Genomic DNA, 144,179 nt, shown 5'->3' with positions numbered 1-144,179 from the left:
TGGCAACACCATTGGTTAGAGACCCGTAACTAAGGAGGAGAATGATATTGCACAGAAGGGCAGATTGCACAATACCCTGAGATGACCTGCTAGGCCAGGGCGTCACATTCCCCCTTGGTTAACCGTAGCTCGACCCCAAGCTACAGGACATCAGAGGTTTATTTTTTTTTTCAAACTGTGAAGTAGAAAAAGAAACATTTTTATTTATACCATATGTCCCTCGTAGGGAGGCTGGTTACTTACAGTGCTGGACAAAAGTATTGGCACCCCTGCAATTCTGTCACATAATACTCAGTTTTTTCTTGAAAATGATTGCAATCACAAATTCTTTGGTATTATTATCTTCATTTATTTTGCTTGCAATGAAAAAACACAAAAGAGAATGAAACAAAAATAAAATCATTGATCATTTCACACAAAACTCCAAAGATGGGCCAGACAAAAGTATTGGCATCCTTAGCCTAATACTTGGTTGCACAACCTTTAGCCAAAATAACTGCGAACACCTGCTTCCGGTAACCATCAATGAGTTTCTTACAATGCTCTCCTGGAATTTTAGACCATTCTTCTTTGGCAAAATGCTCCAGGTCCCTGAGATTTGAAAGATGCCTTCTCCAAACTGCCATTTTGAGATCTCTCCACAGGTGTTCTATGGGATTCAGGTCTGGACTCATTGCTGTCCACCTTAGTAGTCTCCAGTGCTTTCTCTCAAGCCATATTCTAGTGCTTTTTGAAATGTGTTTTGGGTCATTGTCCTGCTGGAAGACCCATGACCTCTGAGGGAGACCCAGCTTTCTCACACTGGGCCCTACATTATGCTGCAAAATTTGTTGGTAGTCTTCAGACTTCATAATGTCATGCACACGGTCAAGCAGTCCAGTGCCAGAGGCAGCAAAGCAACTCCAAAACATCAGGGAACCTGCGCCATATTTGACTGTAGGGACCATGTTCTTTTCTTTGAATGCCTCTTTTTTTTTCCTGTAAACTCTATGTTGATGGCTTTTCCCAAAAAGTCTACTTTCGTCTCATCTGACCAGAGACCATTCTTCCAAAACGTTTTAGGCTTTCTCTGGTAAGTTTTGGCAAACTCCAGCCTGGCTTTTTTTATGTCTCGAGGTAAAAAGTGGGGTATTCCTGGGTATCCTACCATAAAGTCCTTTTTCATTCAGACACCGACGGATAGTACGAGTTGACACTGTTGTACCCTCGGACTGCAGGGCAGCTTGAACTTGTTTGGATGTTAGTTGAGGTTCTTTATCCACCATCCGCACAATCTTGCGTTGAAATCTCTCGTCAATTTTTCTTTTCCTTCCACATCTAGGGAGGTTAGCCACAGTGCCATGGGCTTTAAACTTCTTGATGACACTGCGCACCGTAGACACAGGAACTTTCAGGTCTTTGGAGATGGACTTGTAGCCTTGAGATTGCTCATGCTTCCTCACAATATGGATTCTCAAGTCCTCAGACAGTTCTTTGGTCTTCTTTCTTTTCTCCATGCTCAATGTGGTACACATAAGGACACAGGACAGAGGTTGAGTCAACTTTAATCCATGTCAACTGGCTGAAAGTGTGATTTAGTTATTGCCAACACCTGTTAGGTGCCACAGGTAAGTTACAGGTGCTGTTAATTACACAAATTTGAAAAATCATGTGATGCTTCTCTAACAGTGCCAATACTTTTGTCCACCCCCTTTTTTATGTTTGGTGTGGAATTATATCCAATTTGGCTTTTTGACAATATTTTTTATTTTTTTTTTCATTGAAGACAAATTAAATGAAGATAATAATACCAAAGAATTTGTGATTGCAATCATTTTCAAGAAGAAACTGAGTATTATCTGACAGAATTGCAGGGGTGCCAATACTTTTGGCCAGCACTGTAAATGTTACGGGAAACTTTGTGAGTTCATCTTTCCAACGGTGTAACGCTACCGGTTTCAGTAGTATCGGAGGCTCAACCTACTCCGTTGCAGCCTCTTCCTGCAACAGTCCAGTCCCAATGTCCCGGATCCCATTAACCCGCCACCCAAACAACCTGACCCCCTGCAAACCTATTGTGGGTCCCTGACCGGGTTAAGGTCCCGGGCGTTGTGATAGATGACTCTGGTGGGCACAAGAGGTGCAACTATCTACAAAAACACAAGTTCGTGTTGGTCACAACCAGTCATGTGACCGTGGTCCATTTTTACTATACAGTGCCTACAAGTAGTATTCAACCCCATGCAGATTTAGCAGGTTTACACATTCGGAATTAACTTGGCATTGTGACATTTGGACTGTAGATCAGCCTGGAAGTGTGAAATGCACTGCAGCAAAAAAGAATGTTCTTTCTTTTTTTTTTTTTTTTTTTTAAATTGTGAAAAGTTTATTCAGAGGGTCATTTATTATTCAACCCCTAAAACCACCAGAATTCTGTTTGGTTCCCCTAAAGTATTAAGAAGTATTTCAGGCACAAAGAACAATGAGTTTCACATGTTTGGATTAATTATCTCTTTTTCCAGCCTTTTCTGACTAATTAGGACCCTCCCCAAACTTGTGAACAGCACTCATACTTGGTCAACATGGAAAAGACAAAGGAGCATTCCAAGGCCATCAGAGACAAGATCGGGGAGGGTCAAAAGTCTGGTAAGGGGTACAAAACCCTTTCCAAGGAGTTGGGCCTACCTGTCTCCACTGTTGGGAGCATCATCCGGAAGTGGAAGGCTTATGGAACTACTGTTAGCCTTCCACGGCCTGGACAGCCTTTGAAAGTTTCCACCCGTGCCCAGGCCAGGCTTGTCTGAAGAGTCAAGGCTAACCCAAGGACAACAAGGAAGGAGCTCCGGGAAGATCTCATGGCAGTGGGGACATTGGTTTCAGTCAATACCATAAGTAACGTACTCCACCGCAATGGTCTCCGTTCCAGACGAGCCCGTAAGGTACCTTTACTTTCAAAGCGTCATGTCAAGGTTCGTCTACAGTTTGCTCATGATCACTTGGAGGACTCTGAGACAGACTGGTTCAAGGTTCTCTGGTCTGATGAGACCAAGATCAAGATCTTTGGTGCTAACCACACACGTGACGTTTGGAGACTGGATGGCACTGCATACGACCCCAAGAATACCATCCCTACAGTCAAGCATGGTGGTGGCAGCATCATGCTGTGGGGCTGTTTCTCAGCCAAGGGGCCTGGCCATCTGGTCCGCATCCATGGGAAGATGAATAGCACGGCCTACCTGGAGATTTTGGCCAAGAACCTGCGCTCCTCCATCAAGGATCTTAAGATGGGTCGTCATTTCATCTTCCAACAAGACAACGACCCAAAGCACACAGCCAAGAAAACCAAGGCCTGGTTCAAGAGGGAAAAAATCAAGGTGTTGCAGTGGCCTAGTCAGTCTCCTGACCTTAACCCAATTGAAAACTTGTGGAAGGAGCTCAAGATTAAAGTCCACATGAGACACCCAAAGAACCTAGATAACTTGGAGAAGATCTGCATGGAGGAGTGGGCCAAGATAACTCCAGAGACCTGTGCCGGCCTGATCAGGTCTTATAAAAGACGATTATTAGCTGTAATTGCAAACAAGGGTTATTCCACAAAATATTAAACCTAGGGGTTGAATAATAATTGACCCACACTTTTATGTTGAAAATTTATTAAAATTTAACTGAGCAACATAACTTGTTGGTTTGTAAGATTTATGCATCTGTTAATAAATCCTGCTCTTGTTTGAAGTTTGCAGGCTTTAACTTATTTGCATCTTATCAAACCTGCTAAATCTGCAGGGGGTTGAAGACTACTTGTTGGCACTGTATATAATTAACGAAGTCCATGTACCAGTTGTACACATTATAGCCAATCTTCTCGCAAATCAGGTAACTTTCACTCTTTTCATTTAGACCCTGTTGATTAGACACTCAGTTTCTAACAATCTCTACATGAAAAATACCAAACTTTGGAAAATAACAAACAAAACACTGATACCTAGCAATTACTGTTACAACATTAAACATTACTGGTACCTCTAGCATTCTTCCCGATACCTCCGCGGGGCTGACCAAAGTTAGCCTGGGTTGACCTCCTCAACTCTAGACCCTCATCCCCCTCTGGTGGCATAGCAATACTCTCTACAGGTTCCTCGCCCTCAGTGTTGGGTATAGCTGGTAGGACCCTACGTGTCCGTGGCAAGGGTACAGGCACTACTCTAGGTGCTGGAGTGGGTGCAGTGTCAGTAAGCCTTTCCAGTTCTAGTTCTTCCACGGGTTGTGGGAATGTTAACACAGGGACTATTACTGCTCCATTCTACATAGGCCAATCTTCCGGAAAGTCACCTAGGATTGTACGGATCATCCTCTTCTTTCCTTCCACCACTTGAGGCTGAGGCTGAAGTTCATCTGCCACCCTTAAGGGTTCTGAACACTTCTTCAGATGGTCTCGGGATACTGTAGCCGTGGTCCTTCCTTGATCCTTGCTGATTAGGCAGGTCTTCTGGTTATCAAATTTGGATGGCTGTTCCACATATGGCTCCTTTTCCCACTGATCATCTAGTTTGTGTAGCTTTCTCTTCCTTTTTAGTACAATCTCGCCAGGGATGAAGGGGGCTGCTTTTGCTTGCTTGTTAAAGTTTCTTTCTTGCCGTTCCCGGGTTTGATTCAAACTCTCTTCAACGCACTTCTGAATCTGTTTGTACTGGATCTGACGACGTGAGTCCCAATTTGCTCTGGGCACGTAGGTTTCAGGCAATTCAACCTCCATCTCCAAGTCCACGGGAAGTCTTCCAGGTCTTGCTCTCATCAGATAAGCTGGGGTACACTTGGTGGATTCCACCGGGATGTTGTTATTGATGTCCACAAGGTCTGGTAGTTTTTCAGGCCACTGGTTCCGCTCCTCAAGAGGAAGGGTTTTCAACATATTGATCACTAGGTGGTTCATCTTCTCACACATCCCATTCGTCTGCATATGATAGGGTGTGGTGCGTATCTTTTTGCACCTGTACAGACTGCAGAACTCCTGGAAGATTTCAGCCTCGAATGCAGGGCCTTGATCCATAAGGACTCGATCGGGGTACCCATGCGGCCTACAGAAGTGTGCCTGGAACGCCTTTGCCGCGGTGCTGGCAGTCAGATCTTTAACGGGTAACACCACCAAGAACCGTGAGAAATGGTCGACCATCGTGAGTGCATATGTATACCCACTCCTGCCGGGGGTCAATTTGACATGGTCCAGAGCCACAATCTCCAGGGGCTGCTTGGTGACAATCGGCTGAAGTAATGCTCGCTGACTGGTGCCATCCTGTCTTTTCAAGGCTCAAGGGCCGCAATTCCTACACCAGGCTTCTATGGAATCCCTCATTCCTATCCAGTTGAAGCGACTTCTCAGCAACATCTCCAGCTTCTTCCATCCAAAGTGCCCAGCTCCATCATGGTATGCCTCCTGCACCACCGGGACATACGCCCCAGGTATCACGATCTGGCAGATCCTCTCATGGGTCTTGGGTTGGTCAAGCTCCTGCATAACTTGCCTTGGTGAAAATAAAGCCGACTTTGGTCTTGCCACAATTTTCTGGCTTCATGTGGGGCGCCTGGTTCAAGACGGGCGTCAGCTCTGGCCAGCAATGCCTTGACTAATTTAATTGCAGGGTCCCTATCCTGGGCTTCCTGCCAACCATGGTGAGGCAATGGGTCACAGGTCATTTCTTGTTGATGGGCACATGGTCGAGGCCGCTCCACAGAAGTGGGTTGATGGAACGCAGGCAATTCAATCTCTTCCAGGTCATCTTCATCCCGCTCATCATCGAACAGATGGGGCATCCTGGACAGTGCATCAGCGTTGGTGTTCTTGCGACCAACCCTGTACTTTATAACAAAATCATAATTTGCCAACCTTGCGACCCAGCGCTGTTCCAAGGCTCCCAGCTTTGCTGTATCCAGATGAGTCAACGGATTATTGTCCATGTATACAGTGAACTTGGCAGCAGCAAGTGCTTAAACCTTTCTATCACGGCCCATACGAGTGCCAGGAAATCCAGCTTGAAAGAGCTGTAATTCTCCGGGTTCCTCTCCGTGGACCTCAGCTTCCGTCTAGCGTAGGCTATCACCTTCTCATTGCCCTTCTGCACCTGGGACAGGACAGCTCCGAGCCCCACGTTAATGGCATCTGTATACAGTATAAACGGGAGACCGTATTCGGGATATGCTAGGATTTCGTCCCCGGTTAGGACAGACTTCATCCGCTCAAAGGAATCTTCTTGTTCCTTACCCCACTGGAACGGAGGTCCTGAGGACTTGCCATGCACAGGTTGACCCACCAGAAGATCCTGCAAGGGGGCCGCCATCTGTGTGTACCTCTTGACGAACCTACGGTAGTATCCCATCAGGCCCAGGAACTGCCGCACTTCCCTGATGGTGGTGGGCCTTGGCCAGTTCTGTATAGCTGTGATTTTCTCGGGGTCCAGTGTCACACCTTCGGCACTAACCACATGCCCCAAGTACTGTACCTTAGGCTTCAGGTGGCACTTGGATGACTTGAGCTTCATCCCGTATTTGGACAGGGCGTCAAACACCTCTGCCAGGTGTTCCAGATGTGCCTCATATGCCTTGTAGTAGACAATGACGTCGTCAAGATACAGCAAGACCGTTTCGAAGTTGCAGTGACCCACGCAGCACTCCATCAGCCTCTGGAACGTCCCCGATGCGTTGCACAGCCCAAATGGCATACTGTTGAATTAACACAGTCCCATCGGGGTAGCGAACGCGGTTTTCTCCCGGTCTTTCTCGGCAACAGCTACCTGTCAATACCCCCTGGTGAGGTCAAGAGTAGAAAAGTAAGTAGCAGACTTCAGGGCAGCCAACGATTCCTCAATACGGGGCAAGGGTTAGGTGTCCTTGTGTGTGATCTTACTAATTTGTCGGTAGTCTACACACATTCTCATAGTATCCATCCTTTTTCCTCACAAGTACCAGTGGGGCGGCAAAGGGGCTGCAACTGTCGCAGATTACTCCTGCTTCCTTCATGCTTCTGAGCATATCTTTGGCACATTGGTAATGGGCAGGTGGTATCGGCCTATACCTCTCCTTGATAGGTGGGTGAGTGCCTGTGGGTATGTGATGTTGTACACCTTTTATCCGCCCAAAATCCAATGGCTGTTTACTAAAGACCTGCACATACTTCTGGACAACCCTGTAGACCCCTTGTTTATGATGAGCAGGTGTAGAGTCGGTGCCCACGAGTAATTCCTGACACCACTTCTCTACCTGTCCCTGGGGGCTGTCACCAGGGAACTGACTAGGCTTATTTGAGGAACCCGCTGCATGGATGTCATCTGCATTGACTACAAACAGCTTGGCTATGGTGGCAAATCTGGGTAGTGTGACCTCCTCTTCCCCACAATTCAACCCTCGCACGGGCACTCTCCCCTTCCGAACGTCGACTACCCCCCTGGCCGTAAACAAGGTGGGCCAATGCTCTGAGGGCAGGGGCTCTACCACTGCCTGGTAATCCTGTCCACGGGAGCCTACAGCTGCCCTGCACCATATCATCATTTCACTTCGTGGGGGCACTATAAGAGGGGCCCCATCCATCACCAGTACACCACCTATCTCACCTCCAGAGAGATTTACCTTTTGCCGCTGCAGGAGGGCTCGGATCTCACGTTGCAGGACTCTGTCGCCCTACTCCTGCAGTCTCAGACAGCTGTTGAAGCAAAAACAATACTTCCTCCACACAATTTTCAAGGACATTTGTGCCTAAAATGATCTTGGGGTTCCGATCACTAGGGTCATTCTTTACCACTATGAGGCCTTGCCTCGTCAATTCTACCTGGCCCACCTTAATGGTCACCTCCTTGAACCCAATTTGAATCACTGGTAGCCCGTTGGTGGCGTAGATGGTAATGCTGTCATCTGGTGGGGTAAGTTCATCGTCAAGCCACAACTCCTTATACAGTACATAGGGAATAGTTGTTACCTGGGAAGCAATATCAAGGAGTGCAGAGGTTGGGATCCCATCCAGGGTGATGGAAACAATGGGTCATCCCCCTACATACCGCTCTCGCCAGTCTGCTGGGCCTTGGGAGTTTATTCCTGGGGATTGGCCCTTGGCCCCAGGGGTTGCCCGTTTAAAGGACAGCTCCGTGCGTAGTGGCCAGTCTTGTTACACTTATAACAAACAGGTGATCCATACCAGTCACTGTTCCGTCCTTTATACGCCGGGGTCCTCTTCCTCATCCAGGGGACGTCTTCCGGGCAGTCGGCCAGCTGGATTTCCCTCGACGGAGTGGTCTTTGACTTGAGCTGCATCGCCTCCAGAATCCTTGCGATTTCGTTACTCAGTTGCTGTACTTGCGCAGACAAATCACTTATTCCGCTCCCGGGTGTCATTAGAGGAGCCAGCTCTGGCAGTGCCAAGGCAGGGGGCTTCACTGGTAACGGGGATGTACCAGCTTGCTAAGATTGGAGTGGAGAGTCAGGAGCCTCCGTGGGCTGCAGGGCTTTGATTGCCTGCTCTTTCAGGGTAGCAAAGTCCAAAGCAGGATGTTCCAGGGCCCACAGCTGGAGCTGCTTGCGGCGCTCCACTGACCCTAAGCCTTGCAGGAACTGCTCCACCAGCATCTTATTCCCCTCCGACTCTCCAATATCGGTTGTCAAACTCAGGGTCCGCATTGCCACTTGTAACTTTAAGGCGTAATCCCTAATGCTGTCTTGGGACCGTTGTTTGCAGCTATAGAACCTCATCCTCAGCTTAGCCTCAGTGCGGGTCTCAAATGCAGCTCCCAATCTTTTAAAGATGGTGGGTACCAAGACCCCATTCTCCTCTGTCCATGTCTCCACTTCCAGTTCGTCAGCGCAGGTCAGCTGCCCCAGTACCACGGACTCCCGCTGTCTTCCGGTCAGGGCATACATATCAGAACGTTACATATCTTCCTCCTGAATCCCTACAGCGCATCTCGTCAGCCATCATACTGTAGGAGCCAGGCGGCGCCCGGCACGTAGGGCAAGGTTATCGGCATTATTGGCACAACCTCCTCGGGTCCCGGTGCCACCGCTCCTGCAGCCGGAGGGGCGTCCGCCGCACCAGCGTTACCCTGGTTGGGTGGAGGCAGCACCACCACGCTTCCTTCGTCTGGCGCCGACATTCTTGCGCACCCCCTCGGTTTTCACTCAGCACACTTCTCGATGCTTTGGCCCTCTGGGAACTTCCGGTTCCAGCCTCACACTCAGGATGAAAAGCGGGGCTTATGCTTCGCACGCTTTCGCAGGGAAGATGGCGTTTTGGCATGAAAAGATGGTGGAAGATGGCGGAATTGGCGGGAAACGGGATCCTGACTCGCGGATTTCGGTCTTCAAGGCGCACGTCACCCAGGTAAGTGGGTCCTGCTCGTATCCTGTTCATGACGCCAGGAATTTTGAGGTGTGCCGCCCCCACGTCAGCAGCCAGGCTGCTCGGATCCTGATCCGCGGTGGCTCGAGGGGAGTCCGGACCCGGGGGTCATGCGGCCACTCAAATTAAGGGGGTATTTACAGGGGATGGTGTATCTAAAGTTCGTGACGTCACCCGTGGTGTGTGGTAAGGTGGATTACCACCGCTGCACCTGGGAATACCCAGTGGCGATGGAGTGGGCAGCCAGGTGTTTAACCCCTCCACGGGTAGTGGGTATGCCCCGGGACTCGGTGATGGCGACGGGGACGTGCTGTTGGGGAGGTAAGGGTCACTTGCGTACTCACTCAGTCCGTAGAGCTTGCTCTAAGGGTTCACGCTTGGGATTTCCTGGACTGTTTTAGTGGAAAGTCCTATCCCCCTCGCTGCACTAGTACAATGATTTTGGAGCGGGTGGAGAGCGGATCTTGAAGGCTCCAATCTCGTCGGGTAAATTGTCTGGTTGCCTGAAGCTACTCCCTGACCTAGGGTCCACGTACCCCGCCGTGTCCTGGTCCCAGCCCGGTGATTGTACAAGGCCGCCGGCTGTCCTCCACGACAATACCGCGCCCCTTGTCACGATCCCCTGTGTCCGGGGGTCCAGCTCCTACCAGGCGCAGACCACCATCTGCTACCTAGTACTTCCAAGGAGCCCAGCTCTTGACCTCCTCTCTCCTTTACTTCCAACACTACACTGGCCTACTCCTGACACTCCTGACCTCCCCTTACCAACCCCCAAGTAGGCGACCCTATTACACTCAGGCCGTCCACTGGTGTGTCTCATGGGTGTGGTGCAGAGTGTTCCTAGGATTTTGATTAGCTCGTTTTGGCCACACCATTGGTTAGGGAGCCGTAACCAAGGAGTATTGCACAGAAGGGCAGATTGCACAATACCCTGTGATGACCTGATAGGCCAGGGTGTCACATAGAGGGATCTGGCGCTACGCAGGGCTCACTGGGTTATGTCTACAGGGTGGCTAGTGGCCAATGGAGTGGGCTGGCAAAGCAAAGACATAAAGCCAGGTCAGTACCAAAAGGTCAGAATCAGGTACAAAATCATAAGGCAATAAACAAAAGCTATGAGGTCAAGGATGAGAATACCAAAATAAGTCAGAGCTTTGCAAAAAAGTGAGCCAAAGTCAACCTCAGAGTAGACAACTAGGGACTTAAAGAGACAACATTGTTAAGGAATTAACCCACAAGGTCCCTGCCTTCATGATACCACGAGCCCCAGAATGTTAAATAAAACCTCTCCAGTGACGCCTTGTATTGCCCATAATGAAGATGTGGCTCCATCTAGTAAAGAAGCAGAAGTTATAAGAATGAGTACAGATATGGATATTACAAGTACTTAACAGACATTTTAGGCAGGTATGTATATAATGCTGTAAAATGTGAATGCTTTTAATAATAGAAGTGCTAATAGTTTAATTTTATTAATTTACAATATGAAAAAAATGAATGAACAAAGGAAAAATATAAACTAAATCAAAATTTGGTTTATAACCAAACTAACATCTGCGACCCAATGAGGGCAAGCACAATGAGTTCAGCACGGTTTACCACCTTTTGCTTTTAAAACAACATCATTTTCTTCTACAGTATGTACACCTGAACAAAGCACGTAGTAGTAGGCTACAAAGGTGAGATTGTGGAAGACAGTTTCATGTCACACACCACAGTCATACTCTGTGGGAACACAGGACAGCTTGCAGATATGAGGTAGTTATACTTCATCAGCAATGTCTTCTTCAGGTGTAGATTTCAAAGCAGATTGTGATTTAAACATAGTGTATGCTATTCACGCTCAAGAAGCACCAAGAAATGGGCAATACTGTATTTTGCACTTTATAAAACACACCTTTTTATAAGTCGCACCTAGGTTTTAGAGAGGGGGAATAGGCCAAAAATGTTGTAAAAGGAAAAAATGTAGTAAAATATTTAGATTTAAGTGGTTGATCTTTTGCCTTTGAGGAGAACTATAACTCCCAGCATGTCCTGCAGACTCTATGGCATGCTGGCAGTTGTAGCTCACTAAAGAAGTGGCACAGACCTTTTATGGTATTCTTTTTTAAATTTTATTAAAACTTAATGCTTGCCTCATAACAACTGTGCTTCTCTTTGCGTTCACGTTGATGATTTCTCCCTGACCTTGCTAGACAGGAGGAAGAGGTCTCCCATCCAGATCACGAGATACAGTGACGAATTAAAGAAATGTGTTGCCCCTGAGGCTTCAATCGCCACAGAGGTACTGCACCTCAACCAGAGCTGTGGTATCCCATCCTGAGTATGGAAGAAGTCATCCACCAGTATGCATACCAAAACACTTAGTTAACAGCTCACCACCGGGTCAGAGTTTAGGTTTGGTGCCATTAATGCTATGTATAGCCACCACTGGTGATGGTACCTCCTTCCCTCTAACCCGGCACCTGGGGGGTGGAGTCTAGTTAGTAGGAGCAGTCTGTGAGAGAAAGTTAGGGAGTCATGAAGTAGCAGTGGAGGAGCGAAGACCTGTGGTCTGGAGCTGGTGCAGCTCGACCCAGGCACAAGACAGAAAGGTACGCCATACTCCCATATCCTCGTTCCACATACAGCATTGGAGTGGAAGGACTTGGCCGCAGAACGGGGACTGGTCCCTACACTAAAGGAGAAAAACCAATGTGCTCCGCTAGTAAAACCAGAGGCTAAGGACACATCTTGTACCGAAGCCAACTCCGCACATGAATCCGCTGGAAGGTGACCACATAGGGACAAGGAATAGAGTTTCAAACCACCTGACAGGGCCCGCGGACAGCGGCTCAAGGCACTGTGTGCGTAGGTGCGGGACAGGCGAGAGAGAAGTTAGCGCAGGAAGATGACCAAGGAAGGAACATAAGAAAGGTGTTGTTTCATTATTCGCCTGCACCACCGGCCCTGCACCCCCGCTATCACCTACTACTAATCCCATCCACCCTGGGGCCCAGCTCTGCTTGTGGAGAGCTATACCAACCAAGCTGTGTCACCATCTGCCCCAGAGGCCCCATCCCACAGTGGCGGTACCTAACTTGCCGCATACCACAGGTGGCATCACGAACTATTATCTCCCTTTTTAACTGACACCGCTGGAGTCACACAACCGGGCCTTGCTGCCACCGCAGCGTCCCAGAAACGGATCCACGGCCCAGTAACAAGTAACCCCCACGGCCCCAGTGCTGGTGCCGCACCCGCGGGGTCTTAGGAATTACTCGTCGCCGGGCCAGTTTTGGGGGTTTGGGTTGTCACAAGGGCCTTGCGCGGCTCCGTGATCCTGCGGTGTCAACCAAAATGATGAGGGGGGGGTGATACTGATGATGGAAATAGTTGTCTTTCGTAACGCCACCTGTGGTATGCAGCCAGGAGGGAAGCCGCCACTGCACAAGGTCTCTCTCTGCTGTGGTGGATGGTAACGCAGCTCAGATGTTGCAGCTCTCCACAGGCAAAGCTAGGCCCTAGGGAGGATGTTTAAAGTAGTTGTTCACCCCAGTATGGGAAGCGCAGGGCGCGGGAAGGATCAGACAACACAGCGATTGCAGTTTAAGGTGTTTACTCACTGAGTTGCTCCTGCCATTGGACTGCCAGTCTCCGCTGTGATGGGCTACAGACGATCCTGGATAGTTCGGGGGCTGGTACCAGAGGGATACTTCATGAGTCCTTCATCCATGTGCTGTGTTGTGTGAGTCCTTGCGACTTGTAGCTTCACAGGGACCCGAGTCCTTGAGGTGGTTATGTTCCCCATCCTGTCTAGCAGGCAGTGAGAGTCCGTTGATGGGCCGCCCTATGGTCACGGCTCCTGGCTCTATATGCTGCTTTGCCCCAGGCGCTATTGTGGGCCAAATGACTTGAAATTCTCTGCCTGTCGGATTCTACTGGCAGGCCATGAAATACCCACTAGCCTAAGGCTCCGGACCCTGAGATGTGCGCCGGTCCTGAGGGGGCTATTAGCTCCCACCTCAGCAACCGTATTCTCTTGCGTCTCACTTGGTCCCCGGTGGTGTCGAATTTCCCTAGTATGCGTGTGGCTCCTCTCTCCCCAGGTCAGTCGCCCTGCCCACTCAAGCCCCAGAGTTAGTGGGTGGGAGGCCTCAGACGATATGGTGACCATCCTAAATGACCCTACCCTAACCCCATCCCGGTGAGAGGGCAACTGACTTATGTGTGGCTGTGGATGTTGTGAACCAGCACTGACCTCCTCCTTACCCAGGATGAGTACCGCCCCTCTGGTGAGATGCAGTAACCTGTGGCGACTGAAGCCTCATGGGCGCCACACGGGCATTTCAGAAGCAGAGTCAGGAGGACTGCCCACCGTTCTGTTCTGTGCTGCTTCAGCCCTGCCTCTTCTTTACGTCACTGCAGCTCGTGATCTGGCCAGGAGACCGCGGACTTCCTACTATCCAGCACGGCGGCAGTGATTTCAGCAGAGCCAAGCACAAAGTGTCAGCGTTAGTGCAAAGCTGATCCTGCTTTGTGTGCTGAAAACAAATGCAGCGTCGACAAACCACAGCCGCCACCACCCTGCTCCTGCCTCCTGTTAATCCAATTCATGAATATTCACTGTTTACACATGAAACACTGGAGCAGCCGGCAGATTACAAGCTGCCTAAGACCGATGGGAGCAGCACTGATAAAATGTGTAAATGTGACACCCTGGCCTATCAGGTCATCACAAGGGTGCCGTGCAATCTGCCCTTCTGCATGGTACCCGCTCCTCCTTGGTTACGGGTCCTGTCCATTTGGTGTTGCTACCAACAGGTGTACATAAATCCTGAGGAACACTCTGCACCACACCCACCAACCACCCATTGGGCAGCCTGAGGGGAATAGGGCCACCCAGATGGGGGGATGGAAGAGGGAGGGCAGAGATGTCAGTAGTTGAGTAGAGTTGAGCAGTGAGACAGCGGTGACAGTGCAGGTCACGCTGTGGAGTTGGGCTCCTGTATCCGTCCCAGGTTCTAGACATTAGCCTGGCCAGAAGGAGCTGGAACCCCGGTCGCAGGGGGTAGTGACAGGGGGTACGGTGCTGCTACAGAGAGCAGGCCGGCTCCCTTGTGCTACAACCAGGCAGGGGCCCGGGCACGACTGGGTACGCAGATTCTAGGCTGGGAAGTAGCTTCATGCAGCCCAGTAATTCACCTGATGGGAACGGAGTCTTCAGGAACCATTCCCCACCCGCTACAGAATCAGGGTACTAGCGCAACGAGGGGGATAGGACTTCCAAAAATCGTCCAGAAAATCCCAAGCGTGAACCCTGAGAGCAGGCTCACCTTGCTAGCCACACAGGTGAGCGGGACCTGAGTAGTCTTAGGTGAAAGGGATCCACCAAGTTACATACAGTGCCAAGGGATAAGGCTTCAGACCAACCAGCAACACCAAAGGGGCACGGACCCAGCGTGCTCAACCAAGAGAAACAGAGCATTCAAGAGTTTGGTTTACCTGGTGTCAGCGTCAGTGACTTTGAACTATGTGAGTACCCGATATCCCTTCACCCCCGACGGGTTCCCCACTCCATCCCATCACCGGGCCCTGGGACACCAGGCCCCTACCCATGGAGGGGTTAAACATCCTGCTGCTTCAACATCGTCACCGGGCTCCCCAACAGCAGCTGTGGTCTCTCACATTACCACACACCGTGGGTGGCATCACGAACATTATCCCATTCACCACCCAAAACACAAGCACCCCTTTTTCTTTCCGAGGTAGCCGCGCGACCCCGCCTCGGACCTAGAGACCCCTCGAGCCACTGCGGATCCGGGTCCGAGCAGCCCGTCGGCTGTCGCGGGGGTGGCACATAAACACGGGAGGATGCCTATAAGATCAGGGCAGGGACCTTAGATTAATAGCAGCACTCTAGTGGCGAAACAAACAACAACGCTGGAGTTGTGCTTTAAGTAGTGTTAATTGGGAATATCAGGGGCAGACATATCATTGGTTCAACCTTTAGAGCTGCACAAGGGCCCAAGAGGTCAGGGGGCCTATTTCAATATCTGAAACAGGTGGAATTGTGCATTTTTGATTAATTATTGGACTGAAAAGAGTCCATATAGTATTTTTCCACAGAGGCCCTTTTATGACTGTGTCCATCAGTGGAAAATATAGTATGGCAAGAGATTATTTTTAAAGCGACGCTCCACCCTGGATTCTGAGCATATAGTTATCAAGTATATACCAGAGCTGTAGCAAACAGAAATGGTCCGCATATCCAAAAATGTATTTGTGCCGCCCCGGTGTTAGTCGGGCTGCTCAGATCCAGGATCGTGGCTCAAGGGGGTCGTCCGGACCCAGCTTGGTGGACCACTTTGATCCGTTTAAAGGGGGTATTTACAGGGGATAAGTTTGTGACGCCACCTGTGGGTTGCGGTAATGGGAGTGCCGCCTCTGCTGTAAGGAGTACCGGGGCAGATGGAGTTAAGCAGCCAGATGTTAGTCCCTCCACAGATAGGGAAAGCCCCGGGCTCAGGGTGTTGGCAGTTATTTGGGAGAGCAGGGTGCAGGGGACTAGGGTACTCACTGTGGGTAGTCATGGTGCTGGATGAGATTCATAAAGGAAACACACACTCTGTAGGTAAACCAAATTCTCTGTGTGCCGCTGCTGCTGCGGGGAGCCCGTCCAAGTACTCGGTCCCACTGGTGTCACATAGTAATCCGGAGCCTGCCTCCACGCACAGTTTTGTGTCTGTGCGGGTCCCTAAGGCTTGAAGCTGTAGGGTACCGTTCTTCAGTTTTTACGTGAAGACTTGCTCCCAAGGGCTGGCACTTTGGACTTTAATGGGTTGCTTTCTCTGGAAAACCCTGTCCCCCATGGTGTGCTGATGCCCTTGTGACGCCCTGGGCAAGCCAGGGGTCACAGGTCATAACACCACCACACCCTACACCCCAGTTAGGAACACCAAGGCTAACCTAAAATCCTTGTTGCCTTCCTCCAGGGGCTGATGTCCACACCATGGGGTGGGCCAGGCGGTTGGCTCCGCCCACAGAGGAGTTCACAGCCCTGGAGGCGGGAGAACCAGGCAGTGCAGTTTAGGAGGAGGAAGTAGAAGGAAGTGGTAGAGGAGCAAAGGAGAGGAGTGAGAGAAAAGGAACAGTTAAGAAAGCCTGAAGCTGGTCCGGGTGTGTGCCCCGGACTGAGACAGCAAAGTCAGCAGACGGCGGTGACTGTCTGCAGGAGAGACTGCTTGGAGGTTGCTGGAAGGACCGCGGATGGGTGGTGGCCCGGCGGTACCGGAGCGGTATACGAAGAGCAGTCAGCACCAGTGGCAGGGGCCTTTCGGATCCCGGCAAGGCTAGGAGTCGCCGTGAATTTGCCAAATCCGTTAGTGAAGGGGACCTCTGGGTCTCCCAACAAGCAAGTCCCGATTGAAGGCAACAGTCCAACCGTTACAGAGAGACACCGCCACTGCCAGGGCACCAGTTTCTCAGGGCCAGCACCTGCGGGCAAAGTAGGGCTCCTCTGGCCCACATACAAGCCGGGGAGCGGGTTACCGGTGGGAACCCATCGAAACCATCATCATCTTAGGTGCAGGAAAAAGGGACCATCACCGTCAACTACTGGGGAAAGCAAGTGCAGCCGTCCGTGGGAACCGTCTTTCCAGCCGTGTGTTTTACCGAGAACTGTGTCATCGTCTCAGGCTGAGTGAGTACCACAGTGCCGCAAGGCACAGAGCTGCCCCCGCATCCCTGCACCCCACCAAGCCCTGCATCACCCACCTCATCACTGGGCCCCGGGACAACCAACCCCCTACCCACGGAGGGGAGGACTAACATCTAGCTGCTCCATACCATCACTCCCGGGATCCCCATACAGAGCAGCGGTGGTGTCAACAAATCACCACAACCGTGGGTGGCGTCACGGACAATAAACTATCCCAAAACCCAATCCCCTCTCACTCACGGGCGAGGAGCGCCGCTCGAGTCCCCGGGATCCGGCCCATCGCTCGAGCCACCGAGCAGCAGCAGCAGGCCGCAGCAGCCGCAGCGGCAGCCGGACCCGAGCAGTGGGAGAGCGCGGCGTCCCCTCCTCCGCCCGTGACACCCTCAGTCTCTGAGCTCTCTGGGAAGGTCCCTGAAGGTCCCCTTCCTCTGCAGGTCAATTGTCAGGATGTTGAATCGGCTCCTGACCTAGGGTCCTGTAACCCGTCGTGCTTGGTATCAGTCAGTACTTTTGGGCTTTCTGGTGCCGACAGCCCTCCAAGACTATGTCCATTGCACCCTTATCCAATGTCACTGCTGCCGGTCTCCGACTCCTCTGGTCCCTGACCACTGTCTGCGACCCAACCTCGGTCCTTCTAGCTCCTCGGGAGCTCACACTCCCCAGCTCCTCTCACTAGACTCTCTTCCTCCTACCAGTTTGCCTGACTCCTAGGTGGGTGGCCCTTTTCCAGCTAGACCAACCCACTGGTGTGTCGTCTGAGACGTCATGATGTGAGGTGTTGCTTGGGATTTGTGGTGCTGATGGAGGTAACACCAATTTCTGGGAACTTAGAACCATGGGGGGGGTAGGTCCTGCACCCTGGGAAAAGGATGCAGTTCCCTGTAGCACCCTGATGTATTCAGGGGCGCTACATATTAGTACTGTGTGGCAGTCATTGTTGCTGTGCCTGTGGAGTGGTGTGGCCGGGAGTGTCTCACAGCATTGGTTATATGAAGCACCAGGTTCCTTGAACTGCTGGTGCACTATTTTCTGGTGCACATTGAAGGCTAAAAAAAGTAAGGGCGGCTTTGCACGTTGCGACATCGCACGTGCGATGTCGGTGGGGTAAAATCGAAAGTGACGCACATCCGGCGTCACTTTCGACATCGTACTGTGTAAATGCTAGATGATACGATGAACGAGCGCAAAAACGTCGTTATCGTATCATCGTTGCATTCACCGACATTTCCATAATGCCGGTGCCGCGACAGGTACGATGTTGTTCCTCGTTCCTGCGGCAGCACACATCACTGTGTATGAAGCCGCAGGAGTGAGGAACATCTCCTTACCTGCCGCCGGCGGCTATGCGGAAGGACGGAGGTGGGCGGGATGTTTACATCCTGCTCATCTCTGCCCCTCCGCCGCTATTGGCCGCCTGCCGTGTGACGTCGCTATGACGCCGCACGACCCGCCCCCTTAGGAAGGAGGCGGGTCACCGGCCAGAGCGACGGTCGCAGGGCAGGTGAGTGCATGTGAAGCTGGCGTAGCGATAATTTTCGCTACGCCAGCTATCACACGATATCGTACCTGCGACGGGGGCGGGGACTATCGCGTGCGACATCGCAGCATCGGCTTGCGATGTCGCAACGTGCAAAGCCCGCCTAAGAGTCACAGGAGTTGTACTCTCGCGATTGCCGCTGGGAGCTCAGCTTACATGACAGCCATAATCCCAGGAGACTGGGAGATGGAGCACTTGTGACATAATTACAAGGCCATGCTCTTTGCCATAGCAACCCAAGGTCATTATGACAACCTTCAGGTCAGCTAGCTATGGCAAGCCCCTTAGATCATACCAGTAGCATCTAAACGACTTCTGTCAGTGTCTCATTGACAGATATAATGTATTGCACTGCAGCATTCCGAAAAGTTAATGTTCCTTCTAAGGGCTAAGTGAACAAAGTAAAACTAAAGTTGAAAAATTGTAAAAATATTTTTTAAAAATCAAAAACTAAAAGAATATTATACCAATAAATACGAATATTTCTGTAAATAAAAAACTATATTAAAAAGTACATTGGTATTGCCGCATCTGGAACAACTCGATCTATAAAACTGTCACACTATTTAACCCCTTTAGTAAACACCGTAAACAAAAGTATCAAAAACTGTCTTTTCATCATACAGCTTGACAAAAAAGTGAAATAAAACGCAATCAAAAAGTTATATGTAAATAAAAAATGGTATAGCTGAAAATGTCATCTTGTCCCACAAAAAACAAGCCATCATACAGCTCCATCAGTGAAAAAATAAAAAAGCTAATGCAAAAACAAATTTTTATTCTATAAAATTATTTTTATGGTGTAAAAGCCGCTAAATATAAAAAAAGACAATATAAATGTGGTATCGCTGTAATATTACTGGCCCGAAGAACAAAGCTGTCATCACTTTTATCATACGGTGACCGACAAAAAAATAAATTCTGAATTGCTGTTTCTTCTTGACTCTGCCTCACAAAAAGCAGAATAAAGAGCGATAAAAAAATATTGTGACCCAAAATGGTACCAATAAAAAAAACTCCAACTCATCCAGCAAAAAACAGGCCCCACGGTAGAAAAATAAAAAACACTATAGCATGCGCTGAGGTATACAGATGTAGCCCGGGGAGGGGGGGGTTGTAGACACAAACGGTCACTAAGGACAATCAACCAGGGCCCTGGACAATAATAGCCTTAAGGATACCCTGTAGTTGATTGCTATCTGTCATCGGAGGGTATGATATCCTAATGTGACTTTTCGCCCCCATTCCATAGCCAACCCTAGTATTGCCCTATAGTGTTAGTGTGCCATAAATTTTGCACTAATATACAAATGAGTCTGATATATGAACACTGCTTGGGGAATTATAATCTGCAGAAAAAAATTGAGGTAGTAAAGATAAATTATAAGACACATAGTAGTATTGTTAAATAGTAATAATTGAACTACAGCCAATGATAGCACCAAAGTATCCCATACGGAGTCTGGACTCTGGAGTAACTCTGCTGCCTCATTATAGTGAATTAATCCATCAGGGATTTCACGAGAATTACCTACAGTATAATCGCACAAGTAAGTACACCCTTCACATTTTTGTAAATATTTCATTATTTTCATGCGCCAACACTGAAGATCTGAAGATCTGGCAATTTGATACAATGTACATTAGTCAATGTACAGATTGTGTAACAGTGTGTATATGGTGCCCTCTAAATAACACACAGCTATATATGTCTAAAACACTGGCAACAAAAATAATTACACCTCTAAGTGAAAATGGCCAAATTGTGCTCAATCAGCCACTTTTGCCCACCGGTGTCATGTGACTCATTAGTGTTACAAGGTCTCAGGTGTGACTGGGGAGCAAGTGAGTTACATTTGGTGTTATTTCTCTCTCTCACACACACACACACACACACACACACACACACTTTCATACTAGTCACTGGACGTTCAACATCGCAGCTCATAGCAAAGAATCCTCTGAGGATCTGAAAAAAGGAGTATTGCTCTACATAAGGATGGCTTGGGCTATAATAAGACTGCCAACACCCTGAAATTGAGCTGCACTCACAACAGGCCTTGCCATTGTTGACAAAAAATTTGAGTGCACATACTCAACGTCATATCCAGAAGTTGTATTTTCAAAATAGAAGTATGAGTGCTGCCAGCATTGCTGCAGAGGTTAAAGGGAAGGGGGCTCAGCCTGTCAGTGCTCAGACCATATGCCGAATACTGCATCAAATTAGAAATGGACCTTGACCCGAACTTGAGCCCGCACCACAAACCCCATATTAGTCTATGGAAACTCAAACTTTAGGGCTATAAAATGGTGGTAATAAGAACTAGGGGGCTGCAAAAGCAAGCTAAACAATTAGTAATATGCGGTCGTCTCTCAAAGACCCTTACTTATTTCTAATCCAGGACTTCGTGGCAGCTGTGATTTTTTTGACAAATCACAGCTATTATTAACCCCTTATATTACATTGATGGCCAGCACTCCAGGGCTATCGGAATCAGCCTGGAAAGCACCAGGATTGGCACTTCTAATGGATGCGCAAATTCTGGGGTGGCTGTGGGCTACTATTTTAATCATGTGCATCCCCAGTCTGAGAATACCAGCCCCCAGGTGTCTGCTTTATCTTGGCTGGGTATCAAAATTGGGGAGACCCCATGCCGTTTGTTTAAATTATTTAAAAAAAGCTGCTTGGAGTCCCTTGTATTTTGATACACTTCAATCAAAGCTAAAGCTGACATGTGAATGCTGCAGCCTCCAGCTGTCTGCTTTATCTGTACTGGGTATAAACAGACGGGGGACCCTACACCATTTTTTCTAAATTTGCATTTATTTTTACGCTCCACTTTGGGGACCCAGACAGCTAGTATGAGGGAAACCAATCACAGATGCCAACACAAAGAGGGTGGTAAGGCAACCAATCACAGATGCTGTCACAGAAGGTGGGCAGTGGAAATAGTCAATATTCATAACTTTTAATGAACAGACTCAGAAGCAGTTTGATAGCTGCATGGAAACTCGGTAAGGATAATTGCCCTGATTTAATCCCCATTTTGCTTACTTTTTCCTATTATTTTTATTTATTTTTAGCCATTAGGCCAAACCTTAACAGTAACACAAACATTTCTGAGAATACCTTGTTCAGGAGCCGTGCATGGACACAAGTATCCGGTACGGACCCCAAACTTTACAGCTTGGGTTCACCCACAACTAGTCTGCATGGCAGTCGTCTCAGAAGGAATCCTTTTCTAAAGATAATGCACAAAAAAAGCCTTCAGTTTGCTGAAGACTAGCAGACAAAGGACATGGATTACTGGAACCCTGTCCTGTGGTATAATGAGACCAAAATAAACTTCTTTGGGTTCAGATGGTAGCAGCAACCAGGTGAAGAGTACAAATACAACTGTGTCCTGCCTACAGTCAAGCATGATGGTGGGAGTGTCATGAGTGCTGCTGGGTATGGGAAGCTACAGTTCATTGAGGAAACCATGTATGCCCACATGTACTGTGACATACTGAAGCAGAGCATGATCGCTTCCCTTGTTAAGCTGTATTCCAACATGGTAATGACCCTGAACACACCTCAAAAATGACCACTGCCTTACTAAAGGAACTGAGGGTAAACTGGGTAAACTTGCTGTACTAGCCAAGCTTGTCTCCAAATCTAAACCCTATTGAGCATCTCTGGAGAATCCTCAAACGGAAAGTGGAGGAGCGCAAGGTCTCTAACATCCACCAGCTCCGTGATGTCATCACGGAGGAGTGGAAGAGTATCCAATGGCTCCTGTGAAGCTATACTGAACTGCAGGCTCTACTGTGTTAAGGCAGTGCTTGAAAATATTAGTGACCACACAAAATATTGACACATTGACACTTTGGGCACAATTTAGCCATTTTCCCTTAGGGGTGTTCTCCCTTTTGTTGCAATTGATTTTGACATTAAAGGGAACCAATCATCAGGATTTTCGTGTATAAGGAGGAAGGGAACAGGCGGCGCGGGGGGGCGGGGAACACGTGCATAACCCGCCCGGACATCAGGAGAGAGGGAGGAACAGGCTGGTGGGGGGGCGGGGAACTCCTGCATAACCCGCCCGGACATTATCTGCAGAGGTGCACACGTCAATCAAAAAGTGCACGAAATTTCAAACTTTATAAAGATGAATTTCACTGCCTAAACACCCGAGCTGCACCCCAATGGTATGTACACACTGTGCCTGATAGTGCCAGTACTGCACTGGCTGAAGCTTATACACGAAAATCCTGATGATTGGTTCCCTTTAATGGCTGTGTATTCAGTTATGTACAGGGCATGAAATTTACACTGTTATACAAACTGTACACTGACTTCCTTACCTCGTATCAAAGGGTCAGATCTTTAGTGTTGTCCCGTGAAAAGATCTAAAAAAATATTTACAAAAATGTGAGGTGTATAATCACTTTTGGGACATACTGCATTTCAGAGATGTAGATGGATACCCAGAGGTAAGTGCTCAGAGCACAAGATAAAAGGGAACTGATCCAAATAGTTCTGTACCCAAATTGCCACAAAATAGCATTCAACCTAGCCCCCGGTGAGGTCCGTCATCTGTTAACATAAATATGGGGGGCTTCCATATTATTAGTAGCAAAAGGCTCTGGAAAAGCCCTATGGCTCCCCCAAAAGAGAAATCCAGCAAAATGTGCACTCCCAAATCCAAATGCCCCCTCCTACAGTTAATGTCCACATGTTTGGCATTGTTGTAATAAGAAAAGCTCACTTTATGTCTGGCATGTGTGTTTCCAAAAGCACGGGCACTAAAATGTACTCGGCACTAAAAGGGCAATTTTTAATTCTGCAAAATTCACTGCAGTTGACTCAATGGGTGTTTTCCAGAGACAAAATGATTGTAACACCCGTAGATGAATTCCCAGAAAGGAATAATCTCCAAAATGTCGTCCCTTGAGGGGATTTCTGCTGCTTTGGCACTTAAGCCCGCTACACACGCTTCAATATATCTCACAATCCGTCGTTGGGGTCAAGTTGTAAGTGACGCACATCCGGCATCGTTTGTGAGGTATCTGCGTGTGACATCTACGTGCGATCAGGATTGAACGCAAAACCGTTGATCGCAAACACATCGTATCTTTGTCTAGAATTGAGCGTTTTGTTGCACGAACCTAGTGAATTGTAACGTGTGACATCCCTCATACAATTTTGGTGTCTGATGCTATGTGCGCAGGTGTGCGCTCTGCACCGCAGCTTAAAAAAGGTCCGCTTCCGAGTGCAGCTGAAAAGCTGCGTTCTGAAGCGCCTCACAATGTCTGTCATTCACTAATCTCTGTCAGTCGGTCACTATCTCTGTCCCTCACTCTCTGTCCATGTCAGTCTATCCCCCTCTCTCATATACTCACCGATCCCCGATCCCCGGCGCTGCACGGCGTTCACACTGCTCCGGCGGCTTTTACTGTTTTGAAAAGCCGGCCGCCCATTAAACAATCTCGTATTCCCTGCTTTCCCCGCCCACCGGCGCCTATGATTGGTTACAGTGAGACACGCCCCCATGCTGAGTGACAGGTGTTACACTGCACCCAATCACAGCAGCCGGTGGGCGTGTCTATACTGTGTAGTGAAATAAATAATTAAATAATAAAAAAAAACGGCGTGCGGTCCCCCCCAATTTTAAAACCAGCCAGATAAAGCCATACGGCTGAAGGCTGGTATTCTCAGGATGGAGAGCTCCACGTTATGGGGAGCCCCCCAGCCTAACAATATCAGCCAACAGCCACCCAGAATTGCCGCATACATTATATGCGACAGTTCTGGGACTGTACCCGGCTCTTCCCGATTTGCCCTGGTGCGTTGGCAAATCGGAGTAATAAGGAGTTATTGGCAGCCCATAGCTGCCAATAAGTCCTAGATTAATCATGTCAGGCATCTATGAGACACCCTCCATGATTAATCTGTAAATTACAGTAAATAAACACACACACACGAAAAAATCCTTTATTAGAAATAAAAAACACAAACATATACCCTGGTTAACCACTTTAATCAGCCCCAAAAAGCCCTCCATGTCCGGCGTAATCCAGGATGCTCCAGCGTCGCTTCCAGCGCTGCTGCATGGAGGTGACCGGAGCTGCAGCAGACACCGCCGCTCCTGTCACCTCCACACAGCAACTGAAGACAGCCGCGCGATCAGCTGAGCTGTCACTGAGGTTACCCTGCTGTCACTGGATCCAGCGGTGGCCGCGGGTAACCTCAGTGACTGCTCAGCTGATCGCGCTACTCACCTCAGTTGCTGCGTGGAGGTGAGAGGAGCGGCGGTGAGTAGCGCGATCAGCTGAGCTGTCACTGAGGTTACCCGCGGCCACCGCTGTATCCAGTGACAGCGGGTAACCTCAGTGACAGCTCAGCTGATCGCGCGGCTGTCTTCATTTGCTGTGTGGAGGTGACAGGAGCGGCGGTGTCTGCTGCAGCTCTGGTCACCTCCATGCAGCAGCGCTGGAAGCGACGCAGGAGCATCCTGGATTCCGCCGGACATGGAGGGCTTTTTTGGGCTGATTAAAGTGGTTAACCAGGGTATATGTTTGTGTTTTTTATTTCTAATAAAGGATTTTTTCGGGTGTGTGTGTTTATTTACTGTAATTTACTGATTAATCATGGAGGGTGTCTCATAGACGCCTGACATGATTAATCTAGGACTTATTGGCAGCTATGGGCTGCCAATAACTCCTTATTACCCTGATTTGCCAACGCACCAGGGCAAATCGGGAAGAGCCGGGTACAGTCCCAGAACTGTCGCATATAATGTATGCGGCAATTCTGGGCAGCTGTTGGCTGATATTGTTAGGCTGGGGGGCTCCCCATAACGTGGAGCTCCCCATCCTGAGAATACCAGTCTTCAGCCGTATGGCTTTATCTGGCTGGTTTTAAAATTGGGTGGGACCGCACGCCGTTTTTTTTAATTATTTAATTATTTATTTCACTACACAGTATAGACACGCCCACCGGCTGCTGTGATTGGGTGCAGTGTGACACCTGTCACTCAGCGTGGGGGCGTGTCTCACTGTAACCAATCATACGTGCCGGTGGGCGGGGAATGCAGGGAATACGAGATTGTTTAATGGGCGGCCGGCATTTTCAAAATAGTAAAAGCCGCCGGAGCAGTGTGAACGCCGTGCAGCGCCACGCCGGAGATCGGGGATCGGTGAGTATATGAGAGAGGGCTGCTAACTTCAGTCACTCCGGGGATTAGCGGTCACCGGTGAGTCCTTCACTGGTGACCGCTAATCAGGATGCGACAGACAGAGCCGCAGCATGACAATGAAGTCGGGGGAAGTTCACTCGAGTTCATTCTGACAGTGCGGCTCTGTCTGTGTCTGCTGTCATCTGCCATTCAGCTCTGCTACATGGCTGTCTGTGTCTGCTATTAGCGGCCATGTAGCAGAGCTGAATGGCAGATGACATAGTAAAAACGCATCCCTACACATTACACACGCTTGTCAAGTCAATAAATAAAATAAAGGGTGCCCAATGCATACGTCACAGAACACATGATCTAAAGGATCGCACATAAAATTGATCAATTTAACATAGACTACTAACGCTTGTGTGACAGCAAATGAACGACCTACGTGCAATCTCATAAGATCCCGTATGCAACCTGGGCGTGTCACATCGCAAATGCGATTGTACAACTAATTGCAACGTGTAAAGCAGGCTTTAGGGGCTATTTTTGGGGTTAACCCTATTGGTATTAAAGCAACATTTCTGTGGTATAAATGTATTTTTTCATGTTCATGGCTACAAGTAGTAACATTCTGTGAAGTACCTGTGGGTTTAATGTGTTCACCACACCTCCAGATAAATTTCTTCACGGGTGTAGTTTCCAAAATTGGGTCACTTGTGGGAGGGGATTTGACTATTTAGGTACATCTGGAGCTCTGCAAACATAACATGGCATCCGCTATCTATTCCTGCCAGTTTTGTGTTTTAAAAGTCAAATAGCCCTCCTTCCCTTCTGATCTTTGCCGTGCACTGGAATAGTAGTTCATTAGCACATATAGGGTATTGCTATACTCTGGAGAAATTGCACAAGAAATTAAATGGTGCAGTTTGCCCTTTACTCTTATGAAAATGCAAAATTTGGGGCAAAAGTAATATTTTAGTCGGAAAAAAAGTAAAATTTAAATTTTCTATTTCCACATCACTTTAGTTCCTGTGAAGCACCTGAAGGATTAAAAGGAACCTGTCAGGTCCCTTATGCGTTCTAACCTACAAGCAGGGTGATGTGTGGCCTAGAAACCCTTTCTTACCCATCCCTATGTTGTAATATTGTGTCACATGAATGTATAAACATTTATTTATAACTTACGTGTTCCCTATGTAAATAATCAGAGGGTCTAGTCCCCTGGACGTCGCTTCGCCCCGTGGGCGTTTGCATGCTTTCCATGGTATAATGCCCCTGTGGGTGTGATACCATGGATTTACATGAGCGACGTCACCGTCAGCTCCTGTAGATCTTGCGCGTGCGCACTTCTCGTTCGCGCAGCCTTCTTATCCGGATGTTTACTTGCCAGCTTTAGATGCGCTCTGCGCATGGTCGGAACCGCAGGAGTCTTCTGAGCATGCACAGTGCGTCTGTGAAACCAACAAGCGTACACCCAGATATGAAGGCTGCGCGAATGGCAAGCGCGCACACGCGGGATCTCCAGGAGCTGACAATGACGTCGCTCATGGAAATCATGCAAACAACACCCATGGGGCAAAGCAATACCCAGGGAACTAGCCCCTCTGCTTATTTACATAGGGAACACATAAGTAATAAACCTTTTTTTATAAATTCATATTACACAATATTACAACACAGGGATGAGCAGGAAGGAGTTTCTAGGCCACACATCACCCTGCTTGTAGGTCAGAATGCATATGGGACCTGACAGGTTACCTTTAATAAACTTCTTGGATGTAGTTTTGAACACTTTCTGGGGTGCAGTTTTAAAACTATTCCAGTTTTAGATATTTTCTGTAACATAGGCCTTTCAAAGTCACTTCCAATGTGACGTGGTCCCTAACAAAAATAGTTTAGTAAACTTTGTTGGAAAAGTGTGAAACATTTAACTAGAGCTGGGCAGACTTAAAGATAACCAGGACCAATTAATCCCTGCTAAATTAAAAAAAATAAGTCTATGGGGACCAGAATCTGGAGATTAAACATGTTGGTAGAAGGGATAGGGGGGTAGGAGCGTGTGCGATGTACTTACCAAAGATCTGTCATGGCGGCAAGGTGCTTCCAGGTCACACATTCACTTCAGGAGCTGACAATTAACCCTCATTGAATATTCACTGCTTTCCCCGCACACTGGCGCATGTAATTGGTTGCAGTTAGATGTGCCCCCACCCTAAGTGGCATTGTGTCAGCTGACTGAAACCAATCACAGGCACCAGGATGGCTGGTGAGCGGGGAAAGCAGTGCAAGTGTCAGCTGGTCAGTATGGTGGTATAAAAAGAAATCAATAAATAAAACAATCATCGCAGGCTCCTTGTATTCTGATTTCAGCACAGATAAAGCTCACGGTTACAGGCTGCAGCCACTAGCTGTTGGGCTTTATCATGGTTGTATCAAAATAAGGCCGGAGTCATACTTGCGATAGACTTGTGCGAGTCTCGCATTGCATCACCCGGCACGGCCTGAGGCTCTCCGGACACGAACGTGCAGCTACATAGAAATACATGGAGATGACCGGCTCCCATTAGTAAAGTGTGCGGCCGTGCCAGGTGATGCGATTTGACACTTGTGAGAGTCCATCACAACTGGGATTCTAAGAGCAACCACCCGATTGCGGCTTTTCTTTTCAAATTATTTGAATAAATGATTAAAATAAACGACGTGTGGTTCCCCCCAATTTTGATCTTTTCTTTCTTTCTTTTTTATTTTTATATAGCGCTAACATATTCCACAGCGCTTTACATACATCAGGAACACTGTCCCCATTGGGGCTCACAATCTAAAGTCCCTATCTGTATGTCTTTGAGGAGTGGGAGGAAACCGGAGAACCCGGAGGAAACCCACGCAATCATGGGGAGAACATACAAACTCCTTGCAGATGGTGTCTTTGGTGGGATTTGAAACCAGGACCCCAGCACTGCAAGACTGCAGTGCTAACCACTGAGCCACCGTGCTGCCCAGGCAAGATAAAGCCCGACAGCTGGGGCTGGTATTCTGAGGCTGGGGAGGTCCATCATAAAATTATCAGCCTCCAGCCGCCTGGAATTGTCGCATGCATTAAATGCAACAATCCCGGTGCTTTCTCCACTCCTCCCGATAGCCCTGGTGCAATGGCAATACTGATATTAAGGAGTTAATGGCAGCCCACAACAGCCAGTAAGTCCTGGATTAGTGATAAAAAGCTGGAGGGAAAGGAGCACAATAGGATCTTACCCAGTAACAAGGAATAAAAATAAATAAGGCAATAAAGGGTGCTTTACACGCTGCGACATCGCTAGCGATAGCTAGCAATATTGTGCGTGATAGCACCCGCCCTCGTCGTTCGTGCGACATTTGGTGATCGCTGCCATAGCGAACATTATCGCTACGGCAGCGTCACACGCATGAAACACCCCTTTAATTTGCCGCTGAGGCAGAGTGTTCAGTAGTTCTCACCTGATATGACGCAGTGCCTCCACCCGAATCTCGCTAGGAGCTCTAGGGGAATGCAGAAGGTTCTTTGTCTTCTGCTAGGGGTCGACTCGGGAAACCCCTGCCCTCGCTCTGTACACACTCACAATAACTGAGGTTAGAAATCTTAACAGGTTTATTTGCAGGAGGATGAAAAATGGCAATTGCAGAGTAAAAGCAAATAACAGTGAACAACAAGATATGTTATGCAATATTCTACAAAAATGCAGGAGGGGCTCTATGTAATAGACCTGAAGGTTAGGGGTAATGCTTCCTCTTTAACCTACACCACACACTGTGCTGACTAATTACTATCTACCAACTAGCAGCTGCAGCCTCACAAATGACACAGTCCCAAATTGGGGCCCCAGTTGCTGTGGATGTTGGCGCACTTGCTGTACGTTGGTGCACTTAAAGTAATGAAGGCAGTATTTCCCCAGGGCTGATCCTATACAAACTCCCAGTTAGTGCAATTAAAAGTCCTCTTTAGCAAGACCTTGTAATTTGCGCCAGCACACTTCTCAAACTGTAGAACTACAAGTCACAGCAATGTCCTCACTTCTGTCTGCAGCAGGTCTGTTCTCTCAGACTATTCCACACTGGGGCGTCTGGATTCAATGTCTTGCAGAGAGTAGTGGGTACAGCAGGCAAAATCCTTCTTCGGCGTGGTAAACATGGAGAACAGCAGCTCCTACTAATGGTGCATCCTGTAGCTTCAGAACTCAGTCTCTCATCACACAGAGTTGCAGCTTCACCCCTCCAAGATGGCTCAACTTCCTTCCACCCCTCCCTCCTTTGTTCTCCTGCCCCAGATTTGCAATGCACCTTGGGAATTGTAGTATTCTCCAGTTCAACCAAAGAAGCAACATCTGTACAGGTGAATGTGGGTGGAACTCTATAGATTGCTTCCAAAGCAGGTGTCACACTCTCCCCCTGGTGAGTCGCTGTAGGCTCCTAAGCACAAAATGAAGACTCACCTCCTGGAAGGAAATTTTGTGATAAAGCATCCTGACTAACACCACAACCAGTTACACCCAAATCACTAACAGGCCACATAGCTGTAGGGGGGAAATAGGGCCACGCATAGTTGGAATGGGGGTGTACTACTCTAGGAACCTCAGTAACTTGCCCCATCTGGTCATATGTCAGCATCATGGGGGGGTCTAATGTCCCGTTTTGGACGAGTGTGCACGGCAGGGACAGGGACCCCCTCATCGACCCCTAGCTCTTGACTTTCAGGCTCTATGACAGCAACCTCTTCACTTGGTAGCTCTGCATTTTCTAAACTCTCCCCCGACTGATAGCAACATGGGCTTGGTGCCGGACCACACTCGCCTTGAAACAGTTCTTCAGCTGGTTGGTCTGTATGATCGGGAATTACAGAGCCTGGGTCACTTGTCGATCTGAAGCATGGTCCATATTCATCACTGGAATCACTCTCACTACCTTCAGGAGGGACCACAGAATGGGTCGCTTGCGGCGACCCAAGACTCTTTCGGTGAGGTCAGGTGGTTGGATGGGCTTCAGTGTGCTGTGGCGACTAGAATCGGACATTCTGTCCTATAGGTTGCAAATGCTGACGATGATAGGTCTTAAACCCCCCCCCCCGCCTTTCTCAGACTTCACTCTGTAGACTGGGATGCCATACAGTTTCTCTAACACCACATAAGGTTCTGAACGCCATCGATCAGCAAGCTTGTGTTTTCCATGGAGTCCCAACTGACGTAAGAGGTCCCTATCTCCAGGTTGCAGGACATGGTCCCAGACTCTGCGGTTGTAGTATGTTTTGTTTCGCCTCCCCGATCGACCAGAGGCCTCATCAGCCAACTTGTAGGCCTCCTTTAATTGTTCCTTCAACTGTGACACATAATTCAGGTAGTTCTTCCCAGATGAATGGCCAGGGGACACTCCAAAACCAATATCCACAGGTAGTCTGGCTTCCCTTCCAATCATGAGGAAGTAGGGCGAGTACCCTGTTGACTCATTTTTGGTGCAGTTGTAGGCGTGAACTAATTGACTTATGTGTCGACTGCACCTTCCTTTCTGTTTTGAATCCAAAGTGCCCAGCATGTTAAGAAGGGTATGGTTGAATCTTTCACGCTGGGGGTCTCCTTGCGGATGAAATGGTGTGGTCCTGGACTTCTTGATCCCGCAAACCTCACACAACTCCTTAATTAGCCGACTCTCAAAATCTCTCCCTTGGTCAGAATGGATGCGTGCTGGCAGCCCATAATGCACAAAGAATTTCTCCGACAAGGTTTTAGCCACAGTGGTTGCCTTCTGATTTCTGGTGGTGTAAGCTTGAGCATATCTTGTGAAATGATCAGTAACCACTAGAACGTTGCTGACGTTTCCTTCATCAGGCTCAATGGAAAGGAAGTCGATACACACTAAATCAAGGGGGCCATCACTGGTGATGTTGACAATGGGGGCGGACCGAGAAGGTAAGGTTTTCCTTAGGATACACCGCTTACAAGATTTACAGTATTGTTCAATGTCAACTTCCATCTTTGGCCAATAGAACCGATCTGCTATGAGGCTGGTGGTCTTTTTCACCCCAAGGTGCCCATGATCGTCATGCAGCGCGCTTATGACCATCTCACGGAACTGAGCAGGAAGCACCAACTGGACACGAACTTCTCGATTTTGGCGTTTGACCTTGCGGTGCAGAAATCCATTTCTCACCACCAGAAAGTCTAACTGTCGGGTCAAGAGAACGGACTCTTGTGTCTTCAGAGCATTCCTCTCAGGCCTTTGGCCCCTTTTCACCCACCATCGAACAACTCCCACAGAAGGATCTTCCTGTTGAGCCGTTTCAATCTGGTTTTGAGTCAGTTGAGGAAGGGAGCCGGCATCAACGTTGGTCAATTGACAGAACAATAGTGGAAGAGCTTCCTCTGGAGCCCCTAAGAAGGTAGCACAGCCCCCTGATTGAGCGATCCTGCCTTGATGTCGATGACACATAGCTTTCACCTCTGGGGCTAGAACCTCAATCCAGGCTTCTTCTTCATTCACCATCTGCCTGGGCAGGCGGGACAGAGCATCTGCATCGATGTTTGTGGCACCAGGTCGGTACTTCAGGCTGAAATCAAATATAGCTAGCGTAGCGAGCCATCTATGGCCAGTAGCATCCAGCTTTGCTGTAGTCCTCACATAGGTTAGTGGATTGTTGTCAGTATCAACGTGGAAATGCACTCCATAGAGGTGGTCATGCAGCTTGTCCACCACAGCCCATTTCAAGGCCAAGAACTCCTCTTTATGTGCTGGGTAATTGCGCTCACTCGGAGACAATCCACGACTGATGTGGTAGACTGGCACCATGGTGCTCCTGGTATAAGACTGCTCCAAGTCCATCAAAAGAAGCATCCACATGAAGTACATATGGCTGGTTGGGGTCTGCATAGGCCAGTACAGGTGCCTGGGTCAAGCAGGACTTGAGTTTCTCAAAGGCTTCATCACACTCTGATGTCCATCTCTCTCCGAAAAGCTCATTCACCTTGAAGTAGGGTTTTGTTGCAGGCTTCTTGGAGCGAGCTGTCTCTCGAGGTGGGGGATACCCTTGAGTGAGGGCTATCAATGGCTTTGCGATCTTGGAATATTGTGGCACAAATCTTCTATAATACCCACTGAAACCTAGAAAAGATCTAAGCCCCCCTTAATTTGGTGGGTTTGGGCCACTCCATCACAGCTTCTATTTTTGCTGGATCCGTGGAGATTCCTTCTCGACTGACAATATGTCCTACATACTTCACAGACTTCTGGCAGAACATGCATTTGTCGAGGGATAGTTTTAGCCCAGCTTCCTCTAGCCTGTCCAACACCTTAAATAACATCAGGTTGTGCTCTTCCAAGGTGTGGCCAAATACAATCAGATCATCCAGGTAAACCAGGACCTCATGAAAGTTCATGTCTCCCATCACCTTGTCCATACATCTCTGGAAAGTAGCAGGGGCACCGGTCACTCCTTGCGGCATCCGTTGAAACTCATAGAAACCGATAGGTCAAATGAAAGCAGTCTTCTCTTGATCCTCCTTGGTCATGGGTATCTGGTAATATCCACTTCGAAGATCTAACACAGAAAACCACTGGCTTCCCTGCAGACAATCTAAAGCTTCGTCAATCTTGGGCACAGTATATTGATCAGGCACAGTGCGTTTGTTTAGGGTGCGATAATCCACACACATCCTAATAGCTCCATTCTTCTTCCGAGCGATCACTATCGGAGATGCGTATGGGCTGTTGGATTCTATGATGACTCCAGTGTCCAGTAAACCCCGTAAATGCTTTCGAACATCCTCTACATCGACGGGAGCCAATCGGCGGGATCTTTCTCGAAATGGCTTCTGATCAGTCAGCCGGATGTGATGCGCCACTCCTCTTGCAAGGCCCCGGTCCCAATCGCCCAATGAGAAGGTTCCAGCACTCTTCATCATACCACTTATCACTGACTGCTTTTCCTCTTTCTTCAGATCACTACCTTCAAAACAGAGGTCAAAATGATCAGGACGTAGTTCCTTCCTTTCCTCTTCCTCTTTCTTCTCATAAGCAGCCAGACAGACAGGATGGATTGTGAGGGCCTGCGAGTATCTATTCCCTCCAATTTGGTGACACTACTGAGCCAGAGTACGGAATAGGTTGGCATTTGTCCCTACTATGGCAGGCACTGTTTCTCGGTCTTCATCAGTGTCTGGACATACTAATGCAATGATGGGTACCTCTCTTGCAACCCCAGCTATAGTCTCCGGGAATCGTAGTGTGACAGACACGTATCCTTTGTAGGGGTAACTGTTTTCACTCAAACCCCAGACTACAAGTCCAGATAGGGGTTGCAAGGGCACGTCTGACAAGAATTTTCTGTACCACTTCTCAAAAATGATGGACACTTTTGAACCACTATCCAGTAATACAGTGCATGGCTGCCCATTGATACAGGCCGGTACATGTGGTGCTGGTCCTACGAGACCTTTAGGAAATTGCTCTGACTGGACAGGGTTAGATGGAGCATTAGAATATACCTCTAATTTTGAAGGGGGGGCCAGTGTAGGACTCTACTGGCCCCCTAACCCATTTCCCGTCTGCCCCTTCTTGTTAGGTGGGGGATCCCGAGATCTCTTCAGATTCCACCTCTTCGGACACTGGCGAGCCATATGATGGGTGCTCCCACAGACAAAACATTCTTCTGGCTTTGTATCTTCTACCAGACGGTGGTCATCACTTGCTACTTGCAAAGGCGGTCTTTGACTCTTGAAAGCTAGTCAACCTTCAGAGCCTGGGTAGCTAGAAGTTGGGCAATCTGTTCCCCTTGTCTCTCAATGACTTTCAAGAACTTTCCCTCTCGATGGGTGGGTTCAAGATGTACAGGGGCAGCAGACACTCGCTGGGTCACTTGTTCTCTGGCGGCCAGGAGCGCTTCCTTTTGTCTGACTTCTTTAAGCAACTGATGGAAAGAATGGGGAATCTGCTCTTTATCACAACACCTCAGTCGTTGAGCAATGGGATCGTGAGTCAGAGCTCCTCGGAGCACTTGTTCTAGACGACACTGAACAATTTCTTTGGGCCTAAGTCCCCCCTTGGATACGACCCTATGCACCAATTTGTCCAATCGATAAAGATAATCTGACATCTTCTCACCAGAGTTCTGATAGGTGGTGCGGAGTCGATAAAGGAGATCTGTGGCATCCTCTGGGGACCCAAAAGCATCTTCAAGGGCAGTCATGTAATCTTTAGAAGTTGTCTCTGACTGACTTCTCCAAGCAGCCTGCATCACTTCTATAGCGGGCCCCTTCAGACTCTCCACAATTCTCTGCTTCTTCACCGTATCAGTACACTGCCATTCTTCTAGATATTGCAGAGTAACATCCCTCCATGTGTCATACCCGTCTTCAACAGCTGGGACAGGAGTGACACCCGAGAAGGTTCTTAGATGACGGTAGGCCCCTTCAGGTTGCAATTTTGTAAACTGGGTGACTAACTTCTCCATGGCTGCGACTACCACGTCAACCATCGTGATTGTTCCTTTGGATTTGTCCCGACTAGGAGTGGAAGGTAAACATCGACTAGACCTCCTAGGCTGTGAACTTGCACCTGAAGATGATGTCACAGCTTCGGGCCTCATAGGCCAGGTGATCTTCCAATGCGGTCCATGTTTTAATGGCACAGCTATGACAGATAGAAAGTACCCATTATCCAATGTCCCCTCAGTAGTGATTAGAACTGCTGATAATGAACTCCCTTCATCAGTCCTTCTGTCAACGACTCTGGGATGGACAACTCCATGAACTTGGTTCACAATCTGCAGTACTTCTTCATCCGATACCTTGGTGAGTTCCCTGCATACTGCAAAACTGTGTGCTTCAAGTATGCTTCTTTCCCCACACCATGTGGACACTTGTGCTTCAGTTAAAGCCTCCATGTCAGTGATACCTGTCTTGCTCGATCTCAGCAGTGCCTCCACTGTAACACCCCTTTAATTTGCCGCTGGGGCAGGGTGTTCGGTAGTTCTCACCTGATATGATGCAGTGCCTCCACCCAAATCTCGCTAGGAGCTCTAGGGGAATGCAGAAGGTTCTTTGTCTTCTGCTAGGGGTCGACTCGGGAAACCCCTGCCCTCGCTCTGTACACACTCACAATAACTGAGGTTAGAAATCTTAACAGGTTTATTTGCAGGAGGATGAAAAATGGCAATTGCAGAGTAAAAGCAAATAACAGTGAACAACAAGATATGTTATGCAGTATTCTACAAAAATGCAGGAGGTGCTCTTTGTAATAGACCTGAAGGTTAGGGGTAATGCTTCCTCTTTAACCTACACCACACACTGTGCTGACTAATTACTATCTACAGTGAGTCAGAGTTCAAAGGGTTAAAGGATGCATTTAGGATGTACACGGGGCAGGTGGTTAATCAACTCGTTGCCGGGCCGTTTTGGGTCAGATTAGGCGATGTCAAGGGTGGCCTTGCCCGGTTCCGTTGCCCTGAGGCATACAGTAAATGGTGGGGTAAGCGGGGTATTTGGGAAAATTTGTTGTAACGCCACCTGTGGTATGCAGCTGGGAAGTAGCCGCCACTGCAAGATTCCTCGCTGGGGAAGGTGTTATGGCAGCCAGAATGATATTGCTCCCTACAGGCGGAGCGGGCCACGGATAGATGATGAAGGGAGATGGCGGTTGGCACCTAGGCGCTGGGCGGCGATGCCAGTAAGGACAAACCTACACAGTCTTTGGGCATTCAAGGTGTAGTTTACTCCCAGCTTCAGTCGCCAGCCCAGTAGTACTGGTCACTGCCATGATGGGCTCTGGTCAATCCCGGATCTGTGGGACGTCAGAACTGGTGCGGTAGTCTGTGGACCCTTCCTCACTGCGCTTTTTATGCAGGTCCCTGTGGCTTTGAGCACTTAAGAGTCCCTTCCGTACTAGGTAGAGTACTGTTACCTATGCCAGTAACGTGGATCCCCTTGAGTCTAGCCGTGATCTAGGCCCCGGAATCCTAGGTGCCTCTAGGCTCTGGAATCTTGTGTGGTCGGATAAGCATGCAACCTCTCCATTCGGCAGAATTTGGTGATGCAACATGGAATTACACCACTCTAGGATGCTGCACCCTAAACTGTGCTGGCCCTGGGAGAACTGACATGGTATCGCCACAGCGACCGTTAATCTCCTATGTCCCACAGACGCTACCGGGAAAGACGTCTGCTCGCTGACACTCCTGCTGGAGAACTCCTGTAAAACTGCGTGTGTAACTCCTAACTCCTCCCCCTACCCAGGTCTTAAGCTAGTGGATTAGGGCCCCGACCATGATGGCATCCTGTAAATGCCACACAGTTGGCAACCTCTTTGGTACCCGACCCTAGTCCAGTCCCCAGTGGGGAAGGGGAAACCCATGTGTAGATGTGGTTGTGTTTGAATGAACCGGCAGCGACTTCCCCTGGATCCATGACCAGCACTACACCCTAAGTGGAGTGCAGTACCCTGTGGCGACCAGAGCATCAGGGCCGCCACACAAGCTGTAAGGTTCAGCCATCTCATATTATGCTTTACTGATCATTGGTAGGTTTGAGTCCTCCTTGGTGTTTCCAGACGAAATCGCTGCTACGGCACGGTTTTGGTGACGCAACAGTGACCTCATTAGCGATCTCGCTGTGTGTGACACTGAGCAGCGATCTGGCCCCTGCTGCGAGATCGCTGCTCGTTACACACAGCCCTGGTTCGTTTTCTTCAAAGGCGCTCTCCCGCTGTGACACACAGATCGCTGTGTGTGACAGCGAGAGAGCGACGAAATGAAGCGAGCAGGGAGCAGGAGCCGGCGTCTGGCAGCTGCGGTAAGCTGTAACCAGAGTAAACATCGGGTAACCAAGGTGGTTACCCGATATTTACCTTAGTTACCAGCCTCCGCAGCTCTCACGCTGCCTGTGCTGCCGGCTCCGGCTCTCTGCACATGTAGCTGCAGTACACATCAGGTAATTAACCCGATGTGTACTGTAGCTAGGAGAGTAGGGAGCCAGCGCTAAGCAGTGTGCGCGGCTCCTGCTCTCTGCACATGTAGCTGCAGTACACATCGGGTTAATTAACCCGATGTGTACTTTAGCTAGGAGAGCAAGGAGCCAGCGCTAAGCAGTGTGCGCGGCTCCCTGCTCTCGCGGTTATGATCGCTGCTGCGTCGCTGTGTTTGACAGCTAAGCAGCGATCATAACAGCGACTTACAAGGTCGCTGTTACGTCACAGAAAATGGTGACGTAACAGCGACGTCGTTGTCGCTGTCGCTTAGTGTGAACCAGCCCTTAGAATTGGAGAAAATTGGCCTAGTCAGGAAGGTGATAAGATGTGTTGTAGTTATAATGTGTTTCAGCTAGCACCTATTAACACTTGTTAGATGTGCGGGTCAGTCTTTTTGTATATTTGTAGTGAATGTTTCTGATTGAGCACTCCGCCCTATAACCAGACTGTGTTCATTTTCTTTTATAGCAGGAGTCTAGCTGCCCAGACATGGAGGTTTTCACCCCAGATAGTGGCATTACAAGTTAGGTTCCCAGTATAGAGAGATTACCTTGCCGTTGGTTTCCAGGCTCACATGCATTGGCCAATGCATAAACTAAATATCTCCCTTTTTTTCAAATATTCCTATAGTAGTAATGCAATATCAGAGTTCCCTTATACATTATTAGCATTTCAGTGTGCAGCTCTATATGTTTTGTAGTTATAATGTGCCTTCAGCTAGCACGTGTTCACACACGTGTTGGATGTGCGAGTCAGTCTTTTTGTATATTTATAGGAAGGTGAAAAGAGGCCCAGCGCTGAAGGGGTTAAAGGCATTTTCTGTCCCACGTAATTTAGTTATACATTAAATAGATGTCAATTGCTAGATCAGTGTTAGGCCCTTATGGAATTTACCCTGCATCACCAGAATGTGGACCTTGTGCCTTGTTCTCCCCTTGTTCTCTGGTCACAAGACTAGGAATCAGTGGGGTGAATGGAGCCAATGGCCATCCATGTGCTATTTTGCTTTATTTTAAGTCAGTGGTGCTAAAGATACAAAGATGGTCTAGTGCACCATTGCATTCACCATCTTCACAGTTCTTTGCGCTCACTATCTTACTATCTTCATAACTTTGTCTTTCTTCTTCAGGCTTTAAATAGAGCCTGAGAGTGCATTACAACCAGCTGCTCCATTAAACTCCACCTAGTAGTATTCTTGAGGAGATCTTTGATAATCAGTGGGTGTCTAAAGCTATGTGTGCGCGCTGCGTTTTTTTGACGCTGCGTTTTTGTACATTTTTGGCCGCTAAAAATGCCCAAAAATGCACCTGCGTCGAAAAAACGCATCAAAAAACGCATGCGTTTTTACCGCTATATGGTGCGTTTTTGGCTGCGTTTTGCTGCGTTTTTGATCTCTGCGTTTTGCTGCGTTTTTCCAATGCATTGCATGGGCGGAAAACGCAGAAAAACGCAGGAAAGAATTGACATGTCCATTTTTTTTTTCAAGCTCATAAACGCACCTTAAAAAAACAGTTGTGTGCGGACAGCAAAAATGAAAACTCATAGACTTTGCTGGGGAAGCAAAGTCATGCATTTTTGAGGCCAAAAACGCACCCGAAAAACGCACAAAAACGCCGCGAAAAACGCACTGTGCGCACATAGCCTTAGCGGTCGAACCACTTCAGATCTAACAGTTAGCTCCTATCTAGTGGATATGAATATGAAAACCTGAATTCCTTTTTAGAGAGATTTGCTTTTAACTAAAAGTTCTATGCTTACATAGAAGCAGAAAACACTTAACAATATTCTGAAAGGAGCAATTAAGCATTTTATTTTCTCTTCTGTATTTGTCTTACAATTAAACAGAAAGGTGGAAAGAAATGAGAGATTTTGTCTTTTTGTTAGGAAGTATAACCTCTTTGCCTGGTTTGACCCTCTTAAGCTTTGCGTGATTCAGGTCGAATCAGTCCATTATGTCAGCATTAATTGGCAAAGTGCCTAAGTAATCAGAAAACAATAGCTTCAAATGTACTGTACTAAGTGGACATGTTACTATGTCGAGAACCCCTCCTGAAACATACACAGAGCTTTTGCTCACTGGCCAGCCAGTCTGGATAGCTCCTTCACTTAATAAATGGATAAGTAGAAAAGAATTGTGGCATTGAACATAAGACGGTGAATAGAGTTCAATATTTAATTAGAACCCTAAGAAAGTCTTCTTATATTCTCTGTAAAGTTTCTAGGAAAAGGAAAGTAAGGACCTGAATAATCAACTATACAAATTTGAGTAAAGACTGTCTAGCCATTCTTACCAGATCCAACAATGCCAATCTATACGGAAACGAAGCAAGATTGTTAATTAGGGATCATTCTAGATCCTGAAACTGTAAATTGGCCTTCATTCCTAATCACTCTTGAGAATGAAGCACTGATTATATCTCTATTATTAAATATTCTCATTGCATATCCACATTTATACACTGAACATAAATAAAAATCCAACACTTATTTTTTTCCCATTTTTCATGTGATCTCAAAGAGCTAACATATTTTCTATGTACATAAAAGGCTTTTTTCTCACAAATATTGTTCACAATTTTAGCTAACTCTGTGTTAGTAAGCACTTCTTTGCCGAGATAATCCAAGTGTGGTATATCAAGATGCTGATGAGACATCATGATTATTGCACAGGTGTGCCTTTGGCTGGCTACAATAAAAGGCCACTCTAAAATGTGCAGTTGTATCACATGGCACAATGCAATAGATGTCGCAAGAGTACAATAAGATAATTAAGTCATCTACTTTTCTAGGAGGCAATTGTAGCAAAGTATTAACTGTAAAATTATTAGGACTAGAGCTTTTTACCTGAAGGGAAACAATGAATGTCAATGTTATTTTTCCAATTTATATAAATGCAGGTACAATAGCAGAAAAACTTTTGGTGCCTCTTTTGGCACCCATCATTCTGGCAGATACCCTCAATAACACTGGTCAATGCAATTTTTCTGGCAAAAGGTTTTAAAACATAGTTTAAGTCAGTTTTGCCTGCTGATTATGAATATGAACTCCGTTTTTGGCTACCACATCAGGATTTCGAGATATTTTCAATTGTTGATGAAAATTACTCATATCGAATGTTTTATGATAAAAACACAGGATTTTAAGTACTACATTTTGTATATTTTTAATCAAGGAACAACAAAGATTACAAAGTCTATGTACAGCAAATCAAATATACTTAAAGAATTAAACAACAAAATATAAAAACACATATATATGGCACACAGATGAAAGGCAAATGGCAGTTATTTGAACTTTCTTTTCTTGGCTGATCTGTGATGTACAGCTTCTGGGTTTTCTCTGTCATCAAGCTCCAGTAATAGTCAGCCATTATATGTGAGTCTCACCGGCCTTGATACCATTGTTCCATTGTTTTAATGTCCTCATGAAAATACTCCCCTTGTTCCTCGCTCACATCCCCAAGGTTCTCTGGAAAAAAGTCTAAATGTCTGTGTAAATAGTGAATCTTGATATTCATTCTACATCCAAGATTTTGCAGACTCATTAGTAGATCTTCCACAATCTCTTCATAGTTATCTGCTTTCTTATTCCCTAGAAAATCCTGCACCACATTACAAATTGCATTCCAAGTTCTTTCTTCTGTCTCATTCATTGATGTGATAAAATTTGGGTCTCTCATAAGTGTTCTTTTTGAGGTCCATCAAATATTCCAGCCTTTTTTTTCTTTTCACTAAGACCAGGAAAAGTTGAACATATATATTTTTAAAGCATTCTCCACTGTGATTGAGAGCTTTGACGAACTGCTTCATCAATCCAAGTTTTATGTGCAAGGGAGGAAAGACAATGTTCTTTCTATCCACTAGAGGATCATGGATGACATTCTTATTGCCAGATGCCAAACTCTGTCGCTGAGGCCATTCAGTTTTCACCCAATGCTCTGCTATAGCTCTACTGTCCCAGCAGCACAGAAAACAAGGGTGTTTTGTGTACTCTCCTTGCAGACCCAAAAAAAGTTAACCATTTTCAAATCAACACAAATTAACCACCCATGAACATTATATTGTAACCTCTCTAGAACAATCTTGATGTTTTTATATTCTTCTTTAAGTTTTACAGAATGACCTATTGGTACAGAGCCATTCTTATTTCCATTGTGTAACAGAACACATTTTAAACTTCTTTTGGAACTATCAATAAAAAGCCTCCAATCCTTTGTATCATATGCTGGAAGCCCCATAAAGAGAAGTAGCCCTTCAACATCAGTACAGTAGACAAGCTGGCCATCTGAATGGATGTACTTACACAGTTCTGCTTCCCTGTTACGATAAAATGAGACACTTGTTCCGGGTTTCAACATTCGATTCTCTTGTAGTCTTGAAGCCAATACTTTAGCAGACTGTTTTGGTAGATAAAGATCTCTAACCAGATCATTCAAAGCAAACTGAGTAAACAGAATTGGCTTGTCACAATCTTCATCACATGGCTGAAAAATATCTGGACTGTCTTCTTCATCAGTATAACAATGCGAGGAGAGATCTGTGTCAACATTTTCTGGAAGCGCAGTATATTTTGGAACAGGTATGTCTTCACTATGGGCAACTGGTCGAATAGCTAAAGGGATACTCGGGTATTGCAAATATTGCTTATTTTTCTTATTGAAACCTTTTACATCGACAAGGCAGAAATAGTAGTCTTCTAAATGATTGCTTGGTTCTCTCCAAACCATAGGAACTCCAAACTGACGTTTAGCATTCTTTCCTTGAGACCATGATCTCAAGCTCTCAGTACAGGTTTTGCACACTTTGTGAGGAGCCCAATGCTTGTCTTGGTCTCCAAGTTTTAGTTTGAAGTACGCAAAATACACCCTCTTAACAAAGTCAGTAATGTTGCGCCTCTGAGTCTTCACAGTAAAGTTTCCACAGATGTAACAAAAAATATTTGGATCATTTGATCACTGTCTACTGCAAGATGTAGAGGACATTGTTAGATCAGCAAAACATCCTGCAGAGAAATACAAGATAAAAGTTGTTAGCTACCTGAGTTGTTCATTGAATTTAGTCCCCCCCACACCTTAGGTATTGATTCACAAACAAAAAAACAGAAAAACAGCAGGATAAAAACAATAGATATCAAAATTCATTGAAAATTTCAATAGATAAAACAATACCTGCACACGACTGTTGTATATGTTGAAAACTGTTTGTTTACTTATCATAACAAATGGGAATTATGCTTGTTCAAAGAAAACAAAGATATTCTCACATTTATTGGGATACTAAATGAAAACTAAATTTACCTTAGTGAACCGTATAAACCGGCATTTTTGATACACTACTTATATTTACATGGAATTCATGAAAATGGGATATATACCTATAGCGCAAAAACGTGATGTGATAGAGAAATTATAAGATCAGATTTGAATTCAGCACCCTCAAATTAGTCTAAAACTGTTCTTAAAGTCCATGCCAGAATTATATTTTTTTTGTAGACCAGTGTAATCTATCAGCTACAAAGTTACATTGATGAATGAATATTTTTTTTTACAACATAATGAGGCTGTGAACTACAAATAATGCTCTTTGATAGATTGATTAAAGAAGGAAAATTAACATCATAGAGCCAAAAAAGAGTAGTCAGTTATAAGAGACTTCATGGCTCCGATGCACTTGGGCGGGCTATGCATTCTGAATGTAATATTTCATTTAAAAAGCAATCTGTCAGGTCTCCTATGCACTCCAATCCAGCAGCATTCACATGTATATGCAAAAATTCCCAGCGTAACTAGCCATGTACAATGCTATTTACTAAATTCAATGTTTACAAAAAGCATTTATAAAGTTACTATGCCTTTGACTAGTTGAAGGGGCATTGTTTCCCTAGACTAGTTGGCCCTCCTTCCATGTCATCATGCAAGACTCATTTCCGCAATGTCAGAGGGCCTCTGAAGCCAGGTGTATGCTTCCTGAATTCAGAGAGGCGCATTGCGCATTATCTAAAAAAAACAGCCTCTGCATTTCTGATCATGTGCAGTGCACCTCTCTGAATCCAGGATGCATACACCTGGCTTCAGAGGCACACTGACACTGCGGAAATTAGCTGCGTGCAAGATTTCCAGAAGCTGTGATGATGCTGGCTTCTGGAAATCATGTCATCCCATCCATAGGGGCGTGATGACATGAAACAAGGGCCAACTAGTCTGGGGAAACCTTGCCCCTTCAAGTAGTCACATGGCTAATTAGCATAGGAACAGCACACTTTATAAATGCTTTATTAAACATTGATTTTATAAATAACATTATGCAGGGCCGGTTGGGCAGGGAATTGTGGCTTAAGGCCCTGTCACACTAAGCAACATCGCTAGCAACATCGCTGCTAACGAACAACTTTTGTGACGTTGCTAGCGATGTTGCTGTGTGTGACATCCAGCAACAACCTGGCCCCTGCTGTGAGGTCGTTGGTTGTTGCTGAATGTCCTGGGACATTTTTTAGTTGTTGCTGTCCCGCTGTGAAGCACAGATCGCTGTGTGTGACAGCGAGACAGCAACAACTAAATGTGCAGGCAGCAGGAGCCGGCTTCTGCGGAGGCTGGTAACCAATGTAAACATCGGGTAACCAAGAAGCCCTGTCCTTGGTTACCCGATATTTACCTTTGTTACCAGCCTCCGCCGCTCTCACTGTCAGTGCCGGCTCCTGCTCTGTGCACATGTAGCTGCAGGATACATCGGGTTAATTAACCCGATGTGTGCTGTAGCTAGGAAAGCAGGGAGCCAGCGCTAAGCATTGTGCGCTGCTCCCTGCTCTGTGCACATTTAGCTGCAGCACACATCGGGTAATTAACCCGATGTGTGCTGTAACTAGGAGAGCAAGGAGCCAGCGCTAAGCGGTGTGCGCTGCTCCATGCTCTGTGCACATGTAGCTGCAGCACACATCGGGTAATTAACCCGATGTGTGCTGTACTAGGAGAGCAGGGAGCCAGCGCTCAGTGTGCGCTGCTCCCTGCTCTCTGCACGTGTAGCTGCGTGAGCTGGTAACCAAGGTAAATATCGGGTTGGTTACCCGATGTTTACCTTAGTTACCAAGCGCAGCATCTTCCACGCGGCGCTGGGGGCTGGTCACTGGTTGCTGGTGAGCTCACCAGCAACTCGTGTAGCGACGCTCCAGCGATCCCTGCCAGGTCAGGTTGCTGGTGGGATCGCTGGAGCGTCGCAGTGTGACATCTCACCAGCAACCTCCTAGCAACTTACCAGCGATCCCTATCGTTGTTGGGATCGCTGGTAAGTTGCTTAGTGTGACTGGACCTTTAGACATGTGAATGCTGCTGGGTTTGAAGGGCATAGGAGACCTGACAGGTTTCCATTATCTGGCTGCCTATAGTTTCCTCAAGTGAAATGAATTCTTTTTTTGTTTGCCAAAGATCTGAAATCAGCTGATAATGGTGTCTGTTTGCAATGAGACCTTAAGCTTGTAACAAGTAATTTAGACAACCTTGTGTTATTGTTTGATCAGTCAGAATTCTTCTCAATATTAACTTATTATAAAGTATATAAACAATAATAAGGTGTGCTGCAAAACCTTCCATTTCATTGAATTTAACATAGACATTTTATTATTAGTATTACTTCAAATAATGAATGACATTGTGAGTTCTTTCCATGTCACATTTCCAGTCACATTATAAATAATATTTCCATACTAGCATGGCGCTGTTGTTAATTAAGCATTTAATTACCGTACTTACAGAAAGACCGTAAGCCAGGATAATAATCTAATTATCTCTCTGATAGCTTGCGTGTTTATATTTCCTACAGCTTTTCAATAGTTCATTTTGTATCCAAGGAACTTTGCGGTATCAGTTTTCACAGTGCTCTTTACTTTTGCTAATTTGTTGCTTACCTGGAAACTCCCTAATTGCCCTCTTTATAATCTCATTAATTACATTGGTGTACGAATAATAGAACGATAAGGAAACTAATTTTCTATTATCAAACATGTAGATTGCCATCACCTTAGTAATATAGATTTTTGTTGTTGCTAAAGGATATCTGGAGCATGTTAGCTGCTTTCTCATATTCACAGCTCCACGTCTCTAAAGCAAATACTCAAAAGTGGACCTATCACCATTCTAAGACAAGGGTGGGGGGGAGGGAATGGTGGGGAGTTATCATACAAGGATAGGGGTGAGGAAATGGGGGAAGTTATCATACAAGGTTGGGGGTGAACAAATGGGGGGAGTTATTATACAAGCGTGGGGGTGAGGGAATGGGCGGAGTTATCATACAAGGGTGGGGATGAGGAAATGGGGGGAGTTATCATAAAAGGCTGGGAGTTAGGGAATGGGGGGAGTTACTATACAAGGATGGGGGTGAGGAAATGGGGGGTGTTATCATACAAGGGTGGGGGTGAGGAAATGGGTGAGTTATCGTACAAGGGTGGGGGTGAGGGAATGGGGGAGTTATCATATAACGGTGGGGGTGAGGGAATGGGGAGTTATCATACAGTTAGGTCCAGAAATATTTGGACAGTGACACAATTTTCGCGAGTTGGGCTCTGCATGCCACCACATTGGATTTGAAATGAAACCTCTACAACAGAATTCAAGTGCAGATTGTAACGTTTAATTTGAAGGTTTGAACAAAAATATCTGATAGAAATTGTAGGAATTGTACACATTTCTTTACAAACACTTCACATTTTAGGAGGTCAAAAGTAATTGGACAAATAAACCAAACCCAAACAAAATATTTTTATTTTTAATATTTTGTTGCGAATCCTTTGGAGGCAATCACTGCCTTAAGTCTGGAACCCATGGGCATCACCAAACGCTGGGTTTCCTCCTTCTTAATGCTTTGCCAGGCCTTTACAGCCGCAGCCTTCAGGTCTTGCTTGTTTGTGGGTCTTTCTGTCTTAAGTCTGGATTTGAGCAAGTGAAATGCATGCTCAATTGGGTTAAGATCTGGTGATTGACTTGGCCATTGCAGAATGTTCCACTTTTTTGCACTCATGAACTCCTGGGTAGCTTTGGCTGTATGCTTGGGGTCATTGTCCATCTGTACTATGAAGCGCCGTCCGATCAACTTTGCGGCATTTGGCTGAATCTGGGCTGAAAGTATATCCCGGTACACTTCAGAATTCATCCGGCTACTCTTGTCTGCTGTTATGTCATCAATAAACACAAGTGACCCAGTGCCATTGAAAGCCATGCATGCCCATGCCATCACGTTGCCTCCACCATGTTTTACAGAGGATGTGGTGTGCCTTGGATCATGTGCCGTTCCCTTTCTTCTCCAAACTTTTTTCTTCCCATCATTCTGGTACAGGTTGATCTTTGTCTCATCTGTCCATAGAATACTTTTACAGAACTGAGCTGGCTTCATGAGGTGTTTTTCAGCAAATTTAACTCTGGCCTGTCTATTTTTGGAATTGATGAATGGTTTGCATCTAGATGTGAACCCTTTGTATTTACTTTCATGGAGTCTTGTCTTCACTGTTGACTCAGAGACAGATACACCTACTTCACTGAGAGTGTTCTGGACTTCAATTGATGTTGTGAACGGGTTCTTCTTCACCAAAGAAAGTATGCGGCGATCATCTACCACTGTTGTCATCCGTGGACGCCCAGGCCTTTTTGAGTTCCCAAGCTCACCAGTCAATTCCTTTTTTCTCAGAATGTACCCGACTGTTGATTTTGCTACTCCAAGCATGTCTGCTATCTCTCTGATGGATTTTTTTCTTTTTTTTCAGCCTCAGGATCTTCTGCTTCACCTCAATTGAGAGTTCCTTAGACCGCATGTTGTCTGGTCACAGCAACAGCTTCCAAATGCAAAACCACACACCTGTAATCAACCCCAGACCTTTTAACTACTTTATTGATTACAGGTTAATGAGGGAGACGCCTTCAGAGTTAATTACAGCCCTTAGAGTCCCTTGTCCAATTACTTTTGGTCCCTTGAAAAAGAGGAGGCTATGCATTACAGAGCTATGATTCCTAAACCCTTTCTCCGATTTGGATGTGAAAACTCTCATATTGCAGCTGGGAGTGTGCACTTTCAGCCCATATTATATATATAATTGTATTTCTGAACATGTTTTTGTAAACAGCTAAAATAACAAAACTTGTGTCACTGTCCAAATATTTCTGGACCTAACTGTATGTCTTTGATGTATTTTGTGTTTTTCATTTTTAGACACATTTATAAGAATCATGCTGCATTTTTAATGCATTCCCAGTGAACCTACAACATGCAGATTGTCATCTTTAATTCATTCAACAGACAGGTACCTGACATTTTCATAGTTTTAGCCATATTTATGACATGGAACTTATTTAAAATATCGCACAAAATGTTGGAAAATCCCTCCTGTAGAGGAGTTTCGTAAATAATGGAAAACAAGAGACAATTGTAAGATCTAAAGATGCAAGATAGTTATCAAATATTGTGCAGCAATTTGATGAATTTGGTGCAAAAATGACTCAGTATGATTAATTAGATAAAATGTAGAAATATTAGATAAATGTCTAGCATGGGAATACTCCTCTACTGCTTATCTATTCATTTTACTCGCTTATATAGTGCCATTGAGTCCACATTGCTTTCTAGTTTAGTGACATTTTTCAACATGAGCTTGTGTTCTTTGAGTTTATTAAAAAGCATAATTTCTTCATTAATTTGTGTTAGCCAGAATTAGCAAGAGCTAGGTACGTGTCTTCTCAAAAGGAGTTGCCAAGAATTTACACATATTACCTTTCCATAGGACAGGTGATAAATGTCTGATTGTTGGTGGTCCTCCAGCTCAGACCTCACAATCGCAGGAATGACCGTCCCATGCAGAGATGAATCTAGGTTTCCTGTACTGATGCAAAAATTCAGTTTAGTATCGCCTCCAAGGCACAGCTCCTACCATGTGTCCCTGAGAATATATTTTATTTTTTTTTGCCCCAATAAATGAGCTAGGGCATATCTTCAGGGTAGGGCTTATTTTTCAGGAAACACGGATTGGGGTTAAGTTTACCCTCCGCAAAAGGCAGACAGCCCCCTACCTAACTTTCACAGCACTGATCACACCTGCAATGTACTGCAATGATAGCTCTCGACAGCTAGGGGGTTAAGCAGCCAGGGACAGTGCAGTCACCATCCCAGGCTGTGAAAGTCGGGGCTTGGCTGTCGGGAAAGCAAAGTCCCTGGTGGTGATCATGCCAGGCACAGTGCCGAAGTTGCATGATTGGCAGGAAATATACTACAGTTCAAAAGTTTGGGGTCACTTAGATATTTCCTTATATTTGAAAGGAAAGCACATTTTTTTTCATTGAAGCTAACACTAAATTAAACAGAAATACACTATACATTGTTAATGTGGTAATTGGTAAATGACTATTCTAGTTTCAAACATCTGGTTTTTAATGCAATAGGTGTATAGAGGTAGAGGCCCATTTTCAACTACCACCACTCCAGTGTTCTAATGGTACATTCTGTTTGAAGGCTAATGGATGTTTAAAAATCCATTGACATCCCTTGTGCAAGTATGTTAGCACAGCTGAAAACAGTTTTGCTGATTAGAGAAGCTATAAAACTGACCTTCCTTTCAGCTGGTTAAGAATCTGCAGCATTGCATTTGTTGGTTCCATTAAACTCTCAAAATGGCCAGAAAAAGAGAACATTCATGTGAAACTCAACAGTCTATTCTTGCTCTTTGAAATGAAGGATATTCCATGTGAGAATTTGCCAATAAACTGAAGATTTCCTACAACGGTGTGTACTATTCCCTTCAGAGGAAAGCACAAACAGGCTCTAACCAGTGTAGAAAGAGGAGTGGGAGGCCCCGCTGTCCAACTGAGCAACAGACAAGTATATTAGAGGCTTTAGTTTGAGAAATCGATGCCTCATAGGTCCTCAACTGAAAGCTTCATTAAATAGTACCCGCAAAACGCCACTGTCAACGTCTACAGTGAAGAGGCAACTCCGGGATGCTGGTCTTCAGTGCAGAGGGGCAAAGAAAAAGCCATATCTGAGACTGGCTAATAAAAGGAAAACATTAATATGGGCAAAAGAACACAAACATTGGACAGAGGAAGATTGGAAAAAAGTGTTATGTACAGACAAAGTTTGAGGTGTTTGGATTACAAAGAAGAACATTTGTGAGACAGAACAACTGAAAAGATGCTGGAAAAGTGTCTGATGCAATCTGTCAAGCATGGTGGAGGTAATATGATCGTCTGGGGTTGGTAAAGTGGGAGAGTTGTACAAGGTAAAAGGGATTTTGAATAAGGAATGCTATCACTTCATTTTGCAATGCCATGCCATTCCCTGTGAACAGTGTTTGATTGGAGCCAATTTCATCCTACAACAGGACAATGACCCAAAGCACACCTCCAAATTATGTATGAAGTATTTAGGGAAGAAGCAGGCAGCTGGTATTCTATCTGTAATGGAGTGGCCAGCCCAGTCACCAGATCTCAACCCTATTGAGCTGTTGTGGGAGCAGCTTGACCTTATGGTACGCAAAAAGTGCCCATCAAGCCAATCCAACTTGTGGAAGGGGCTTCTGGAAGCAGGGGGTGAAATATCTCCAGATTACCTCAGCAAATTAACAGCTAGAATGCCAAAGGTCTGCAAAGCTGTAATTGCAGCAAAGAGAGCATTCCTTGATGAAAGCAAAGTTTGAAAGAGAAAATCATTATTTCAAGTAAATATCATTATTTATAACCTAGTCAATGTCTGGACTATATTTTCTATTCATTATGCAACTCATTTGATAAATAAAAGTATGATTTTTCATGGAAAAAACAAAATTGTCTAGGTGACCCCAAACTTTTGAACTGTAGTGTGTGTGTGTGCGTGTGTGTGTATATATATATATATATATATATATATATATATATATATATATATATATATACATATACACAGTGTGTATATATACAGTATATACATATATTTTTATTGCAGAAATTGTGCACATTTTCCTTATCCTTATGGATATTGCATTGAAATATTGATATGCTGCTGTCCACCAAAATTTTTGAATAGTCAGGTACAGGAGACTGTTAATATAATACTATATGGGGGTGCTTAATACCATATGGTGGCTGTATAATACTATACAGTGCTGGCCAAAAGTATTGACACCCCTGCAATTCTGTCAGATAATACTCATTTTCTTCTTGAAAATGATTGCAATCACAAATTCTTTGGTATTATTATCTTCATTTATTTTTCTTGCAATGAAAAAACACAAAAGAGAAAGAAACAAAAATCAAATCATTGATCATTTCACACAAAACTCCAAAAATGGGCCAGACAAAAGTATTGGCACCCTTAGCCTAATACTTGGTTGCATAACCTTTAACCAAAATACCTGTGAACAACCGCTTCCGGTAACCATCAATGAGTTTCTTACAATGCTCTGCTGGAATTTTAGACCATTCTTCTTTGGCAAACTACTCCAGGTCCCTAAGATTTGAAGGACGCCTTCTCCAAACTGCCATTTTGAGATCTCTCCACAGGTGTTCTATGGGATTCAGGTCTGGACTCATTGCTGGCCACTTTAGTAATCTCCAGTGCTTTCTATCAAACCATTTTCTAGTGCTTTTTGAAGTGTGTTTTGGTTCATTGTCCTGCTGGAAGACCCATGACCTCTGAGGAAAACCCAACTTTTTCACACTGGGCACTACATTATGCTGCAAAATTTGTTGGTAGTCTTCAGACTTCATAATGCCATGCACACGGTCAAGCATCCAGTGCCAGAAGCAGCAAAGCAACCCGAAAACATCAGGGAACCTCCGCCATGTTTGACTGTAGGGACCATGTTCTTTTCTTTGAATGTCTCTTTTTTTTCCTGTAAACTCTATGTTGATGGCTTTTCCCAAAAAGCTCTACTTTTGTCTCATCTGACCAGAGAACATTCTTCCAAAACGTTTTAGGCTTTCTCAGGTAAGTTTTGGCAAACTCCAGCCTGGCTTTTTTATGTCTCGAGGTAAGAAGTGGGGTCTTCCTGGGTATCCTACCATACAGTCCCTTTTCATTCAGACGCCGACGGATAGTACGGGTTGACACTGTTGCACCCTCGGACTGCAGGGCAGCTTGAACTTGTTTGGATGTTAGTCGAGGTTCTTTTTTCACCATCCGCACAATCTTGCGTTGAAATCTCTCATCAATTTTTCTTTTCCTTCCAGATCTAGGGAGGTTAGCCACACTAGCATGGGCTTTAAACTTCTTGATAACACTGCGCACCGTAGACACAGGAACTTTCAGGTCTTTGGAGATGGACTTGTAGCCTTGAGATTGCTCATGCTTTCTCACAATTTCACAAGTCCTCAGACAGTTCTTTGGTGTTCTTTCTTTTCTCCATGCTCAATGTGGTACACACAAGGACACAGGACAGAGGTTGAGTCAACTTTAATCCAAGTCAACTGGCTGCAAGTGTGATTTAGTTATTGCCAACACCTGTTAGGTTCCACAGGTAAGTTACAGGTGCTGTTAATTACACAAATTAGAGAAGCATCACATGATTTTTCAAACAGTGCCAATACTTTTGTCCACCCCCTTTTTATGTTTGGTGTGGAATTCCATCCAATTTGGCTTTATGACAATTTTTTTTTTCATTGAAGACAAATTAAATGAAGATAATAATACCAAAGAATTTGTGATTGCAATCATTTTCAAGAAGAAACTGAGTATTATCTGACAGAATTGCAGGGGTGCCAATACTTTTGGCCAGCACTGTATCTGGGGCTGCATAATACTGTATGGGGCTGCATAATGCTATATGGAGCTGCATAATGCTATATGGGGCTGCATAATACTATATGTGGGGCTGCATAATACTATATGGGCTGCATACTACTATATGGGGCTTTATAATACCATATGGGGATTGTATAATAGTATATGGTGCTGCATTATACTATATGTGGGGCTGCATAATACTATATATGGGGCTGCATAATACTATATATGGGGCTGCATAATACTGTATGGGACTGCATAATTTTATATGTGGAGCTGAATAATATGATATGGGGTGCATAATATTATAAGGGGTGGATAGTGCTATATGGGGCTGCATAATACTATATGTGGGTGCATTGTATGATACGAGGTGCATAATACAATATGGGGGCTACATAATGCTATATGGGGTGGCATAATACTATATGGAACTGCATAATACTATATGTGGGGCTGCATAATGCTATATTGGGGCTACATAATGCTATAAAGAGCTGCATACTACTATATGGGGCTGCATAATACTCTATGGGGCTGCATAATGCCATATGAGGGCTGCATACTACTATATGGGGCTGCATTATTCTACATAAGGTGCATAATACTATATGGGGGCTGAATAATTTAATATGAGGGCTGCATAAGGATATATGGAACTGCATAATACTATATGGGAGCTGCATAAAGCTATATGGTGGATGCAAACTACTGTATGGAGATGCATAATACTATCTGGGACTGCATAATATTATATGTGGGGCTGCATAATACTATATGGGGCTGCATAATACAATATGGGGTGCATCATACTATATGGGGCTGCATACTACTATATGGGGCTGCATAATACTGTATGGGGGCTGCATAATGCTATATGGGGGCTGCATACTACTATATGGGGCTGCATAATATTATATGTGGTGCTGCATAATACTATGTGGGGGAAAAAGTAATTAGTCAGCCACCAATTGTGCAAGTTCTCCCACTTAAAAAGATGAGAGGCCTGTAATTTACATCATAGGTAGACCACAACTATTAGAGACAAAATGAGGAAACAAATCCAGAAAATCACCTTGTCTGATTTGGGAAGATTTTTTTTTGCAAATTATGGTGAAAAATAACCAAATAACCAAAAAAATCATCTCAATATTTTATATATCCTTTGTTGGCAATGACAAATATCAAATGTTTTCTGTAAATCTTCATAAGGTTGGCACACACTGTGGGTGGTATGTTGGCCCATTCCTCCATGCAGATCTCCTCTAGAGCAGTGATGTTTTAGGCCTGTCGCTGGGCAACATGGACTTTCAACTCCCTCCAAAAGTTTTCAAAGGGGTTGAGATCTGGAGACTGGCTAGGCCACTCCAGGGCCTTCCTATGCTTCTTACGAAGCCACTCCTTCATTGCCCAGCCACGTTTCATCTTCAATGCCCTTGCTGATGGAAGGAGGTTTGCACTCAAAATCTCACGATACATGGCCCCATTCATTCTTTCATGTATACGGATCAGTTGTCCTGGTTCCTTTGCAGAGAAGCAGCCCCAAAGCACGATGTTGGCACCCCCATGCTTCACAGTAGGTATGGTGTTCTTTGGATGCAACTCAGCATTCTGTCTTCTACAAACACGACGACTTATGTTTCTACCAAACAGTTCTACTTTGGTTTCATCAGACCATATGACTTTATCCAAATACTCTTCTGGATAATACAAATGCTCTCTAGCTAACTTCAGATGGGCTCGGACATGTACTGGCTTAAGCAGGGGAACACGTCTGGCATTGGAGAATCTGAGTCTCTGGTGATGTAGTGTGTTACTGATGGTAGCCTTTGTTATGGTGGTCCCATATCTATGCAGGGCATTCACTAGGTCCCTCCGTGTGGTTCTGTGATTTTTTTCTCACTGTTCTTGTGATCATTTTGATCCCACGGGGTGAGATCTTGGGTGGAGCCCCAGATCGAGGGAGATTATCAGTGGACTTGTATGTCTTCCATTTTCTTATTATTCCTCCCACAGTTGATTTAATCACACCAAGCTGCTTGCCTATTGGAGATTCAGTCTTCCCAGCCTGGTGCAGAGCTACAATTTTTTTTCAGGTGTCCTTCGACAGCTCTTTAGTCATCACCATAGTGGAGTTTGGCGTGTGACTGTTTGAAGTTGTGGTGTCTTTTCTACTGATAACAAGATCAAACAGGTGCCATTACTACAGGTAATGAGTGTAGGACAGAGAAGCCTCTTAAAGAAGAAATTACAGGTATGTGAGAACCAGAACTCTTGCATGTTATTAGATGACTAAATACATATTTTCCACCATAATTTGCAAAAAAATCTTGGCAAATCAGACAAGGTGATTTTCTGGATTTCTTTTCTCATTTTGTTTTTCATAGTTGTGGTCAATTACAGGTCTCTCTGATCTTTTTAAGTGGGAGAACTTGCACAATTTGTGGCTGACTAAATACTTTTTCCCCCACTGTATATGGAGCTGCATAATGCTATATAGGAATGCAGAATAGAATATGGAGGTGCATAATACTATATGGGGTGCACAGTACTATATGGGGTGAATAATACTTTATGATGGGCTTCATAATGCTATTTGGGGCTGCATATTACTATAAGGGGTACATAATATTATATGGGGTGCATAATGCTATATGGGACTTCATAATATTATACAGTCCCTGACAGGAGTTCTGCCGCTTATCCATGTTATGTAAATAAAAGCTTATAACCTGACTTTAAATTCATCCATTGGTTTCATAAATTACTCTTTTGAAAGCTGAAACCCTCCCAAATTTGGTTTAGGTTATGAAAATAAAGTTGCTGCAAAGCTGAAATATTGATCATTTAATGAACACAGAAAGGTCAGATTTTGTCGCCCACAGAAAGTAATGTGAAATTCAAACAAATAATTAACTCTAATACAGAGATATGTTGCATAACATTGGGGAATGAAGTTGTGGTGCTATTATAGCCATATTTAACATTTTGTGTGACTTCCATGAGCTTGAAGGACTGCATCCATGCGGTTCAACAATGATTCATACAATTTATTGATTAAGTCATCAGGAATAGCAAAGAATGCAGTCTTACATGCCTCCCACAGTTCATCTAGATTCTTTGGTTTTGTCTTCCAAGCTTCCGCTTTCATCCTACCTCAAACATGCTCGATGATATTCATGTCTGATGACTGGGCTGGCCAGTCCTTGAGCACCTTGATCTTCTTTGCCAGGATGAACTTTGTTGTAGAGATGGATGTATGAGATGGAGCACCATCCTGCTTGAATTTGACCCCTTTTATGATTGGGAATGTAAGAGTTAGCTAATACTTTTTGATCTTTTAGGCTATTGATATTGCCTTCCACCTTTGCAAATGTTTTGCACACCCCCATACTGAATGTAACCCCAGACCATGATCTTTCCACCACCAAACTTAAGTGTTTTCTGGATCCATACGGGCTCCAGTAGATCTCCTGCAGTATTTGTGGTGGCTGTGGTGTAACTTAACTGATGATTCATCAGAGAAATACACATTTTGCCACTTTTCCAGCGTCCATATGTTTAGCAGGCTGTGGGACTTGGCAAATGCCACACCTTTTTTTAATTGCCTTTTGTTTAGTGCTGGCTTTTGGGCACTGATTCGATCATGGAGGCAATTTCGAGACAGGATCCTACAAACTGTTCTAGTTGACAGAGACTTGAGGTGACCAGGACTTATGGAGCTCTGCTGCATTGGAAGAGGGGCTGGCTTTGGATTTTCTAACTAACAAACGTTCCTCCTGAGCAGTTTTCTTGCAGGGTCTGCCGGACCTGGGCTTGTCAAAAACATCTCCAGTCTCTTCAAATCTGTTTTTTTAATTCTTTGTACTTGACGCTGAGACACATTAAAGGTACCAGCCACCTCTGCAGTGGATCTGGTCTTCAGCCTCTTGATAATCATGACTTTGGTCGCAGGGTGGATTTTTGGCATGTTGTCAGAGGTCAAGTTGCAGTTCAAGTGAAGGTCTTGGGTGCTGGGTTTCTTTTTATACACACCCACTAATTAACCAATCATTTAGTGAGCACAGGTGAGGATGTAAGCTACGATTGGGTGCATTATATGACAAGGCGACAAAACTTTTGTCTTGCCAAAATCTGACCTTTCTGAGTTCATTAAATGATCAATATTTCAGCTTTGCAGCAACTTTATTTTCATAACCTAAACCAAATTTGGGAGGGTTTCAGCTTTCAAAAAAGTAATTTATGAAACCAATGGATGAATTTAAAGTCAGGTTATAAGCTTTTATTTACATAACATGGATAAGCGGCAGAACTTCTGTCAGGGAGTGTATGTGGGGATGGATAATACTATATGTGGGACTGCATGATGCTATATGTGAGACTGCATAATATTATATGGGGGCTGCATAATTCTATATGGGGCTGCATAATACTATATGAGGCTACATACTGCTATGTGCGGCTGCATACTGCTATGTGGGACTGCATATTATTATATGGGGCTGCATAATACTATATGGAGGAATAGGGGGAGTGTATTATAATATTTGGAGGAATATACATTACATTATATGATATGAAGGACTATGGATGGTGCATTTTAATATATGGAGGACTATGGGGAATGCATTATAATATATGAAGGGCTATGGGTTACATTATAAGATATGAAGGACTATGTGGTACATTATAGTGTGTAGCAGCTGTTCCTAGTCCCAGGCCCCAGCGGGGACATCCCCCTGCTCACCTGCCTGGTTCCAGCGTAGCTTCCACATGCACCCCTGCTCCGAATCTACGGCAGGGGCTTCCTCCCTCTCAGCTGCCCTGCAGCTCTGCAGCCTCCTCTCCTGCACCGGGGTCTGCCACGGACTTCTCATGCTCCCAGGCCACATGCAGTGCTTCTGTGCCTGCCCATAGGGTGTGAGCGTGGCCATGCCCACTTTCATAAGTGTCTTACTACCCGGAAGCTGTTCTAAAGGTCACCAATTACCTTAGAGGTATTTAAGTCTATCTTCCTTGACAGGAGGCACCTGAGCAACAATATAATGCATTGCTAGTTCTCAGGTCCTTGTGTGCTACTGTGTTGTATCCTTGCACCTGTCGCCTGTTCCTAACCTATGTCTCGTCCTAGTGCCATACCTGTTGTGGATGCCACACCTGGGCCATATCTGCTGTAGATGCCACACCTGTGTCATACTTGCTGTGGATGCCAAACCTGTGCCATACCTGCTGTGGGCGCCACAACTGTGCCATACCTGCCTGAATGCCACACCTGTGCCATACCTGCAGTGGATATCACACCTGTGCCATTCCTGCGATGGATGCCACACCTGCGCCATCCCTACTGTGGATGCCACTTCTGTGCCATGCTTGTTGTGACATCACACCGGTACCATCTCTGCTGAGCCTCATCAAAGAACACAGCCATCAAACGTTTAAGAGACTGCATCTGTCCCTAAGAGTCACAGGTCTGGATCTTACTGTGTTGGGGTTACCATTCATTGCTGGGGTAGTTGAAAAGGGATACAGTAGGGTCATCATACTGTGTGTGTGTGGAGGGTACTGTGGAGGAATTTACTGTGGGGTATCATACAGTGTGTGCGTGGAATACTTGTTGCCACCATACTTTATGGCTGCAATGAAAGGGGAATCCAGGGCTTAAATAGATGCAAAATTACTTTTGTTAGGGCTGCAAAGTTGTGGAATACACTCTTCTATGACCCAGTCAAAAATTATTATTATTATTTTTTTTCTGGGAGGGGCAATTAGAAATTCTGCTATGGGGCCCCATGATTTTCATGTACGCCCCTGGGAGTATGAGTAAGGTCAGGGACCTTGGATGAGAAGCAGCGGTAAAAGAAAAAACTCTCAAGAGGTGCTTTAAGAAGTGTATTACCTTTTATATACCCTGATATTACCACTAGGGATGAGCGAATGTATTCACCACTATTCGATATCCGACGGCTAATGGGGTATTCGAGGTATTCGCTATCCAACAGCTAATATGGTATTCGCTCCGATACTTTTATTTTCATTTCTGGACTTCCTGGCACCTTTTTCCAGCCAATGAACACATCTGACGTTGCTTGCCCTCACAGTAACGCCACAGTCATCTTTGTTGTGGTCTTACTGTGATTGGCTTAACCGCACAACGTCATAGGGGCTATATAAGGCTGCCGCCATTTTGTGAACGTATTCATTCCTGAGCTGGCGATGTAGATACACTGTACTGTGTGCAGGAGAGCGTTTCTACAGCCAACTAATAATAGTCCTTCTAAGGGCTGAAGATTTTTTGCATTATCTGTTAGCGACTGTGTAAATCGTAGAACCAGGTATAGGGACAGTGTAGTGCGTTGTTTGATATAGTGTTCCTGCTGCAAAATCCAAAATAGTCCTTTTAAGGGCTGAAGATTAGGTGCTAGCAGGTGAAGAAATTGCAGAAATAGCTATAGGGTCAGTGGTAGCGCATTGCTTTTTTCGGTGAGATCCGTTCCTGTTTTAAACCGCCAAAAAAAAAACAAAAATCCTCTTATTAGTGCTGCATACGGTCTGTTACTGCAGTGTGTGATATAGGGAAAGCTTTTTCACAGGCAGGGAGAGATTTAAAGCTGTCCTGACATCTGCTACTAATAATCAACAATCCCAGCACTGCTACATGTTGCGGGCGGGGGCCGCTGCCGCTTCTCTGGGCCCGCTCGGATCCGGGTTTGCTGCTGCGGCTTAAGTGGTGACCGGACCCGGGCTCGCATGGCCGTCCGTCCTCACAACCGTCGTAAAGAGGAATATTTACAGGGGGTTTGCTGTGTCGGTGACGCCACCTGTGGCTTGCGGTGAGGGATGGTAACACCACCGCTGCCTTTTGATGGGGTGCCCGGGGCTGGTGTAGCGGGGCAGCAAGATGGGATCCCCTCCACGGGTAGGGGAAGCGTAGTCCCGGAGCCCGTGGTCGGTACACAGGAGTAATGGCTGCTGGAGGTGGCGTGCTGGGTTGGACCGGGGGTCAATGGTGTACTCACAGTTCAGTAATCTCACACAAGTCCAGTGGTAAACCAAGTTGCCAGTGACCGGCTGCCATTGGAGGGTGTATTCGGGTCCCACACCTGGGTTAGTAAACAGGTGTTCCTTCCTCCTGCACTCTGTGTTTGTCTCTTCTGTCAGACGACGTCGCATGGAACGGAGAAGTCCACTCCCGGTACTCTGTATGTTTGGGAGCTGTGGCCCGCGAAATCTGACCCTTGGGATTTCTGTGGGTTCTGACGGACACCCTATCCCCTGCTTTGGGCTTCCGTTTCGCTCTCTGGGCTTCTGGAGAACAAGGCCTGAAACCTCGTTCTCTGCTGGTTGTTTAACAAGGGGCATGCAACCTTCCTCGTCCTAGGGTCTAGGCACCCCATCTGTGCATGGCCTCCGGACCGGATTCCAGCTGTCGGCACTGGCGGACTACGACCCTGCCCTGGTCCACTTTAGGTTTCCGACAACCGTATCTCCGTCGCCTGTGGCCCTGTTCACTGTCTGCCACCTAGCTGGTTAGTCCAAGGGCCCCTACCCCTGACTACTCTACTCTGTAAGCTTCACTACCAAACTCCACACTTGAACTACTGTGTTTGACTGTTGTCAAAACTGTTCTAGACTGAACTGTTGTGTTCCCGCCCCTGACACCTCAGGACCCCTAGGTGGGCGTTCTCATCTGCCTGATCCCGCCCACTGGTGTGCCCTTATTATCATGAGGGGGTGGCTAAGCTTTAATGGCTGTGTGTTGTACCTGGGTGTGGGATTCTGGTGGTAATAAGGAGGGTGGACAACTTTTGTGACTACCTGGTTTTGCCAGGGCTTCACACTACACCCCTTGTGTGTGTTCTACAACTTCCTAAAAAGGTCCCAAAATTGACAAAACAACGGATTCAGGTGTAGTGTAGTGCCTGTCAGCCACCATCTCAATTCATACCAGCATAGTTGCATCCTTGTGTTGGCTTCATAGCGTACATAAACTCCATAGTACCCTACTGCTAAAAAATGTGTAAGTTTAAAAAAAAAAATTGCTGTCACAGCCTTTAGTTCTGCCTGCAGCCAAATACCATAATACAGGGGTGGGGAACCTCCGGGTCGCGGGCAGCATGCGGCCCGCCATGATCTTTTATGTGGCCCCCGGGCAGTTTTCTGGGGGCAGCAGTGCTCGTGCCATCACCGCGGTCTTGCAGGCCGGCGGCCCTTTAAATCTCCACATCGCTGCTTGTGCGCGCCAATGTTTTCTCCCGCCGGCCAGTGCCAACGTGACCAGGACTTACTTTGTGGGCGAGTTTAGTGCTCTGCGCTTCCGTCCCACAGCAGCCTCACAACTTCCAGCGTTGTGTGTCCGCCCCCTGCCCTCCGCAGCTCTGTGCCTGCTTTCTCCTTCCGATGCTGTGTGTCCGGCACCTGCACTCCGGTGCTGTCAGTGCGATGCTGCTGTGAGTCCAGTGCTCACCCTCTGCTGCTGTGTGCTGCGTCTAGTGCTTTGTGCCCCCCCACCCCAGCTCTGTATACCCTCTCCACCAGAGTTGCGTGAAACCGTCAGCACTTTGTGCCTCCCAATGCTGTGTATCACCCCAGGTTTGCGTCGTCATCGCTCCCTCAGTGATGTCAAGGCCCCGCCCAATCCTGTGTGTAGCCGCCCCAGTCCTATGTGCAACCCATCACCCAGTCCTGTGTGCAGCCCCCCCCAGTCCTGTGAGCAGCCCATCCCCCAGTCCTGTTTGCAGCCCATCACCCAGTCCTGTGTGCAGCCCATCACTCAGTCTTGTGTGCAGCCCATCCCCCAGTCCTGTGTGCAGCCCATTACCCAGTCTTGTGTGCAACCCATCCCCCAGTCCTGTGTGCAGCCCATCCCCCAGTCCTGTGTGCAGCTCATCCCCCTGTCCTGTGTGTAGCCCCCCGTGATGTCTGTGCCTCCCCCCAGTGGGATGTCTGCGCACCCCCCAGTGAGATGTCTGCGCACCCCCCAGTCTGATGTCTGCACACCCCCCAGTGTGATGTCTGCGCACCGCCCAGTGATGTCTGTGCCCAAGTCCCTCTTGTAATGTATATGTAATGTGTATGTGCCCCAGCCCCTCTTGCAATGTGTAAGTGCCCCTGCCCCTCTTGTAATGTGTATGTGCCCCAGCTCCACTTGCAATGTATATGTGCCCCAGCCCCTCTTGTGGTGTATGTGCCCTGCCCCGCTTCTGGTGTCTGTGCTCCAGACCCTCTTGTGGTGTCTGTGCCCCAGCCCCTCTTGTGGTGTCAGTGCCCCAGCCCCTCTTGTGTTGTCTGTGCCCCAGCCCCTCTTGTGATGTGCATGCCTCCAATGTCTCCTGTGACTTACACATTACATTGGAGATGCTGGAACATATACAGTACATCACATTTACATGTCCCCAGCCCCTTGTGTGATGTATGTGCCCCCAGTATCACCTGTGATGTATATACAGTAGTCCCAGTGTCTCCTATGTGATGTTTCTACAGCAGTCCCAGCGTCTCCTATGTGATGTATATGCCCCCTAGTGTCCCTTGTGATGTATATACAGTAGTCCCAGTGTCTCCTATGTGATGTATATGTCTCCTATGTGATATATGTACCTCCAGCGTGATGTATATACATCGTCTGTTATGTGATGTAAATGATTTACCAAACTTATTATCACAAAGAGTTGACTGCGCTCCAGACGGAGACAAACCTGAAAAAGCAGCTGTGAGAAGAAACATGATTAGTATCACCAAACATCATAGCCGCACCAAAGACAAGCCACTCCAGCCACCACAGTAGGGGTGAGTTAATTAATTGTTTCACCAAATATAGCAAGATCATTTAAACATTGATAATTTTGTGCACCCCCCCGAAGGTTAGTAGAAATTTGCAAATGGCCCCCGGCAGAAAAAAGGTTCCCCACCCCTGCCATAATATATAGCATCCTGGTGGTGGCTTCATATGTTACAGAACTTAGATAGTGGCCTGCTGCAACTAATACACAGTGTCAGTGTTCCAAAATTTTAATTACGTTAATACTCGGTGTCAGTGGCTTACTTCTGCCTGACGGCCAATACCTTACTAACAGCAACCTAGCATACTGGTGGCGGCTTCATATCTTACAGAACTTACATAGTGTCTTACATAGTGTCCTACTCTTACTAAAACACAGTCTGAGTGCCAAAAATCAATACTAAAATAAAAGTGTTGTCAAACCCTGTTCTCTTTTAGGGCTGAAAGACATTCACAACATCTTTGTCGACTCCTCCAAGTGGTAGTTTGTCCAATAAAGGTACCTTGCGGTTTTTAGACTTACAGAAACAGCTATCGTGGGGAACTATTAACACAAGTTTAACAACCCGGCATCAGTGTTGTTCCACTGCCTGTACAAAAGGTCACGTTACAGTATTCACCTTCAAATAATAAAAAAAATTGGAAAAAGAGGCAGTAAGGGCCGTGGACGAAGTGGTAGTGACAGTGGTGGTCGCCCAAGCAGTAACACCGAGCCAAAGAAAAAGGTTTCTGCTTTATCTACCTCTGCCTTCCTATCCCAATTTTCTTGTCCACGTGGGAAACCACTCTTGCACCTTTAATAGTGCGAATAGGTAAGGAGTTGGCTAGCAGAAAATGCCTCCAGTTACTTGTCGAGTACCAAACCCCAAGGGTCCACACAGACAGACTTCAGTAGCCTAGAGGCTGGCCCATCGAATCCTCAGCCTTCCTCACAACAACAGTATTCTAAGGAAATAAATGACCCCAAAGCAGGTTACTCTGAGGAACTGTTTACGGAAACCTTTGACCTTTCTTGCCTCTCACCGTGCAACACCACCAACGCAGGTGATGCCGTGGTGTGCAGTTGTACCGCCCCGTGCTCGGCAGCCGAGTCGCTCAGATCCGGACCTTCAGTGGGTGGCTCGAGGGTCTCCGGACCCGGGGGTCTCGCGGTCTCTTCGACTGAAAGGGGGGTTGTGGTTTGGGGACGTAAATGTACGGCCGGAGCCGTATTAAGTTCGGAACACCACCCACGGGATGTGGTGAAGGTGGACACCACCGCTGCAGTGACGGGGCACCCGGGGGAGATGTTTGGCAGCAAGTTGTTAACCCCTCCGTGGGCAGGGATGGTGGACCCGTTGGGGGTGTTTGGCGGTGCAGGGAGATGGGCTATCGGAGGGTGCTGTTTTTCTCACTATTAGTAAACACACGAGTCTCTGGTAAACCAAGGTGATGGTGGTCGGTGCCCGCAGCCAGATGCAGTCTGGTCCCCCACCCGGCTGGTGGTCTCTGTCTTTCTCCCGCACCTGTGTTGGATGGTGGACTGCCTGTGCTTGCAACTTCAGGAGTCCGCTCCCGGCTTGTTGTTGCCTAAGGAGCCCTTTGCCTGCAGACGCTGGCCCATGGGATCTCTGTGCCATGGTGGTGGCCGCTTATCCCTCTCATTGGGCTGTTGCCTTCAGCCGGGACTTTGGGTGGGACAGGACCTCTAGTCCTGGCCGCAATCAGTTAATTAGCTAGCCCCCAGTAGCTTCTGGACCTAGCTTCAGGATCTGAGTACCCCCTTTGTGCTCCGGTTTCCGAGTCGGTTCCCCGGGTCGGTACCGGCGGGTTACAACCCTTCCACCGAGCCGTCTTCCCGGCTCCTGCTGACGGAGACCACCGTCTGCCTCCTAGCCAAAGGCACCAGGGCTCCTACGCTATCACCTGCTCAAATTGGTTTTTCTCACACAGCTCCAGCCCACACACCTCTCCAACTTGAACTCTCAACCTTATCTGGCTACTTTCCTGCCCCAGGCTCTCTGAACTCCTCGGTGGGCGTCTTCCAACCACCTGGTTCCGCCCCCTGGTTTGTTCATCAAGCCCTGAGGGGGGTGACTAGGGTGTAAGTGTTTGGCTGTGTGTTACCTATGAGGGACAGGTGTAATGCAGGGCCATATCGGTGACTACCTGGCCCGGCCAGGGCGTCACACAGTGATGCACAGATCTTTGAGCACCCAAGGCTAGAAGTAAGCCATGTTTTTGTCTCTGACATGCTGGGCAATCAGATGGAAGTGTTGGAAGATGATGAGACACAGTTGCCCTCAGGTCAGCCTCAAACCTCCATTACCAAAGATGTTGACCTTCAGGAATTTGAAGACAGGCTGCTCGATGATGAGGTGACTGATCCAACATGGACGGTAGCATGGATTGCGAGAGCAGCAGGGCAGAGGATCATGTGGCCATATTCTGCAAAAATAGTACAATAATAATCTCAGCACTCAAATGGACAAGAGAAGATATGAGAATTTTGAATTTTTTTTTAATTTGATAAACTGCAAAAAGGTGCACAAAAGGTATAGCAAACCCGAAGATAGTGACGCCACTATCTCCATTGCCACCACTGCCTCACCAGGACCTCTTCTCCTCCCCAGGCTCTCACCAGCAGTGGCACTATTTCCCCAAAATTGTATTCCATGATCCCTGGTTGAACCTTTTGTACTGCAAAAATGTGGCACCTCTGAAATTTTGCTTGGCGGTTCGCCTGTGACTCCTGTCTCCTCTTTCTCTCCACGCAAAACCTCGAGAAAAGCTTGTAAAGCTGAAACGTCGGGTTTCCTATACCTTTTGTGCACCTTTTTGCAGTTTATCAAATACATTTTTTTTTTCAAAATTCTCATATTTTCTTTTGTCCATTTGACGGCTGAGGTTATAATTGTACTATATTTGTTTTTTTTTTTAAATTCTTTTATTTATGAATGGAAACCTTTAACCCCTTAGTGACGGAGCTAATTTTCACCTTAATGACCAGACCAAATTTTGCAATTCTGACCAGTGTCACTTCATGAGGTTATAACTCTGGAATGCTTCAACGGATCCCGGTGATTCTGAGATTGTTTTTTCGTGACATATTGAACTTCATGTTAGTATAAAATTTAGGACAATACTTTTTGCGTTTCTTTATTAAAAAAAAATGAATTTTGGCAAAAATTTTGAAAAATTTGCAATTTTTAAATTTTGAATTTTTATACTGTTAAATCAGAGAGTTCTGTGACACAAAATAGTTAATAAATAACATTTCTCACATGTATAGTTTACATAAGCACAATTTTGGAAACAAATTTTTTTTTGTTAGGAAGTTAGAAGAGTTCAAAGTTTATGAGCAATTTCTCATTTTTACATCAAAATTTACAAAACCATTTTTTTAGGGACCACATCACATTTGAAGGGACTTTGAGAGGCCTAGGTGACAGAAAATACCCAAAAGTGACCCCATTCTAAAAACGTCATCCCCCAAAGTACTAAAAAACACATTCGAGAAGTTTATTAACCTTTCAAGTGCATCACAGGAACTAAAGCAATGTGGAATGAAAAAAAGCAAAAAATAAAATTTTACCTAAAAATCTTGCTCTACTCCAAATGTATTCACATTTAGAAGAAATAACACAACAAAATGGACCCCAAAACTTGTTACACACTTTCTTATGAGCGTGTCGATACCCCACATGTGGTCAGAAACCTCTATTTTGACAAATGAGAGGGCTCAGAATAGAAGGAGCAATATTTGAATTTTGGAAAGCAAATTTGGCTGAAATAGATTGCGGGCACCATGTTGCATTTACAGGTCCGCTAAAGCAGAGGTCCCCAACTCCAGTTCTCAAGGCCCACCAACAGTGCAGGTTTTTGGGATTTCCTTAGTATTGCACAGGTGTTAATGTAATTACCTGCCCAGATGCTGGTTCCAACAGCAGTGCAATGCTAAGGAAATCCTGAAAACATGCACTGTTGGTGGGCCTTGAGGACTGGAGTTGGGGAACCCTGCGCTAAAGGTACCTAAACAGCAGAAACCCCTCACAAGCCTCATGCCATTTTGGAAACTGATCCTCTCAAGGCTTCTATCTACGGGTATAGTGAGCATTTTGGACCCACAGGTACTTCACAGATTTTGATAACATTACGTTGTCATATTGAAAATTTTCATTTTATTTCTAAAAAATGTTGTTTTAGCATCAATTTTCTCACTTTTTCAAGAGGTAATTCCAAAAATTGGACCCAACATTTGTTACCCATTTTCTTATGAGCATTGGGATACTTTGCATCTGGACACAAACCTTTGTTTGGGAGGGCTTGGAACGGAAGGAGCAATATTTGAATTTTTGAAAGGAAGTTTGGCTGAAAAAGTGCAGGCACCATGTCGCATTTGTAGGGCCCCTAGGGTGCGTAAATAGCAGAAACTACCACAAGTGACCCCATTTTGGAAACTAGGTCCCTCAAGGAATTTATCTAGATGTTTGGTGAGTACCCTGAACCCCCAAGTGCTTCACAGAATTGTATAACGTTGAGCCATGAAAATAAAAAATAAAATTTTACCACAAAATTGTTACTTCAACCAGGTAGCCTTTTTTCTCCCAAGGGTAAAAGGAAAAAATCACCATGAAATTTATTGTGCAATTTCTCTGAGTTTGGCAATACCTTATATGTGGTGGAAATCAACAGTTTGGGCGCACAGCAGGGCTCGGAAGGGAAGGAGTGCGATTTGATTGCAAAATTGGCTGGAATCAATAGCGGACGCCATGTTGCGTTTAGAGAGCCCCTGAGGTGCCTATACAGTGAAGCTCCCCAACATGTGGCCTTATTTTGAAAAATAGACCCCTCAAGGAATTTATCTAGATGTTTGGTGAGTACCCTGAACCCCTGGGTGCTTCACAGAATTTTATAACATTGAGCCATGAAAATAAAAAAAAAAGTTACCACAAAATTGTTACTTCAACCAGGTAGCTTTTTTTTCACAGAAGTAACAGGAAAAAAATGCACCATAAAATGTATTGTGAAATTTCTTCTGAATACACCGATATATCTCATATGTGGTGGAAATCAACTGTTTGGGTGCACGGCAGGGCTCGGAAGGAAAGAGCGCTATTTGACTTCAAAATTGGCAGGAATCATTAGTGAACGCCATGTTGCGTTTGGAGACCCCATGAGGTACCTAAACAGTGGAGCTCCCCCACAAGTAACCCCATTCTGGAAACTATATCTCTCAAGAATTTAATCTAGAGGTATAGTGTGCATTTTGATCCCACAGGTACTTCATAGAATTTGATAACCTTATGTAGACATATTGAAAATTTAAATTTTTTTCAGAAAAATGTTGCTTTAGCACGAAATGCCTCCTTTTTCAAGAGGAAATACCAAGAAATGGACCACACAGTTTGTTATGCAATTTATTATGAGCGCAGGGATACACCATATTTGGTAAAAAAAAAAACCCTTTGTTTGGACAAATAGTAAAAATCAGAACGAAAGGAGCATGATTTGAATTTTGTAAAAGTTGAAATAAATTGTAGGCACCATGTCGCATTTGCAGAGCCCCTAGGGCACCTATACAGCAGAAACCCCCATAAGTGACCCCATTTTGGAAACTAGACCCTTCAAGCACTTTATTCAGGGGTATAGTGAGAATTTTGAATCTACAGGTACTTCACAAAAATGTTGCTGTAGCGCCAAATTTCTCACTTTTAGGTTACATGCCCACAATCCGGCGACACTGTGTCTAGGATGCAGTGCCAGCCCACCTGCGGAGATGTATGTGCTGTCCACGGGAGAACGCAGCTGCCTGTGCATACAATCCGGGTTCGGGCTGCTGCGGACTTTATTCTCCCTCCGAAGAACACTTTAGTCTCTGCATCATAAATTGACATCCTGCTGCTCACGAAGCCGTACCGCAGGTCAGTTTATGCTGCAGAGAAAAGAAGTGATGTGGGCAGGAGATTTCTGAAAATCCTTCCTCTGTGCTTGTACTGCACAACGCAGCGTTATGGACGCAGTGAAAACACTCTGCCTCCAAAATGCTGCAAATCCTGATTGTGGGCACACAGCCTAAAAAGCTAGGATGGATGGATGGATAGATGTCTAACACATATATAATGTCCCACCCCCTGCATATTCTAAGCTAGTGCCCGTTAGTGACTTTCATTGTATTGTGCCTTGTATTTAGCCCAAATATAAATAATTAAAAAAAAAACAAAACGACCTGGGGTCCCCCCATTTTTTATAGCAAGCTAGGGTAAAGCAGACGGTTGCAGCCTGTAGACCACAGCTGGCAGCTTCACCTTGGCTGGTGATCCAATTTGGAGGTCACCTCAGGCTGTTTTTTATAATTTAGAAATAATAATAAAAAAAGAAATGTGGGGTCCCCCTCAAATTGGATTACCAGCCAAGGTAAAGCAGACAGCTGTGGTCTGATATTATCAAGGTTTGAAGGGCCATGGTTATTTGGCCTTTCCCAGCCTAAAAACAGCAGGCCGCAGCTGCCCCAGAAGTGGCGCATCCATAAGATGTGCCAATCCTGGTGCTTCGCCCCAGCTCATCCCGTGGCCTGGTGCGGTGGCAAATGGGGTAATATACGGGGTTTATACAAGCTGTAATGTCACCTGGCATCAAGTCCTGGGGTTAGTGATGTCACGGCATCTAAACAGATACCTGACATCACCAACCCAGTCAGTAATAGAAAAAAATAAAGACAAAAAAAAATGTATTTGAAAAAACACTTTCCAACACATTCCCTCTTTCACCAATTTATTGAAAATAAACAAATTCCGGTCACTGTAATCCATTTTGAGGTCCCACGACGACTCTGGACATTCTAAAATATGGGGGGCACGTTCAGGGAACGTATCCCCCATTTTCTGGAAGAGCAATCTCTCCATGAGCAGTGTGGGTGCAGTAATCTGAGAATACTGCACTCACACTGCCCTGGTCCAACCTAGGGCAGAGTGACCTGCAGTAACCTCATTCCAGAATATGAGGGGCACGCTCAGAGTACGTACCCCCCATTTTCTAGAACAGCAGGCCCTGCATGTGAGGAGTGTGGCTGCAGATTACTGCACTCACGCTCCCCCGGTCCACAGTACAGCAGCATGAGCAGTAGCGAGGTCAGCGTCCTTGCTTGCAAGCAGCCAGATGACAGCCGCTGTATGCGCCGCCAGCTTTCCAGAGGGAGGCGGAGTGATCGCGGGGACCAGAGCACCCGCCAGGTACCGGGGAAGACCGGGGGGTGATGGCGGGAGACCAGGCAGGACGGGAGGTGACAGCGGGAGACCTGGCAGGACCTGGGAACGACTTTTCTGTCGCATGTGACGTGTCACATGCGACAGAAATGAGAGCAGGATGAATGCGGCCGTGTGCTACTGTGCACGCCGCCATTTTGCATGCTCCGGAGAGGGGAAAGGGGGCGGCTCTGGAGAACCGGAGGGGGCTCCGGGGGACCAGAGAGCTCCGGTGTCCCGGAGGAGGGATCAGGGGGAGGACATTTCCCTCTGATCTGAAATGTTTGATCACTTCAGATCGGAAGGAAATGAATGCAGAGACGGCGGCGGCGGTTTTCGGTGCGCTTCGGCGCCATTTTGAATGTTCCGGATGGGGGTAGGGGTGGGGGGGGGACTCTCCGGTACCGGGGGCCTTGGGGGCACTAGGGGTTTATATTTCTTTCTCATCTGACATGTTTGATCACGTCAGATGAAAAAGAAATCCGTTTTACCAGCAATTTCTTTTTTTTTTATGTGATCGTCGGTATACGGTGTATACCGGCGATCACATTATCGGGGTCCAAAAAAAACACCCCGATTCATAATCTGGGGGGGTCTCAGCTACCCCTGGTAGCTGAAACCCCTGAGATCTTCCGTCGCTGGGGGGCGTTACAGGCTTTTTTCGGACCGACGCTTTAGAGCGGCGGAACAGAATAAGTACCCTGTTTTTCCGCCGCTTTAAGTCGTATGGCCGTCGTTATGAGGTTAAACCTTTAACAGTACACGTTACAATTCTTAGGATCAAATGGACCTTTTTAAGATACATTCCATACACCAAAACTAGGACACAAGGCACAATTTACAGTTTTACATCTTGACAGAAAATGTTCCCGCAATTGCCCCCTTCCAGGTGTATAGACATTCAGGGTTCCATCTTGCTTTTTCAAAGAATACATTCACATTTAGCAGGTAACATAATTAACTCACCAAGAATAGTAAGAAGAAAAAGAGAGAAAGACCAGAGAGAAAGCAAGAGAAATAAAGCATAAGAAATAGAAAAGAATGAGAAACTAGAAAGAAGGAGAGGGTGGGGGGGCTGGGAGTTGGAGAGGCAAGGTGGGGGTAAGGAGGGGTTGGGGTAGGGTGGGTGGGGGGGGACTCACCTATATGTTACCTTTTGTGGTTCCCTCAGCCTCCTCAACACCGCCCACCAGAACACTATAGTCTTCCGAGTGCTGGAAGTCCATCCACTCCCTCCACGTGGCCCAAAATTTCTCATATGAATCGTGTAACGCTGAAGTTAGATCCTCCATGTACATGAGGTCATTGACCTTATTGATCCATTGAACCAGCGCGGGGGTGCCGTGCTCCTCCATCTCTCTGGGATACACACTCTTGCCGCCATGATGAGGAATTTCCTCAAGGATTTTTTGTATATTTTTTCAGAAGTCCCACAGTGATGTAACAGGGCGGCAGCAGGTCCCAATTCCTCCTCCCCACGCATCACCCGTGAAATGATTTCAGACATATTTGTTCAAACTGTGTCTTAGGTCACTGAAAGAGGGACCTGGCTGGGAGGCTACTGAAAAAGTGTGCCAGTTGCAAGCATCTCCAATGACCAAGTGAAATGGGATCCTGTTTAGCTGCCAATCCCTCTACCGACGGCCAGGTATCCCGGATTCCAAAGTCTTCTACCCGATCCACCCCGCCCCGAACCCAAGACTGAAAAACTGAGTCCACTCTACCTGGTTCGAAGGCAGGATGGCTCAGTATCGGCGTCGATTGCCTGGGTAACATTTCTGATTGCACTGTCCTCGTATTACAGTAAGTCACAGTTGACCCGATAGTTGGATGTGTTTTCAAGCTTGCAGGGACCTCCGAGAGCAACCATAGCAATTTGTTGAGAGGAATTGGGGAAAAGGACTGCTCAATTTGTATCCACACCTTTTGAGACCCATTCCTGCACAAATCAATTATTCTAGTTAGATGACCCGCTAAATGATATCTTCTCATGTCCGGCAACCCAATCCCCCCACTACACTTGGTCCTGTGCAAGATAGCTCTTTTTATTCGTACCGATTTACCTGCCCAAATGAAGGAGGACTGAATGGACTCCAGAGATTTGAAAAATCCTGAGGGTATTTTGACTGGGAGCGCCTGCAATAGATATAGAATTCTGGGTAGGACATTCACTTTGCAAATCTGGCTTCTGCCGAACCAAGAGAATAACGATTTCCCCCAACTGTCACAGTCCCGCCTAATGGAAGACCGCAGAGACGGGACGTTTTGAGAGTAGAGCAGACCTAGATCACTAGTCAGCCGTATCCCCAGGTAATTTAGAGATTGGGATGTCCATCGGAAATTAAACGATCCCTTCAACTCTTCCACCTCTTTGGAAGAGAGATTTATGTTAAGAGCCTCAGATTTCGGAAATTTATCTTGAAATTTGATAAACTGGAATATCTCCGGAACTCCCTCATTAAGTTGGGCAGGGAAATCCTGGGGGTTGACACGAAAAACAGGAGATTGTCCGCGTATGCAGCTACTTTTTGCATAACATGGCCCACTCCTATACCCGCGATATCTGGGTTGGCTTGTACGTGTCTGAGGAAGGGTTCTAGCGTCAAGATGAAGATTAAGGGAGACAGCGGACACCCCTGACAGGTGCCATTAGATATTTTAAATGGGTCCGACAGAATCCCATTCACTCGGACTCTTGCCGAGGGTACTGAGTATAAAGACATGATCCAACCGATCATTCGGCTGCCCAACCCCAGACAGCCGAGCATGGCTTCCATAAAAGTCCAGTCCACTCTATCAAAAGCCTTTTCGGCATCGGTTGACAGCAGGATAGAGGGCAGACCCCCAATTTTAGCTTTATGTATCAAATTAATGGCTTTAACTGTGTTATCACGTGCCTCACGACCCGCCATTAACCCTGCCTGGTCTGGGTGGATTATTTGAGAGATCAAGGGTGCCAGCCTGTTTGCTAGGATTTTGGCAAATAATTTTGTATCCACATTCAACAAGGATATCGGGTGATAGCTAGCACATTGTGTTGGATCCTTCCCCATCTTATGTATTACCGTGATGTGTGCTCTCAATGAGTCTGCATTGGGAGTTGAGCCCTCTGAGGCCCTAGAATTAAAAGCTGACAGAAGGTGTGGGGATATCATCTCCTTAATTTTTTTGTAGTATACGAGGGGGAGTCTATCAGGCCCTGGCGCCTTTCCCGATTTGGATGACACTATTGCGTCCACCAGTTCTTGATTTGAAATTGGAGTTTCCAAAGCAGCTATCTCGTAGTCTTCCAACCGCGGCATTTTTGCTTCTTTGATATACTCTGAAATTTTACTTTTGAGAGATGTTTTTGACACAGAGTGGGGTCATGTGTCTCTAAATTATATAAGGATGCACAGAATTTTTGGAACGTCTCTGCAATTTCTACCGAGGAATGTACTATTGAGCCCTGGGGGTGTGTAGGGGAAATTTTTGGTATAAAGGTTGTCGCCTGTTGTTGTCTGAGTGCTCTCGCTAATGTCTTGCTACACTTGTTCCCATATTCATAAAAATGTCTACGGCATCTATTAAGGACCCCTTTTGCCTTGCTGTTAAGTAATTTCCGTAGTTCGTCCTGTACTTTGAATAAGGCCCCCCCCCCCTCCGCCGAGGGCATCCACTTATGTTGTGTCTCCAGATCTCTCAGCTGTGTTAGCAGTCTGTTGACCTCTAGTTCCCTTTCCCTTTCTTCTTGCCCCTTGCTGTATGAAAACCCCTTGAATAACACATTTGTGGGCCTCCCAAACCGTCGTTGGTGCTGTATCCCCACCCGTGTTCAACGTAAAGAATTCTGTCAGAGAGTTCTGTACTGACTGAAGGCTTTCAGGGTCCTCCAGTAGGGAAGTGTTCAGTCTCCAATGCCACTGCTGTGGGAGCGGAGACTGTAACATAATAGACACCGTGCAAAGTGCATGATCAGAGAATGTTATGCTATCTATCTGGGCTTGGAGATCCTTTCGAGGTCTTTGTGTTTTACAAAAAAGTAGTCCAATCTGGAGTATACACCATGTGCATTTGAATAGAAAGAGTAGTCCCTGTCAGACGGGTGCCACAATCTCCATGTGTCCACGAGCTGCTGCTCATGTAGCAAGCACCGCAGCCTACGGAGGGCTGACTTGGGATGTGCAGAGGCCCACGAGGAGGTGTCCTGAGCTGGGTTTAGAGCGATATTGAAGTCCCTCCCCAGGATGTGTCCCTTCCAGGAAATCCTCCATTGCTTCAACAAATCTGGCTAGGGTGCCAATTTGCCCCACTTTGGGGAGGTATATAGAAACTAACATGTAAATGTGTGTGGCGATCCTGCCCTTCACCATCAATAGCCTTCCACTGTCATCACTGCGAGAGTCCATGAATTCCCAAGGGATGGACGCGAGACAAGAATACTAGTACCTCGGGACTTCGGGTCTGGCGAGAAGCTATGATATGCCTCAGGGAACCAGCGTGATGTCAATTTGAACGGTTTATGTTTGCACAGATGCGTTTCTTGCAAGAAAGCAATTGTGGCGCCCTGGACAAGCCAGGACGTCACAGGTACTGCAACAACACACCCCACACCCCGGTTAGGAACATCTAAGTCAGACACAAATCCTTGTTGCCTCCCTCCAGGGGCTGATGTCCACACCAGGTGGGGCAGAGCCAGGTGGTTGGCTCCTCCCACCGAGGAGTTCACAGTCCTGGAGGCGGGAAAAGGAAGGCAATTGAGTGTAGAGCAAGAGTGAGGAAAGTAGTAGTGGAGGAGCTGACTGGCCGTGTCCGGGTACATGGCCCGGGCACAGAAACAGCAAGGTTGGCAGACGGTGGTGACCGTCTGCAGGAGAGGCCAATTGACGCACAACCGTAAGGACCGGGGACGGGCGGTGGCCCGCCGGTACCGGATCGGGGAGCGAAGAGAAGCCAGCACCATCCGGCAGGGCCTACGGACCCCGACCAGGCTAGGAGTCGCCGTTAAACTGGTCAAATGCGTCAGCGACGGGAACCTCCGGGGTTTCCCAGCAGTAAAGACCCGACTGAAAGCAACCGTCCAAACCGTGAGGGAGATAAAGCTACCACCAGAGCTACCCCGCGACCCTGCACCTGGCCAAGCCCTGTAAGCCACCAAACAGACAACAACTCCGGGCCCCGGGACTGCCAAAATCCCCCTACCCACAAAGGGGAGAGAAACATCCCAGCTGCTCCCTGTCATCGCTCCCGGGATCCCCGTACAGAGCAGCGGTGGTGCCCCAACCTCACCACACACCGTGGGTGGAGTCACAAACCGACATCCCAAGCACCAACAAAACTCCCCTTTTACTCATGGGCGAGGAGCGCCGCTCGAGTCCCCGGATCTGGACCACCGCTCGAGCCACCGAGCAGCAGCAGCGCCGGACCCGAGCGTTGTGAGCGCAGCGCCCCGCCGCCCGCGACACAATTTGGACCCCCGTTTTTTTAACGTATTTGCCAGGATAGACCTCTTACCTGGGCTATGTAAACCTTTCACATTTAATGTCCTACATTTCACCTCCGAGTTCCCTGGTTTATGCATGTTGGGTCAGAAACAATGTTGAACCCCCTACAAGAGGCTGACCGGATACGGGAAAGTGGGGTAAGGATCGGGTGGGAAGGGGGGATCAAGAATCAGGTACAGAAAAGAACCAGAAAAAGAGAAGAAAGAGAGCAAAAGAGAAAAGAACGATAAGTATTAGCAGACAGGAAATATGAACAGTACCAGCTGGCCTAAAGGAATGGCCAGCAAGATTCACACAATAAAACTATACAGTCTCAGAAAAATTAGAGACCTGGTGCTCTCCAAACGGGAGAACCACCCTTGGGGTGCGTGGAAGACCAAGGGCAAAAGCTATACAAGCTCAAGGCAGAAATTACAATATTAGGCTATGTGCGCACAGTGCGTTTTTCGCGGCGTTTTTGCGCGTTTTTCGGGTGCGTTTTTGGCCTCAAAACTGCAGGACTTTGCTTCCCCAGCAAAGTCTATGGGTATGGGCACACGTTGCTTTTTACCTGCTTTTTTGCTGCTTTTTCTTCTGCGCTGTTTTAGGGTATGTGCGCACGTTGCTTTTTACCTGCTTTTTATCTGCTTTTTTGCTGCTTTTTCTTCTGCGCTGTTTAATGCCAAAATGGATGTGTTCTTCTATTCAAGCAAAGTCTATGGGAATTTGGGTTTCTTGTTCACACTATGTTGTTCAAAATGCTGCCTTTTTGTGGCAGAACTTTGGTCAAAAACTCAGCTTTTCAAAGAAGCAACATGTCAATTGTTTTTGCCATTTGGATTTTGCACTGCAAAGCTGAGTTTTTGACCAAAGTTCTGCCACAAAAAGGCAGCATTTTGAACAACATAGTGTGAACAAGAAACCCAAATTCCCATAGACTTTGCTTGAATAGAAGAACACATCCATTTTGGCATTAAACAGCGCAGAAGAAAAAGCAGCAAAAAAGCAGGTAAAAAGCAGGTAAAAAGCAACGTGCGCACATACCCTAATGCCAAAATGGATGTGTTCTTCTATTCAAGCAAAGTCTATGGGAATTTGGGTTTCTTGTTCACACTATGTTGTTCAAAATGCTGCCTTTTTGTGGCAGAACTTTGGTCAAAAACTCAGCTTTGCAGTGCAAAACCCAAATGGCAAAAACAATTGACATGTTGCTTCTTTGAAAAGCTGAGTTTTTGACCAAAGTTCTGCCTCAAAAAGGCAGCATTTTGAACAACATAGTGTGAACAAGAAACCCAAATTCCCATAGACTTTGCTTGAATAGAAGAACACATCCATTTTGGCATTAAACAGCGCAGAAGAAAAAGCAGCAAAAAAGCAGGTAAAAAGCAACGTGCGCACATACCCTATGAGTTTTCATTTTTGCTGTCCGCACACATCTGTTTTTTTTACCTGCGTTTTTGAGTTAAAAAAAAAAAAAATGGACACGTCAGTTCTTTCCTGCGTTTTTCTGCGTTTTCCCCCCATGCAATGCATTGGAAAAACGCAGCAAAACGCAGAGATCAAAAACGCAGCAAAACGCAGCCAAAAACGCACCAAATGCGTTTTTTCGACGCAGGTGCGTTTTTGTGCATTTTTTGTGCCAAAAACGCACAAAAACACAGCGTCAAAAAGACGCAGTGTGCAAACCTGGCCTTATAGTAACCTGAAAACCCACGGCTCACACCACCGTTACACGACAGGGCAGTGAGAGGCACACTTCTTAAACGGACAGCACGTTTATCAGACTATCCACCAGCATTATCAATTGAAGGGTCCATGTGAGACCCCCTCAGGGGGGAGAGAGGGAGAGGGGGAAAGTTAGAGAGACAAAGAGAAAGCGAGGGAGTAGGAGAGAAAGAGCGAAAGAGATAAAGAGGGAAAGAAAAAGAGAGAAAAGAGGGAGAAAAAGCGAAAAAGAAAAGAGTGAGGGGAGAAAGAGAGAGAGAAAGGGGCGAGCGAGAAGGTAGGAGCCAAGAGAGAGAGGGGAAAGAGAGGGAAGAGAGGAAGAGAAGAGAGAGAGAGAGAGAAGAAGAGAGAGAGGAGGAAGAAAAAGAGATAAAGGAAAGCAAAAAGGGGGAATAATAATCTCTCCCCCTCTCCCCTCCCCCAAGAAAAGAGAGACATATACATTTCAAGTAAGAATTAACCCAATACTTATGACGATCACATCTGGCCTAAAAGAGGCCATCCTCCCACATCTCCCGCTCCTCCCACCACATAATAGAAAACCACAATCAGACCCAAGTCTTCAATTTGGCTCCTCCTGGGAAGATCCCCCGGCCGCCCTGGAATCCCTGGAACTCTTCTGAGGTCTTGCATACAGGCGTCCACCTCCTCTTCTTCTTTGGGGTAACCCAGTGGGTCTGTCCATAAGTAGCCAGTTAGGGATCTCCACTGCCGATGTATCAAGAAAATGGAAGTGACCCTCTACCTCCTTTGGCCGCTTCAGCAGATATTGGTCTCCATTGTGGAGAACTATCAGGTGAAATGGATGTCCCCATCTGTACGATGCTCCTTTCTCTTTATTTTTTTGTAGAATAGGGAGAAGTCGAAGCCTCATATACAGGGTTCTAGCTGATATGTCAGGGAAAAGCTTGATTTCAGACCCTTCGCAAGAGACGGTTCCATGAACCCATGCCTTCCTCAGTATAGCTTCTTTATCTGTGTAATAATTCAGTCTGCACAGAACATCTCTCGGCTGTGCTGTGTCCCCAGGCCCCTGGCGGAAGACTCTGTGGACTCTGTCAATCACATAAGTGGAGTCCTCTGCAGCTCCCATCAGTATGTTGAAAATTAAAGTTACAGACTTAAGAAGGGCAGCAGCTGCTATCTCTTCTGGGATGCCTTTCAAACGAATATTATTGCGCCTCCCCCTGTTTTCTTGATCATCTAACATTATGGCGACATTTTGCAGGTGTGTGCTGGATTTGGATAGATTTTGCTCCAGTGTGCTAACTTTTTCAAATAATGTAAACACATCATTCTCCACTGCAGTGGTGCGTGTATCCAGAGCATCAATGTCCCCTTTCACAATGGACAGAGCCCTCTCATGTGCCGCCTCCATTTTAGTAACTAGATTGTCAAGGTCATTTTTAGTAGGGAGAGCAGCCAGCAGCTGCAGGATGTGTGGCGCCCTGGACTAGCCAGGTCGTCATAGGTACTGCAACACACACCCCCACCCCGAGACAGGCACCTTAGCCAGACACAAAATCCTTGTTGGCTCCCTCCAGGGGCTGATGTCCACACCAGGTGGGGTAGAGCCAGGCGGTTGGCTCCACCCACTGAGGAGTTCACAGTCCTGGAGGCGGGAAAAGGAAGTCAGTGGAGTTGAGTTAGGGAAGTGCAAGTGAGAAGGAGTAAACTGACCGTGTCCGGGTGCGTGGCCCGGGCACTAAGAGCAAGGTTGGCAGACGGTGGTGGCCGTCTGCAGGAGAGGCAAATCAACACGGAACCGTAGGACAGGGGTCAGGCGGTGGCCCGCCGGTACCGAACCGGGGAGCGAAGTGAAGCCAGCACACACCGGCAGGGCCTGCGGACCCCGACCAGGCTTGGAGTCGCCGTTAAGAGGTCAAATCCGTTAGTGACCGGAACCCCAGGGGTTCCCTAACAGCCAAGACCCGATAGAAGGCAACCGTCCGACCAGTAGAAGGAAATACAGCTACCGCCACAGCTAGAGTTCCAAGGGCCAGAGCCTGCGGGCAAAAGGGCTCCTCCGGCACATATACACGCTGGGGAGCGGGTTACCGTTGGGAAGCCTTTGGGACCGAATATACACAAAGGTGCAGGGAAAGGCAGCCACCACCAACCGTCCGGGAGAAACCACAGCAGCCGTCTGCGGGACCCGTCCATCCAGCCGTTTGGTTTACCAGAGACTTTGCGTACATTTGTGGCTGAGTGAGTACAACTGTGCCATCCGGCACCGTGCTGCGCAGTCCAGTCGACCCTGCACCTTGCCAACCCTGCCTCCCCATCACCTCACCGGGCCCCGGGACCACCAACCCCTACCCATGGAGGGAGAAAACAACATCCCAGCTGCTCCCTACCATCGCTCCCGGGATCCCCATCACCAGTAGCGGTGGTGCCCCACCTCACCACGAGCCGTGGGTGGCGTCACGGACTAAATCCCCCAAACCAACCACCCCTTTCACTCACTGGCGAGGAGCGCCGCTCGAGTCCCCGGATCAGGCCCACCGCTGGAACCACCGAGCAGCCATCGCAGCCGCGCCGGATCCGAGCGTTAGCGAGCGCAGCGCAGTGGCGCCGTCCCCGCCCGCGACAACTTGGCGTCACGAACAGGATCTTACCGTTCTACCGGCTGATAGAAGTGCGCCTTGTGCCCCGCCGGAGGTGTCCGACCGAAAAATTTCAGAATCCGCCATCTTGGGCGCGAAGATTTTCCCGCTTGAGCGTCTTCTCGAAGAGGAGGTGCCGAGAAAAGACCAAGGGGGGGCAGTAACAAGATGTCTGTGCCCGACGGAGCCGCTGGAGGAGCGGCGGTCGCAGCCGCAGCAGCACCCGTGGATGGAAATGGGCCAGCCCGTGCTCCGGTCGCACGAGCAGGGGAGACCGTGGCCCCCGCCGTTGCTCAGGTGATGCTGTTCTCTTTGCCCTACATGCCCGGGGTTACCTGGCTGCCGCAGTACGACGGAAAACCTGATGCTTTACAGGTCTTCCAGAAGAAGCTTAACCCGGTCCTTGAACTGTATCCTCTGACGGATAAGCAACGTGCAGCAGTAGTGCTGGGGCAGCTTACCGGCGCGGCTGAGCAGGAGACGGAGACCTGGACCGAGGGGGACTGGTCCTCAGTGGCCACCATCTTTGAAAAGCTTCAGATTGCCTTCGAGACCCGCACCGAAGCTGAGCTGCGGATGCAGTTTTATCAATGTTGACAGCGGCCTGCAGATAGTATCAGAGACTATGCCATGCGCCTGCAAACTTCCCTCCATACGCTGAAGCGGGTGGATACCATTAAGGATGCGGACAGCAACAAAATGCTAGTCAGTTCGTACAGGGTCTGGGATCCCCGGAGGACCGCAAGCAGCTCCGGCTGTGGGCCCTAGAACACCCTAACGTGGACTTTGCCGTGCTGAAAGAACGGGCCATCAAAGCTCTGCAGCCCCCAGCATCAGACGTCCCTGAAGCGGCCCCATGGCTAGCGGAGACGGCTACCATCTTGGTAGCCCCTCCTCTCCCAGCTCCTTCGGCCCCTGCAGCCCCTGGCAGGATGATGGAGGAGCTGGCTGCCCAGGTCCGCCGCATGGATGGAGACCTCGCCAAGATCCTCGCCGCACTCCAGCCGCCGCCGAGATCCAAGTCCCCGGGGAGGATGCCCAGAGGACGTCCCCTGGATGCAGCGGAGAAGGGCCAATGACTCACGGTATGGACCTCCAATTTGTTACAGGTGCAGCAAGCCCGGCCACTACTCCCGACGGTGTCCGTTAAACGAGCAACCCCTGGGGCCAAGGGCCAATCCTCAGGAGTAGAACCCAGTGGCCCCCCAGACTGGCGGGAGCAGTACATCGGAGCCTGGCCCATCATCCCTCTGGCAGTAGACGGCATTTCGCTGATGGCACTCGTGGACACTGGATCCCAGGTAACCACGATACCATACACACTGTATCAGCGGTATTGGGGGAATGATGAACTTGCCCCTCCAGACGGTAGCATGACACTGATCGCAGCTGATGGACTCCCCTTGACACAAGTGGGGTACAAACAAGTGGCCATGACCGTGGGACGGGCTGAACTGCAGCACCAGGGAATGATTGTGATAATGAATGAACCCAGCGACCATAACCCGAAGGTAGTGCTAGGGACTAATGTGATGGAGCACTGCATGAGTGAGGTGCTGACCCTACTCCAGCAGCTGGCCGCCACCACAGCAGGAGGCCGACAGAGGGCTGTGCAGCGTGAGATCCGGGCCTTGATGTATCGGCAGCAAGTGAACTCAACAAGAGGGGAGATTGGGGGAGTGAGAGTGATGGATGCGGCCCCTTTGATTGTGCCTCCCAGGAGTGACATGATGATTTGGTGCAGGGCAGCGGTAGGTCCCCAGGGGCGTGATTACCCAGCCATAGTAGAGCCCATGCCCTCCGAACACTGGTCCACAGTAATGGCCGCCCGAGGGGTAGTAGACGTTAAGAAGGGGAGAGTGCCCGTAAGGGTGTTGAACTGTGGGGAGGAGGAGGTCAGGCTCCCCCGGTACGCTACCCTTGCCAAGCTGCTTACCCTAGATCCCCACACCATCCAGGAGGCCGTTCCCCCTCACCCCCTTCTGCCAGTCACTACACATACCCTGAGCGGTTAGATGAGTGGTGTCAAGAGTTACATGTAGGCACTGATGTTACCCCCACACACCACAAAGAAGGGGTATACCGGGTGGTACAGGAGTACGAGCAGGTTTTCAGCAAACATTCACTAGATTTTGGGTGGATTAAAGGGGTCCAACACCACATCCCCACCGGCGAGCATCCCCCCATTAAAGAGAGATACAGACCTATCCCACCCGCACACTACCAATGCACCAAGGACATGTTGAGGAACATGAAGGAGGCGGGGGTTATTCGGGATAGCTGCAGTCCCTGGTCCGCCCCGCTGGTGCTGGTAAAGAAAAAGGATGGCACCATGAGGATGTGTGTGGATTACCGGAAGATTAACCAGATAACGCATAAAGACGCCTATCCTCTTCCCCGTATTGAAGAGTCACTGGGCGCGCTGAGAAACGCTAACTACTTCTCTACCCTGGACCTCACCAGTGGGTACTGGCAGGTGGCCGTGGCGCCTGAAGACCGTGAGAAGACTGCCTTTGCTACACCCATGGGACTCTGTGAGTTCAACAGCATGCCGTTCGGGCTGTACAACGTCCCTGGAACCTTCCAACGGCTGATGGAATGCTGTCTGGGACATCTGAATTTTGAGACCGTCTTGCTGTACCTGGATGATGTAATTGTATACTCACAGACGTATGAAGCCCACCTGGAGCACCTAGCTGAGGTGTTCGCGTCCCTTGCCAAGTATGGGATGATATTGAAGCCCTCCAAGTGCCATCTATTGAACCCCAGGGTGCAGTACCTCGGACATGTGGTGGGTGCGGAGGGCGTCGCCCCTGACCCCGAAAAGATCATTGCCATTCAGGACTGGCCCCAGCCAACCACGGTGAGAGAAGTGAGACAGTTCCTGGGTCTGGTATGCTACTACCGCCGCTTTATTAAGGGATACATGAAGATAGCCGCCCCTATGCAAGATCTCCTCGTGGGACAGACCAAAAGCAGCAGAGCTCCAGGGTCCCCGTTGGTGTGGGAAGAGAAACACGAAGAATCCTTCCGCCGGTTGAAGACGGCCTTGACTGGGGACGAGATCCTAGCATACCTGGACTACAGCCTCCCGTTCATCCTCTACACTGATGCCAGTAATGTGGGCTTGGGAGCCATGTTGTCCCAGGTCCAAGATGGAAGGGAGAAGGTGATCGCCTATGCTAGCCGTAAACTCCGACCTACGGAAAGGAACCCTGAGAACTACAGCTCTTTCAAGCTTGAGCTCTTAGCACTGGTGTGGGCCATCACCGAGCGATTCCGCCATTACCAGGCAGCAGCCAAGTTCACCTCTTATACAGACAATAACCCGTTAACCCATCTGGATACAGCTAAGCTGGGTGCCTTGGAGCAGCGGTGGGTGGCCAGGTTGGCTAACTATGACTTCACCATCAAGTACCGAGCCGGCCGTAAAAATGCTAACGCAGACGCACTCTCCCGGATGCCCCACCTGTTGGGAGAGGGACCGGACAATGATGACCTTGAGGAAATCGAGTTGCCTGCATTCCACCGGCCGCCAGCCGAGAAGCTGCATGTCCAGCAACAACAAGTGAACTTAGACCCGCTGCCCAGCCAAGGGTGGCAAGAAGCTCAGGACCAGGCACCTGCTGTCCGCTTGGTCAAGACCCTGGTGGAACAAGGCTCTGCCAGAATAGACCGTGCCGCTCCCGCCGAGGCCCAACGACTGTGGAAGGAACGAGCCCGGCTGTACCTGCACCAGGGGAAGCTGTATCGGGAATTAATTAACCCGAAGACCCATGAGAAGGTTCGCCAGCTGGTGGTTCCCCAGACTAACGTGTCCACTGTTCTGCAAGCATACCATGACGGTGCCGGGCACTTTGGGTGGAAGAAGCTGGAGATGCTGTTGAGGGAGCGGTTTTATTGGAGTGGGATGCGGGAGTCGGTAGAGGCCTGGTGCCGGGAGTGTGGTCCCTGCACGCTGAGAAGAAGGGATGAGGCCAGCCAGAAGGCCCCCCTACGCCCAATAATTACCCATCAGCCGTTGGAGCTGGTCGCCCTAGACCACGTTAAGCTCACCCCTAGCCGAAGTGGGTACACTTATGCCTTGACCATCGTGGATCACTATTCAAGATTCATGGTGGTTGTCCCAGTTAAAGATCAGACTGGGCGCACTGGAGCTAGAGCCTTCCAGGCCCTACTTCTGCCAACCACATGGGTACCCGGAGAGAGTAGCTTTTGAAGCAGAAGTGTTTCAGGAATTCTGCCAGTTGTACGGCTGTAAAAAGATTCAGACCACCCCGTACCACGCCCAGACTAATGGCATGTGTGAAAAGATGAACCACCTGGTCTTGGACCTCCTTAAGACCCTGCCGTTGGAAGAGCGGAACTTATGGCTGGAAAAGCTGCCCGATCTGGTAGACATGTACAATAACATTCCTAGCAGCTCCACCAAGTGTACGCCCACGTACCTAATGAGAGCCCAACCAGGCCGGTTGCCGGTGGACCTAGAAATGGATTTGGAGGCTCCAGAGGCCCTTCCTTCCACTGCTGACTGGGACGCCCGGCAGAGGGCGCAGTACCGACAGGTCCAAGAATACATAGAAAAGAACTTGTGCCGGAGTCGGGGACAGCAAGAACAGTGCTTCAACAGGAAGGCCCCTGCAGGTCCCTTTCAGCCTGGGGATGTAGTACTGAAGCGAAAAAGAAGAACCCATAAGCTGGATGACCAATCGGAGAAGACCCTATATGTTATACAACCCACTGAATGGGAGAATGGGAAGGCCTACCAGATTAGTCGTGACCAGGGGAAGACTTCGGCCACGGTTTCCAGGGACCACCTGAAGAGGTGCCCACCACCGTTGAGGGTGGCAACTGAAGTTCCGGCCCCCAGACCGGCTGGGAAGAAAGAAAAAGAGGTAATCCACACCATGATGGGCGATTTCCCGGCAGATTGGCCTATGCAGAACAGCGCAGTGATTCTTCCCGTGTTACTGTTCCCACAACCCGTGGAGGAAAAAGAGATGGAAGTAGCCGCCAATGAACCAGTGCCCAGGGATGCACCTGTACCCAGCCCCCCTGTGTCTCTGCCTGCCCCACACGATAGACGGGAAGGGGAACCAGCTGTTTCCTCCGCCCCACTGTCTGTCACCACTAACATTGGGCCCCGAAGGTCCACACGCCCCAACCTAGGCCGACCCCCGCTTAGGTACAGGGAAACTACCATTTAGGGGTGTTATACATTGAGTGTGTAAATAAGTGAATGAAAATGAAACAGACCGAGTAAATAACCTGATTGACACCGTGATTGACCCGGCCGTTGCCGGCAAGTTGTCTCCGCAGGGACCATTTGTTACTGTTGGCATGAGGAACTCTTCATGGACATGCCTGAGAACTTGCAGGGCACCCACGAACTGGTGGGATTGTAAATAAGTTGGGGGCATGTTTTCCGTTGCCACCTCCGGAGAGGCAGATTTGGAGGATGGGCCGGGAGGAAAGTGATGGCCCAGGCCCGCCACTACCGCAACTGGTGGTGATCCTCCGGGGGTCAGGGGTCCCCCATGGATGTGGGGTCCCCTGAAGTGACAGCCGGGTGCGAGGCACCGTACCCATTCCAGCTCGGGTAGCCTGTATCAGGACTGGGGTCAAGGGGTGCTGCCCACTTCTTAGGGGCAGCATCAGGGCTAGGTTGCTTGGGTGGGAGAGCGGAAGCCGTCCGTCCGTTATTATTAAAAATGTATATATATATGTGTTTTACAACAATTAAGTGACATGCCTCCCGTAAGGGAAGATTTGAAATCCATACTGTGTTGTTGTTTTTATATCTTTACAGTTGAAAAGAAAAATAAAACCGGTGATGAACGGGCAGCCTGCGGACGGTCTGCATTTAACCAAGGGGGAATGTGGTGCCCTGGACTAGCCAGGTCGTCACAGGGACTGCAACACACACCCCCACCCTGAGACAGGCACATCAGCCAGACACAAAATCCTTGTTGCCTCCCTCCAGGGGCTGATGTCCACACCAGGTGGGGTGGAGCCAGGCGGTTGGCCCCACCCACTGAGGAGTTCACAGTCCTGGAGGCGGGAAAAGGAAGTCAGTGGAGTTGAGTTAGGGAAGTGCAAGTGAGAAGGAGTAAACTGACCGTGTCCGGGTGCGTGGCCCGGGCACTAAGAGCAAGGTTGGCAGACGGTGGTGGCCGTCTGCAGGAGAGGTGAATCAACGCGGAACCGTAGGACAGGGGTCGGGCGGTGGCCCGCCGGTACCGAACCGGGGAGCGAAGTGAAGCCAGCACACACCGGCAGGGCCTGCAGACCCCGACCAGGCTTGGAGTCGCCGTTAAGAGGTCAAATCCGTTAGTGACCGGAACCCCAGGGGTTCCCTAACAGCCAAGACCCGATAGAAGGCAACCGTCCGACCAGTAGAAGGAAATACAGCTACCGCCACAGCTAGAGTTCCAAGGGCCAGAGCCTGCAGGCAAAAGGGCTCCTCCGGCACATATATACGCTGGGGAGTGGGTTACCGTTGGGAAGCCATCGGGACCGAATATACACAAAGGTGCAGGGAAAGGCAGCCACCACCAACCCTCTGGGAGAAACCACAGCAGCCGGCTGCGGGTCCCGTCCATCCAGCCGTTTGGTTTACCAGAGACTTTGCATACATTTGTGGCTGAGTGAGTACAACCGTGCCATCCGGCACCGCGCTGCGCAGTCCAGACGACCCTGCACCTTGCCAACCCTGCCTCCCCGTCACCTCACCGGGTCCCGGGACCACCAACCTTTGGAGGGGGAAAACAACATCCCAGCTGCTCCCTACCATCGCTCCCGGGATCCCCGTCACCAGCAGCGGTGGTGCCCAACCTCACCACGACCCGTGGGTGGCGTCACGGACTAAATCCCCCAAACCAATCACCCCTTTCACTCACGGGTGAGGAGCGCCGCTCGAGTCCCTGGATCCGGCCCACCGCTTGAGCCACTGAGCAGCCATCGCAGCCACGCCGGACCCGAGCGTTAGCGAGCGCAGCGCAGTGGCGCCCTCCCTGCCCGCGACAGATGCGCTCTGTATTTACAGTGGAGCCTCCTGGGTTAACTTCTTGTGTGGTCTGACCTCCATTTTGATTCCCCTGATTGTGTGGGTATTTACGTCCAAGGGAGCCTGATAACCCCTGCCATGCCTGGGAGGCCCTGCATTCCTTGCCCCCCATGAATATCTCCAACAGTGCCCAGATTCACGCTCTCTTCACCTCCCTGGCTCATCAAGCTCTGCTGTGGGGCCTGAACTCCACCGTCCCCCTCCTCCTGAGTATTCCGTGCAGCAGCCTCACCTCCTGCATACTCCTGCACCGCTGGTCTCTGTGATGCGAGCGGAGATCCCGGTCCCAGCTGATCTCTGAGGCTATGTGCGCACGTTGCGTACTGGCCCTGCAGAAATTTCTGCAGCGATTTAAAGAGCACACGTGCGCTTCAAATCGCTGCAGAAACAAAAACCGATTTCATGCGCTCTGTATGTAGCCCTTCCCAGCCCCTCTCATAGACAGAGCAGGGACTTCATGCAGAGCGCACTAAAGAAGTGACGTCACTTCTTAGAACGCGTGCTTCTGGCAGCAGCCGAAGCGCTGCACTCTAATACGCCACGTGCGCACGGCTCCTGCACAATCTCCATAGATTATCCAGGGGACGCAGGATGCATGCAGTTACGCTGCGGTGCAGATCGCAGCGTAACTTCATGCAATTACGCAATGTGCACACATAGCCTGACGGTACTGCCCTGTACCTGCACGCTGTGCCTCGCCACCGCCACTTCTGCCCCGCTGCCACTGCTGACGGCTGCAGATGCTGCAGGCGCCTGCCTCATGGACGCAGGCGCCATTACTGGAGCAGGCCTGGGGACCAGAGAGCGCTTCCTCCCCTTGAACAGGTGATCCACTGCTGGGCTGCTGCATCTTAGGGCCGGTGGTCCTGTCTGTGGTGCTGCGCCCCTCTTCCCCGGCATGTTAAAGTGCGCCAGGTGGGTTTTGGTATGTTGTTTGCCACCTCAGCCTGCTAGAGCTTCTACAGAGCACGTCTGCCCACCATCAAGCTCAAGCCACGCCCCCCTACTATATTTGTTTACCTCAATAGCACCTACCTACTGAGTGATAGAGCCTGATTTACCTTATTTGCCATAGTCTGCAAAAAGGCTGTAAGAGATAGGGTTTCAACCACTGCCAGAGGTCAACCAACTGTGCACGACACCACCACCGGCTGTGGCATCTCAGAGTCCAAGGGTCTGTGCACCAGCTGTGCCATCTCAGAGTCCAAGGGTTTGTGCTGCAATTCTGTGGGAATTTTGTTCCAAGAGTCCTTCGGACCAAAAGGTTGCCATTTGTCAAATCTGTCAGACCAACCTTAGCAGAGGCAGAAATACTTCCAGCTTGGGCACCTCCAGCATGAGAAACCATATGTTAGCGAAGCACACCACTAGGTGGTTGAAAGCTCTAGGTGAAAAACAAGATTTCCAGACTCAAAACACTGCCACTTCCCCTGGACTGCCTGCTTCCCAAACTGGTGTGCAAGAAGATGGTGCTGATGCCTCCTTCTCCCAACCTGATGTTGGCCAAACTCAATCATCAACAACCACATCCGATTTGGTGTCCCAGAGTTCCGTTCAGTTTTCCATACCGCAGACCTTCGAAAAGAAGCGAAAATACCCCATTATGCACCCAAGGGCAGAAACCATAACTGCACACATTGCACGACTGATAGCCCTTGAGATGTTGTCATATCGGCTTGTGGGAACAGAGGCTTTCCGCAAATTTTTAGCGCCGTTAGAACATCGGTACATTGTGACTAGCCGTCACTATTTTTCTCATTGTGCCGTCCCACGCTCCACAATCATGTGTCCTTAAACATCAAACGGGCTCTCACCAACGCCATAACAGGGAAGGTCCACTTAACTACAGACACGTGGACAAGCGGAAGTGGACAGGGATGCTACATCTCACTGACAGCACACTGGGTGAACCTGGTGGTGGCTGGTACAGAGTCTGAGCCGGCAACATCCCATATAGTTCCCACACCCAGAATAGCGGGCCCCACTTCAATCACAGTTTCAGTAGCCTCCTACACAGCAACAACTCCCTCCTCCTCCTACTCTTCATCTGGCTCCTGTGTATCCTCCTCAACATCCGCCGGTGTCCAACCGTTGACATCATTGCCCAGCTGGGATCTCAGCAGCACTGCCTCGGCTAAACGGCAACACGCTCTACTGAAGCTCATCTGTATCAGTGACAAATCGCACACGGCACCTAAGCTTTTGAAAGCAATAACTTAGCAGACAGATGAGTGGCTTGCGCCGTTGGACCTCCTTCCAGGGATAGTAGTGTGTGATAATGGTTGTAATCTGGTGGCGGCTTAAAGCTTGGAAAGCTTGTACACGTTACTTGTATGGCCCACGTTGTAAATTTAGTAGTTCATCACTTTCTTAAAAAATACCCTGGGATACCAGACCAACTTACCAAGGTACGACGTATTAGCGCCCATTTCTGCAAGTCATCTCCCTCTTTTGTATGGTGAAGAAGACAAGAAAAGGCGAACAAAGTCCAATTACCATCAAAAAAGTATTTATTATAATAATATTTTATACATCTGAAATAAATTTCAATAGAGCAGTGGGTGGATACACATAATATAGAAAAATTAGCGGTGAATAATAGTCATATCCTGCTGGATATTGCACGTGACTAGTAGTAAAAATGAGGGTACGTAGCTAACATGTAGAAAAAAGGCCAGGGACATAAATACATCCTTAGTCTATAAGAGTACCCGCCACAGTTGTGTCATAATCTTATATACATCTCTCGTACAATGTCCAGATGATGGCCTGAAGTCATACAGGTACACAGGAGAATCCCGCAGCCACCAATATGGGGTATATATATCTCAATTGATATAATCAAATAAATAAATATACATCATACACAAATACCCCTCTTGGTGTAATAGCAAAACACTCCAGTCAGGCACCAAATATAATAATTAGCAATCATCAAACTTTAAATAGAGAGATACATCAATTATAAATGGACAGTCACCCAGAGACTGATCAATGGTAACTGACAGGAAATGTAAATACCACTGCAGCTAAATTGTATAATGGGTAGTCCCCAGCTACAAACAATTTACATACCATGATTAAATAGCCAGCTGAATAGGGTCACCACAATATATTAGGGGACTTCACAATAGTATGGTGATCTCCATACCAAATACATGGAAATACGGTAGGAGGAGGTTAAATTACCAAGTCCCATAAACATTATTGTTATATGATCACACGCAATGTAGCAATCACCATACCAGATAGCTGGTTAAATAAACACGTGCGAACAAACAGCACAAAACAGCCTAAATATGGCAGGGGGAAAATAGATCACCAAATCCCATAAAGACTATTACTACATGATCACACACAATGTGGTAATCACCATAGCAGATAGCTAGCTGAATCAACACGTGCAAACAACCAGCAGGAAGCAACCCTGATACGGCAGGGGGAGACCAGATAACTAAGTCCCATAATTACTATAGTTACATGAACACTTGCAGTGTGGCAATTACCATACCTGATAGCTAGATGAATGAGCACGTGCAAACAAACAGCAGGAGGCGGCCCGACGGCCGTTTCGAATGCCTTCGTCACGGGGCGGTAATGCAGTCAGGTAGTATCGGGTTTATAACCCCTATGGCAGCCAATCGGAAGCGGGCTGCGTGATGACGCTCGCGCTGACAAGACACGGCGGGACGCAAAGCGGCGGCCGCGTCAGAGCCATATGAAGAGCCATATGACTGAGGAACTCCCGGTCAGGTGACCCAGTATGACGCGACAAGCCGGTCAGCGGCCCCCAAGCACGAAAGCGCAAGCGTACAACAGCCGCCACAGATTCGGCGTCATCAAACTGCAATATGACAATCAGATAAGCATCAATTATAGAATAAGGTACATAAAGAGATATATAATCAGAATGTGATATACAAGAAAGTGGTATGTGGAGTTATTGGATTTTTTAGAACAATAACAAATGTACATATCCATAGGACATAACATCATAGTACATGATTATATCTAAAATAGCATATAGATCAATACAAAAGTACCAATAGTATTTTAAATAATATTCAATGCAGAACAAATACACAAAGCATAAATATAGATCTTAATTAGATACTAAAGGCTACTTTACACACTGCGATATCGGTCCCGATATCGCTAGTGTAGGTACCCGCCCCCATCTGTTGCGCGACACGGGCAAATCGCTGCCCGTGCCGCACAACATCGCCCAGACCTGTCACACATACATACCTGTCCGGCGACGTCGCTGTGACGGGCGAACCGCCTCCTTTCTAAGGGGGCGGTCCGTGCGGCGTCACAGCGACGTCACTGAACCGCCGCCCAACAGCAGCGGAGGGGTGGAGCTGAACGGGACATAACATCCCGCCCACCTCCTTCCTTCCTCATAGCGGCCGGGAGGCAGGTAAGGAGAGCTTCCTCGTTCCTGCGGCGTCACACGCAGCGATGTGTGCTGCCGCAGGAGCGACGAACTACATCGTTACTGCTGCAGTAACGAGATTTGAGAATGGACCCCCGTGTCGCCGATTAGCAATTTTGCACGTTTTTGCAACGATGCAAAATCGCTTATCGGTGTTACACGCAACGGCATCGCTAATGCGGCCGGATGTGCGTCACAAATTCCGTGACCCCAACGAGTTCGCATTAGCGATGTCGCAGCGTGTAAAGCCCGCTTTAGACGATCCATATAGAGTTGGAAATCCAAAGTTGAAAGGGATCATAATCATGGATCCAGATGGTAACTTCCACATATCGCAAATAAACCACACGCAGAAAGAAGGACAATGTGAAAAAAATCTAAGAAGAAAAAAACATAAAAAGTTAAAACAATTTCAATACTCCCTAACTAAAAACATCACAGAAAAGAGGAAAAACTATTATTTTCATTGAGGCCAGATGGATATGTCGTGTCCAACGTCCATATCCATCTGGCCTCAAGTTGGGCCAAGCGCACACCAATTGTACCACCTCTGGCATCAACATTAAGCATGTCGATGCCCTTAACTTTCAGTCCCCCAGCATCAGAGTTGTGGCACAACTTGAAATGTCTCGGCAGCGTTTTAAGGGTAGATGCATCCAGAACCGCTGAAGCGGCCAGGATCCCCAACACATGTTCCCTGACTCGAACTTTAAGTTGTCGGGTAGTCATTCCAACATAAATTTTGCCACAAGGGCAAATAGCAAAGTATATAACAGCGCAGCTGGTGCATGTTATACGCTGCTTAATAGAAAAGGTTCTGGAGTTAGAGGAATCACAGAAGGAGTCAGAGCGCAATATGTTGGGGCATGCTACACATCCGCCCCGAATTGGTGGTATCAATTGACCAAACATAGTCTGATCAGTAGGTGGCCAATATTGGGAGCGAACAAGATGGTCATGCAAATTTTTGGATCTCCGAATTCCGAAGCGGGGTCTGTCAGGAAGAATCTTACGGAGTGTAGGGTCTGCTCTAAGGATAGGCCACGATTCAGATAGACAATCCCTCATGGCAGGGAATTGAGCATGATATTGAGTAACAAATCTAGTTACCACATCACCATGAGGTTTGTTTTTGGGATACAGCAATTGATCGCGTGTACTACATTTAGCACGATGGTAGGCATGTTTGATCGATCTATTGCTATATCCTCGTTCTTTGAACATCAGCTTTAACTTCATGGCTTGATTCTCAAAATCACTATCCGTAGAGCAGACCCTACGAATCCTCAGAAACTGTCCCACAGGAATCGCTTTTAGCATATGAGAAGGGTGGGATGATGAGGCATGTAAAAACGAATTGGCGGCTGTTGATTTACGGAACAAGTCCGTTTGTATAAATCCTGAAGCAATATGGTTTATTTTTGGCGAAGACCCTCTCCTACTCATACCAATGCAGTGAGATCATCCTCACTCTCATTGGTCAACTCTATGAGTGACCAATCTGATACATCATCTGTGTCACAGACACGCTCTGGAGCTTTTTTGGAGGTGGTACACGTGGACGTGGAACTGGATATTCCCGATACTATCATGAACCCCCTCGCCCCTCGAAACAATATAAGGGCTCTAATAAGGTGATTAATTTAAGTTCACATATATTGACCTCAGCAGATGAATCCTTATTAGAGAAGGGATTGTCCTTCTCCCCTGTGGCTAAATTTGACCCATTCTTGGCCACTAAAGATCTTCATATCTTTGCCCGCTCCTTGATTTTCAAGAAGTACTTTTATGATGACACTTTGTATTCTATGTTCCCCTCAGCACAGGAACAGGAGGCAATAAAGATCTTGGAGGAGTTATCTGCTGAGAGTACAATTGGTGTAGAAGGTAAGATCCCTTCCTCCATTAAACCACGCTCCAAAAAATTCCCATCTTTTTCATCTTGTCCTAATATAGAGTTGTTTGTCCAGATTGTATCAGAAAAATTCAAGGAAATCGCCACACATATTACCTCTAGGGAGGATAATCTGTCCCGGGAGGAGCGATCTCGCCTATATGAATTGAAACATCTTTCTAATGTAGTGCTGAAGCCGGCCGATAAGGGTGGCAACATCGTCGTCTGGCCATCGGATATGTACGAGAAGGAGGCATTTCGTCAGTTATCTAATGCCTCCTGCTATAAAAAACTCACCTACAATCCTTTATCCAGCTTTTCTGCCCTACTTAAGAATATGTTGAAAAGGGCATTGGACGACGGTGTTATCACCTCTGATCTGGCTTCAGCATTGCTGGTGAATGAACCATCAGTGGCGACAATGTATCTATTACCAAAGATACATAAAAATCGATCTGTTCCTCCCGGCAGACCAATCATTTCTGGTTGTGGCGGTTTCCTTGAAAATGTCAATAAATGGATTGACTCCATCCTCCAGCCCATTGTCCGGACCCTCCCCTCCTTCTTGAAGGATACAGGGGACCTATTGAAACAAGTTGATGAAATGCATCTAGGTGATGATTCATTATTGGTTTGTGCGGATGTTGAGTCATTGTACACTAACATACGACATTCCGATGGATTGGCGGCTGTTCGATACTTTATTAATATGTCTAATCTTACATCAGAGATTGTCAATCTTGTCATGGCCCTTCTTGAATTTTCTTTAACTCATAATTTTTTTCTTTTCAAGGGGTCCTTCTATCTGCAGCTCCAGGGTACAGCGATGGGCGTGGCCTTCGCGCCCTCATATGCCAACCTGTTCCTGGGGCTGTGGGAGAGGGACCTCCTCCTGTCAGATCAACTGTCGTCAGTGGACCGTGTCCCCTTTTGGGCACGGTACATTGATGACATTTTTTTGATCTGGCAGAGGACTTCTATTTCGTTACAAAAGTTTTTTTCTGGTATTAATATTAATGAGCGTAATATTCATTTAACCTATTCATTTTCCCATGACAAGATTGGTTTTCTCGATGTGGTCCTGAAGCGTGTCGCTACAGGATTTATACAAACGGACTTGTTCCGTAAATCAACAGCCAATTCGTTTTTACATGCCTCATCATCCCACCCTTCTCATATGCTAAAAGCGATTCCTGTGGGACAGTTTCTGAGGATTCGTAGGGTCTGCTCTACGGATAGTGATTTTGAGAATCAAGCCATGAAGTTAAAGCTGATGTTCAAAGAATGAGGATATAGCAATAGATCGATCAAACATGCCTACCATCGTGCTAAATATAGTACACGCGATCAATTGCTGTATCCCAAAAACAAACCTCATGGTGATGTGGTGACTAGATTTGTTACTCAATATCATGCTCAATTCCCTGCCATGAGGGATTGTCTATCTGAATCATGGCCTATCCTTAGAGCAGACCCTACACTCCGTAAGATTCTTCCTGACAGACCCCGCTTCGGAATTCGGAGATCCAAAAATTTGCACGACCATCTTGTTCGCTCCCAATATAGGCCACCTACTGATCAGACTATGTTTGGTCAATTGATACCACCAATTCGGGGCGGATGCGCCCCCTGCGGAAGATGTGTAGCATGCCCCAACATATTGCGCTCTGACTCCTTCTGTGATTCCTCTAACTCCAGAACTTTTTCTATTAAGCAGCGTATAACATGCACCAGCTGCGCTGTTATATACTTTGCTACTTGCCCTTGTGGCAAAATTTATGTTGGAATGACTACCCGACAACTTAAAGTTTGAGTCAGGGAACATGTGTTGGGGATCCTGGCCGCTTCAGCGGTTCTGGATGCATCTACCCTTAAAACGCTGCCGAGACATTTAAAGTTGTGCCACAACTCTGATGCTAGGGGACTGAAAGTTAAGGGCATCGACATGCTTAATGTTGATGCCAGAGGTGGTACAATTGGTGTGCGCTTGGCCCAACTTGAGGCCAGATGGATATGGACGTTGGACACGACATATCCATCTGGCCTCAATGAAAATAATAGTTTTTCCTCTTTTCTGTGATGTTTTTAGTTAGGGAGTATTGAAATTGTTTTAACTTTTTATGTTTTTTTCTTCTTAGATTTTTTTCACATTGTCCTTCTTTCTGCGTGTGGTTTATTTGCGATATGTGGAAGTTACCATCTGGATCCATGATTATGATCCCTTTCAACTTTGGATTTCCAACTCTATATGGATCGTCTTAGTATCTAATTAAGATCTATATTTATGCTTTGTGTATTTGTTCTGCATTGAATATTATTAAAAATACTATTGGTACTTTTGTATTGATCTATATGCTATTTTAGATATAATCATGTACTATGATGTTATGTCCTATGGATATGTACATTTGTTATTGTTCTAAAAAATCCAATAACTCCACATACCACTTTCTTGTATATCACATTCTGATTATATATCTCTTTATGTACCTTATTCTATAATTGATGCTTATCTGATTGTCATATTGCAGTTTGATGACGCCGAATCTGTGGCGGCTGTTGTACGCTCGCGCTTTCGTGCTTGGGGGCCGCTGACCGGCTTGTCGCGTCATACTGGGCCACCTGACTGGGAGTTCCTCAGTCATATGGCTCTGACGCAGCCGCCGCTTTGCGTCCCGCCGTGTCTTGTCAGCGCGAGCGTCATCACGCAGCCCGCTTCCGATTGGCTGCCATAGGGGTTATAAACCCGATACTACCTGACTGCATTACTTACCGCCCCGTGACGAAGGCATTCGAAACGGCCGTCGGGCCGCCTCCTGCTGTTTGTTTGCACGTGCTCATTCATCTAGCTATCAGGTATGGTGATTGCCACACTGCGAGTGATCATGTAACTATAGTACTTATGGGACTTAGTTATCTGGTCTCCCCCTGCCGTATCAGGGTTGCTTCCTGCTGGTTGTTTGCACGTGTTGATTCAGCTAGCTATCTGCTGTGGTGATTACCACATTGTGTGTGATCATGTAGTAATAGTCTTTATGGGATTTGGTGATCTATTTTCCCCCTGCCATATTTAGGCTGTTTTGTGCTGTTTGTTCGCAGGTGTTTATTTAACCAGCTATCTGGTATGGTGATTGCTACATTGCGTGTGATCAAATAACAATAATGTTTATGGGACTTGGTAATTTAACCTCCTCCTACCGTATTTCCATGTATTTGGTATGGAGATCACCATACTATTGTGAAGTCCCCCAATATATTGTGGTGACCCTATTCAGCTGGCTATTTAATCATGGTATGTAAATTGTTTGTAGCTGGGGACTACCCATTATACAATTTAGCTGCAGTGGTATTTACATTTCCTGTCAGTTACCATTGATCAGTCTCTGGGTGACTGTCCATTTATAATTGATGTATCTCTCTATTTAAAGTTTGATGATTGCTAATTATTATATTTGGTGACTGACTGGAGTGTTTTGCTATTACACCAAGAGGGGTAGTTGTTTATGATGTAATGATGTATATTTATTTATTTGATTATATCAATTGAGATATATATACCCCATATTGGTGACTTCGGGATTCTCCTGTGTACCTGTATGACTTCAGGCCATCATCTGGACATTGTACGAGAGATGTATATAAGATTATGACACAACTGTGGCGGGTACTCTTATAGACTAAGGATGTATTTATGTCCCTGGCCTTTTTTCTACATGTTAGCTACGTACCCTCATTTTTACTACTAGTCACGTGCAATATCCAGCAGGATATGACTATTATTCACCGCTAATTTTTCTATATTATGTGTATCCACCCACTGCTCTATTGAAATTTATTTCAGATGTATAAAATATTATTATAATAAATACTTTTTTGATGGTAATTGGACGTTGTTCGCCTTTTCTTGTCTTCTTCACTTCTGCTTCAGCAGATTATATATATCCATGAGTATCTTAACAAAGTATAAATTAATATGAATGTTTCACACCTCTCATTGTTGTCCCTCTTTTGTATGTTGGCCAGGATCCATGAGCAGCAGAGGGCAGTATCCCAATTCCAGCTGGAACATGCCCATCAGATGCAGCTTCCAGACATAAGTACTGCAGAGTGGGTGTGGATTGCAGACATTTGTCAGGTCCTAGAGAATTTTGATTACTGTACCAACATTGTGAGCAGTGATGATGCTCTTATCAGCATTACCATTTCACTGATTTGTTTACTGAAACGCTCTGGATGGTCTGACTGACCAAAGTGTTAATGCACCTGAGATGTCTGTGGATCCAGACTTCACAATGGTTGCTAGTAATCCTCAGCCAACAGGCTCAGGCCACCTTTAGTCAGCATCATGAGGATGAGGAGGATGATGAAAAACAGGAATGCTATGAAGTTGGTAACCAAGGGATTGAAAACCCAAGCTTCAGGGCTATCCAGCATGGATGGCCTGAGGAGGAACAGGAGGAGGAGAGACAGACTGAGGAGGAGAGGAGGTTTAGGGAGACAGACGGTATTCTTAGCAGTGACACACAATGTTTTCCAGTTCGGAGTCTGGGACACATGGCACAGTTCATGTCACACTGCCTTTCTCATGACTGTCAGCTAGTCCACATTTTGGCAGACAAAAAATACTGGTTATGTACCTTCCTTGACCCACGCTACAAAGACAAATTTGCTTTGCTGCTTGTCGAGGCAAATAAGAATTGTACTATGGAAACATTCAAGAGGGCTGTAGTGGAGCAGTTGATGAAACGATTACCCTCAGATCATGATGACGTCAGAGGTACCATGTCATCTCATGAAACAGGATTACAAGAGAGGGCTACGCATAGTAGGAGCAACACAGGCGGGAGACTAATGTGCCAAAACTGGTCCATTTTCCACAAACCGTCAACTTCCAATCAGATACTGGTTGGGGGAACTATGACAAGGAGGGAACACTTAAGTAAGATGGTGAGGGACTATGTAGGTGACTGTATCAGCGGGCTTTCAGAGTCTACAGTTCCCTTTAACTATTGGGTTTTCAAGCTCAACACTTGGCCAGACCTCACCTTATATGCTTTGGAAATGCTAGCTTGCCCTGCTGTGAGTGTGTTGTCTGAGCATGTTTTCAGCTCAGCGGGGTCAATAATAACAGATACCCACACACGACTATCCACGGAAAGTGCAAACAGTTTGTCGATGATCAAAATGAACCATAGATGGATTGCCCCAGAGTATCTCAGCCCGCCTGTTAACAAGACCCAATAATAAGTGTAGCCCCAAAATTTGTATTTCTTAAGTTCCATTGTTTCTCATTCAAGACTATTTTGTCTTCTATCATCTAATGAGACCGCATGACTAATCTAACTTGTTATGCTGCTGCGATGTAATTGTTTGGCCCAATCACCCAGGGCAATATTTTTCAAGCCTTTGTACATTATGCACTGGCACAACCACTGTCGAGGCTACACTGTCTATAACAATTGGTCAGGCAGTCTCTATTTGTGTTCTTTATTGATGCTGTGCTCCACGGTGTGTTACACATGGCCCCCTGCGGAATCAGAACTTTTTTTAGCTCCTTGGCATGTTATGCCCTGTTGCTTATCCTACCAATTTTAATAAAAAAGCTCTTGGGAGTACCTTCTGATGCTTTGCTACGTGGTGTCTGAACCATCACTAGGGGAACTGAATGTATTTAACTCCTTGGCATGTTATGCTCTGTTGCAAATCCTACCAATTTTTTAAAAAAAGCTGTTGGGAGTACCTTCTGATGCATCGCTACATGGTGTCTGAACCATTACACCCTAGAGGAACTGAATGTATTAAACTACTTGGCATGTTATGCCCTGTTGCTTATCTTACCAATTTTTTAAAACAAAATCTGTTGGGAGCTGTTGGGAGTACCTTTTGATGCTGTGCTACATGGTGTTTGAACCATTCACCCTGGGGAAACTGATTTTTTTTAAATCCTCGGTGTTAGCTAGTGGAATAAAGCTAGAGTTCCAGAGTGAAACAACTGCCACTTTCACGGTGCTGCATGCTTCACAAACTGTGGTCTAGGAAGCAGGCGATGATGCTTCCTGCTCCCAACCTGCTTTTGGTCAGATGTAATCATCATCAACAACATCAGCTTCAATGTCCCAGTATGGCGTTCATTTGTCCATAAAACATACATTACTGAATCATTTGAATAGAATTTAAATAGAGGGCCACTTTAACCGGTGGTGTTGCTGGAGAAGGAGGAGGGCAAGGCCAACACCCAAATGGTCACATTGGCAATAGCACTGTAAAGTGTTATGGAGTACGTATTCCAACTTTCACACTAATGATATAGGGGACGCAGAAAACTACAAATTACTGCCATCCCTCCCCAATGTATGTTACAGGGCCCACCTGAGAGCCCTAAGAAGTCTGAGATTTGAGGGCGGCCAGTGGCCCTTCCTACATTTCAGTAGAGGGCCACTGGAGCAGGTGGTACTGGTGGAGGAGGAGGAGTAGGGCAAGGTCAACATCCCAACAGGCACATTGTAGCTGACCTTTTAAAGTGCTGTCAAATATGTCCCAAAAAAGGAGGTGTGAGACAGACTCCAATATAATGTATAAGTTACAGCCCTTTCTAAAAAGATTTAAAAATGTAAAAAAACAAAATCTGTGAACATATGCTAAAGTCTTTTTTTTGGAGGTCGGGTCTTGATTTGACGTTTGATTACAGTGATTAGGCACTAGATACTGTTTCTTAAGGCCACGTCACACTAAGCAACATCGCTAGCAACATCGCTGCTAAGGAACAACTTTTGTGACGTAGCAGCGATGTTGCTAGCGATGTTGCTGTGTGTGACATCCAGCAACAACCTGGCCCCTGCTGTGAGGTCGTTGTTTGTTGCTGAATGTCCTGGGCCATTTTTTAGTTGTTGCTGTCCCGCTGTGAAGCACAGATCGCTGTGTGTGACAGCGACAGAGCAACAACTAAATGTGCAGGCAGCAGGAGCCGGCTTCTGCGGACGCTGGTAACCAACGTAAACATCCTGTAACCAAGAAGCCCTTACCTTGGTTACCCGATATTTACCTTCGTTACCAGCATCCGCCGCTCTCACGCTGTCAGTGCCGGCTCCTGCTCTGTGCACACGTAGCCACAGTACACATCGGGTAATTAAGGGAACAGGGAGCCGGCACTGGCAGTGTGAGAGTGGCGGACGCTGGTAATGAAGGTAAATATCGGGTAACCAAGGTAAGGACTTCTTGGTTACCCGATGTTTACCGTGGTTACCAGCATCCGCGGAAGCCGGCTCCTGCTGCCTGCACACGTAGCAGAGTACACATCGGGTAATTAACCCGATGAGTACTGTGGCTAGGTGTGCAGGGAGCCAGCACTAAGCGGTGTGCGCTGGTAACCAAGGTAAATATCGGGTTGGTTACCCGATATTTACCTTAGTTACCAAGTGCAGCATCGCTTCCACGCGGCGCTGCTGGCTGGGGGCTGGACACTGGTTGCTGGTGAGATCAGCCTGTGTGACAGCTCACCAGCAACCCGTGTAGCGACGCTCCAGCGATCCCTGCCAGGTCAGGTTGCTGGTGAGATCGCTGGAGCGTCGCTTAGTGTGACATCTCACCAGCGACCTCCTTGCAACTTACCAGCGATCCCTATCAGGTTGTATCGTTATTGGGATCGCTGGTAAGTTGTTTAGTGTGACTGGGCCTTTGGCAATATCCCCTCTTTTACTTTAAATATGGACCTATGGACAGGATAATAAGATCTGTTATCACTAGGCACTGGCATATCATAAAAAGTGATAAGGATTTACAAACAATTGCAGCAAATAAACCGCAAATCGCAAACAGGAGGAAAAAAAACTTGGAAGAAATGCTAATAAAAAGGAGATTTGTCCCAGAGAAAACCTAGTTAGAAAAAGCGGCCCCCACGGGTAACCATAGATGCGGCAACTGTGCATATTGTAACCAACACATAACGGGGAAAGCCTTAAAAATTGGAGATCGTTGGTATACAGTTAAAGAATTAATCACATGCCGTACTAAATGGGTGGTATATGTTATACTTTGCCCATGTGGGTTTCATTACATAGGGAAAACCATCAGACCCCTGTTCACTAGATTTAGAGAACATCTCCATTCCATTGATTCAGGCATAGGTGCAACGCGCCTTATCACACACATGCAGGAGATCCATAGTGGAAACCAAAGGTTATTGTGGTTTGCGGGCATAGAAAAAATTACCCCATCCCCAACGGGAGGCGACACACATAAACATCTACTTAGGAGAGAGGCACGCTGGAACATGGATACAAAAGCCCTAGGTCCGACTGGTTTTAACGATAAAAATGATCTGGTTATTTTTTTGTGAATTACCACAGTGACTATATCACCGCTGATAATATAATTTTATACATACCCGCAGAGGGTAAATAATGCTATAAATTTTATAAAAAAAAAATGTCAAAATTTTTTTTTCAACAGTTGCTATGTTAAAGTTCAATGGTCTAGGTGGTAATATAAGAAATTACTTAATTACGATAGAGAACTAATGAATAGAGATGAGCGATGTTCGAGTCGAATGGTTCGCCAATTTCATGTTCGAGTGATTTTGGGGGGTGTTCGAGTTGTTCGACGAACTCGAACGATTTGCTAAAAGTTCGGTAGTTTGAGTTACGTTCGAGAACGGGTCGATCACCAAAAAGCCTAGCTAGTTACTAGCTGGCCTTTCACTGTAATAGTGTGAGTCACTGTGAATCATGATATTATCAAAATTCAGCGTATAGTGTGCGTGGGGGACGGGGTTTAGATCAGTGCTGCTGCTGAGTGCTGAAAGAATGGTGATCGCCATTTTTTTTTTTTCCTAACCGCGCATAGAGTGGGGCGGGCCAGGCTGCCAGCAAATGACACACACACACACACAGCAAAGTGGATTTTTGCCAGACAAGCAAGGGCATGTGTCATAGGCTGTGCATGTCACATGTCCTTGCCTTATAAGACACGGCCATTTTCCCCATCGCTGCCATTATCTCTCTGCTGCGGGTTGGTGACAGTCACCGCTCCCGCTCCCGCTGCTGCTGCTGTGTGCACTATAGACAGACAGTGCAATCTACACAGCGCTTTAGGGATTAGGGACTACTTGTAATTTCAGCCCTTTTCAGGGCTGCATTACAGCCGTTCAGAGCCATTGTTGCTAGGTAGGTCCGTGCCAACGCTGTGCAGAGGTTTATATAACAGCGTCTGGCTACATCAGCTCAGGCAATTCCTTGGTGCATTTTTTCAATCGTAGGGATAGAAAGTGATGCTTCCTTTGCCGTCCAGCTACCTACAGCACCTGTGCATTCTACACACCTGCCCATTTTTGCTGTGCAATTTTAATTGCAAACAGTGCTGACACTTTTAGTGGCAAAATTGTAAGCTAGATACTAATATACTACAGACCCATCAGAAGGAATATTAGATAGCAAGAAAAGGGTCCAGGAGAAATGCAAGATACAACATATGGAACAAAAAACTCTCCTAAAACTTAACTTTTAATAGTAAACCACTAAAATTGACTAAGTCACATAAAATCGTGAACATATAAGAACACATGCACTGCTCTCCCACCACAGGGGAAATCTAGTATATGCGTACTACATAAAAGACAGACACATAAACCCCGTGAAATAACTGAATTCACAGTCAAATTGTCTCTCTAGGACTGGAGACAAACTCTAGCGCAGCACCACCTATTGGAAGTAGCGATCCTAAAAGTTAAATGTGGATTTTTAACAACCCTTTACATATAACTTAGGATATATATGCCAGATCAGAATCCCAATTTGCAGACACGGTGTTTCGGAGTGCTTGCCCCTCGTCAGTGCAAAGTATGGGGTGTCTGATCTGGCTCATGAGAAAGCTTTGTGGGGATCACGGGGGAACACTATTTTCCTTATGGAGACTTTGCAAGCCAGCCTGGCTGCTTTCAAGTAAGGGGACTTACAGCTGCCATGCCCATCTGCAAAATATTCAAATTTTGATCTGGCATATATATCCTAAGTTATATGTAAAGGGTTGTTAAAAATCCACACTTAACTTTTAGGATCACTACTTTCAATAGGTGGCGCTGCGCTAGAGTTTGTCTCCAGTCCTGGAGAGACAATTTGAATATTTTGCAGAGGGGCGTGGCAGCTATAAGTCCCCTTACTTGAAAGCAGCCAGACTGGCTTGCAAAGTCTCCATAAGAAGAATAGTGTTCCCCCGTGATCCCCACATAGCTTTCTCATGAGCCAGATCAGACACCCCATACTTTGCACTGACGAGGGGCAAACACCCCGAAACACCGTGTCTGCAAATTGGGATTCTGATCTGGCATATATATCCTAAGTTATATGTAAAGGGTTGTTAAAAATCCACATTTAAGTTTTAGGATCGCTACTTCCAATAGGTGGCGCTGCGCTAGAGTTTGTCTCCAGTCCTGGAGAGACAATTTGAATATTTTGCAGAGGGGCGTGGCAGCTATAAGTCCCCTTACTTGAAAGCAGCCAGACTGGCTTGCAAAGTCTCCATAAGAAGAATAGTGTTCCCCCGTGATCCCCACATAGCTTTCTCATGAGCCAGATCAGACACCCCATACTTTGCACTGACGAGGGGCAAACACCCCGAAACACCGTGTCTGCAAATTGGGATTCTGATCTGGCATATATATCCTAAGTTATATGTAAAGGGTTGTTAAAAATCCACATTTAAGTTTTAGGATCGCTACTTCCAATAGGTGGCGCTGCGCTAGAGTTTGTCTCCAGTCCTGGAGAGACAATTTGAATATTTTGCAGAGGGGCATGGCATCTATAAGTCCCCTTACTTGAAAGCAGCCAGACTGGCTTGCAAAGTCTCCATAAGGAGAATAGTGTTCCCCTGAATTCACAGTGGTATTTAGCTCCCATACTCACCCGTGATAGAGTTCAAACCCCCAAACAAACGGGGAAAACCGGGATTGCTTGCAAACTAAATGAGATCCAAATCACTTTTGACGACAAAAATGTATTTCCAAACTGACACGGGTCATTCATTATATAAATAAGTCTGGAAAGATCTCACCGAATTCGCTCGTCAGATAGTTCCCATCCCTGGATACTCATATATGGCTGACTCTCGCCTTCTTAGTCGTCATCATAATCCTTTTGGATAAGTGGAACGGGTTCTGCGGATCAGGGTATATTTCTTCTTGTTATAGCATCATGTGTGGGTTTATAAGGTCAATCCCGACGCATTTCGTCATCCCTTAACTCATCAGGGGAGACTTTTCCAGTCACCATAACAGTATCTCCCATCACAACAACGTCATGGGTTTTACCACACAAACGGGCTACAAAGAATATATAATATAGTACTCAGTATCAGTGAACTAAGCAACCCAGGGTAAATGTACAAAGTCTCAGAACAGACCAAAAATAACTCCAAACACTCACCGCATTTGTTCCACGTGTGCATGTACAATCATTGCCGCGCATATGGCTATGGGCACCGCCATTTTTAAAGGTCCCGCGCATGCTCACTAATGTGGGGAGGAGGTGCCATGTCCAGGAAGCTTTGACCCGATCATGTGACATTGGCCACGCCCCCTCTGATTCACCGTGCGTCTCCTGAAAGGCACATCCTTCACTGCATAGTCACGTGATTATCGTCATCTGACGACCACACCAGCCCATATTACATCATTAAACAGGGACTGGAGCACAGGCTTGCATTCCACTATAGCTCATACAATCTTGCAGAGCCTACTTATTAATAGAGCGCTATAATCGCCTGCTACCATACAATATGAAATGAACGGAGGTGTATTTCACAAGGTCTCCGCTCAGAGTATCTCATGAGACGGCTGTAAGTGACAAAATGGTTATCCTATCCACTCCTATATTGAATAGACTAGTGTATATACAGAAAGATTCCCAGATTAAACCCTATTATTTTCAACAGAACAGTAAATGCAATAGTACACATCCAAAGATTATATTTAAAGCTATCAAAACTCAATAGATGGTTCGACAGCCTTTTATCCATCATAAAGGGGAACCTTTAGAGGCAAAAGATTGGTGAAGGGACAATACATTAACCAGAATACTGAAATATACCCAAAAGGGAAATCTGGAAAAATGTGGTCCAAGATTGTGGAACCCAGATAGATGGAGAATTTTCTCCCATTAAGCCCATAATCATAGGTATAAAAAAGTACACAAAATATTTTGTATATGGAGCCTACACTCTGCAACAAAATCACACCTTCTAGCAATGAGCTATAGCACAATACATAGAAGGGAGACAGGCATAACATCAGTATGTGATGGAAAAAGAGAAAGGAAAAGTGGTGAGACAGCCACAAAGTCTAGGTGAGCCCTCACATTACACCTACTACTTGAAGCTCACCCTACCTACCTAGCGGAGGTCGGCACCCTAATATACAGCGTAGATGGTGCCCCCGCTCCTCGGTGGCTGTCCCTCCTACACTCAGCCTAACGCTAATGTGCACCTATAAATGGAGCAAAGGATAGACTCTCATTCATTCCTTGCGGTGCCTGGGTGTCCAATCTAAAAATCCAATAGATCTATGCCCATGATGGAGATACATTTGATGTCTCCACCATGCTCAAGATTGACATGCCTTGCTACTGGTGTGTCATCATTGTTAATGATATCTCTTCTGTGCTCACCTATTCTCCTTCTCAGTTCTCTAATGGTTTTTCGATATACAACTTTCCACAAATACATTTTATTCTATAGATCACTCCCTTTGTTTTACACGTGATTAGAGATCTGATGTGGAACCTTCTCTCGGATTTAGAGTCAGTGAACTCTTTACCTTCCTCGACCAGAGAACAGGAGATGCAATCATGACACCTATAACAGCCTTTAATACTCATCTTTGGTCTATTGGGTTCCAAGCCACGGAAATAGCTATGTACCAGTCTGTCCCTCATTGACCTAGATAGCCTGAAGGTAACAGAGGGATTTTGAGGCAAAAATTTGGCCATGTCCGGGTCCATTCTGAGAACCTGCCAATGTTTGGAGAGGATTTCTCTCAAATGATTAGAACCATTGTTAAAAGTAGTGATATACCGCAGAGTGTCAGCCCCATCAGAAATACGGGGCACAGGATTTAACATTCTGGTCCGGTCCATCTTTTTTACTGTATTAAATGCCTTATTCACCAACCGTTTCGGATAACCCCTTTCCTCCAGTCTGGTCTTCAAGTCCTTAGAATGATTGAGGAATTGCCCATATTTTGAACAATTTCTCCTCATCCGTATAAATTGGCACCCTCTCCCACCTAAGTAGAGAATTAGACGACGTCTTCTTGCGATATGTACTTGTAGTCAAACAGCCTTCCAGTCCTCGCTCGACCAGGACTTCCAAAAAGGTAAGTCTATCCTTATTAATTTCATACGTGAAATGGAGGCCTATATCATTCACGTTCAGATCACGCACAAAATTGCTGAAACTACCCTCATCACCTTTCCATACGACAAAAACGTCATTGATGAATCTTACCCAAAGGACAACATTGTCCGTGTCCATGTTGCCTCCAAAGATGGCGGTTTCCTCCCACCAGCCCAGGAGCAGATTTGCGTACAATGGGGCACAACAACTCCCCATCGCAGTGCCCCTGAGCTGGTGGAACTACTTACCGCCAAATGTGAACACGTTTCTGGTAAGGCAAAATTCAAGGGCCTCCATAACAAAATCATTATGTTTCTTGAGTTGGTTCCCCCTTGAATCCAGGTAGTATTTAACTGCATTAAGGCCTTGTTTGTGTGGAATTGATGAATATAGTGCCTCCACGTCTATGCTGCATAACAGGATGCCCTCTTCCAAGAAAACGTCGTCTATTCTCCTAAAAAAATCTGTGGTATCTTTTAAATAAGAATTTAGGGAGGTGACAAAGGGTCTCAGGATCTGATCCAAGTATACACTCAAGTTTTCAGTGAGACTTTTTATTTCTGAAACAATAGGGCGACCCTTCAAGGGATCTAAGCCCTTGTGAATCTTGGGCAAAGTATAGAACGTTGCCAAAACAGGAAATTTGGGTAGAAGGAAATCATACTCACTAGTGTCAATTAAATTATCACATAGTGCTCTATCTAATAGTTTTTTCAGTTCATCTTTAAATTTAGGGATGGGGTTAGTCATCATCCTCTGGTAACAATCACTATCAGTAAGTATATTCATACATAGTTCTCTATAGTCAGTGGAGTCCAGCACAACCACATTACCCCCTTTATCCGAGGGCTTAATGGCTATGCTGGAGTCCTCTTCCAAAGACCTCAGAGCTCGCATTTCCTGTTTAGTAAAATTATGGTTTTTATTTGTATTCCATACACCCTTTTTTATCTCCTCTGTCACCAAATTTATGAACACATCAACCACATCAACATCACATTGAGGTGGGGACATTTTACCACTCTTATTTTTTAGTGAAGGGGCCTATTCCCGTTAGACTCGGAATATTTTCATCCAAACCATATAAAAGCCTCACATCTTGGAGATGATCCTCCGAAATACCTAGTTCAGCACTGTTTTTTTAATCTTTATTTATAAAGTGTTTTTTTTTCCATTTTAGCTTCCTGGCAAACAAAGCTAAATACCACTGTGAATTCAGTTATTTCACAGGGTCTATGTGTCTGTCTTTTATGTAGTACGCATATACTATGTTTCCCCTGTGGTGGGAGAGCAGTGTAAGTGTTCTTTTATGTTCATGATTTTATGTGACTTAGTCACTTTTAGTGGTTCACTATTAAAAGTTAAGTTTTAGGAGAGTTTTTTCTTCCATATGTTGGATCTTGCATTTCTCCTGGGCACTTTTAGTGGCATACTAAAATTGTCTGGGATACTAACTTAGTGTTCCTTTGCTGCCCAGCTACCTAAAGCACCTGTGCATTCTACACATCTGCTCCATTTTTGCTACGCAATTTTAATTGCAAACAGTGCTGAGACTTTTAGTGGCATACTAAAATTGTCTGGGATACTAACTTAGTGTTCCTTTGCTGTCCAGCTACCTAAAACACCTGTGTATTCTACACACCTGCCCATTTTTGCTACGCAATTTTAATTGCAAACAGTGCTGACACTTTTAGTGGCATATTAAAATTGTCTGGGATACTAACTTAGTGTTCCTTTGCTGTCCACCTACCTAAAGCACCTGTGCATTCTACACACCTGCCCATTTTTGCTACGCAATTTTAATTGCAAACAGTGCTGACACTTTTAGTTTTCTACTAAAATTGTCTGGGATACTACATTAGGGTTCCTCTGCTGACAATTTAGCAATACAACCTCTGCATTGTACAGTACCTGTCCATTTGTGCTACGCAATTTTAATTGCCAAAAGTGCTGCCATTTTTAGCAACATAGTTTCATTATCAGCGATAGTCAGTGTTTGTTCTTCAGCTGTCAATAAAGCTAGACCACCTCTGCATTGTACACCACCTCTCCATTTTTGCTACGACATTTTAAGTCTTTAATCTGGTCACAAAATGAGTGTCAAAAGGAAAGATGCTGGTGGAAAGGGGAACAGGCGTGTTGGAAAGGGAAAAAAAGTTTGTGTCCGTGGGGTAGGTGGTAAAGCTACAGTAACATCTGCTGAAGAAAGGCCATCTTCCAGCAAAAGTAAGATGTCTACTACTTTCCGTGGACAATCTGATGTGCTCCTTTTTTTACGGAGCCGAACAACTCTACCAAAGGTAAATGATGCACAAAAAAAGAACATGCTTGAATGGATCTCAAGTGCTCCAACAAGTGGCCTCTCCTCCACCTCAACTTCAACATCCAAAAAACAACAGTCCTCTGAGTTGTCACCCCAATCGCACTTGCTTTCTACCAGCTCTCAAGTCTCCACCCGCCCTGCAGAGTATGTTGTAACAGAGATGGGTGAGTCTGCAGAGCTGTTCAGTCACACTATAGCCTGGGAATCAGATGTCTGCTCCAAAGCTACAGTGAGTACAGACCAGGAAATGATCTGCAGTGATGCCCAGAAGCTTTGTGAGTCAGATTCAGGCCCTGATGACCACATTTCTGAGCATACTGTAGACCCTCATACCAAAACTGTAACACCACTTGATGGAGACAATGAGAAACATACTGATGACGATGAGACTCAGATACCTGATTGGAATGACAACTTAAATATTCAGTCAGGGCAGGAAGAGGTTAGGCATGTCATGCCCTTCTAAAATCATGTAAAACACAGCAAGGGGACTCCAACAAGAGTCTCCATGTTTTCCAAACATTTGGCCCTAGACATCACTTAAGTGACATCAATTGTTCCACAGTTGCAAACTTAAAATGTTGCTTTGCATGAAGCACAATCAAAATTACACAAGCCTTTACTCTCCCCAGGATGACACAGGGGTAGAAAAGTCCTTGCGGATCCCTGATTTGTTCATCTTGATGAACGTTAGTCTGTCCACATTGTCACTGGACAGATGCGTGCGCTTATCTGTCAGCACACACCCAGCAGCACTGAAGACACGTTCCTAGAGAATGCTGGTTGCGGGACACGACAAGATCCCCAAGGCGTAAGTGGCGAGCTCAGGCCATTTTTCCAGATTGGAAGCCCAAAATGAGCAAGGCTCCAGTTGCACAGTCATGGCATCGATGTTCATTTGCAGATACTACTACATCTGTGTCTCCTCCTCCTTTTACTCGTCCAGCTCTTTTGTTTTCACATGAGTATATGTACTTGTCACTTTTCCATGTGTTTGTGGTGTCTTCTGAGTGGTTTGTCACCTTTTGGACACCTTAGAAGGTGTTTTCTATGTGTTTGTATGTGTTTGTGTTTGCCTGCCGTTGTTTTCAATGGGGTTCGACGGTGTTTGTCGAACGTTCATCGAACATTCGACGAACACACCCGCCATTTGACGAACCGAACCGAACTCGAACACTAGGGGGGTGGCTCATCTCTAGTCAAGAAAGGGCTTGCAAGGGTTCAAGTGGTCAAAATATTTATGTGATTGTCTTTTGTATTGCAGGAACATCTTGGGTCATTATGTCTAATATGGGAATCACTGTTCTGTAATAGAGTTTCACGTAATCCTCTACAGAAATTGTTTGATCAGTGATCTGAAATTGTATATAATTTTCAATGTACAGAAGTATGATTTTTTAGAAGTGTTATGGATTGTTTTTTCTCATTGATAAGTAAAGAGACTTTTTTTATATTGTTTTTTTACAAGACTAAATCAGCTGATTCAGGTTCACTTGAGTTTTGTTACAAGGACATATGAGTGAAAACTGTGGAAAAAGAAAGCGCAATAGGGTCTTACCCCAATATATATAGGGTGAAGCAAAGAATAATCCTACTCACCAATTCGGGTTGTGACAGTCACAACACCTATAGCAGCATAAAAAAAGAAAAAAAAAAGAGAAAAAAAGGGAACCAGCACGATCTGAAATTGGCATGCATCATATAAAAAGTGAAAATTCACAAATTTATTCCAACTGTACTATAATAAAAAAATGAGATTTTTAGCAAATAATTGATCAATTTTTTGAGCCACCCCTGCCAACGTCACGGCAAATCTCAATAGGGGGGTCCTACTCTACATTCTGTATTTCATGTGCCATGCGGCCTCCTAGATAAAGTTAAAAGCAGAACCATAATGGAGCACACATACCTGCAACCTGTATATAGCCGCTTCCATGTTGCAAAAAAGGCACTTGTGGATAGAGACCAGCCCAGGTCCCAGCATGTGGAGCAAGCCCTACACATACCAGGACTATATCAGAACTGATCCTCCCAGTGTCAAAAAGCAACCATTGATTAAGGCGGACCAGATCCAAGAATGGTGCTTAATTATCAGTTCTGATATAGTCCTGGTATGGTGCAGAGCTTGCTCCACATGCTGGGACCTGGGCTGGTCTCTATCCACAAGTGCCTTTTTTGCAACATAGAAGCGGTTATATACAGGTTACAGGTATGTGTGCTCTATTATGGTTCTGCTTTTAACTTTATCTAGGAGGCCGCATGGCACATGAAATACAGAATGTAGAGTAGGACCCCCCTATTGAGATTTGCCGTGACGTTGGCAGGGGTGGCTCAAAAAATTGATCAATTATTTGCTAAAAATCTCATTTTTTTTTTTATTGTAGTACAGTTGGAATAAATGTGTGAATTTTCACTTTTTATATTATGCATGCCAATTTCAGATCATGCTGGCTCCCCTCTCTCTCTGTTTGGTCGTAGTTATGCTACAAATTCTGGTGGCCGGTCACCACCATGCCATGCATGCCTGATTTTGGTTTGCTATGTATTCCTCCTGTTGGTAGCTGGTCAGATTCAGTTACCTCACCCCTTTCCACAGGCAATGCTAATTAAGCACCATCTTGGATCTGGTTCGCCTTTATCAATGGTTGCTGTTTGGCACTGGGAGGATCAGTTCTGATATAGTCCTGGTATGGTGCAGAGCTTGCTCCACATGCTGGGACCTGGGCTGGTCTCTATCCACAAGTGCCTTTTTTGCAACATAGAAGCGGTTATATACAGGTTACAGGTATGTGTGCTCTATTATGGTTCTGCTTTTAACTTTATCTAGGAGGCCGCATGGCACATGAAATACAGAATGTAGAGTAGGACCCCCCTATTGAGATTTGCCGTGACGTTGGCAGGGGTGGCTCAAAAAATTGATCAATTATTTGCTAAAAATCTCATTTTTTTTTTTATTGTAGTACAGTTGGAATAAATGTGTGAATTTTCACTTTTTATATTATGCATGCCAATTTCAGATCATGCTGGCTCCCCTCTCTCTCTGTTTGGTCGTAGTTATGCTACAAATTCTGGTGGCCGGTCACCACCATGCCATGCATGCCTGATTTTGGTTTGCTATGTATTCCTCCTGTTGGTAGCTGGTCAGATTCAGTTACCTCACCCCTTTCCACAGGCAATGCTAATTAAGCACCATCTTGGATCTGGTTCGCCTTTATCAATGGTTGCTGTTTGGCACTGGGAGGATCAGTTCTGATATAGTCCTGGTATGGTGCAGAGCTTGCTCCACATGCTGGGACCTGGGCTGGTCTCTATCCACAAGTGCCTTTTTTGCAACATAGAAGCGGTTATATACAGGTTACAGGTATGTGTGCTCTATTATGGTTCTGCTTTTAACTTTATCTAGGAGGCCGCATGGCACATGAAATACAGAATGTAGAGTAGGACCCCCCTATTGAGATTTGCCGTGACGTTGGCAGGGGTGGCTCAAAAAATTGATCAATTATTTGCTAAAAATCTCATTTTTTTTTTTATTGTAGTACAGTTGGAATAAATGTGTGAATTTTCACTTTTTATATTATGCATGCCAATTTCAGATCATGCTGGCTCCCCTCTCTCTCTGTTTGGTCGTAGTTATGCTACAAATTCTGGTGGCCGGTCACCACCATGCCATGCATGCCTGATTTTGGTTTGCTATGTATTCCTCCTGTTGGTAGCTGGTCAGATTCAGTTACCTCACCCCTTTCCACAGGCAATGCTAATTAAGCACCATCTTGGATCTGGTTCGCCTTTATCAATGGTTGCTGTTTGGCACTGGGAGGATCAGTTCTGATATAGTCCTGGTATGGTGCAGAGCTTGCTCCACATGCTGGGACCTGGGCTGGTCTCTATCCACAAGTGCCTTTTTTGCAACATAGAAGCGGTTATATACAGGTTACAGGTATGTGTGCTCTATTATGGTTCTGCTTTTAACTTTATCTAGGAGGCCGCATGGCACATGAAATACAGAATGTAGAGTAGGACCCCCCTATTGAGATTTGCCGTGACGTTGGCAGGGGTGGCTCAAAAAATTGATCAATTATTTGCTAAAAATCTCATTTTTTTTTTTATTGTAGTACAGTTGGAATAAATGTGTGAATTTTCACTTTTTATATTATGCATGCCAATTTCAGATCATGCTGGCTCCCCTCTCTCTCTGTTTGGTCGTAGTTATGCTACAAATTCTGGTGGCCGGTCACCACCATGCCATGCATGCCTGATTTTGGTTTGCTATGTATTCCTCCTGTTGGTAGCTGGTCAGATTCAGTTACCTCACCCCTTTCCACAGGCAATGCTAATTAAGCACCATCTTGGATCTGGTTCGCCTTTATCAATGGTTGCTGTTTGGCACTGGGAGGATCAGTTCTGATATAGTCCTGGTATGGTGCAGAGCTTGCTCCACATGCTGGGACCTGGGCTGGTCTCTATCCACAAGTGCCTTTTTTGCAACATAGAAGCGGTTATATACAGGTTACAGGTATGTGTGCTCTATTATGGTTCTGCTTTTAACTTTATCTAGGAGGCCGCATGGCACATGAAATACAGAATGTAGAGTAGGACCCCCCTATTGAGATTTGCCGTGACGTTGGCAGGGGTGGCTCAAAAAATTGATCAATTATTTGCTAAAAATCTCATTTTTTTTTTTTATTGTAGTACAGTTGGAATAAATGTGTGAATTTTCACTTTTTATATTATGCATGCCAATTTCAGATCATGCTGGCTCCCCTCTCTCTCTGTTTGGTCGTAGTTATGCTACAAATTCTGGTGGCCGGTCACCACCATGCCATGCATGCCTGATTTTGGTTTGCTATGTATTCCTCCTGTTGGTAGCTGGTCAGATTCAGTTACCTCACCCCTTTCCACAGGCAATGCTAATTAAGCACCATCTTGGATCTGGTTCGCCTTTATCAATGGTTGCTGTTTGGCACTGGGAGGATCAGTTCTGATATAGTCCTGGTATGGTGCAGAGCTTGCTCCACATGCTGGGACCTGGGCTGGTCTCTATCCACAAGTGCCTTTTTTGCAACATAGAAGCGGTTATATACAGGTTACAGGTATGTGTGCTCTATTATGGTTCTGCTTTTAACTTTATCTAGGAGGCCGCATGGCACATGAAATACAGAATGTAGAGTAGGACCCCCCTATTGAGATTTGCCGTGACGTTGGCAGGGGTGGCTCAAAAAATTGATCAATTATTTGCTAAAAATCTCATTTTTTTTTTTATTGTAGTACAGTTGGAATAAATGTGTGAATTTTCACTTTTTATATTATGCATGCCAATTTCAGATCATGCTGGCTCCCCTCTCTCTCTGTTTGGTCGTAGTTATGCTACAAATTCTGGTGGCCGGTCACCACCATGCCATGCATGCCTGATTTTGGTTTGCTATGTATTCCTCCTGTTGGTAGCTGGTCAGATTCAGTTACCTCACCCCTTTCCACAGGCAATGCTAATTAAGCACCATCTTGGATCTGGTTCGCCTTTATCAATGGTTGCTGTTTGGCACTGGGAGGATCAGTTCTGATATAGTCCTGGTATGGTGCAGAGCTTGCTCCACATGCTGGGACCTGGGCTGGTCTCTATCCACAAGTGCCTTTTTTGCAACATAGAAGCGGTTATATACAGGTTACAGGTATGTGTGCTCTATTATGGTTCTGCTTTTAACTTTATCTAGGAGGCCGCATGGCACATGAAATACAGAATGTAGAGTAGGACCCCCCTATTGAGATTTGCCGTGACGTTGGCAGGGGTGGCTCAAAAAATTGATCAATTATTTGCTAAAAATCTCATTTTTTTTTTTATTGTAGTACAGTTGGAATAAATGTGTGAATTTTCACTTTTTATATTATGCATGCCAATTTCAGATCATGCTGGCTCCCCTCTCTCTCTGTTTGGTCGTAGTTATGCTACAAATTCTGGTGGCCGGTCACCACCATGCCATGCATGCCTGATTTTGGTTTGCTATGTATTCCTCCTGTTGGTAGCTGGTCAGATTCAGTTACCTCACCCCTTTCCACAGGCAATGCTAATTAAGCACCATCTTGGATCTGGTTCGCCTTTATCAATGGTTGCTGTTTGGCACTGGGAGGATCAGTTCTGATATAGTCCTGGTATGGTGCAGAGCTTGCTCCACATGCTGGGACCTGGGCTGGTCTCTATCCACAAGTGCCTTTTTTGCAACATAGAAGCGGTTATATACAGGTTACAGGTATGTGTGCTCTATTATGGTTCTGCTTTTAACTTTATCTAGGAGGCCGCATGGCACATGAAATACAGAATGTAGAGTAGGACCCCCCTATTGAGATTTGCCGTGACGTTGGCAGGGGTGGCTCAAAAAATTGATCAATTATTTGCTAAAAATCTCATTTTTTTTTTATTGTAGTACAGTTGGAATAAATGTGTGAATTTTCACTTTTTATATTATGCATGCCAATTTCAGATCATGCTGGCTCCCCTCTCTCTCTGTTTGGTCGTAGTTATGCTACAAATTCTGGTGGCCGGTCACCACCATGCCATGCATGCCTGATTTTGGTTTGCTATGTATTCCTCCTGTTGGTAGCTGGTCAGATTCAGTTACCTCACCCCTTTCCACAGGCAATGCTAATTAAGCACCATCTTGGATCTGGTTCGCCTTTATCAATGGTTGCTGTTTGGCACTGGGAGGATCAGTTCTGATATAGTCCTGGTATGGTGCAGAGCTTGCTCCACATGCTGGGACCTGGGCTGGTCTCTATCCACAAGTGCCTTTTTTGCAACATAGAAGCGGTTATATACAGGTTACAGGTATGTGTGCTCTATTATGGTTCTGCTTTTAACTTTATCTAGGAGGCCGCATGGCACATGAAATACAGAATGTAGAGTAGGACCCCCCTATTGAGATTTGCCGTGACGTTGGCAGGGGTGGCTCAAAAAATTGATCAATTATTTGCTAAAAATCTCATTTTTTTTTTTATTGTAGTACAGTTGGAATAAATGTGTGAATTTTCACTTTTTATATTATGCATGCCAATTTCAGATCATGCTGGCTCCCCTCTCTCTCTGTTTGGTCGTAGTTATGCTACAAATTCTGGTGGCCGGTCACCACCATGCCATGCATGCCTGATTTTGGTTTGCTATGTATTCCTCCTGTTGGTAGCTGGTCAGATTCAGTTACCTCACCCCTTTCCACAGGCAATGCTAATTAAGCACCATCTTGGATCTGGTTCGCCTTTATCAATGGTTGCTGTTTGGCACTGGGAGGATCAGTTCTGATATAGTCCTGGTATGGTGCAGAGCTTGCTCCACATGCTGGGACCTGGGCTGGTCTCTATCCACAAGTGCCTTTTTTGCAACATAGAAGCGGTTATATACAGGTTACAGGTATGTGTGCTCTATTATGGTTCTGCTTTTAACTTTATCTAGGAGGCCGCATGGCACATGAAATACAGAATGTAGAGTAGGACTCCCCTATTGAGATTTGCCGTGACGTTGGCAGGGGTGGCTCAAAAAATTGATCAATTATTTGCTAAAAATCTCATTTTTTTTTTAATTGTAGTACAGTTGGAATAAATGTGTGAATTTTCACTTTTTATATTATGCATGCCATTTTCAGATCATGCTGGCTCCCCTCTCTCTCTGTTTGGTCGTAGTTATGCTACAAATTCTGGTGGCCGGTCACCACCATGCCATGCATGCCTGATTTTGGTTTGCTATGTATTCCTCCTGTTGGTAGCTGGTCAGATTCAGTTACCTCACCCCTTTCCACAGGCAATGCTAATTAAGCACCATCTTGGATCTGGTTCGCCTTTATCAATGGTTGCTGTTTGGCACTGGGAGGATCAGTTCTGATATAGTCCTGGTATGGTGCAGAGCTTGCTCCACATGCTGGGACCTGGGCTGGTCTCTATCCACAAGTGCCTTTTTTGCAACATAGAAGCGGTTATATACAGGTTACAGGTATGTGTGCTCTATTATGGTTCTGCTTTTAACTTTATCTAGGAGGCCGCATGGCACATGAAATACAGAATGTAGAGTAGGACCCCCCTATTGAGATTTGCCGTGACGTTGGCAGGGGTGGCTCAAAAAATTGATCAATTATTTGCTAAAAATCTCATTTTTTTTTTATTGTAGTACAGTTGGAATAAATGTGTGAATTTTCACTTTTTATATTATGCATGCCAATTTCAGATCATGCTGGCTCCCCTCTCTCTCTGTTTGGTCGTAGTTATGCTACAAATTCTGGTGGCCGGTCACCACCATGCCATGCATGCCTGATTTTGGTTTGCTATGTATTCCTCCTGTTGGTAGCTGGTCAGATTCAGTTACCTCACCCCTTTCCACAGGCAATGCTAATTAAGCACCATCTTGGATCTGGTTCGCCTTTATCAATGGTTGCTGTTTGGCACTGGGAGGATCAGTTCTGATATAGTCCTGGTATGGTGCAGAGCTTGCTCCACATGCTGGGACCTGGGCTGGTCTCTATCCACAAGTGCCTTTTTTGCAACATAGAAGCGGTTATATACAGGTTACAGGTATGTGTGCTCTATTATGGTTCTGCTTTTAACTTTATCTAGGAGGCCGCATGGCACATGAAATACAGAATGTAGAGTAGGACCCCCCTATTGAGATTTGCCGTGACGTTGGCAGGGGTGGCTCAAAAAATTGATCAATTATTTGCTAAAAATCTCATTTTTTTTTTTTATTGTAGTACAGTTGGAATAAATGTGTGAATTTTCACTTTTTATATTATGCATGCCAATTTCAGATCATGCTGGCTCCCCTCTCTCTACCTATAGCAGCATGTAACACCAAGTCCCGGCAGCGGTCCCCATGAGGCAGATAACAGAGAGTAGTAGAGAATGGGTTTCACAGCCGCGCCAAAAGACTACTGGATTCTTCTCAGATTAATGTTTCTATTATTTCATAACAGGTCAAGTCTACGCGTTTCAGGAGAACACAGCTCCCTTCTTCAGGACAAACCAGCAAAGAATCATCAAATCCCTTTTGATGAATCTTTGCTGGTTTGTCCTGAAGAAGGGAGCTGTGTTCTCCTGAAACGCGTAGACTTGACCTGTTATGAAATAAAAGAAACATTAATCTGAGAAGAATCCAGTAGTCTTTTGGCGTGGCTGTGAAACCCATTCTCTACTACTCTCTGTTATTTGTTACAAGGACACACATGCTCAGCTCTTCTGATAGGTCTTTATATTATATTATATTAATAGTTGCTGCGTTCCTCTTAGAAAGGGAACAAGCTCTCCCATTTGTGACATTCATAACTTTCTAATTGTCTCAGATACCTTGTTACGCAAAAGAAACAAGACTGGGATTTCTTTAACCCCTTCAGGACCCGATGATTTTTAATTTTTACGCTTTTGTGTTTACCTCCTCTTCTCCATTTTTTTAAATCTCGATCCATATAGCCAAAGGAGTTCTTCTTTTTTGCAGGGCAACTTGTACTTTATACCGTATCATGTGCTGAATAATGAGAAAAAAAAATCCAATATACAGTATATTATATAGAGCCATTACAAGCAGAGTGATCTATTTCACATGTTTATGTTAATGTTGATGATTATGGCTTAGAGCCAATGAAACCCAAAATTCATTATTTCAGAAAAGTAGAATATTATATAAGACCAACTGAAAAATCTGTACAGTAAATACCCTCAATACTTGGCCGGGGTTCTTTTGCATGAATTACTGCATCAATGTGGCGTGGCATGGAGACGATCAGCCTGTGGTACTGCTGAGGTGTTATGGAAGCCCAGATTGCTTTGAATGCAGCCTTCAGCTCATCTGCATTGTTGGGTCTGGTGTCTCATCTTCCTCTTGACAATAGCCCATAGATTCTCTAGGGGGTTTAGGTCAGGTACATTTGCTAGCTAATCAAGCACAGTGATACTGGGGATATTAAACCAGGTATTGGTACTTTTGGCAGTGTGGACAGGTGCCAAATCCAGCTGGAAAATTAAATTTCAATCTCCAAAAAGCTTGCCGGCAGAGGGAAGCATAAAGTGCTCTAACATTTCCTGGTAGATGGCTGTGCTGACTTTTGTCTTCATAAAACACAGTGGACCTACACGAGCAGATGACATGGCTCCCCAAACCATCACTGATTGTGAAAACTTCACACTAGACCTCAAGCAGCTTGGATTGTGGCCTCTCCACTCTTCCTTCAGATTCTGGGACCTTGATTTCTAAATGAAATGCAAAATTTACTTTCATCTGAAAACAACACCTTGGACCACTGAGCTACAGTCCAGTTCTTTTTCTCCTTGGCCCAGGATACATCTGGCGTTGTCTATTACTCATGAGTGGCTTGATACAAGAAATGTGACAGTTGTAGCCCATATCCTGGATATGTCTGTGTGTGGTGGCTCTTGAAGCACTGACTCCAGCAGCAGTCCACTCCTTGTGAATCTCCCCCAAATTTTTGAATGGTCTTTTCTTAACAATCCTATTGAGGCTGAAGTTATCCCGGTTGATTGCACTTTTTTTTACCACACTATTTCCTTCCTCTCAACTTTTCATTAATATGCTTGGATACATCACTCTGTGAACAGCCAGCTTGTTTAGCAATCTCCTTTTATGGCTTACCCTCCTTGTGGAGTGTGTCAATGATGGCCTTCTAGACATCTGTCAAGTCAGCAGTCTTCCCCATGATTGTGTAGACTACAGAACCAGACTCAGGGACCATTTTAAGTGCTGGAAAGCCTTTACAGGTGTTTTCTAATTTTCTGAGATAATGACTTTTGGGTTTTCATTGGCTGTAAACCATAATCAACAACATTAACAGAAATAATCATTTGAAATAGATCCTTCTGGGTGTAATGACTCTATATAATATATGTGTTTCCCTTTTTGTATTGAATTACTGAAATAACTTAACTTTTTGATGATACTCTAATTTATTGAGATGCACCTGTATATACAAGGATTGTGTGACATATATTCCAGGATGAGAGACATACAGTTAGGTCCAGAAATATTTGGACAGTGACACAAGTTTTGCTATTTTAGCTGTTTACAAAAACATGTTCAGAAATACAATTATATATATATAATATGGGCTGAAAGTGCACACTCCCAGCTGCAATATGAGAGTTTTCACATCCAAATCGGAGAAAGGGTTTAGGAATCATAGCTCTGTAATGCATAGCCTCCTCTTTTTCAAGGGACCAAAAGTAATTGGACAAGGGACTCTAAGGGCTGCAATTAACTCTGAAGGCGTCTCCCTCGTTAACCTGTAATCAATGAAGTAGTTAAAAGGTCTGGGGTTGATTACAGGTGTGTGGTTTTGCATTTGGAAGCTGTTGCTGTGACCAGACAACATGCGGTCTAAGGAACTCTCAATTGAGGTGAAGCAAAACATCCTGAGGCTGAAAAAAAACAAAAAATCCATCAGAGAGATAGCAGACATGCTTGGAGTAGCAAAATCAACAGTCGGGTACATTCTGAGAAAAAAGGAATTGACTGGTGAGCTTGGGAACTCAAAAAGGCCTGGGCGTCCACGGATGACAACAGTGGTGGATGATCGCCGCATACTTTCTTTGGTGAAGAAGAACCCGTTCACAACATCAACTGAAGTCCAGAACACTCTCAGTGAAGTAGGTGTATCTGTCTCTAAGTCAACAGTAAAGAGAAGACTCCATGAAAGTAAATACAAAGGGTTCACATCTAGATGCAAACCATTCATCAATTCCAAAAATAGACAGGCCAGAGTTAAATTTGCTGAAAAACACCTCATGAAGCCAGCTCAGTTCTGGAAAAGTATTCTATGGACAGATGAGACAAAGATCAACCTGTACCAGAATGATGGGAAGAAAAAAGTTTGGAGAAGAAAGGGAACGGCACATGATCCAAGGCACACCACATCCTCTGTAAAACATGGTGGAGGCAACGTGATGGCATGGGCATCCATGGCTTTCAATGGCACTGGGTCACTTGTGTTTATTGATGACATAACAGCAGACAAGAGTAGCCGGATGAATTCTGAAGTGTACCGGGATATACTTTCAGCCCAGATTCAGCCAAATGCTGCAAAGTTGATCGGACGGCGCTTCATAGTACAGATGGACAATGACCCCAAGCATACAGCCAAAGCTACCCAGGAGTTCATGAGTGCTAAAAAGTGGAACATTCTGCAATGGCCAAGTCAATCACCAGATCTTAACCCAATTGAGCATGCATTTCACTTGCTCAAATCCAGACTTAAGACGGAAAGACGCACAAACAAGCAAGACCTGAAGGCTGCGGCTGTAAAGGCCTGGCAAAGCATTAAGAAGGAGGAAACCCAGCGTTTGGTGATGTCCATGGGTTCCAGACTTAAGGCAGTGATTGCCTCCAAAGGATTCGCAACAAAATATTGAAAATAAAAATATTTTGTTTGGGTTTGGTTTATTTGTCCAATTACTTTTGACCTCCTAAAATGTGGAGTGTTTGTAAAGAAATGTGTACAATTCCTACAATTTCTATCAGATATTTTTGTTCAAACCTTCAAATTAAACGTTATAATCTGCACTTGAATTCTGTTGTAGAGGTTTCATTTCAAATCCAATGTGGTGGCATGCAGAGCCCAACTCGCGAAAATTGTGTCACTGTCCAAATATTTCTAGACCTAACTGTATATACAAAGATGGGGAAATATATACCAGGATGGAAGTATATATATATATATAAACCAAGATGGATGACATATACACCAGGAAAGGTCCTATTATGGGGGACATACAGTATATAATATTAAGGGGCCCAGGATGTGGTTCATATATAGCAGGAAATTCCAAGGATGGGAACATATATACCTGGAAGGGGACCAGGATGGGTGATATATACCCGGAATAAGATTAGGATAAGGGACATATATACCAGGAATATGGACGTTACTACATAATGAAGGGGGGGACAACCCTTACAGTGCCTTGCGAAAGTATTCGGCCCCCTTAAATTTTTCAACCTTTTCCCACATTTCAGGCTTCAAACATAAAGATAAAATTTTTAAATTTTATGGTGAAGAATCAACAACAAGTGGGACACAATTGTGCAGGTGAACGAAATTTATTGCTTATTTTAAATTTTTGTAAAAATTAAAAAACTGAAAATTGGGGTGTGCAATATTATTCGGCCCCTTTAAGTTAATACCTTGTACCGCCACCTTTTGCTGCGATTACAGCTGCAAGTCGCTTGGGGTACTTTATGTCTCTATCAGTGTTGCACATTGAGAGACTGAAATTCTTGCCCATTCTTCCTTTGTAAACAGCTGGAGCTGAGTGAGGTTGGATGGAGAGCATTTGTGAACAGCAGTTTTCAGCTCTTTCCACAGATTCTCCATTGGATTCAGGTCTAGACTTTGACTCAGCCATTCTAACACCCGGATATGTTTATTTGTGAAACATTCCATTGTAGATTTTGCTTTATGTTTTGGATCATTGTATTGTTAAAAGACAAATCTCCGTCTCGGTCTCAAGTCTTTTGCAGACTCCAACAGGTTTTCTTCAAGAATGGTCCTGTATTTGGCTCCATCCATCTTCCCATCAATTTTAACAATCTTCGCTATCCCTGTTGAAGCAAAGCAGGTTCAAACCATGATGCTGCCACCACCATGTTTGACAGTTAGGAGGTGTGTTCAGGGTGATGAGCTGTGTTGCTTTTATGGCAAACATATCGTTTGGCATTGTGCCCAAAAAGTTCGATTTTGGTTTCATCTGACCAGAACACCTTCTTCCACATGTTTGATGTGTCTCCTAGGTGGCTTGTGGCAAACTTTAAATAACACTTTTTATGGATAAATTTGAGAAATGTCTTTCTTCTTGCTACTCTTCCATAAAGGCCAGATTTGTGTTGTGTACGACTGATTGTTGTCCTATGGACAGACTCTCCTACCACAGCTATAGATCTCTGCAGTTCATCCAGTGTGATCATGGGCTTCTTGGCTGCATCTTTAATCAGTCTTCTCCTTGTTTGACATGAAATTTTTGAGGGACGGCCGGGTCTTGGAAGATTTGCAGTGGTATGATACTTCTTCCATTACAATATGACTGCTTGCACAGTGCTTCTTGGGATGTTTAAAGTTTTGGAAATCTTTTTGTAACCAAATCCAGCTTTAAACTTCTCCACAACAGTATAATGGACCTGCTTGTTGTGTTGATTGGTCTTCATGATGCTCTCTGCGCTTTAAACAGAACACTGAGATTATCACAGAGCAGGTGCATTTATACGGAGACTTGATTAGACACAGGTGGCTTATATTTATCATCATCAGTCATTTAGGACAACATTGGATCATTCAGAGATCCTCAATGAACTTCTGGAGTGAGTTTGCTGCACTGAAAGTAAAGGGGACGAATAATATTGCACATCCCAATTATCAGTTTTTAATTTTTTACAAAAATATAAAATAAGCAATAAATATTGTTCACCTTCACAATTGTGTCCCACTTGTTGTTGATTCGTCACCATAAAATTTAAAATTTTTATCTTTATGTTTGAAGCCTGAAATGTGGGAAAAGGTTTAAAAATTCAAGGGGGCTGAATACTTTCACAAGGCACTGTATATCTTTATAAGATCTAGAATGCTATAAAGGCCCCTATATCTGACCAAGATGCAGTAGGCAGTCAAGTACTGAAATTTTGCATCGGGGTCTATCGATCTTTAGTTACGCCACTGCATCTCTATAAATGACTTATGAGAGCAATATACAGTAATGTTCAGATTTGGGGTCAACATTCTAAAAGGATATTGGAGAGTTAAGGCTGCCTTACACGCAGCGACATCACTAGCGATGTCGCTCGTGAAAGCACCCACCCACTGTCGTTTGTGCATCACGGGCAAATCGCTGCCTGTGGCGCACAATGTAGCTAACACCTGTCACACGTACTTACCTTCATAGCGACGTTGCTGTGGGCGGCGACCAACCTCTTCGTTAAGGGGGAGTTTCGTGCGCCATCACAGCGACGTCACACAGCGGCCGACCAATAGAAGCAGAGGGGCGGTGACCAGCCGCATTAACGACACGCCCACCTCATTGCCGGAAGACGTAGGTAAGCTGTTATTTGTCATTCCCGGGGTGTCACACGTAGCGATGTGTTCTGCCTCAGGAACGACAAACAACCTACGTCCACAACGACCAACGAGATTTTGAAAATGAACGACGTGTCAACGATCAACGATTAGGTGAGTATGTTTGATCGTTAACACTCGCTCGGAGCTGTTACACGCAACGCCGTCGCTAACGAGGCTCGATGTGAGTCACGAATTCCGTGACCCCGACGACATATCATTAGATATGTCGTTGCGTGTGAAGCCCCCTTTAGAGTCAGTTCAAAGATGGGCGACTAGATCATTAGATTGAATGGAAGGCATCTCTTAATATGAGAGGTTAGAAAAGTAGGGCTTTTTTAGCTTAAGAACAAGAAGCTGTCTGCTATTTTCTGAACTGTAAAGGGTCATCAAAAAGTTAAATAACAATAAAAATCCCTCTGCTCTTGACCTTCCTGCATCTATTGATCACTGCCGCTCACACTGAATGAAATCCCAAGGCCTCCTATGCTAGGCAGGGACATCCAGCCCTGATGAGGCCTAGGATGGTTCTGAGTTTGCGTATATATATATATATATATATATATATACATATATATGATTATGGAGAAAATCCAGCAAAGACTTGGTAGTCACAGGTGCTTTAGTAAGACTTCTTCTTTATTTGTAATTTCCATAAAAATAACACGACTCACAAGGCTCAGGAACAACAATTAGGTAGCAGGAGAAATCGCAGATGGGACTACGCAGATGGGCCTTGTCTGCCTTCCTCACGGTCCTAACCTAGTCTGCTCTTTGTGTATAGAGCCATATAAATGTCAATCCCCACTAAAAGCAGTGCATGTGATTACAAACAGCTGTGAACAATTAAAACCAAAAGAGAGCAGATGAAAGGGTTAATCCACCTGCCAATGCGGATTCATGTGTAACATTAGCAAAGACACTTACATGTTATGTATATATGAATAGGGCATTCAGCAACATCAAATAATTATGTGCCGCGGAGCAGCCGGAGTGCACCTGCAGAGAGGAGGAGCAGGCCACTGAGCGATGGGGCCCTCGGCAGTTAGCGAGGCCGGTGGTAGCCGGCGCCGAGGGCATCCGAGTGGGCCTGGCTCCTGAGCAGGAGGCAGAGCACGGAACCCGTGCCCCATACTGGGAGTGGTGGCAGCCGCAGCAGTGGTAGCCGCATTTGTAAGTTGATCCCCGAAGTTAAGAGTTGAAGTTAAGAAAGTTTAAAGGACCCGCTCCTGCAGTAACCTCCTGCCTTTGTTGAACGTCCCCATGTTCCTGGGAGATGCCATCCAGCACATGGGTGGAAGGAGGAGGACCCTGCCCGACTTGTTGAACGTCGCCGCGGTCGGAGCCAAGGAGGGCGCCATCAGGGGTCGGAGCCCCTGGTGGAGGATGGCAGGGAGTTAAAGGAGTGAGGAAAGTTCCCATTCCAGAGTCCGGTCTACCGTACCCGCACCATAGGCAGTGGAGGATGGGGTCTTTCTGTGTCACCAAGAGTGAATATGGCATTGGGGACCCGTGCTGCCCTGTGGTGGACTGAGGGAAAGTGGCTGGAGACGGCTGCGCCGGCAGCAGAGTTAATGTTTGTATTGTTTAAGCAAACGTACCTCCCGATGTGGGAAGATGTATGATTGTAATGTTTTAACTTTCCTTTCCCATTAAAAAAAAAAAAAATAAACGTTGGTAGCTGGCCAGCCCAAGGACGGGCTGTGTTTTACCAAGGGGGAGTGTGCCGCCCTGGCAAAACCAGGGTGTCAAAGAGGTCTGCATCCATCTTTTTTTTGCAATTTCAGCAATTTGGTTTACAAAAGACCATGGGACCAACTGTCTGCACTCTGTCACCTGCACCACAAGTCACAGAGTGGAGACAGTTAATGACAGAGCACCTCTGCCCCCCCTCTTCTTTCCCCACTCTCTTCTCCCCCTCCCCTCTTCCCCCTCTTCTCTGCCCCCCTCTTATTCCCCTCTCCTCACCCCCCTCTTTTCCCTCTCTCTCTTTTCCCTTGCTCTCTTTTCCCTCGCTTATTTTCCCCCCTCGCTCTCTTTCCCCCCTCGCTCTCTTCCCCCCTCGCTCTCTTCCCCCCCTCGCTCTCTTCCCCCCCTTCGCTCTCTTCCCCCCCTCGCCCTCTTTCCCCCCTCGCTCTCGTTCCCCCCCTCTCTCTCTTCCCCCCCTCGCTCTCTTCCCCCCTCGCTCTCTTCTCCCCCTCGCTCTCTTCCCCCCTCGCTTTCTTCCCCCCCTTGCTCTCTTCCCCTCCTCGCTCTCTTCCCCCCCTCACTTTCTTCCCCCCTCGCTCTCTTCCCCCCTCGCTCTCTCCCCCCCTCGCTCTCTTCCCCCCTCGCTCTCTTTCCCCCTCGCTCTCTTTCCCCCTCGCTCTCTTTCCCCCCCTTGCTCTCTTTCCCCCCCTCGCTCTCTTTCCCCACCCCCTCGCTCTCTTTCCCCACCCCTCGCTCTTTCCCCCCCTCGCTCTCTTCCCCCCCTCGCTCTCTTTCCCCCCTTGCTCTCATTTCCTCCCCCCCTTGCTCTCTTTTCCTCCCCTTCCTCGCTCTCTTTTCCTCCCCCTCACTCTCTTTTCCTCCCCCCTCGCTCTCTTTTCCTCCCCCCCTCGCTCTCTTTCCCCCCCTCGCTCTCTCTCTCTTTTCCCTCGCTCTCTCCTGGCATGGTCAGTACAGAAATCTCTCCATCGTGGAGGGGTGAGAGGGAGTAATAAACATGGAGTTCCTACTGTGTCTGTGTATTTATTTCTAATAAAGTATTTTTCTCTGTGTGATGTCTTTTTTTTTTTAAACCCTTTATTGGAGATTCTTAATGGCCAGGTCAAACTTGGCCTGACATTAAGAATCTCAGGCTTCATACCAGCTGTTAAAACATAGCTGCTATTAACCCCTTATTACCCAGCGTGCCACCTGCCACTAGGGCCACTGGAAGAGTTGGATACAGCGCCAGAAGATGGCACTTCTATGAAAGCGCCATTTTCTGGGGCGGCTGTGGACTGCAATTCGCAGCAGGGGGCCCAGAAAGTTTGGGCACCCTGCACTGCGGATTCCAATCCCCAGCTGCCTAGTTGTACCTGGCTGGACTGAAAAATTCGGCGAGGCCCACGTCATTTTTTTTTTTTAATTATTTCATGAAATTCATGAAATAAAAAAAAAAAGGGCTTCTCTATATTTTTGGTTCCCAGCCGGGTACAATTAGGCAGCTGGGGGTTGGGGGCAGCCCGTAGCTGCCTGCTGTACCTGGCTAGCATACAAAAATATGGCGAAGCCCACGTCATTTTTTTAAAAAAGTTTTCAGGCAAAAACCTTTATAAAAAAAAAAATGCTTCCCTGGATTTCTATTGCCAGTGAAAGTAACACCAAGCAGCGGGGGTTAGCAGCCAGTAGCTGCTTGGGTTACCCTTAGCAATAGAAAATGCAGCGGGAGCCCACAAACAATGTGATTTTTAGGTTTTTTTTATTTTTAATGAATTTTTTAAAAAAAAATCGACATGGGCTTCGCCCATCGAGCACCAAAGCATTTTACTGCTTAATTCATCCCAAGTAATCAGATGACTCCAGTGTCAGCTGATTACTTGTTCTGTGTCCCCCTGCATCCATTGCAGCGTGTACGGGCTGTGAGGTCAGCGGAGTTCAGTCCAGCACTGGAGTCAGCTGATCTGAACTCAGCTGAACTCCAGCCTGCACACGCTGCGATGGATGCAGGGGGACATAGAACAAGTAAGGTCTAAGCCACACGGCGAGAAAAACAGTGCGAGTGAAGTGCGATAAAACATCGCATTCCCCTCGGACCAATTGTAGCCTGTGTGTCAGCACACATGAGCGATTATTTTTTCAGCCCTAATTGGACCGAGGAAACAATCGCAGCATGCTACAACTGTAATACAAGACTCTCTCTTTTACCCATTCAAGTGTATGTGGTGAGAGAAAAAAATCACACTGCACTTGCGGTACATCGGTGGACTACAGAGGAGAGAGGGAGAGAAATCCCTCCCACCCCTCCTCAGTGCTGGCCCACCCCTCGAGTGGCGGACCGCCCCCCGCAGCTGAGGTCTGCTCGCACAGTCGGACCTCAGTCGCAGGGACACACGCATGACACTCAGCTCTGCTGTACTGAGCGTGAGCCGAGTGTAATGCGAGGAGATCGCAGTAATCCCCGTGTGGCCCCAGCCTGATCGGCCGACACTTGAGTCAGCTGATCTGAACTCAGCTGAACTCCTGTACACACAGCCCGCACACACAGCCCGCACACGGTCACATGTGATCGGCAGCAGGCAGTGACTGCTGTTAAGGCTACATTCACATGACCGTTCCATTTTTGCGGGCCACAAAAAACGGTCCTTTTTTTCACGGATGCATCCTAGTGGCATCCGTGTGACATCTGCGTGCCTTCCGTTTTTTTTGCGGACCGCAAAAAACGGAAGCAGCAAGAAAGATAAATAGATGAGTAGATATAGAGATGGATAGATAGATATAGAGACAGAGGGATAGAGGGATAAATGAATGAATGGAGGGCTGCATAGATAGATAGATAGATAAGAAAGACATATACAATGTCCTACCCCCCTGCATATTCTAAGCTGGCACCTTTTTGTGACTTTCATGTGGCACTAAGGTGCTTAGTCTTGTATTTAGCCAAAAAATAAATAAATAATAAAAAAAAATGACATGCGGTCCACCTATCTTTTGTAGCCAGCTAGGGTAAAGCAAACGGCTGCAGCCTGCAAACCACAGCTGGCAGCTTCACCTTGGCTGGTAATCCAAAACAGAGGGCACCCCACGCTGTTATTTTAAATTAACTAAATAATTTAAAACAAAAAACACGGGGTCCCCTGAAATTGGATCACCAGCCAAGGTAAAGCGGACAGCTGTGGTCTGGTATTCTCAGACTAGGGAGTTTCACCGTTATTGGACACTCCCCAGCCTAAAAATAGCAGGCTGCAGCCGCCCCAGAAGTAGCACATCCATTAGATGTGCCAGTCCTGGTGCTTCGCGCCAGCTCATCCCGTTGCCCTGGTGCGGTGGCAAACGGGGTAATATATGGGATTAATACCAGATGTGTAATGTCACCTGGCATCAAGCACTGGAGTTAGTGATGTGAGGCGTGTATCAGATACCCGACATCACCAACCCAGGCAGTAATAAAAAAAAAAAAAATAGACAACAAACACATTTTTATTTGAAAAAACACTCCCCAACACATTCCCTCTTTCACCAATTTATTAGAAAGAAAAACAAATCCAGGTCTGGTGTAATCCAAGGGGGTCCCACGATGATCCATACCATAGTCAATGTCCCAGTCAATGAAGAACAGAATGTTCCCTATTTGCTGGGAGAGCCGTGCAGTGACCTGAGCTAACATCAATAGGTCAGCCCAGGTCACTGCAGGGCATGACGAGTGCTGCTATCAGGAGGTTAGCGAGGTATATTACCTGCGATGATCGCTGAACTCCTGACAGCAGCGCTGTCACCGAGTTCAATGACCGCCGCCTTCACAAACCAAGTATCGCGAGCGGCCCGTTACGTCACCACTAGTCACAGTCTCGGGTCGACAGCGAGAGGTGATGTGACAAGCGGCGGGCATAGAAGGCAGTGACAACCGCTGACGTCAGGAGGGCAGGACTTCATCACCGTAGGTAATGAACTTACTAACCTCCTGACGGTAGCGCTTGTCATCCCCGCGGCTGCCGACACTGCAGTGCGGGCCGCTGCTGACACTGCTGAGCGGGCAGCCGCGGGGCTGGGGCTGGAGCGGGACACTGACTGCACGGGCACCCAACGGAAGTCACATGGAAGTGCTTCCGTGTTGCTTCCAGGAATTTTGCGGACCCATTGACTTGTATTGAGTCACGGTTTGTTATTACGGAACAGAATCCGTGACCCCGACGACATATCATTAGATATGTCGTTGCGTGTGAAGCCCCCTTTAGAGTCAGTTCAAAGATGGGCGACTAGATCATTAGATTGAATGGAAGGCATCTCTTAATATGAGAGGTTAGAAAAGTAGGGCTTTCTTCAGCGCTCTATTGGGAGACCCAGACGATTGGGGTATAGCTACTGCCTCCGGAGGCCACACAAAGCACTACACTAAAAAGTGCAAGGCCCCTCCCCTTCTGGCTATACCCCCCCGTGGTATCACGGGTTCTCCAGTTTTCAAGCTTTGTGCGAAGGAGGTCAGACATCCATGCATAGCTCCACAGATTTTAGTCAGCAGTAGCTGCTGACTATTTCGGATGGAAGAAAAGAGGGCCCATATAGGGCCCCCAGCATGCTCCCTTCTCACCCGTTGATGGTGTTGTAAGGTTGAGGTACCTATTGCTGGTACGGAGGCTGGAGCCCACATGCTGCTTTCCTTCCACATCCCCCTGGGGGGCTCTGAGGAAGTGGGATCCTGCCGGCCTCAAAGCTCTGACGCCGGGCTCCATCCACAGACCCATTTGAACCTGCTGGATACGGAGCTGGAGTACCGTTCAGGGACATGGCCCTGCACCATTACAGGTACTCTGTGTCCCCGTACACACAGGCACAGCACACTCCAGACTTGCTGGGTGTGCTAGTGCGCCGGGGACAGTAAAGGGTTACAGTCACTGCAGCTTTGCTGAGTGACTTTGTGTATTGGGAACTACCACGCCGGACGCTCCGGGAGCGGCGGCGCGGCTGGGACTTGTAGTTCGCCGGGGACTGGGCGCCGACCGCGCTTTTACGGCGACGGCGCTTATAAATCCAGTCCCCGGCTTCTGCGGCCTAGTGCCGCTTCGTTCCCGCCCCCTCCCTGTCACTCAGGGAAGGGGACAGGCGCTGAGCAATCAGCAGCGCCGAGGGCTGGAGCCTTTTTACATGCTCCAGCCCTCTCACTGCATACTGTCGGACGCCGGATTCCCGCTCTGACTTGGGGCACGCCCACGGCCCGCCCCTCCTCACACGAGCTGGGGAAGACGCCGGCAGCCATTACTGCAGTCCGAGCTCGGACTTTCGGCAACCAGGCAGGACGGTGGCGACCATACACCCGCTTATAGGCGGGCGGTAAGCGGCACACATAGTGCTGACCCCAAGATATACTGCAGTGTGTACATGTGTATTTTAACTGCATAGGTCGCTATATGCCCGCTTGGAGAGCGACACATCAGCAGCAGGAAAGCAGGTGTGCTAAGGCACAGGCTTTCTAGGCTGCTTGTATTGCACGTACTGAAGTGTTCATTTGTGTTTATGCTTGTATGCTATACACTGCACTGTACAGTCGCTAGTCTTAGCTATATTCTCCTGGAATGGCTAGACTACAGCAGCAGAAAACCAAGGGTGCTGGGGCACAGGTTTTTTTCTATGCTGCTTGTATTGCATGGGCTGCAGTGTGCATTTGTACTTGTGCTTGTATGCTATACATTGCACTGTATGGTCACTCTTCTGGGCTATATTCCCCTAGATGACTAGTCTACAGCAGCAGAAGAGCAGAGGTGCCAGGGCACAGGCTTCTATGCTGCTTGTATTGCTTGTGCTGCAGTGTTCATTTGTACTTTATGCTTGTATGCTATACATTGCACTGTACGGTCACCAATCTTGGCTATATACTTCTAGATGGCTAGTCGGCAGCGGCAAAAAAGCAACACAGATTTTCAGTGCTGTTTTTACTACATGGGATGCTGTTCATGACACCGTCCCATTGTGTGCATGCTCCCCTGTAGCACTTCGTCTGCCGGGGTCTCTAGCACTTCGTCTGCCGGGGTCTCTACTAGTCGTGGCCAAAGAAACCACCTGTCATCCCTGTCCAAGGACAGGGACGGAGTTGCAGTTTCGACAGATATATTGTCATAAGATAGAGACTTGCAGTCCAGACAGGCCATGGGCAATCTTCCTGACCAACCTCATTTGGAACGGGGGGGTCCCAGGAGGACTCTCTGTATGATAAGGCGGCTCTCCAGGACTTTGATCCTGACATCGCTATCAATCCGGATACACCGGATGGTAACGCCATACGGAATGATCCTATAGCGTCCATCAATGGAAGGTTGGATCTTTCTCCCTCAGCTCCCCCAGTGGAGGAGTCAGCTTCACAGCAGGAGAAGTCCCTTTTCAGTATCTCAAACGGATATTGAGTATTTTTCTGGCCACGCTGACTTCAGAGAAGCAGTCCAGAAACACCACGCTTACCAGATAAGCGTCTTCTCCAAACGTTTTTTAAGATACACGTTATCCCTTTTCCCCTGACGTGGTCAAGCGCTGGACCCAGGGTCCAAAGGTGGATTCTCCAATCTCCAGGCTTGCGTCTAGAGCCATAGTTGCACTGGAGATGGGGCTTCACTTAAAGATGCCATTCACAGACAGATGGACTCTGGTTGAAATCTGTCTAGGAGGCTATCGGCGTGTCGGTTGCTCCGGCATTCACAGCCGTATAGGCAACCTAACCTTTTCAGCTGTTCTTGCGCAGCTGGCCTTGAGCACATGTACATCTGTACCGCAGAGGCGTCCGTAACTCCGCAATGTCTGCACTGCGACTTACCCTATTAATGCTGTCCTAAAAGTACAGTCGAGGTTTCGGTCCTTCCCAAGCTCGGGCAGGTCCCAATTGTCCTCGTGCAAAAGGGCTACAAAACCTCAGACGGGCTCAGATTCCGGCCGGGCTCAATCACGCCCAAGGAAGGCAGCCGGAGGAACCGCTACCAAGGCGGTCTCCTCATGACTCTCAGCTCTCTCTCTCCGCATCCGCGGTTGATGGCAGACTCCCCCGCCTTTGGCGACATTTAGATGCCACAGGTCACAGACCGGTGGGTGACGGACATTGTGCTCACGTGCACAGGACAGTGTTCTGTTCTCGTCCTCCGACTCCATTCTTCAGAACGGCCCCACCTCCCCACCGAGCAGATGCCCTGCTGCAGGCGGTGGACGCTCTAAGAAGCAGAAGGAGTGGTGATCCCTGTCCCCCCTCAGGAACGAGGGCGAGGGTTTGTACTCCAATCTCTTTGTGGCTCCAAAAAAGGACGGCTCCTTCCGTCCTGTTCTGGACCTAAAACTGCTCAATAAGCATGCGAACGCCAGGCGGTTCCGGATGGAATCCCTCCGATCCGTCATTACCTCAATGTCTCGAGGAGACTTCCTTGCCTCAACAGACATCAAAGATGCCTATCTCCACGTGCCAATTGCTACGGAGCACCAACGTTTTCTACGTTTTGTGATAGGAGACGACCATCTTCAGTTCGTAGCTCTGCCATTCGGTCTGGCGACAGCCCCACGGGTGTTCACCAAGGTCATGGCAGCAGTGGTAGCAGTCTTGCACTCTCAGGGACACCCGGTGATCCCTTACTTGGACGATCTACTCGTCAAAGCACCCTCCCTCGAGGCATGACAACGCAGCCTGAATGTTACGCTGGAGACTCTCCAGACTTTCGGGTGGATCATCAATTTGGCAAGGTCAAATCGGTCACCGACTCAATCACTAACGTATCTCGGCATGGAGTTCACACTCTATCAGCGATAGTGAAGCTTCCGCTGAACAAGCAGCGTTCACTGCAAACAGAGGTGCAGTCTCTCCTTCAAGGCCAGTCGCACCCCTTAAGGCGCCTCATGCACTTCCTAGGGAAGATGGTGGCAGCCATGGAGGCAGTTCCCTTTGCGCAGTTTCATCTGCGCCAACTGCAAGGGGACATTCTCCGCCAATGGGACGGGCAGTCAACCTCCCTGGACAGGAAAGTCTCCCTTTCCCAGACGGCCAAGGACTCTCTGCAATGGTGGCTTATTCCCACCTCATTGTCACAGTGAAGATCCTTCCTACCCCCATCCTGGGCAGTGGTCACGACAGATACGAGTCTGTCAGGGTGGGGAGCAGTTTGTCTCCGCCACAGGGCTCAGGGGACGTGGACTCAGCAGGAGTCCACCCTTCAGATCAATGTTCTGGAAATCGGGGCAGGGTATCTTACCCTACTAGCTTTCCAGCAGTGGCTAGAAAGAGAGCAGATCCGAATCCAGTCGGACAACTCCACAGCGGTGGCATACATCAACCACCAAGGAGGGACGCGCAGTCGGCAAGCCTTCCAGGAAGTCCGGCGAATCCTCATGTGGGTGGAGGACACAGCATCCACCATATCCGCAGTTCACATCCCGGGCGTAGAAAACTGGGAAGCAGACTTCCTCAGTCGCCAGGGTATGGACGCAGGGGAATGGTCCCTTCACCCGGACGTGTTTCAGGAAATCTGTCGCCGCTGGGGGGTGCCGGACGTCGACCTAATGGCGTCTCGGCACAACAACAAGGTCCCGGCATTTATGGCACGATCGCGCGATCACAGAGCTGGCGGCAGACGCCTTAGTGCAAGATTGGTCGCAGTTCCGGCTCACATATGTGTTTCCACCTCTGGAACTCTTGCCCAGAGTACTGCGCAAAAAATCAGATCCGATTGCAGCCGCGTCATACTCGTCGCCCCAGACTGGCCGAGGAGATCGTGGTACCCGGATCTGTGGCATCTCACGGTCGGCCGACCGTGGTCACTACCAGGCTGGCCAGACTTACTGTCCCAAGGGCCGTTTTTCCATCGGAATTCTGCGGCCCTGAACCTGACTGTGTGGCCATTGAGTCCTGGATCCTAGCGTCTTCAGGATTATCCCAAGGGGTCGTTGCCACCATGAAACAGGCTAGGAAGTCCACCTCTGCTAAGATCTACCACAGAACGTGGAAGATTTTCTTAACTTGGTGCTCGGCTCAGGGAGTGTCTCCCTGGCCATTTGCATTGCCTACTTTTCTTTCCTTCCTGCAATCGGGGTTAGAAAAGGGCTTGTCGCTCGGCTTCCTTGAGGGGGAAGTCTCGGCACTATCCGTGTTTTTTCAGAAGCGTCTAGCACGTCTTTCTAAGGTGCGCACGTTCCTACAGGGGGTCTGTCATATCGTACCCCCGTACAAGCGGCCGTTAGATCCATGGGATCTCAACAGGGTATTAGTTGCTCTCCAGAAGCCGCCTTTCGAGCCTCTGAAGGAAGTTTCCTTTCTCGCCTGTCACAGAAGGTGGCGTTTCTCGTTGCGATCACATCGCTTCGGCGAGTGTCTGAGCTGGAAGCTCTGTCATCCAAGGCTCCCTTCCTGGTGTTCCACCAGGACAAGGTAGTGCTGCGCCCCATTCCGGAGTTTCTCCCTAAGGTCGTATCCTCATTTCATCTTAATCAGGATATATCCTTGCCTTCCTTTTGTCCTCATCCGGTTCACCGGTATGAAAAGGACTTACGTTTGTTAGATCTGGTGAGAGCACTCAGACTCTACATTTCCCGCACGGCGCCCATGCGCCGTTCCGATGCACTTTTTGTCCTTGTCGCTGGTCCGCGCAAGGGGTTGCAGGCTTCTAAAGCCACCCTGGCTCGATGGATCAAAGAACCAATTCTAGAGGCCTACCGTTCTGCGGGGCTTCCGGTTCCTTCAGGGCTAAAAGCCCACTCAACCAGAGCCGTGGGTGCGTCCTGGGCATTACGACACCAGGCTTCGGCTCAACAAGTGTACCAGGCAGCTACCTGGTCCAGTCTGCACACTTTCACCAAGCATTATCAGGTGCATACCTATGCTTCGGCGGATGCCAGCTTAGGTAGAAGAGTCCTGCAGGCGGCAGTGACACCCCCGTAGGGGAGGGCTGTTTTGCAGCCCTAACATGAGGTATTTCTTTCCCCACCCAGGGACAGCTTTTGGACGTCCCAATCGTCTGGGTCTCCCAATAGAGCGCTGAAGAAGAAGGGAATTTTGTTACTTACCGTAAATTCCTTTTCTTCTAGCTCTTATTGGGAGACCCAGCACCCGCCCTGTTGTCCTTCGGGATGTTTTTTGTTGTTTGCGGGTACACATGTTGTTCATGTTGAACGGTTTTTCAGTTCTCCGATGTTACTCGGAGTTAATTTGTTTAAACCAGTTATTGGCTTTCCTCCTTCTTGCTTTGGCACTAAAACTGGAGAACCCGTGATACCACGGGGGGGTATAGCCAGAAGGGGAGGGGCCTTGCACTTTTTAGTGTAGTGCTTTGTGTGGCCTCCGGAGGCAGTAGCTATACCCCAATCGTCTGGGTCTCCCAATAAGAGCTAGAAGAAAAGGAATTTACGGTAAGTAACAAAATTCCCTTCTTTTTAGCTTAAGAACAAGAAGCTGTCTGCTATTTTCTGAACTGTAAAGGGTCATCAAAAAGTTAAATAACAATAAAAATCCCTCTGCTCTTGACCTTCCTGCATCTATTGATCACTGCCGCTCACACTGAATGAAATCCCAAGGCCTCCTATGCTAGGCAGGGACATCCAGCCCTGATGAGGCCTAGGATGGTTCTGAGTTTGCGTATATATATATATATATATATATATATATATATATATATATATATATATATATACATATATATGATTATGGAGAAAATCCAGCAAAGACTTGGTAGTCACAGGTGCTTTAGTAAGACTTCTTCTTTATTTGTAATTTCCATAAAAATAACACGACTCACAAGGCTCAGGAACAACAATTAGGTAGCAGGAGAAATCGCAGATGGGACTACGCAGATGGGCCTTGTCTGCCTTCCTCACGGTCCTAACCTAGTCTGCTCTTTGTGTATAGAGCCATATAAATGTCAATCCCCACTAAAAGCAGTGCATGTGATTACAAACAGCTGTGAACAATTAAAACCAAAAGAGAGCAGATGAAAGGGTTAATCCACCTGCCAATGCGGATTCATGTGTAACATTAGCAAAGACACTTACATGATATGTATATATGAATAGGGCATTCAGCAACATCAAATAATATGTGCCGCGGAGCAGCCGGAGTGCACCTGCAGAGAGGAGGAGCAGGCCACTGAGCGATGGGGCCCTCGGCAGTTAGCGAGGCCGGTGGTAGCCGGCGCCGAGGGCATCCGAGTGGGCCTGGCTCCTGAGCAGGAAGCAGAGCACGGAACCCGTGCCCCATACTGGGAGTGGTGGCAGCCGCAGCAGTGGTAGCCGCATTTGTAAGTTGATCCCCGAAGTTAAGAGTTGAAGTTAAGAAAGTTTAAAGGACCCGCTCCTGCAGTAACCTCCTGCCTTTGTTGAACGTCCCCATGTTCCTGGGAGATGCCATCCAGCACATGGGTGGAAGGAGGAGGACCCTGCCCGACTTGTTGAACGTCGCCGCGGTCGGAGCCAAGGAGGGCGCCATCAGGGGTCGGAGCCCCTGGTGGAGGATGGCAGGGAGTTAAAGGAGTGAGGAAAGTTCCCATTCCAGAGTCCGGTCTACCGTACCCGCACCATAGGCAGTGGAGGATGGGGTCTTTCTGTGTCACCAAGAGTGAATATGGCATTGGGGACCCGTGCTGCCCTGTGGTGGACTGAGGGAAAGTGGCTGGAGACGGCTGCGCCGGCAGCAGAGTTAATGTTTGTATTGTTTAAGCAAACGTACCTCCCGATGTGGGAAGATGTATGATTGTAATGTTTTAACTTTTCCTTTCCCATTAAAAAAAAAAAAATAAACGTTGGTAGCTGGCCAGCCCAAGGACGGGCTGTGTTTTACCAAGGGGGAGTGTGCCGCCCTGGCAAAACCAGGGTGTCAAAGAGGTCTGCATCCATCTTTTTTTTGCAATTTCAGCAATTTGGTTTACAAAAGACCATGGGACCAACTGTCTGCACTCTGTCACCTGCACCACAAGTCACAGAGTGGAGACAGTTAATGACAGAGCACCTCTGCCCCCCCTCTTCTTTCCCCACTCTCTTCTCCCCCTCCCCTCTTCCCCCTCTTCTCTGCCCCCCTCTTATTCCCCTCTCCTCTCCCCCCTCTTTTCCCTCTCTCTCTTTTCCCTTGCTCTCTTTTCCCTCGCTTATTTTCCCCCCTCGCTCTCTTTCCCCCCCTCGCTCTCTTCCCCCCTCGCTCTCTTCCCCCCCTCGCTCTCTTCCCCCCCTTCGCTCTCTTCCCCCCCTCGCCCTCTTTCCCCCCTCGCTCTCGTTCCCCCCCTCGCTCTCTTCCCCCCCTCGCTCTCTTCCCCCCTCGCTCTCTTCTCCCCCTCGCTCTCTTCCCCCCCTCGCTTTCTTCCCCCCCTTGCTCTCTTCCCCTCCTCGCTCTCTTCCCCCCCTCACTTTCTTCCACCCTCGCTCTCTTCCCACCTCGCTCTCTCCCCCCCTCGCTCTCTTCCCCCCTCGCTCTCTTTCCCCCTCGCTCTCTTTCCCCCCTTGCTCTCTTCCCCCCCCTCGCTCTCTTTCCCCACCCCTCGCTCTCTTTCCCCACCCCTCGCTCTTTCCCCCCCTCGCTCTCTTCCCCCCCTCGCTCTCTTTCCCCCCTTGCTCTCATTTCCTCCCCCCCCTCGCTCTCTTTTCCTCCCCTTCCTCGCTCTCTTTTCCTCCCCCCTCACTCTCTTTTCCTCCCCCCTCGCTCTCTTTTCCTCCCCCCTCGCTCTCTTTTCCTCCCCCCCTCGCTCTCTTTTCCTCCCCCCCTCGCTCTCTTTCCCCCCCTCGCTCTCTCTCTCTTTTCCCTCGCTCTCTCCTGGCATGGTCAGTACAGAAATCTCTCCATCGTGGAGGGGTGAGAGGGAGTAATAAACATGGAGTTCCTACTGTGTCTGTGTATTTATTTCTAATAAAGTATTTTTCTCTGTGTGATGTCTTTTTTTTTTTAAACCCTTTATTGGAGATTCTTAATGGCCAGGTCAAACTTGGCCTGACATTAAGAATCTCAGGCTTCATACCAGCTGTTAAAACATAGCTGCTATTAACCCCTTATTACCCAGCGTGCCACCTGCCACCAGGGCCACTGGAAGAGTTGGATACAGCGCCAGAAGATGGCACTTCTATGAAAGCGCCATTTTCTGGGGCGGCTGTGGACTGCAATTCGCAGCAGGGGGTCCAGAAAGTTTGGGCACCCTGCACTGCGGATTCCAATCCCCAGCTGCCTAGTTGTACCTGGCTGGACTGAAAAATTCGGCGAGGCCCACGTCATTTTTTTTTTTTTAATTATTTCATGAAATTCATGAAATAAAAAAAAAAAGGGCTTCTCTATATTTTTGGTTCCCAGCCGGGTACAATTAGGCAGCTGGGGGTTGGGGGCAGCCCGTAGCTGCCTGCTGTACCTGGCTAGCATACAAAAATATGGCGAAGCCCACGTCATTTTTTTAAAAAAGTTTTCAGGCAAAAACCTTTATAAAAAAAAAAATGCTTCCCTGGATTTCTATTGCCAGTGAAAGTAACACCAAGCAGCGGGGGTTAGCAGCCAGTAGCTGCTTGGGTTACCCTTAGCAATAGAAAATGCAGCGGGAGCCCACAAACAATGTGATTTTTAGGTTTTTTTTATTTTTAATGAATTTTTTAAAAAAAAATCGACATGGGCTTCGCCCATCGAGCACCAAAGCATTTTACTGCTTAATTCATCCCAAGTAATCAGATGACTCCAGTGTCGGCTGATTACTTGTTCTGTGTCCCCCTGCATCCATTGCAGCGTGTACGGGCTGTGAGGTCAGCGGAGTTCAGTCCAGCACTGGAGTCAGCTGATCTGAACTCAGCTGAACTCCAGCTTGCACACGCTGCGATGGATGCAGGGGGACATAGAACAAGTAAGGTCTAAGCCACACGGCGAGAAAAACAGTGCGAGTGAAGTGCGATAAAACATCGCATTCCCCTCGGACCAATTGTAGCCTGTGTGTCAGCACACATGAGCGATTATTTTTTCAGCCCTAATTGGACCGAGGAAACAATCGCAGCATGCTACAACTGTAATGCAAGACTCTCTCTTTTACCCATTCAAGTGTATGCGGTGAGAGAAAAAAATCACACTGCACTTGCGGTACATCGGTGGACTACAGAGGAGAGAGGGAGAGAAATCCCTCCCACCCCTCCTCAGTGCTGGCCCACCCCTCGAGTGGCGGACCGCCCCCCGCAGCTGAGGTCTGCTCGCACAGTCGGACCTCAGTCGCAGGGACACACGCATGACACTCAGCTCTGCTGTACTGAGCGTGAGCCGAGTGTAATGCGAGGAGATCGCAGTAATCCCCGTGTGGCCCCAGCCTGATCGGCCGACACTTGAGTCAGCTGATCTGAACTCAGCTGAACTCCTGTACACACAGCCCGCACACACAGCCCGCACACGGTCACATGTGATTGGCAGCAGGCAGTGACTGCTGTTAAGGCTACATTCACATGACCGTTCCATTTTTGCGGGCCACAAAAAACGGTCCTTTTTTTCACGGATGCATCCTAGTGGCATCCGTGTGACATCTGCGTGCCTTCCGTTTTTTTTGCGGACCGCAAAAAACGGAAGCAGCAAGAAAGATAAATAGATGAGTAGATATAGAGATGGATAGATAGATATAGAGACAGAGGGATAGAGGGATAAATGAATGAATGGAGGGCTGCATAGATAGATAGATAAGAAAGACATATACAATGTCCTACCCCCCTGCATATTCTAAGCTGGCACCTTTTTGTGACTTTCATGTGGCACTAAGGTGCTTAGTCTTGTATTTAGCCAAAAAATAAATAAATAATAAAAAAAAATGACATGCGGTCCACCTATCTTTTGTAGCCAGCTAGGGTAAAGCAAACGGCTGCAGCCTGCAAACCACAGCTGGCAGCTTCACCTTGGCTGGTAATCCAAAACAGAGGGCACCCCACGCTGTTATTTTAAATTAACTAAATAATTTAAAACAAAAAACACGGGGTCCCCTGAAATTGGATCACCAGCCAAGGTAAAGCGGACAGCTGTGGTCTGGTATTCTCAGACTAGGGAGTTTCACCGTTATTGGACACTCCCCAGCCTAAAAATAGCAGGCTGCAGCTGCCCCAGAAGTAGCACATCCATTAGATGTGCCAGTCCTGGTGCTTCGCGCCAGCTCATCCCGTTGCCCTGGTGCGGTGGCAAACGGGGTAATATATGGGATTAATACCAGATGTGTAATGTCACCTGGCATCAAGCCCTGGAGTTAGTGATGTCAGGTGTGTATCAGATACCCGACATCACCAACCCAGGCAGTAATAAAAAAAAAAAAATAGACAACAAACACATTTTTATTTGAAAAAACACTCCCCAACACATTCCCTCTTTCACCAATTTATTAGAAAGAAAAACAAATCCAGGTCTGGTGTAATCCAAGGGGGTCCCACGATGATCCATACCATAGTCAATGTCCCAGTCAATGAAGAACAGAATGTTCCCTATTTGCTGGGAGAGCCGTGCAGTGACCTGAGCTAACATCAATAGGTCAGCCCAGGTCACTGCAGGGCATGACGAGTGCTGCTATCAGGAGGTTAGCGAGGTATATTACCTGCGATGATCGCTGAACTCCTGACAGCAGCGCTGTCACCGAGTTCAATGACCGCCGCCTTCACAAACCAAGTATCGCGAGCGGCCCGTTACGTCACCACTAGTAACAGTCTCGGGTCGACAGCGAGAGGTGATGTGACAAGCGGCGGGCATAGAAGGCAGTGACAACCGCTGACGTCAGGAGGGCAGGACTTCATCACCGTAGGTAATGAACTTACTAACCTCCTGACGGTAGCGCTTGTCATCCCCGCGGCTGCCGACACTGCAGTGCGGGCCGCTGCTGACACTGCTGAGCGGGCAGCCGCGGGGCTGGGGCTGGAGCGGGACACTGACTGCACGGGCACCCAACGGAAGTCACATGGAAGTGCTTCCGTGTTGCTTCCAGGAATTTTGCGGACCCATTGACTTGTATTGAGTCACGGTTTGTTATTACGGAACAGAATAGGACATGTTCCATAATAACGGAGCGGACATACGGCATCCGATGTGTTTTTTTTGTAGGATCGGATGCACATGGAAGTGCTACCGTGTACCATCCGATCCTACACAAAAGACATTGAAAAGATGGTCCTGTCTGTGGGGCCGCAAAAAAACAGGAACTGACCAGGACAAACGGAACGGTCATGTGAATGAGCCCACCTGCAGCCATTGCAGCGTGTGCGGGCTGTGAGATCAGGAGTCAGCTGACTCCAGCGCCGGCCGATAAATTCTGTGTCCCGCTGCAGAAGGATCCGGTAAAATAACGGTTGCATGCGCTGCACATTTAATCCACAGGATCCGGTCATATGCGGTTTTCGGATGATACGGATGACACACAGACTAGGCAAAAGGGAAAAAAGCAATCTCATCACCCCGTCACTTTTTTTTCCCCAATTATTTTTTTCACATGTTGCGTCGGCTAATAATCATAATTTCTGTACACACACACACACACACACACACACACACTCACACTCACACACACACACACACACACTCACACACACACACACACACTCACACACACTTTCTTCCTCTGGTTGTGCAGAGCTGGGAGCTGCTGCTGTCTCTGTGATTTCTCTCAGTGCATCCACACAGAGAAGAGGCAGGGAGGAGGCTTTGGGTGGAGAGCTGAGGGGGGTGTTACACACAGTGGGTGTGTTAGATAAGCTAGACACCGCCCTAGAGCCACAAAGAATTCTGGGACTTGTAGGAACTGAACACAGGAAGTCAGAGGAGGGATTAACCCCATCAGAGCTGGAGCCAGCAATGAGCATGTGCTGCTAGAGCACAATAAAAGGTAATTTTGCTGAAAAAACATAATAGATGTGTTGAGGGGCACATATTAGCAAGATTTATCAGAAAAAAAAAATCAGTTTTGGTAACTGGATAACTTCTATAAGGTGCTATTTCTTTTAAGTCTAATGAGTTCTCCCATTTCTGACCACATGTTTGGGATGGTTTGAAGATGCCATTAATATACTGTTACAAGCCATAGATTTTCTTATAAGGAGCTACTATCACTCTTTTGTTAGAACTATCTGTAGAAAATTTTAAATCTAAAAAATTGATAGGAATTTTATTATACATGCTGGTGAATCGCAGATTGTAATCATTTGAATTCAAGCATAAAACACATTTTTCCAATGATGAGAGGAATCCCCTCCAGATAAACATCCAATTGTCTATGTACCGCCCTAGCTAAAATATATTGTCTTTGTAAGGGTTATCATTGTTGTAAATATGATTTTCCTCCCAAACAGACATGAAAATATTGGCTAGGGACTGTGAAAATTTGGCGCCCATACACACGCCCTGTGTCTGGAGGAAGTATCTCTCATCAAAGGAAAAATAGTTGTGTGTTAGGCTATGTGCGCACAGTGCGTTTTTCGCGGCGTTTTTGCGCGTTTTTCGGGTGCGTTTTTGGCCTCAAAACTGCAAGACTTTGCTTCCCCAGCAAAGTCTATGAGTTTTCATTTTTGCTGTCCGCACACATCTGTTTTTTTTACCTGAGTTTTTGAGTTAAAAAAAAAAAATGGACGTCAGTTCTTTCCTGCGTTTTTCTGCGTTTTCCCCCCATGCAATGCATTGGAAAAACGCAGCAAAACGCAGAGATCAAAAACGCAGCAAAACGCAGCCAAAAACGCACCAAATCGCGGCAAAAACGCATGCGTTTTTTATGCGTTTTTTCGACGCAGGTGCGTTTTTGTGCATTTTTTGCGGCCAAAAACGCACAAAAACACAGCGTCAAAAAGACGCAGTGTGCAAACCTAGCCTTAGAAGGAACCGTATTGCCTTAACCAGAAATTTTTGAATGTTATGATCATAACTACTTTATTTGAGTAAAAAATATTCAACACAGCGTAATGCAATGTGGTGGGGAATAGATGGATATAACCCCACATCGCATAACAAAAACAAATAATCCTCCTGCCAGCAAATTTTTTCTAATATAAACACTGTGGCTTTAGAGTCTCTTAAATGATTAGGTGTTAAAGGAACAAGAGGCTGAAGATAGTGGTCCACCCACTCCCCTAATTTCTCACTAAAGGAACCTATCCCTGACACTATAGGTCTAAATGGGGGAGGGGTTCTTTGTGAATTTTGCGGAGTGAGTGGTACACTGGTACTACTGGTGAATTACAATAGATGTATTTTTTTTATTTTATCTGAAATGGCTCCATCACTAACTCCCTCTTGCAATAAATGGAGTAGTTCCGAATTATAAGTTATAGTAGATTGGGATTTAGGTACTGACTCACTGCAGGGTACTTTAGAACTCTCCAGTACTATGTTTCCTTCCGTTTCTGGGTGCTTGAAAGTATGTGTGGGGTTATTGTTAGAGATGAGCGAACCGACCGTGGTTCAGCTCGAGTTCGGTTCGCCGACGGAGGTCTCGTTCGAGTTCGGTTTGGCGAACCGGTTCAGCGAACCACTCGAACCACATAGGAAACAATGGGAGGCAATCACAAACACATAAAAACACCTAGAAAACACCCTGAAAGGTGTCCAAAAGGTGACAAACAATTCACAACACAACACAAACACATGGGAAACTGACAAGAACAAATTCTCATGCGAAAACAAAACAGCGTTACGAGGAAAAAGAGGAGACACAGATATATGAGTATATGCAAGGGAACATCGATGCCATTACTGTGCAACTTGAGCCTTGGTCATTTTAGGCTTCCAATCTGGATAAATTGCCTGAGCTCGCCACGTATGCCTTGGGGATCTTGTCATGTACTGCAGCCAGCGTTCTCTCGGAACCTGTCTTCAGTGCTGCTGGGGGTCTGCTGACAGATAAGCACACGCGTCTGTCCACTGACAATGTGGACATGGCTCTCAGAGGACTTTTCTTCCCCTGGGTCATCCAGGGGAGGCGAAAGGCATGCATATTTTTCAGAGTGCTTCATCCAAAGCATCTTTTTCATTTTGAAAAGGGGGATCAACTGATGCCAGTCAAGTGGGTTGTGTGTGGCCCAATTAGTGGAAACAAGGGAGATTGTGGTTGGAGTCCCCTTGCTGTGTTTCTCAAAGAACCAAGATGAACAAGTCATGGCTCTCAGAGGACTTTT

The sequence above is a fragment of the Anomaloglossus baeobatrachus genome, chromosome 6 (assembly GCF_048569485.1).
Source record: "Anomaloglossus baeobatrachus isolate aAnoBae1 chromosome 6, aAnoBae1.hap1, whole genome shotgun sequence".
NCBI classification, from domain to species: Eukaryota; Metazoa; Chordata; class Amphibia; order Anura; family Aromobatidae; genus Anomaloglossus; species Anomaloglossus baeobatrachus.
Note: the sequence above shows the minus strand (reverse complement) of the source record.